Below are 113,211 nucleotides of genomic sequence, written 5' to 3'. Positions count from 1 at the left end.
AAGGAGAGATAAGGGGGGAGAGAACTGGAGAACAAGAGACTTTAACCTGCTCACTTCTTGGGTTCTAGAACATCAACCATGGCCCCCTTCTCCCTCCCGGGATAAGTCTATATTATTATCTTTAAATAAAACCTGCTTAATATGCTTGCCTTGGTGCGCTCCTCTGATGTTACACTTCAACACCTGAGGAAGCAGTCACCAGTAAGTGGCGGGATCGTTAGGAAAAACTAAAAACAAAGTAAAACATATCAGTCATACGTACACACTTCATTTTGAACGAAGAGTATGTACATAACTGGCTAAGGAAGGCGCGTTCCTGGAGCTGTCGCTGGTTTACATTCCGAACGCGGCCCGCATTAGAGTCTGCGGACCGCCCAGCCCGCCCGGCCCTGGACACTCCCGGTTCCGAACTTCCTGCTACTGTGAGACCCGAATAACCAAAGTAACGGCTTTCTTCCGTTACGGAGTTCAAAGGCATACTTTTCGACTCCCAACCATCTCACTATTAGAAATAATCTTACAAGAAAAAAAGGAATGATTTATTTTAAAAACAAAAATACTTAAGTCTTCTCACTTCGACTTAAGCTCCACCTAGTCTACTCATTTTACCTCCCTCGGGTTCCCACGCTTGGAGATCGTATCACCTACAGAAAATAACCAAACGCGGCTTCCAGCCTGAGGCGCGGCTAGGCATACAGCCCGAAGCCCCGCTCCTGGGCCGCCCAAAACGTGGTTGTAGAAGCCAGTCGTCAGCCGTAGCGCCCTCTCGGCTCCTCCTCCTCCTCCAGCACCGACCTCCCCAAGATGGCGGGCGGCGGCGGCCCGCTTCCGCTTCCGGTGTGAGCGGCCGGGCCGGGGGGGCAAGATGGCGGCGGCAGTAGGGGTCCGCGGCCGGTGCGAGCTGCCGCCTTGCTCCGGCCCAGGCTGGCTTCTCAGCCTTTCCGCCCTGCTGAGCGTGGCGGTTCGAGGGGCCTTCGCCACCACCCACTGGGTCGTCACAGAGGACGGGAAGATTCAGCAGCAGGTAGCGGCCAAGGCGACCCTCTGCGCCCGCCCTCGCCCTGGGGGGATTCCCCAGCCCTGCCCCTGGCTCTCTGGCTCCGCGCGGCCCCGCCCCCAGCCTGCCTTCCCAGGGTCCTGGCAGCTGGGTCCCGGGATTCCCCGCACTCACCTGGCGCCGCCCCCTCCCCACTTGTCTCCTGACCCTCCCTCCGCCACCTGGAAGTTCTCAGCTTTCCACCCCTGCGCGCCGCGTGGGGAGTCGCCCAGCCATGGGGAGACGGACCCTTGGGACCATCGCTTGTGCTCGGGCTTTAGAAGTCACGTATGCAATAGCCCTGACTCTGGTGCCTCTAGGGCCCACGCGTCACCAGCCCTCCGCCAGGAAATAGAAAGCAGGTGGCGACGCCGGGGTGTGCGCGAGTCCCAGGGCGCTGACAGCTAAGGCACCCCTAGTCAGTGGATCATTTAATGCTACTTCCCCCTAATCACCTCTCCTCGTGGTGGAATTTGTTTCAGACTGTGGTGTTGCTAGTGCGGCTACCCAGGTCAGCAGTGGCTCATTAGAGACCAGATACCGATACACTCTCTCTCCCTCTCCTTGCAAAGGAATGCTTGAAGATGCCTCTGGTGGCGTTGCCTACATCTTTTCAGCTGTAACTGCCCTCATTTCCCAGTGTACTTTGCATTGTTTCTTTACCTAGTTACTGTGACCCAGCCCCGCTTGGGGGATATGCGATTCACAGGATTCTCGTATGCCTGAACTAATTCCTTAAAGGAGAGACCGCTTCTCTTACATAACTTTATGATGCCTGCATTTTGTTTATGCTGCTGATGCCTGAAAGAGTACCTGTGTGTGTTCGATCACAGAATCTTGGTAAACTTAATGACTCCCAGCACTTGAGAACCGTCTTGAAATGTCCTACAATCTTTAGAAAGTGAAGTGCATGCCCGCATGCAGTTTAGCTCTGTGATCGGAAAGATTCTATCCAGTGTTGTGCGAAATTACTGGTTCTTTGAGTTAAATGTGGTGAATGGCAATAGAAACACATTGTAAGCTTTACTTTAGTTGTAAGGTGAAATTTAGATTTAGATTTGTAGTGTTATAACAAACTTTACAATGAGCGTGGAACAAATATAATTTAAAAATCAGCCTTTGTATTTTTATTAGGCCCTTACATCGTTACATCTATATCCGATTTACATTAGAAAAGGTTTCCCTTTGATGGCCACACCAACTGAAACTTAAAATACGTGTGTGGGTCTCAGAACCCCTATAAAACACAGTAAGTCCATCTTTGTGATCTAGGATTGGAAGTCTTCTATTAGTCCTCGTTGCTTCCACCCAACTTTTGTTTCCTGATGGTGGTTTCCCTGGGCCTTCATGAAGGGAGTCCTGGAATTAAGTCACTTCTGCTGCAGTTTGGGGAGCCCTTCTCCTATTGGCTCTTTTGCAGTATTGTTTTTGGCCACAGCTATTTATACTCTATGACATTGACTCTCCTTCCCATTTTGGTGTCCTGCCACTCAGCTGAGAAAGTAGCCCATCTGAAAAGTGAAAGCTGGTAGAAATGTATTACTTATATGCTGAACATTGCAATGGGAAAGGGAAATCTTAGTGGTTTTGTTCTTTAACAAGTTCCTTCTTTTGCACATTGGATATATGTTTTAATAGGGAAAGATAGGGTCTATAGGTAACTTGTCTCAAAGAAGGGGGTGAAATCTGAAGTGTTCATTTGGATCCTTGCCAGGTTGCCCCTGTAGTATATGGTTAGGCTTAAAATTAAAGCAGGGTTTCTTTCTTCCTTTTAATGATCATTTTCACTGAATTTTCCAAAATTTGTTATAAATAACATTTATAGTGTTAAGTTCAGGCAGCCATGAAATTTTATACCAGAAGAAATAAAGTAGCTGTCTACAATGTGACAACAAGAGGCTAGGGGAGGGAAACTGGATAATCTGAGGAAGCAGCAGCATATATAAGTAAAATAAGACTCAGCTTCTGCGTTCCATTCTGATAATTGTGTGTAACTCATACATCCTTTACTGGTGATAAATTTGAATGTAGTCAGAATCCTGACTCAGTTTAGATGTCATTCAGTTATCACATTTGGATATACTTAAGGAATTGGAAGATACCATTAGTACGTGGGTTTGAGTATACTGAAGATCTGTTTTTACTTTCAGAAACATAACTGAAAACTTAGTACATTTACTGTGTACTAAGTGACATCAGATTTCTGACACTTTTGCTTGGTTATAATATCTGATATTGACAACAGAAATATGATTTCAGTTTTTAAATGGCCTAATATCTGGAAAGGGCCAAAGACAAACTGAAATAGCAGATCTTACACAAACCTGTCCAAATTGAATAGGTCATTGTTTACCACAGTAAATATAGAGAAGTACTTAAGAATTAAAAATCATAATCTTTGAATTGCCCAAAATATACATTTAAAGAGGGACATTTTTCATCATTATAGTTTAAGTTCAGCCAGGAAGGAGTCTTTATCAGGAAAAGTGAATATTCATTTGATTTTTTTATATCTCAATTCTTAGCAGACACTAAAGATAGACACCCACTAGTTACTGCAGACTTCTGAAAATGCATGTACATTAGGAACCGTACATCCTTAGTTGGGTTGAAACGGGGCTTCAGTAAGATGGTACATTTCTGTAGGCAGCCTCTTCACAGTCAAAGCATGCCCAGCATTTGATATGGCTGTTCAAGGAATTGTTTTTCTCCACAATTCCTGCCTAGCAGCTAGGAAGCATACCTTCCCTAGTGTTTATAGTTCATGTTCCTGAGCTGCTACCCAGTTCCCAGGAGTTTGGTCTAGGGATTTCTGGAGCTGGGATGTGAAGGAAGAACTCCTATTGCTAAGTTCCTTTCCTTTCCCACTGAGGACAGAGGAAGGTTAAGAAGAGGCTCCTCCTCTCCAGTTCTGTGCTTTTTTCCCCAGCTTTAGGCTTTGGCATGCCTCTGATCCCCCATTGTTCACCGTACCTGAAAACTAGTAAGAATATCTCACTAATTTAAGCACGGGTCTTTAACTTGGGGTCCATGGAATTGACAAATGTGCTATTGTAACATAGTCTGGAGGAATTTCTAATGTCATCCAGCCAGTGACTCTCTTGACTGAATTTGTGAAGAATAAGTTTCAAGATAAATTTTTTTCTTATTTAAATTTGATGTTCTTTTTGCTTAATCATTAACTTGGCAACATCTGTTTTCAATTTTTTTTTTTTAATCAGAAGTGTCTAGTATTTCACTCACATCTAAGGCTAAATAAACTTTTGCAAATTATATCATTATATATCATATCATTTCTGTGGCTAAATGTATGTTCCATGCTCTGAATTATCTGCTGACAGATGAACTCTTGAAATATTACCAATTTGTTAGCTGTAAGCCTATTGAATCAAGAAGTTGTATTCCTAGCAATAGTTGGTTTCTGAGGTCTGGATATTTTCTTTCTTCAGAAATGGAGGTCAAAAAATTTAAAGAATATCATCATTATCAGTACTCTTATAAAAAATTATTTTCTTGACCACTGTTTTCCTTTCCTCCAGTGTTAGGACCATAGTTTTAGATAGGGAAAAAATTCTTAAAGAATATATGGCACAAGTCGTAGGAGAGAAAGTTGCCCAAAGTAGATGGCATTTAGTGATAACAGTAAGTAAAAATATATTAATCTACAGTAGCTCACAAATGTGTACTTTGTATTCAGTAAGTTTAAAGAGTATATTTTTTTCTTCTCATAACATCAGCAAAGGAATAGGAAGAAACAAAGACCAAAAAATGGGATAATGAAGTAAATGCCTTCTCTTTCAGTTTGCTTTACCTCTGCCAAATATTTTGTGATAAGTGCAGATTGGGAATAAGTAGGAGGGGAAGGGTCCCAAATAAATCTGAATTCATTTGGTGATTACTTATCATCATGTTGCCTTCAATCAGGCAAATGTCTCAGGGAGTGTAGATCTTTTTAAGCACTCACAACAAATTAGGTTTCTGACAAGGCTGATCATCTTGGCAAACAATCTTGGCAAAGATTTCTATTTGACAAGTGACTGTTCAGCAACCATGACTCAAAGGAGACCTATCAGATGTAGTTGAACAAAGAGGCTAAATCTCTATCTGTTGGACTTAATACATTGTAAATGGAGAAGTGGTATAATTTGGTTCTGATGTTAAGTGATTTGATTAATCTGAAAGAGCATCCCTGTGGTACTGTGAAGCTGATGGCTTTATTTCAGCACCTTTTAAAAAGGAAACCATCTGTCATAGAGCACTGATTCTATGTTTATACATTTCAGGAATTTACTTAGACTAGAGAGGTCATGATAATTATACACTAACTTTCTAGGCACTACTAAACCTTTGCAATTTGCACTAGACCTTGACATCAAAGTAATTCGTATTCAGGACATTTTCTTTCAGATATTGCACACTATTGTAGATTATCTAGGTATTAACTTTGTTTATACTGTAGAGTAGTAAGAAGAGCTTGGAAATACACAGAGGTGAATTACAAATTTAAATAATTTTCCCAGTTATTTACTGAACAAATATTGACTGCTCTCTTTTCGCCAGCCCAATGTGCTTTGATGGGTGTGTTTTTTCCCACCGGCTTCCATGTCAGTAGATTCTTATTTTTTGGAGGCAAGTGAAGCTCGGCTTGTTTTTAACCCTCCTCCCTGACTTCTTTCTCCACCTAGCCTCTAGATCAGAGGTTCCCAAACTTCACTTTGCACAGAAATAATCTAGGGTGCTTGCTTAAAATGCAGACTCCCAGGTCATTCAGGGTCTGATTCAGTAGTCTTGGGCTGGAGCCAAGGAGCCTACATTTTTATCACAATTCTCAGGAGATGCTGATGTAGGTAGGCCAGAGGTCATTTTGAGAAAGGCAGTTTTAGACGTTGTTATTCCCCCAGCTTCTATTCTAACCTTCTCTTTTCCCTCTCTTGGTATACCTGGGCAACATCATCCTGTCTTTGGACTCAAATTATCATTATACGTGCTAAGAATATAGTCTTACTACGCTCAGATTTTTTTTTCTCCAGAGTTACATTTGAGACCTCTAATATTAATTTAAAATTCCATGTGAACTTCCCCTGGGTACTTCAGACTTAGTTAGACCAAATCAAAATGCATTTTGTCCCCAAACCTGTGTTATTCCTTCTTTTTCCTAATTTGCTTAAAGACACCACCACTGGACAGCCACCCATTTGCCCATGTCAGAAATCTAGTTGTCATTTTTTTTATTTTTATTTTTAAATTCTTTTTGACTGTACTAGGGATTGAATGCAGGGCCTTGCACATGCTATGCGAGAGTTCTACCAAGAGCTACATCCTCAGCCCTCTTTATATTTTATTTTGAAAGGTCTTGCTAAGTTGCCCAAGCTGACCTCAAATCTGAGATCCTCCTGCTTCAGCCTCTTGAGTAGCTGGAATTACAGGTGTGTGCCATCTTGCCTGGCTCCAGTGGTCATCTTTAATTTTTTCCCATCCACTACCCTTACCAGGATCTTTCCATTGTGCTTTATAATTTTATCTTTTTTCTTCCCAGAGCCACTACCATCCCTCTAATTCAAGTCCCTGATTATTGCCACAGCTTCCTCACTGCTGTCCCTCCTCTAGTCATGTGCTGCTTCTAGGCTATTCAAAATGCAATTAGAGTAATCTTTTTTAAATGGCTTTGTTTTAATTTATAATTTTGAATTACTAAAGTAAAGCATGGCATTGGAAAAAATAAATATTTAACACTATGAGAGTATTTAACACAGTAATAAAGTAATAAAGTGAACTTCTCCCAACTCTATCCACTCTCATTCCCCAGCAAAAACCACCTTTAACAGTGTGGTGCATATCCCAGAATACAGTCCAAATTCTTTACTGTGTCTTATGACCTGGGCCCACTCTTCTTTCTAGCCTTGTACCTAGTCATCCATAAGTGCCTCACCCTCACTCCAGAATGACACGCACATCTACACACTCTTAGCAGTACTCAGTTTTTGCAAGCATCCCCACATATGCTGTGTACCTCCTTTGCTTCTGGGACTTCACAGTTGTTCTTCCTCCAGCACCTCGAGCTGGCTAACTCACCCTCTTCATAACATTCTCAGCAAAAACTTCTATGATGCCCAAATATGAATAAGCTGTTCTTTTTTGTGTGCTTTCATAGCTTCCTGAATTTCTTTGTGAAAACATTTACTGCACCAAGCCATCAGCTGTCTACTTATCTAAATGGCCAGCACATGCTCCATGAAGAGAGTGACTGTACCCATCTCCACAACTTCACTATCTTTCACACTGCCAAAGCACAGGGTCTGTGATGCATGTCTGTTGATTGATGATAGAAGCAAGTTTAGTAAGCAGTTTTTATCTTCTTAGGCATTTACAATTTTCTGAATAAATCCTTGAGTATCACTAGTGGAGACTTAGCCTAAAAGAAAACTCAGCCTTTCCAGATCTTTAGAGTTCTGAGTAACCCACCAGTGAATCAACCCTTAGTCCTCCAAGAAGGTGCACAACAGGTGACAGGAGCTGCAGTCAGAGAGCACTCCTGCCTTTCCAGGGTCAGCAGTGCTGTGCAAGGGAAATCAGCCTCTTTGCCACTGTGATAGCCAAAAGTTCAGTCTGTGACTCAGACATTAAAAATGTGTGTCGAAGCAACAAGAGGAGAAAAACTGATGAAGAAGAAAAGCAGAATAAAAGAATCAGAAAGGGCCGAGGGGATGCAGATGAGAAATGGCAGCTGCACTGTTGCGCAGGGATTAGAGTCAGCTGTGAGGTTCCGCAGCTGTTGCAGTTTGGAAGTGAATGGAGGGCACTCTGGCAGTGAGGAATGGAAGGGACTGCCAGCCGCTCAAGTCAGACATTAGCATAGCTTTGTGCTCCAGAATGTAGGGAGCAGGGCATAGCCAGTCCTCGCATCTCAGCCATAGCCATAGCCATAGCCTTTGGTGGCAAAAGCACAAATCAGGGAAATAACTCCACACTGTGCTTGGGTTACAGCCAGACACCTCGAAAGAGTTGTGTTCACGGACTCTCTGTTCTCTTTTAAAATGTTTTTATTAATTGTTGATGGACCTCTATTTATTTTTATGAGGTGCTGAGACTCAAACCCAGTGCCTCACACATGCTAGGCAAGCGCCTACCACTGAGCCACAACCCCAGCCCATCCTCTGTTCTCTTTTAAACCACTCCAGTCGGTCCCTCATCCCTTCAGCTTTTGTCAGGATACCTAGAACTTACTCGGTAATCTTACTTAACCACTCAGCAACCCAGCATTTTCCTCAGACCTTACCCACCAAACGATTTTCTGACATGGCTGCCAGGACATACACTCCTGAGTTTCCTTCTCAGTCCCTGCCCTGACTTCTCATTCTCTTCTGCTGAATTCCTTTTTGTGGTGAGTCATAAACGTGGTGTGCTCCTTTGCTCCCTCTCCACATGTGCTCTTCAGATGATCGATTGCATGAGGTGATATCATGGCATAATATACCATCTGTGTTCTGAGGACTCCCACATCTTATCTGACATCTCGACCTCTCCCTGAACTCCAGACTCATCCATCTGCCTGTGGACATCTCCACGTTGCCGTCTCAAAGACACCACACGTATAAATGCCCTAAACTAAGCTTGATTTCTATCCCAGCAAACCCGTTCTTCCCCCATTCACCAAATTGCTCAGGTCTAAAATATTGATGTCTTCCTTGACTCTTCTTTCTCCCTCCTTTTATACCCATCCTAACAAAAATATGTTAACTTTACATCCAAAGTGCATCCTAAAGCCAGGCATGATATCTATTTCGCTTCTATAACCCTAGTATGGACAAGCTCCATCTCTCTCCTGAGCCTGTGCCACAGCTTCATAACTGGCCTCCTTGCTTCTACTTTTCCCCATCTTTTTTCCCTAAAGCAGCCAAAGTGATCTTAAAAAAAAAAAAAAAAAAAAAAAAAAAGCCCTGGTCATGTCATTCCCTTTGAAATGGAGGGAATATCCATTTCATCAGAACACCTTCAGTCATTTCCCATCACACTCAAAATTTAAAATCTAGAGTTTTTGCTATGACCGACAAGGCCCTGAAAGATCTGGCATCTGGTCCCGGACCCCTGACCACCTCTCCAGCCTCAGATACCACTTTCTTTCTTGTGTGGTGTGCCGTGTTTCAGCCATACCAGCCTTCGGGAAGTTCTTAAACCACCAAGCTCATTTCTCCCTTTGGACTCTTGTTCTTGTTCTGTCCTCTTCTCTATAATGGCAGCAACTTTATTTTCTTTGGTGAATAATCCTGGTGCCTGAAACAGTGCCTGAAACATGGTATACGCTCAGTAAATACTGATTAAGTAAGAGAAAATGTATGCCTGGGCAAGCAGTTATTTACACCTTTATTAACTCTGACATACACCAGCCTACCAAAGGGCCACTACCATTTTAGTAGTTTTGTGCTTGCTTTAAAGATGACAAGCTGACTCTTTATTCTCCCTGTTACAAATAAGAGGCCTGGTCAACCTAAATCTTCTCTAAGAACATGGTATCTGAACAAGAATTGTAAAGCAATTCCTAGACACAGTCAGTGAATGTTTCTTGTGTGTTTTTCCTAAAAAATTTCTATATATTTGGAAACACTTTCATAGATTTTTTTTTTAAGCACACACTGGGAACAATTTGACAAATAGCCTTTAGTTGCTTCATAATAAGACTTATACATCTGTCCTTATTAGAAATAAAAATTTACCTCCTTAAGTCTGGTTGTATGCTGTCCTATGGAGATTCTGTAATGTTTTGACCAGCCTCGTAGTGACAGGCATTTAAACAGATGTTTAAATCCGGATTTTTAATGTCATAAACAATGCTGCAGTTAAGTGAACATGTTCATGTGTGTATCCAGAAACGGAATTACATGGCTCAAAGAATGCATTGTTAAATTTTCTTAGATATTGCAAAATTGTCCTTGTAAAGGACTATTAGTATTTGAAAATGCCCATTTGTATTTGAGATGTGTAACACCTTTGTTCATAATCTGAATTTAGTAAAAAGCCAGTTATACCTCCGAATTCTTAACTAGATAGTGCTGTGGCCATAGTAGAAGTGTGAACAAAAAGGAACCTTCATTTGGTTTTCTTTTTCTTTGTAGAAAAATTAAACCTTAATCATTAATGTTGACTTTACACTTCTTGGGATTGCAGTAAATGAAATTAGTCATACTGGGTTTTTTTTCCCCGATAGTTGATACTACAGATGTTTTGATGAGTAATCAAGTTGAGCTATATTCAGTTGTCCGTTTTTTAGAGTAGTAATTTCCAGCATGAAATAGCAGAGTAATTCCCAGGCCAGTGAGTTTGCCACCACCTGAGTAACAGGTTCAGTTTCTGGCACTGGTTTTAGTGTCTCTTTTCAAATATTTGACTCACCCATCTGACTAAGAATTCTCAAGCCCACACCTATTTTATTCATCACCATAATGCCTTGCATAAGGTCCGGATCTTAGTGGGTGCTTGTTATAAAAAATTACCACAAACTTAGTGGCTTAAAACAACCCAAATTTCTTATCTTACAGTTATGTAGGTTTGAACTTCAACTCATTTCTCCATGGGCTACAATCAAGAGAACATCGGTGCTGCACATCTTCCTGGAGCCTCCAGGAGAGGACCCATTCCCTTGCCTCTTCTAGTGGCTAGAGGCTGCTCATGTTCCTTGCTCTTGGGCCCCTTTCGCCCTCTGCCCATTCTTCCTTAGCCACATCTCTTTGCCCTCCCTCTCCTGCGTGTAAGGATCCTTTTATTATAGGGTGCCCTCCTGATAATCCAGGTTATGTTCTCTGTCTTCATCAAACTGACATCTTAATTCCCTTTTGCCTTGTAAATGATGTGTCCTCAGGTTTATGATAAGGCATGAAAATCTTCGTGGGACCGTTGTTTTGCGTGTCAATGTGCTCACTAAATAATTGCTGCTGGAAGTAGAGTCACTTCTGAGTTAAATGTAAAACAGCTATATTGTTTCTGTTTGTGTTTTTAAGAATATTATGAAGTTATAAAACAAGAAGGAATCCATGATTCTTGTGTCCTGATTCAACATTTCATTTTTTTCCTTGTAAAGTTACAAATAGTCTATTTAATTCAGTATGTTATTTGTGTATTTCCTAATGACATGAAGTAGAAACATGTAGACCGATAGCACTTTATAGGAAGCTATTCATTTGTTGTTTTTGAAAATGGTGATTCTCTTGCTAACCAATTAGAAAAACAGATTGTTTGACATGAATTCTCACAAAATTATAACACTATGAATGTTCAAATGTAGATAATAGCTACACAATATACTTCACATATCTGTATTATTTTATGTGAGTTTAAGTATTTACAGTTGTGTCTTCTAAAACCAGGTGTGGTGGCACACACATGTAATTCCAACAGCTCAGGAGGCTGAGGTGGAAGACTAAGATAGCAGGATCACAAGTTCAAGGCCAAGACTCAGCAACTTAGCAAGGCCCTAAGCAACTTAGTGATACTCTATCTCAAAATTAAAAAGTGGCTCAGCACACATCTAGTTTCAGTCCCTGGTACCAAAAGTACATGAATAAACAGTTACATCTTCTAGGAACTGTAAAAATGGGAAGCCAAAATCTAGTTGAGGGTAAAACTTTAGAAAATAGGAATATACGGTCATAAAATTCATGTGATAGTCAGGATTCAGTATTTTGTTTAAGGTTTATTTTTAATTTTGATGACTTTGTATTCTACAAGACAGACTGATTTTTTATTTCTCATTTAAATACTATAAAAGTACTGTAGCAGCAAAAAGTTGCAGTAAAAAAGTTACCTTTAACAAAAATTTTTCCAAATTCTGGCAGTCTATATTAGCAGTGTTTTATTGATTTTATATAATTGTTTGTAGTAAATATCTATTCATAGTACACATTAGAGTTTTGGCAGTTACTGTAGCCAGGGAGTCCCTCTTAAGAACTGAGGCTGGACTGGCGTGGGTGGCGTTCTGTGAACTCACTCTTCTCTAACCTGGAAGAAGGTAACCGAACTCGCCTAGTGTTGAACCCAGAGGGAGGGCTGCACGCAGCGTTGGCAACAGACTGTTCTCCCTCAACCCAGCCCTCCAAAACTCAGCCTGCCTCTGCAGTAACCTGGCAGGTGGCACAAAGGCAAGGGATCCTTGGGCGTCCCTGGACAATAGCAGTGAACTAGATCTGTGACAAGGGTTAAATCTAAGAAAGGGTAAGAAATAGAAAAAACATAGATGATATTGCATTTCGGGGGGTATTCTTCCTGGCCCACCTTTGTGGGAGGAACTTTTTCTCTATAGAATACACTTTTTTGGTATGAATACACTTATAGCTCTTATAGTACACTCATAGTCTTGTTCTTTGACTTCAACTTATACTTGTCCTTATAGTTCTTTTAACTTAAGATAAAATTAAAAATGTTTCATTGCTCTCTTAAGTTTCATGTGAATACAATGACATGTAGATGGCACTTTAAAAAAAAAGAGACTCTATAAATTTTACGTAATAGATGTTCACTATTGAAAAGTCAGAAAACACAAACAAGAAGAGTAATCACCTGGAGTCTCAACTAGAAGCCACATTCTTTTTTTTTCCCCCCCACATCAACGCCAACATCCATTATTGTGTGTGTTCTTTTTTGTTTGTTTGTTTCAATTTTTTGTAATTTTTTTAAATTTATTTTTATTGTAAACAAATGGGATACATGTTGATTCTCTGTACATGGAGTAAAGGCATACCATTTGTGTAATCATACATTTACATAGGGTAATGTTGTTTGATTGATTCTGTTATTTTTCCCTATCCCCCAACCCTTCCCACCCCTCTTTTCCCTCTATACAGTCCCTCCTTCCTCCATTCTTGCCCCCTCCCCTCCCATTATGTGTCATCATCCGCTTATCAGCGAGATCATTCTTCCTTTGGTTTTTTGAGATTGGCTTATCTCCCTTAGCATGATATTTTCCAATTTCATCCATTTGCCTGCAAATGCCATAATTTTATTATTCTTTATGGCTGAGTAATATTCCATTGTATAGATATACCACAGTTTCTTTATCCATTCATCAATTGAAGGGCATCTAGGTTGGTTCCACAATCTGGCTATTGTGAATCGAGCAGCTATGAACATTGATGTGGCTGCATCTTTGTAGTATTCTGCTTTTAAGTCCTTTGGATATAGGCCAAGGAGTGGGATAGCTGGGCCAAATGGTGGTTCCATTCCAAGCTTTCTGAGGAATCTCCACACTGTTTTCCAGATTGGCTGCATTAACTTGCAACCCCACCAGCAATGTATGAGTGTACCTTTCTCCCCACATCCTTGCCAACACCTGTTGTTGCTTGTATTTTTGATAATCGCCATTCTAATTGGGGTGAGAAGGAATCTTAGGGTACTTTTGATTTGCATTTCTCTTATTACTAGAGAAGTTGAACATTTTTTCATATGTCTGTTGATTGCTTGTAGATCTTCTTTTGTGAAGTGTCTGTTCATTTCCTTAGCCCATTTGTTGATTGGATTATTTGTATTCTTGGTGTAGAATTTTTTGAGTTCTTTATAGATTCTGGAGATTAGTGCTCTATCTGAAGTATGGGTGGCAAAGCCACATTCTTAAAATGTGGTGTATAAACCATCAGATAGAGTTCAAGAGAGGCAGTGAGAAAGGTTGTTCATAAGTACACAAAGAAGAAAATACAACAAAGAGGTTGAAATATATTCCCCTTTTCCTGGGTTCCTAAAAGTGTAAAGAGACACAGTCACTATTGGTGGAAATTTAAGTTGATTTGAACAGCCTGGAGAAAAATATATAAATTTAAAGCGCAGTTACTTTTTTGGAGGGGTGGTTTGGGGAATTGAACTTCAGGACACTCAATCACTGAGCAACATACCTAGCCCTTTTCTGTGTTTTATTTAGATACAGGGACTCACTGAATTGCTTAGCGCCTCACTTTCGCCAAGACTGGCTTTGAACTCACAGTTCTGCCTCAGCCTCCCGAGCCGCTGGGATTACAGGCATGTGCCACCACTAAAGTGCAGTTACTTTCACTAGCAGTTCTCTTTCAAAGAAGGAAATAATCAGATATGAAAATTTATTCGAAAGAATATTTATCACAATATTGTTTTTAAAAAGAGAATAAAACCCTACAATTTTTTCTAGCAGGAACCTGGGCAAATTTCTTAAGTAATATTAACCACTAAAAATGATTATATAATCTATATTTACTGGGAGGGAAGTATGATGAAGTATGGAGACTGGTGGGGAGGGAAGGATACAATATAATATAGTACATTCCCATTTTTGTAAAAATATCTACATAGCTGTATGTGTGTATCTGTGTAGAAGTTATCCTGACATAATATTTATCTACTAGCAGATTTCTTTGAAGGTAAGATTTCAAGTAATTTTTATTTTCTTCTTGATATCAGCTATATTGTTTATCTTTATAGTGACATAGATAGCTTATATTCAAAACAAATACTTTTTAAGTTGAATATTGTTAGAAATAAGTACCACAAGGATGGAGAGAGCTAACTTTGCCTATGATACAATGAACAACTTAACTGCTCAGAAATAGCCACTGCTAATTGGAGCCTTGGCTTAATTTGACAAATTGACATTTTAAAAGAGGCTTTTAACTGCTGCTTTGGAAATCGTCCCTGCCCAGAGCAAGCAAGAATTTATTATTTGAATTACTTCAGGGGTATAGGTCAGGCTAGTAAAAATTTGATACTTTAATGAGAGTGTTAAATCTTTTATAAGATGTAAGACTTGAAAAGTAAGGGAACTTTAGGAGTCATTTGATTGGGTCTCCTCAGCTGATAGATCTGGAAACAAGTCCAGGCAGAAAGGTGATTTGCTTCCAAATCACACTACTAGTCATAGGCTGTACAGTCAAGGACATATTTTGTGTCCGACCCCTGATGGCTTAGCCACTTTACTTCATTTCCACGTAGTCATCAGTGAATGATAACGCATGCCTTAAGAAATGGAGATGGAATATCTAACAAATGTGGCATCAGACACCGTCATCAATCCATAATGTATTAAGTGCCTGACATTTACCCAAAACACATTCTATATTGAGAGTAGGAAGAGCACTAAGTAAACCTTTTTTTTTGAGAGACAGATGTAGTAATTGAAAAGTATAATGAGTGCTGTTACCCAAGAATATATAGTACTGTGGGAGTTCAAGAGAAGGATGGCTTCACAAAAGAAATGTCATTTGAGCCAAGTCATTTGGCCTTTTGCAGAAGCATAAGAATAGATGTGTGTTCCAGGTAAAGGAAGCAGCAGGCACAAAAGCACAGAGACTCTTAAAAGAGCCACAAGAAGGTGCCCTAGCAGAGGGCCTTAAAAAATTAAGCAGAGGTTTAAGCAGAAATAGCATCAACACTGTGTGTGTGTGTGTGCATGTGCATATGCGTGTGTGCATGCACATGCATACGTGCACACACTAGGAATGAACCCAGTGCCTTCTGCATGCTTCTCCCACTGAGCTACACCTCCAGCCCAGCATCATTGCTTTTTTAATTGTAAAGTTTTCACTGAAATGTTTGGGCAAACTAAGTGCTACAGATGAGAATTTGAACCAGGGCATTAACTGTATAACAAGGATGTTTTCCAGTCTCTATTTCTTTGCTTCTTTCTTAGGCCCCTGTGAATTCAAGATAGCTGGTCCCCAGCATCTCAAAGGAAAACTCTTGAGTTCAGAGTCTCTTTACTACTACTTGATCTTGTTTTAACATCCCATTTCAAAAATGTCACTATAACCAAGGGAAAGGAATCTACTGACCAGGGTGTCCCGTGTGGAGAAGGAAGCAAGACAGGTACTTTTGCAGGGAATTATGGATACTGGTTGACAAAAACTACAAATATCCAATAAGTAGGACCATTTCAGATTTCACGTAGAGGTAAAATCTTGGTGACTTTGCAGATTTTAATTTATTTGCCTTATACCACTTTATGTTTAAATATCTTAAAAGTCTGAACATATGATTTAAAATTTTCTATTCCTAGGTTATAACTTAATGGGAAGAATTTTTAAATGAGCAGGACACATTTCATTTGTCAGTTTCAAACTGCTGTTGGGAGAAGAGTGAGTTTCCCATGTTGCTTTCATGACCTCAGATGAATTCTGTTTTTTAAAACATAACATAAAAATGTTCAGTGTATATGAAGAATAAGTTGCATATGAGGGCTTGAATTAAAGTTACAGTAGGAATATTCAATTTCCTGTCATAAAGGACCACTGAAAAGTGACCAACTCAACTTGCTTTAATAGAATATCAAAAATATTTATAGCCTTCAGTTGGTTTAAGTTTAAAATATTCACCCTTTATCTTACTAGGCAATGAAGTAATTGCCCTCATATAGTGATTTTTCTATCTATTACATGAATTTACTGAATTCACCAAGATAGGGCTCTAGATTGGAAGTGTACATATTAACAGTATCCCTTGGTTAATTAGAGAAAGCAACAAATGAAATGTATGAAGATGAACTTAACATGAGTAACGTATTTACTACTTTTATATATAATTGGATACACATATTTATATAATGTATTCAAAGGAAAATAAAATTGAATTACCTGTATGCTTTATCACTTGCCTTACTAAAATAAATTTATACAGTCACAGTGAAATTTTGTTTACCTTTAAGTCTTGGAGAATGAATCCTGCTGGATAATGGCATTCCACATAGCCTAATTGCCAAACACTTGGTCAGTTTTCCCCTGCAGTATAAATTTTGCACTAAATATATTTCATATTTCTTACCTTCTTAAATAGAGAAAATGAAAATAATCCTACTTTTTCTTTATGATCCAGGTCATTATAATCAACATTTATTGTGCTTGCAATAATGGAAATTTGTAGGGTCGTTTGTCCCTGATGAACAAGCCATAAAGTGCTTTGAGGCTTTGTGTGTGCCTCAAGACCTTTTTTTATTCACCTTTTTGTAGTTCCTGCCACATTTTGCTCCTGGGCATATAGTAGCCACTACAAAAACAAAAGATTTTAAGGGCGTTCCTTTACACAGTGTATGTAACAGGAATACATAGACTCCAAATATTGACTCACTGTGGACTTTGCTTATAGAGACTTAATAAAAATTTATTGTGAAGAGATGTTATTTACAAGACTGTCAAACATGCCCTCTTTTGTAATCTTCAGAGGAGAAGAGATATTCAAAAGGAGAGAAAATCAGGTTGACATTTGCCAAAGATAATTATCATAGCATCTTAAAATTTAAGAACTTGAAGTTACCCCAATAAAAATATATGTCAGATGATAAATCTTCCTTTGCTAAGCCTTCATCTGGCAAAGGTCCATGCCATTTGTTGTCACTTCAAAAAGAGAAACACAGCTGTCCCTTCCCTTCTAATAATTGTATCTTTATGTCTCCTCTAGCTGCTTTATCTTACTGAACTAAAACTTCAAGGGAATGAAAAGTACTTCCTCAGGGTTGAAAGTTGAAAGTTGGCTAGACCCTTGCCTGGTGTAGTGGCGCACACCTGTAATCCCAGCAGCCCAGGAGGCTGAGGCAGGAGGATCACAAGTTCAAAGCCAACCTCAGCAACCTATGAGACCATGTCTCTAAATAAAATGTAAAGAAAGGGCTGGGGATATGGCTCAGTGGTTGAGTGTCTCTGGGTTCAATCCCTGTTACAAAAAAAAGAAAGAAAGAGAGAAAAGACAAGAAAGAAAGTTAGCTATACTCATTTTGTCTGAACTTGATAAAATGCTGATTACATAACTTTCTTTTTTTAAGTACTAGGGATTGAACCCAGACTGAGCCACATCCCCAACCCTTTTTCATTTATTCATTTTATCTTGAAACAAGATCTCACTATATTCTTTAGGACCTTGCTAATTTGCTGAGGCTGGCCTCAAACTTGCTGTCCTCCCACCTCAGCCTCCAAAGTCTCTAGGATTACAGGCATGTGCCACCACACCCAGTAACCTAGTAACTTTTTAATCTAAAACTGGAATTATTCTTTATGTATTTCTCTAAATCTTCATTTGTAGCATTCTTTCATTCTTTTAGCATTCTTTCACTCTCCAAACATCAGGTAAACAGAATGGTTAGGTATTTTGAGATGGAAGTGACATACTTCCATATTCCTTTCTTCTCCCCTGTTTTTTTCCCCTAAAACCTTGTTTTCAAATACCTACAGAGCTGAAGATGTAGTCCTGGGGTACTGGGGTGGTGAGTGGGAGGGAATGAACACACACACACACACACACACACACACAAATACCTATGGAATTATGTAGTAAATAGCTGTCTGTTGAGGTCTGGGTCAATTTTCAAAGTGAGTAGACTTTTTTTGGCTTCCTTATATAAAGCTCTTTTGTACTCTGGCTATGGGCTATATAGTTTTTACATTTTCTCCTGTGTTGCATTCCACTGGACAGTGGGTCCCTCCATTCCTTTTGTGATAGAATTAGATTTCTTTGTGTGTTGTTTTGGCAGCTAAATATATTGTGGTGAGTATCTATTAATATATCTTTGTTTAAGAATGGCTATAGGTAGTTTCTTTTGCTAAATCGAAGACTGCGTTTTTTATATTTTGATATATGTTGTGAAATAATCCTCCAAATGAGAATAAATTTATAAGCCTGCTATCATTATATGAGAGTTCATTTTTCCTACATTTTCAGCAACATAGTCACTTTATCTGTTGACCCAGGGAACATGATTTGTAAGTAATAAATTTGAAGGTTATCTTAAATTATCTTTGATTTATGACTTCTACAAATAGTCTTCAAAAATAGGTGCTTTTAATATTTTCATTTTATTGCCTCCAAACTGATTGGGGTGTAGAATGTGCTATCAAAACAAGATAGTCTCTTTTTGTTATTATAGGCATGAAACATCTTTTAAGGAAATTATCATTCATTACCAAATACATATTTTCTTCAATAATTCTTATATGACCTGTCAAGCTAGAACATTTACTTCAAATTCATACTATTTCAAGTTCGAGTTCAAGAGACAACCTTTGCACCTCTGATTCCCTTTGCTAAAATTTGCATGTGCTCACTTTGTGGGTTGGGGGCATTGAGAATTGAACCCAGGGATTCGTGCATGCTAAGCATGTGCTCCACCACTGAGCTACACCCCCAGCCCTACAAATGATCACTTTTGAAATACCCCTTGAGAAATACTGAGCAACTAACTTTAATTTTAATGATTGACTAAAAGGAGACTATTAATCTAGTCATTAGCAAAATGTGAAGTTTATTTACTTATTTATTGTTTGTTTATAGGTGGATTCACCAATGAACTTGAAGCATCCCCATGACTTAGTCATATTAATGAGACAAGAAACAACTGTTAACTACCTCAAAGAATTGGAGGTGAGGCAACTGCATGTGTGATATGCAGCTGATACTTGCTGCATCTCAGGAGCTATTACTCTGTTCAAAGAAAAGCTCAAGCATACTGTTTCTTAAGCCTGATTTTCCTTCTGACTTTTGCAGGAATATACCACCTTTGGGTCATGTTCGCTTTTTAATCATCTTGTCAAAGTGACATTTGAACGATAGCCAGAACAGTAATGTGTATACATGCCTGATTCTTTTATCCCTTTTGTTCCTCTCAGTACTGGGAATTGAACCCAGAGGGACTTTACCACTGAACTACATCCCCAAATATTTTACAATATGTATGTTTTATATATATACAACATGTATTTATGTATATGTTTCATATGTATACTGTATGTTTTTATATATGTGCAACATATATATTTATTTATTTATATAACATCTGGGGGTGTAGTTCAGGGGTAAAGACCTTCTGGGTTCAATATATATTTTTTTAAAGCTTGAGACAGGGTCTTCTAAGTTGCCAAGACTGGCCTCGAAGTTGTAATCCTCCTGCCTTAGCCTCCTGAATCAGTGGGATTATAGGCATGTACTACTGTGCCCAACTGACTTATTTATCCTTGAACATAGTTTCTATTATGAAGTTTTTCCATCAAATATGAAGAGGATATAATCTCTCATGATATCTTTATAAGAAGAGTTTGGGTAAAATATGAAAAAGAACAAAGGTTTTAATAATCTAAAAAGTTTAATTTTTGTTCATTTCAGATAGTAAAAACTGGTCTTGCTATGATGTGTTCTTACAGTTGAAGTGAAAAAGCCTTAATCACTGTGTACATTGAAAGCTTAAAATTTAATATGTGCAATAAATTCTGATCTTATTATTTAATAAACAAATTCAAGCTTGAGTTTTACCTTCCTCTGTCACTGATTCCATAAACTGATTTTGCTTGGTAACACTTATTTGAAAAACTTTTTCCCATAAAATCTCTGCTTTTTAAGAATTATAATGTAAATTGAATCCAAATTTTAAGGAAACTAAGTTGTAGAAAAAGGAAAACAAATTTTCAAATGGGAGTTAGAAAACTATTAGGCATAAATAGGAGTAAGAAGAATGGAACCAGAGTATATGAGGGCCAGAAGGAATCAGGATCATCATTGTAGAGGGAAGGAAACTGTTGGTCCTAAAGGCAGTAAACTGCACGAGTTCACAAACAAAGATATGACAGAACCGGAGGCAAGAGCTGTTATCTCTTGACAAAAACTGGCTTACCCGTGAAGCAAGGTCAATATTTGTATTCTTGTTACAGAAGGGTCCTGAGTTTCACTTACATAAATTTGGACTGATTTATCCATCAACATATGTATGACTATAAATAGTTATAAATATATTTTTTTAAGTTTCTATGAATGAAGAGGAAAAACTTCTAGCCCATTATTAACCAGTTCTATGTAGATAGTAGTATCTTAATATTTGTAGGATTAGGGACTAGGGATATAGCTCACTGGTAGAGCACTTGCCTGGCATGAATGAGGCCTTGGGTTTGATGCCCAACAAGACCAATATATATATATATATATATATATATATATATATATATAGAGAGAGAGAGAGAGAGAGAGAGAGAGAGAGAGAGAGAGAGAGAGAGAGAGAATTAGAACATCTCAATATACCTCAACGTTCTTAAAACAGTTTTTCATCTTTACCTAGTGGATTTATTACTTGTAAATATGGAAATGTTGATTTTTAAAAATTCTAACTATATTTATAGAGCTTCATGCTTAGAAGCCACTAACCAAATCATTCAAAATTGTGAGATCTGATTCTGGATTTGGGAACTGGATAGAACCTGAAGCAATTACAAAACTACTAGACATGGGATGGTCTTGGAATAATTTGAAAGGGAGAGACACATAAAGGGTGAAGGAACATGCCAGGGTTTTTGACCTAAGTGATTGCAAGGGTGAAGTCGATCTTAACTGAGATAGAGATGTTGAGGGAGGTACAGGATTGAGGAGGAGTTTGGCTTTGATATATTAAGTTTGAGAGATCTGTTAGATAATCTAAGTATAGCTACTGAACTGGGAGTTGGTTCTTCGATTGTGGGCTCAAGGGAAAGGACTGAGCTAAAGATATAAACCTGTTACTCACTGACAGGTAAGACAGGAGACTACATAAGAGCGATCATCTACAAAGTAATGCTGACTAGGTGGAACTTCTTAGATACCAGAAGACAGTGAAAGAATAGCCTCCAAGTTCTAAGGAAAGTCAGTCACACTAGAGAAAAAGAAGAGTGAACAGAAAGCCAAAATAATATGGTCAAGATAAATCCAAAAAGACCAACAATTACAATAAATGTAAGCAGATTAAACTCACTAATTAAAACTCAGATTCTCAAATTAGACTTCTTTTGTCCAGCTCTGTGGTACACATAATAGATATTCTTAACATAAAACCAGCCTCGAAATGTCACAACTGTTCTCATGAAGGAAAGTAGAGTCTCAGGAAGAACCAGTGATTGAAATTCCTCCTGAGATATTACATACAACTTCTCTACTCACATTCCATTGACCAAAGCAAATCAGATGGCCAAGCCTAAACTCTGTGAGGTAGGGTGTTTACACTTCTAGGAAAAGGGTGGGTTGGGAAGGAATAATTAGAAACATACCATAGGTTCTGCCCTTTTTAGTTCAGTCCAAAAAATTAATTAATTAACAAAAATTAATTAACGGTCGAAAAAATAAGATCATGCTAAATGAGTATTTGGGACCCTATCAGGGCCCTGTACCTTGTGGCTTGGATCCATAAGCCAGGCCCTATGCTGACAGAGCATCCCCTGTTTTTTCCATTCTCAGTAGCTGGTGTGAGAGAACATAATGAAACACACATTGACTTTTAAAAAGTTTCTCCATGAAAGGGCCACATGGAACTTCTCACGTTACATTGGCCAAAGCAAGTCATATAGCCTAATCCTTTGTCCAGCAGAACGCTAATATATAATTGTCCCTTGTGGAAAGGCAGGATGGGCTGGGGATTTGGCTCAGTGGTAGAGTGCTTGCCTAGCATGTTCAATATCCTGGGTTCAATCCTTGGTACTGCAAAAAGGTAGGGGCAGAATACTAATGTATAGCAATACAGTCTACCACAATACATTCTCCTACAATAATTATAATAAGATAATATAACTATCAGAATAGCATAAGTTTAAAAGTATGAAAAAACAGATCTTGGTAAGATTATAGGGATATGGACATAATCATGGTCTGCTGGTAGAATTCTAATTATTATAACCACTCTGAAGTGAAGATTGACTATCTAAATAAAACTGAAGACATACATCCCATATAACCACATACTTCTACACCTGCTAAAACTTTTACACATGTGTTCGAGGAGATATTTATAAGAATGTTGTAATATTTTTAATAGCAGTTTTAAAAAATTTTAAAGAAGCAACCAAAATGTTTTTAGGGAAATGGATAAATACATTTTAATACATCCATTAAAATGAAAAATTCAGAGTTATAATGACTGATGCACGTAAATTTCAAAAACAGTTTTTAAGAGGTCTTAGAGTAGTACAATATGATACCATTTATGTAAAATCTTTTGAATTGTTGATTTTACATATGTAATGAAAGTAGTGTTTTAAGGGAATAAGTGTAAATTTAATAGTTTATAAAAATGAACTTGGAAATAATATACAAAATAAATTCACGATTGTGCTAACCTTAGGGAGGGAGGGAGGGAGGGATTTAGAAGAGGATTTTTAATTCTTTTTTTTTCCATTTAAAAAATCTGAAGCAAGTATAATAAAATGTTAATGTATTATAGATATGGGTGGTGAAAATGTGCATGTTTATGCTACTCTCTAGGTTTGGAAAAAATATGTTACATGCGTCAGATTCACCTGTTGCACCCAGGTAGCAGCAGCAGAATGCTCTATGTCTTAAAGGACTGTAACAACATGATGGGTTTAGATAATTCAAAGAAGTTTTAATTTCACAGCTACTCTGTGCCAGGGATGCTCAGTTGGTAGATATATTTTACGGATAGTCAGAAATCATATCATGAAGGCACTTGTGTGCTCGTATTATAAATGTAATGTTCTGTTATTTTCTGTATGAGGGCACTATTTTAGAGATGCTTTTGTGAGCTACGTTAACTCAGGACAATTTCCAATCCTTCTCTTCCTTCCTAGAGGATTCTCTGACTTCTTCAACATTTATGAAATTCTCCATTCACTTTAATGGTATCTAGACTGAAATATTAGAAAAATCTATTCTGCTCTTAACTTTCTTCTCAACAGAAACAATTAGTTGCTCAAAAAATTCACATAGAAGAGAATGAGGACAGAGACACAGGACTGGAACAGAGACATAATAAAGAAGATCCAGACTGCATCAAAGCCAAAGTGCCCTTAGGGGACCTTGATCTGTATGATGGCACATACATAACTCTGGAGAGCAAAGACATCAGGTAAAGAGATGTTCTTTCCAAAAATAAAATTGTTTATTCCTAAGGGACTTTTCTCAGATCAGTAGAAATTGTTTTTATAATGAGATTCAGTTTCAGTAACATGTGACTTTATTAAACTTTAAGAATTCAAAATATAAACTATGTGTAGAATTCTTACAGTTAAAAAATTTTGACATCACAGTAGAAAATTGAATATAGTTAAAAACAAATGACCAATAAATGGGGGGGGATAATGTTTCTTAGAAAAGATCAAACAAATACAAATTAAAACATTTTGATGGTTTTCATACCACATTAAAAATCAGTAAATGGTAAAATGTAGAAAGGCTGTCAATGGAATTGTCAGTCAGTTTAACAGTTCTAGAAAGAGTTTAGCAGTAATGTATTCACTTTTTTAAATGTCAGGATCTTAACGTTCTTTGACCTATCTAGTTTTTTCTAATTCTTGACCCTTTAATTTAACCCCCAAAACGTTCAGTTCCTCATGCAGCTATGTGAAAAAGTAGGAATATTGATCAATATTGGTTATAAAGTTGAGATGCCGTGAGAACATGGGGAAAATTTGACTTTTCTTAAAAGTACTGTTTATTACATCTTTCTTTCAATCTTTGCTTCTTGCTTTAGCCCTGAAGATTATATAGACACAGAATCTCCTGTCCCTCCAGACCCTGAGCAACCTGATTGTACTAAAATTCTAGAACTTCCATATAGTATACATGCTTTTCAGCACTTGCGAGTAAGTAAACAACTTTGGGATTTTTTTTCTTTTTTGCATTTTTTTCTTTTGGTCTCTTGCTTATAAAAATTATTTTTCTTCTCCTGAACAGCTTTATAATTTTGCAGATATCTCATTTCTTAAAATTCCTTCAAAATGAATGCAAGATACTGAATTACTTATGATCTTTTATATCATATGCTCTTTTACTGCCGTTTTTTTCCCCAATTTTTTTTTTCTTTTCTTTAGGGTGTACAAGAAAGAATAAATCTTTCTGCACCTCTATTACCTAAAGAAGACCCGGTCTTTACATATTTATCTAAACGATTAGGACGGAGTATAGATGACATTGGCCACCTCATTCATGAAGGCTTACAGAAGGTAAGTCATCAATGACTTCAAGAGTTAGGAGACTCTGTGACAATAGAAGAGATTTTTTTTTCCCCTCAGAAAATAGCTGTCTTCTTGTTTTTGTCTAGAGGATGTTTAAAATTATGATTACATTGCCATATATTTTAACAATAGGATAAATTGGTTAATGTCCTTTACTAGGAAAAAATACTGAAAAGTTTTATGTAAATTAATTCATGAAAGAGCAAATTGTAAACTAATATAATTAATAGGGTTTATAGACTAGATTATTTATATTGAGTGTAGAAAAATTTAACTTTGTTATATCTACACACAATATATAGATTATTACTGTTCTCTGAACCAGAAAATGAATCATGACCAGCAATAAAATTTTCTGTAATTTTCTTTTAAGGGAACATCTACTTTAAAAAAATGAAATAGGGAATTATGTAACAGGACCCAAGAATTTAAATGTACCATTCAGGATAACATGTGGGAATTTAGATAGCAGTTTTTGCTCTTCTCTATGCCAAAGGAGTATCATAAAATGCAGGTTAGTTTCTAAGCAGTATTACTTATAATGATATTAAATAAAATGTATAATTGTAACATTTATATACAGCTTATTTAAATACACAGCACTATATATCAAGAAAAAGGGTGCATTTTTAATATTGCAATTGTGGGGAATTGAAGGGTAATCACATTTTTAAGGCTTTTTATATACATTTTTGTCAGCTAGTCCCCCAGAAATGCTATAGTAATTTAACATTTCTACAGTTAACAGTACTGTGAAGTTAATACATAGTGTAGCCAACAGTGAGTACTGGCATTCTTTTTGATCTTTGGCAGTTTGTAAAAGGAAAACTTTTAAATGTCTTTCTCTTACTGAAGTTCACGTATTTAGTAGTTACTTCATATTTTTTAATTATCTGTTTATATTCTCTTTTGTTTTATTTTAGATTGTTTGTGAGCTCTTTGCATATTAAAGGTATTAAACCTTGTTGTCCTATATATCACAAATGTGTTTCCCAGTTTATCATAAACTTCGTGATTTTTTTTCCACAAAAAAAAACTTAAAACTTTCTTTACTTGACTTAAAACTTATATACATTGAATTTTTGACATGATCTAGTTTTTTTTTTTAATTTTTTTTTTAGTCGTAGATGGACCTTTACTCTATTTTTATGTGGTGCTGAGGATCGAACCCAGTGCTCACACATGCGAGGCAGGCGCTCTACCACTGAGCCACAACCCCAGCCCCATGATCCAGTTTTTGACGTGATGTTTTGACCTTTTTGTGGCTGAAATTCAGAATATGTTTGAGGACAAAAAAATCCCAGCCACAAAAGGAAAAGCCTATCTGAACTTCAGTTTAACTTGACTAAAGATTTAGTTTTTAACAGCTTGAAGGTTTGAATTCTAAACACACAGAAGAAAGTGAAAAATGAAAATTCATCTTTCATGAATGCATAAGCCTATCTGCTGTAGTTTGTATCTCCATTCTGATATTACATCAGTAAAAAACTGCAACAGGTTGATTTTAGAAATTTCATGTTAAAGCAACTGGCATTTCTCAGCTGCTTAGAAATTCCTAAGCAAGTGAATTTCTAAACTCTTAAGATAGGGCCAGACAAGTTGTGGCCACTCGATGGGTTTTTCAGTGCTGTTTCCCCTCTGGAATGATAGCCTGGAGCTGGATGGTCTCTGTATGAAGATCGCATTTCTGTGCACTTGTGAGCTGATGACTAGAAGGCCCCTGGGACATGAGTAGTCTATTTTCACTTGTCCTCTGTTTTGTTGTTACTCTGACTAGTCTCACTCTTCTTCATCTTGAATTTCAGAAGAACCAAAGTGTTAATGGTGCTCATTTTAAACATTCACAGTTAAAGAAACTGTCTTAAGTTGTGTGTGATTATAGTTTTTACTTGTTTAATCTCTAGAATTCTTCCTCATGGGTACTGTATAACATGGCTTCATTTTACTGGAGAATAAAAAATGAACCATATCAGGTAGTGGAATGTGCCATGCGAGCACTTCACTTCTCTTCCAGGTAAGATTGCCCTTTTTCTGGACTTGCTGATTTTCTGCATTACTCAGGACTGTTAAAGAAATAATACAAAAAGAACAATAAAAAGCAGCATCGTATTATTGTACCCACCCCTTTCTTTGTTCAAAAAAATTAGAGACAACACAAAAAGTCACAGATATCAAAAAGTTCAAAAGTGATAATTATGTAATATACTTCTCATGTCCGTTGAGGAATATATATTTTACACACACACACACACACACATGTGTGTATATAAAATGTAGAAGCCCAGTGATTCACTTGAGACATGAATACAGGGATCTTGACTCTTGACTACAGGAATTAGCATAAATTAAATTTAATTTTTCTTAAAGCAAATATAATCCTTTAATATGCTTTGAAATCAAAAGCTGTCTGCCAGTCCTTATTTTGGGGGCCAAGTTTGTAACTGTTGGGTTAAGTTAGCCATCAAATATTTTTAAATGAAGCATTAGGATTATTTATTTCTTCACATATTAGCATGCTTAAAAAGTGGTATTCCTAAGCCCAGTGACTTCAAATGTCATTTTTCCTTGTCAAGTAGTTATGCATAGTCATGGAACACGTTTCTTTCCTACCATCTAGTAACATTTCTTCTCTTTTAGACAAAATAAAGATATCGCCTTGGTCAATTTGGCAAATGTTCTGCACAGAGCACACTTCTCTGCTGATGCTGCTGTCGTGGTTCACGCGGCTCTGGATGACAGTGACTTCTTCACCAGCTACTACACGTTGGGGAATATATATGCAGTAAGTACTACTTTTTGTTTTGTGTGCCATATCACTTGCTTTTTTTATTTTCCTCTCTCATAGTAGAATTTTTCCCCCTTCTTGTTTTGGTCTGAAATGAAGAAATTAGGGGGAAGGAAAAAATCTTAATGCTATATCAAGTCCTAGCTTCTTGACAGAAAAAATTATATAATTAAATTGATTAGAATTTTAAATTGCACAGGTTGCCCCTCTTACAGATAGCAATACCTTTCAACTATAGCATACCTTCATATTGTGGGGATTTGATCACTGATCAAAACAGTATTCATTGTAGAGTGAGATGTAGGTGTGATTTCATAAATGATTAGGGCATTTGGACGGGTACAACCAGACTATTTCCTCCCCCATGTGTGTGTCTATGTGTATGTGCTTGTTTTTGTCTTTTCAGATGCTTGGAGAGTACAACCACTCAGTGCTGTGTTATGACCATGCTTTGCAGGCCAAACCTGGTTTTGAGCAAGCTATAAAGAGGAAGCATGCTGTCCTATGTCAGCAAAAACTTGAACAGAAATTGGAGGCTCAACATAGGTAATTGGGAGAAAAAAATTTTACTGAAGCACTAGCACCATAGACCCTTAAGTTAGATATGTGTAGGGTAATATCACTATTAACTTGGTTATGAGAATTAAAATAACCTCTTCACTAAAAGTCCTGCTCCTTTACTCCAAATCCAGTGGTTTAGCTAATTGAGTAGTGGTGTGGACAACTCTTAATTGATTCCAGAAACTAGAGGATGGTTTCAGTAAAGCTCTCATATATGTCTTTATAGTTTTGACCATGGTAAGATTATGTTACCAAGCTACATGGGCGTGTGGATTCTGGGGGACAGTCAGTAATTTCACTGTTATTTTTATGGAGTATACAATGTCAGTAAAATCACTTGTATGTGCAGTGTTCAATATTTCTTCCCTTTGGCTCCAAGGGTTGGACTATTGTTATGTTAGTTGAGTGGCATTGAGAAACATTGTTTGGCCCACATTTTAATAAGATTTTTGAGTTAAGTCATACAGTAATGGAATTGTTTGTACTTGGTTCTTTCAGTATACTTATTAAAATATATACTTGATTCCATAAATAATAAGACCAGTTGAGAAACTTCACATAACCCAAAAGTGAATTGTTCATTTCTCAGACATATTAACCTTTATGGCCTTTGAGACTTATTTTGGTTATTAAAGAATTAAATAGAGGCTTGGAATTTATTAAACTTTTGTATTTGCTCATTTTCCAATCTGCTTAAAATATAATGTAGTGAAAAGGGAAGAATGATAGCTTGCTAATTTGTAGCAGACTTCCATTACACCTGTTCAGAACTTCCCCTGGCTGTTTCTGCCAATAATATGCTCTTAATAATTGTATTGATCTTACACAGTCATTAGAGCTCCTAAAATCTCCATGTGTAACAGTGTGATGGGTAATAAGGTTTTGGTGACTAAATGTTTTCTGGCAGTTGACTTAGTAAAATTAGCTAATGAAGAATATTTCTAAGCAAAGTCGTTTTGGTTTTTTTTGGTTGTTGTTTTCCTTAGACTCTGTGAACCAAGGAGCTAGAGTGTAAGACCAGAATACTGTAGCCCTAAATCTTACCTGACTTTAGGCAGAATAAAAAGAAAACAAGAAAAGGAGAAGAGGACTCTAGAAAGGCTTTTTGAATGTCAGTGGAACTAATGAAAATTTTGTGGAGGGAAATATAGTTATTAAATATGTAAAAATATGTATATAGTATTATATATGTATTAAATAGGTATGGTATATTTTGGTATGTTTTATGCTGTTTACATTTTTATCTTTTTTGAACCACATACATTATTTATATTATTTATTTATTTTGTGGTGCCAGGGATCAAATCCAGGGCCTTGTACATGCTAGGCAAGCACTGTACTACTGACATGCACCCCAGACCTAAATTTTAACTGATACATAAAAACCATACATATTTATGGGGTACCATGTGAAGTTTTAGTACCTGATTTCATTGTGTAATATTTAAATCAACATAAACATCTATATCACTATAAAGACATGATAAACATTTATGGAGATGATTGTTTCTTAGCTTAGGCAGCTGGGTGGATGGCAGTGCTACTTTGCTACAGGAAAAGGGAAGTTCAAAGGAAGTCCAAGGTTAGAGAGAGATTGGTTTGGGAAGGACCTGCAGTGGGCTCACATCACATCAGCTGGTCTCTGGCCTGGGTCCCTGAGTATCTGTGCTTAGTCAGCATCCTGTGAAGCAAGACAATGTGATTCTTTTTTCGGTGTGGTGTTAGGGATTGAACGCAGGGCCTCATGCAAGCTAGACAAACAGTCTACCACTGATCCACATCCCCAGCCCATGTGGCGTGTTCCTTACGGCATCTTCAAAGCCCAACACACCATTCAATGTTATGATGGTTGTATTTAAGGGAAAAATAATGCACCCGTGTTTTTGTCCTCAAGTTCTAATAAAAGAATAGTCTTTATTTAGCACTGTTGTTCTTGAACTTGTGGTATCAGGTCAAACATTAACTAAAAGAGAAAAGTGAGCAGTTATTGCTGAGAACCAGAAAATATATGCATTTGAGTAAGTTTTTAAAATTCACAATTTTTAAAATGGTATTAAAAATGGTATTAAAAAATGTTAAGATCCCTCCAGCGAACACTTAACGAGTTAAAAGAGTATCAGAAGCAGCATGACCACTACCTGAGACAGCAGGAGATCCTAGAAAAGCACAAGCTGATTCAGGAGGAGCAAATCTTAAGAAATATCATCCACGAGACTCAGATGGCAAAAGAGGCACAGTTAGGTAAGTGGTAACTACAAGTAGTTGTAGACAGGTTGGAAAATTCTTTTTTTTTTTGTTTTCTTTTTTTTTTTTTTTTTTTTTTTTTTTGGTACCAGGAATTGAACCCAGGGGCACTTAACCACTGAGCCATATCCCCAGCCCGTTTTATATTTTCTTTAGAGAAAGAGTCTGGCTAAGTCGCTGAGGTTGTCTTTGAACTTGTGATCCTCCTGACTTAGCCTCCCAAGCTGCTGGAATTAGAGGTGTGTGCCACCAGGCCCAACTGGGAAATTCATTTCTAGAAGACTTTACTATCACAGCTTTTGTTCAGTCTGAGAACGGTGTAAGGCTGATTTTCCTAGATCTCTTCTGTGGCTAACACTGGCAAGAAAGCTAACCATCCTTTTTTTCCCATTGCTCCCTTAAAAAATTTTAGAAATAAGATTTTAGACTAGAATTTGTTTCTGGCAGGTTTTTTGTTTTGTTTTGTTTTGTTTTGTTTTTCATTTTGAGACAGGGTCTCACTGAGTTGCTTAGGGCCCTGCTAAATCACTGAGGCTGGCCTCAAACTTGTAATCCTCCTGCCTCAGCCTCCCAGCTGGGATTTACCACCACGCCTGACTTCAGGCAGGAATTCTTAACCTGGGTCAGTGGATTAGCTTGAGTAGGCTCTGAAATCATCTCCAAAATTTTCATGTAGAATTATTTATGTGCATAATTGGGGGCGGGGTATATAGATTTTATTAAAATCTCTAAGAGTTTTTAATCCAAAAAAATATAGAACCACTGGTCTGGGAGAACTTGGGTTGGTGGAAGATCACTAACTTGTTTATATCCAAAATGTTTTGTCTTATTAAATCCCAAAGGAGTAGCTCTGACAACGAATGCCCACCAGAGAATAAATTAATAGAATACCTTAAATTCCATTCTCCTTCCTTGAGAAATATATTGGTCTGGAAAGTTCTTAACCTTTGAACCTTAACTGTGACCACTTGTAGAGCATTTTACAACCCACCTAACAGGTTTTCTCTGCTATTTTGAGTTTAAAGAATATGCACAATTTTTAAGATTATTTATTGCCCATTCTATACTCAAATGTAACCAGTGCTCTTATTTATAAATTTGAAACAAAATTAGGAAGACATAAGGCAGATTCTCTCCAGAGAGATGGCCAAAGTCTCTTGAAATTACATAATCAATAGATTTTACAATCATAAAAAATAATTTCCAGAAAATACCTCAGTGATCATCTAGGGGAACCCTCTTATTTTATATGTGGTGAAATGAACTTCTATAGAATGACTTAATAGACTGTTAATGAATATTCCTCCATATAAGTACCCCTGAGTAAGTAAGTTCTCTAGTAGGCTGAGGACACAGTTGAAATTAAATGACTTAGACCAAGACAAGGTTTTTGGCATTGCTGACCATACTCATCATTTATGTAACTTCTCCCTTATTTCAGGAAATCATCAGATATGTCGTCTAGTCAACCAGCAACACAGTTTACATTGCCAGTGGGACCAACCTGTACGCTACCATCGAGGAGATATCTTTGAAAATGTGGACTATGTTCAGGTCTTTCTTTTAGTCTCTTCCAATTCTTACTAAGTTTCACATATCTGAGAATAATGCTATTTTTCTCTCTTGGTCTCTTGTATATTTGATCCCTAAAATCTGTGCTTGTCATTTAAATCTTTAAGGTTTTGAATGTCTGTGTTTATGAAGTCAGATTTTGTTGTTAGAACTCAGTTACTCCATGAATGACATTCTGTTTCCCAAAATACAGTTTGTATCTTTGTATGTGTAGGTATTTTATTCTTTTTGCCTTTACCATGAGAGCTACAATTGGACAGTTATTACGATTTAACTTAAAGATATTATCTCCCCTCTTAACCTTAAGAGTAAGAGATACTTAAAATTTGAGAGAGAGCCGTGCTCTTTCCCAAAGTCAACCAGTTTAGGTTGCCTAGACCAAAAACATCAACAGAATGGTCATTATCAATAGAAATGTCTATTCAGCACCATTGCCCAGTATGTGCTTTCTCTTACTTTTCTGTCTCTGTATACATACACACACACACATGCGCGCGCGCACGTGTGTTCACACATATATACATAAACACACATATATACACCATCCTAGTTCATCTAATTGAGAAGAAATAATACATAGATGTAATGATAGTGATTAATATGTAACTGTTGCTGAGTGACATAGAAAGTGAGTACATCCAGAATACCAGGTATCATTAAAAGAGGATGTTGGAAATAAAACAACACCTTATCCTAGATAAAATAGATCATGTCCTAATCATAAATAAGAAATTTCCAGAAATAAGCAGTTAAAAGAAGTCAGGAGAACAAACCACCAAAAAAAAAGAGCCCTTTATCTGAAAAAATTCAGGTCACATTGATGAAGAATAAGAAGCAAAGATTAATAGGCCACTTAAGTGGGAAATAGTAACATGAACTAAAAACTTCTTATGAGTTTTATAGACCAGTTCCTAGCAATATCCCATGTTTGGTTTTCAAGAAAAGAATTAAAGAAAGGCCAGATTCATACCCTCTGGGATTCTAGCTCCCTGTCTTAAATCCAGGCATTTTAAAGAAAAAGAGGGAATATTTAGAATGAAATAGATTGAAACCAAATGTAACTTTTGGATATCCTCTTGTTCTCAGGAGTGCATTGCATCAGTGTAGCTTCCAACATTCCATTTTATTATAATCATATCACTACTATATAGTAAAAGAATTTATTTCTAAAAATAAAGGCCCAGGACTGCAAATTCATCATTTTCTTTCCTTTTTCTCACATTTTTCCTATCCCATCCCATCCCATCCCTAGTCCTGTTCTTTGTAGCAAAGTTTCAGAAATACACAAGAACTACAGTGTCTTACATCTAACATTGTTTTACCTTGGTTTGGAGGAAGACTATGTTTGTGTTCTTTCATTTCCTAGATTAGCCTTTTATTTCTAAGGTTTGTATTTGGAATTGGTTAACAATAGTCTGTAGTCTCTGACAACTATATTAAACCTTTAAGAATGCTGTCTTATGCTTCCTTGCTTCTACCCATAGCACAGTAATTTTATAGAATAGTGATCATTTTAGTCTCTGCAGGGGAGAGAAATAATGAACCCGATTTCTAAATTAGTTAATCATTAATCCTAAAAGACTAAAGCATAAAAAGGAAGTAAAGGGAGGGACAGGAAAATATTTTTTCTGATATTCCAATGGCATAGTTGATTGAAAGTTGTTAATTGCATTATCCTAGAGAGTCTACTATTGGGGTAGTTCTTAAAATTAAAAGATCTGATTGCTTTATTGCTGACCTACTTCCTAATGACCTAGTTGTGAATATCTACTAACTTCTTTAGTGTGAGTTAAATCTTGGTCATAACTCCCTTTCCACTCACAATTTAATTGACTTTCCATTTTCTAGTTTGGTGAAGATTCATCAACCTCTAGTATGATGTCTGTGAATTTTGATGTTCCGGCAAATCAGAGTGATATCAGTGATTTGGTCAAGTCTTCTCCCGTAGCCCATTCTGTTCTATGGATCTGGGGCCGGGACTCAGATGCATATAGGGTAAGTTTATAGAAGATAATAAACAGGTTTTCGCCTACAGGCAGACTCTCTTAAAGTACTGGCCCTCAACCTCATTAATTAATATGATCCATATCACTGTTTGGCTTAGTGCAGCAAACATTCATTAAACTTCTATGAGTTTGTAGAAGTTTAATGGAAGGCAGTCTACTAGCTAGTAGGTAAGGAAGATACTTGAGGCTTCACCTCAAGTCTTCCTAATAAAGTTGGTACAAACTTTACTTAATCAGCATTCTTTTATTAAGTTCCCAGCTATATACCAGCCTAGTACTAGGAACACATTAGAGAAGCTCCTTATATTCTAGTGAGAAATACATACAATAAACAATTTGATAAACAAGCATTTGTAGGCTAGCTGTGAAAAAATTGAATGTCAGTTGATTGCAATACCAGGATATGAGGATGGAGACCATGTAGTTTTTATTCACTATTAAATTTTCAGAATTTAATTGCCTATTATAACGTTACATTGAATTTGGTTAGACGTATTACAGACTTCTCAAAGCTTGACAGCTTCAGGATATAAGTTTAGTAGGATTCTGGTATAATTGTTTATATTTAGAAAAATGAACATATTTAACAAGTCAAAAAAGAAATATTAAAGTTTGGCATTGGAAAAGAAAAATAGCTTTCTAAGCCAATTTTGTAGGCGTGTATATGCTTTCAGATACTGTACCTCAGACTGACTTAAAAAGAAAACTTGCCTGTTATTTCAGGAAGTCGAGAGATAGGACAGACTTCAGGTTTGGTTGACTCAGTGACCCAGTGATGTCACCAGTGTCTCACTTCTTTCCACCTTTTCATTCTTCCATGTATAGTATTGGTTTCATCCAAAAACTTTGTTTTCCTCATGGTCATAAGATGGCAGCCAACAGCACCTGAAACAAAAACATGCTTTTTTGTTCATATGTAACATAAGAAACTAAGACTTGTTTTTCTTTCCCAGAGACCCCAAGCAAACTTCTCCTTGTGACATGTTGGCTCAGCTGGTTTAGGCCTGCCCAACCCTGAACCAGTTTGTGGTGAAGTAGGTGGAATGGCTGGTTTAGACTAACGAACCACAGTAGAAGGAACATTATAGATTCTACCACTGTACATTTATCTTAAAATATTACATTTCTGTTCATTTATCCTAGTATACCTGAATTCTTCTAACAGTTCACTTAGTATGTTGAAATATTGAATCCAAAGAAATTTATGAGAAGCTTTGTTTATTTCTTAGGACAAGCAGCATATCCTATGGCCTAAAAGAGCAGATTGTACAGAAAGCTACCCTAGCGTCCCTGCTGGTGGGGAATTGCCAACGTATTTTCTGCCTCCAGAAAACAAAGGACTCAGGCAAGTGCTGATGGATTTGGCAAAGCACCTGATTCTGCATGACTGTCATCTAGCGGTTCTTTGAGAGCACCAGCCTTGGACTTGAAAGGTTAAGTCTTTATCTTGAACTCACCCAAACTTTGAAAATGTGAATCTTGTTCCTTTTTCTTGTGCCAGGATCCACGAACTCAACAGTGATGATTATTCTTCAGAAGAAGAGGCCCAAACCCCTGACTGTTCCATAACTGACTTCAGAAAAAGCCACACTCTGTCCTACTTAGTCAAAGAATTAGAGGTCCGCATGGATCTGAAAGCCAAAATACCAGATGACCATGCACGAAAAGTAAGGCTCACTTAGGCTGGTGTTTATTACCGTCCGTCCATTCTGGGTGACTTCAGAAGCCTCTTAGATGGGACAAAAATCTGAGAGAAGCCGGTTGTTGAGCTTTAAGTTTATAAAACTGAAGGATAGAGTTAAAGAATTAAGGAAATGACTGAGAAGTCAGTCATGTATTAAAGGAGTGACAGGAAAGGTTCCTTGGGGTGTTGCTTACATAGACCACCTAAGCACTCTTTATTCCTCTAGCCTGGAAGGTTCCAAAGAGGAACTACACAGAACTTGCTTCTTACCCAGTGGAGCCAGTCAGTGGATGCCATTCTGATCTCTTCAGTATAGCTCTGCATCCTCCAAACCTACAGAAGTTTGTGCAGTGTGAAAGCTTGAAGGTTCTTTTTCCCTGATCTTATCAGCTCTTCTGTATGAGGTCCTTAGGAATCTGTCAACTTAATAACCACTTTGCAAATTATGAATACGTTCAATCTGTTTTCTTTAATTCCTATTAGTTATATATGACTAGGAATGTTTTATTACTGAATGTAGATCAGTATGTTAGTTACCATTCCATAGATATAATTGAAGTAATTACCTTTTTAATAGAAAAAAACAGACCATTACATCCACCCTTTTTTTTTTTATTAATTTTTTAAATTGTTCTAATTGGGTTATACATGACAATAGTACGTCCACTTTTTAAAAAACTTAACTTCAAAACTGTAAGCAGATGCCAGGTGCGGTAATCCCACCAGCTCAGGAGGCTGAGGCAGGAGGATCACGAGTTCACAGCCCTCCTCAGCAAAAGCAAGGTGCCAAGCAACTCAGTGGGGCCCTGTCTCTAAAGAAAATACAAAAAATAGGGCTGGGGATGTGGCTTAGTGGTCTAGTGTCCCTGATGAGTTCAACCCCTGGTGCCCAAAATAGGAAAAAAAAAAAAAAAAAAAAACCTTTATAAACAGTTACTACTTAAATTCAGCAAACATTTATGGAGGCAAAAAAATCCCATTTTTGAGGTACTGTTTTGGGTGTTTGGAATGCAAAGATAAGTAGGCCATGATCTTTGCTTTAGAGTTCCTCAGAGTTATACTAATATTAAAAGAACATAAAATAGATTAATTGGGGATCTGGTGCTTTCCAGCCAGAGAAGATAGCAGATTTTTATCACATCAGGTGTTGCCCGATGTTAACTTCTGACTAATTTCTCACTGGGTTCTGAATGCTTAGGTTGACTTTAATGGATATGGTAATTGCAGTAACGTGTGTGAGTAGAGGTGTGTGTGTGTGTGTGTGTGTGTGTAAATACATACATAGATTCTTTTCAGTTAAAGGAAACTGGTACATATGTGTGAGCAGGTCAGCACTATTATGTATCAGTGGCCTCATGTTTTATACATGATTATAAGTATCTGTTCAAAGTAGTTGTTCCCCAGGAACTCAAATAAAGACTGCCAGCCATAGAAATTTCTGTTCAAATGTCTTCCCTGTTATTTTCAATTGAGTCAGTCTTTCTTTTGATGTTTTCAGATATTGCTTTCCCGTATTAATAACTATACTATCCCAGAAGAAGAAATTGGGTCTTTCTTATTTCATGCTATTAATAAGGTAAGTCATTTACTTTGACTGCTTAGTAACTGTCATTAAAGTTAAAATGTACTTATTAAAGATCCAGTTTAGAACAGCTACTGTATTTTTGCACTAAATGAAGTATTTTGGTGTTTTCAGCCAAATGCGCCCGTCTGGCTCATACTCAATGAAGCTGGACTCTACTGGAGAGCAGTAGGAAATAGCACGTTTGCTATCGCCTGTCTCCAGAGGGCTTTGAATTTAGCTCCGCTTCAGTATCAGGACATTCCTCTTGTCAACTTGGCCAACCTTTTGATTCACTATGGCCTTCATCTTGATGCTACTAAGCTGCTACTTCAAGCTTTGGCCATCAATAGCTCTGAGGTGAGGTTTTTTTTAATTTATTTGTAGCTCCATGTGCTATGTGGGATAATTCAATTTTAGAGTACAATTTGTATTTTTCTAGGAAAGGCATAAAAAATTTCATGTTTTGTTTTTCAGAGTAAAATCTTACATATTTCAAGAGCAAAGTATTTTTGTTTTATTTTATTAATTTGTGCTTTTTAAATTTTAAATGAAATTTTTAGAAACTTACTTAAATAAGAATGACATCTGTAAAAATACAATGCCATTTTTTGTGTCAATTTGAAAACATCTCTTCTTATTTTATCCTACTCATCACAGTACGTGCACTGCTAAATATTAGACTATTTTAAAGCCTCAATTTATTTATACCATCCAAACCAGAGCACAGTTTAAAAGTTGTTTTGACGAAAATAAATAGGGAGATTAATATTCATGCCCTGAACCTCCCACATGAAGCCAGTTCATGGTATATATTGGTGCTTTGTTATTTACTACAGTTCCTAGTTTAAAATATACCACTTTTCTTTTGCTTGTTTGGTTTTTTGCCATATTTCAGCATCTTTGAAATCAGATAATTGTTGTCATACTAAGTTTGATGAAATACATTTATAATAAATATATAATTGAGTTGATCTTAAATAATATGTACATGTTTATGTCTTATATCCAAAGAAACCTTTTTAAAAAGTTTTCCAAAACTAATTTTTTAAGTATGAAAAGAAAATATTGCCTGTTAAATGCTTTCTTGAGTTACGCAAATTTACAACTGGAGTTTGAACAAAAGTTTACAATCTCTATATACAAATTCATTACTGGATTTTAAACAATCTCTGTACTATATAGCTGGTCAGGTTGCCAGTTTATATTTGAAGTATTTATCTAATGCTTACCAGGGACTGGTACAGATGTTATAGGTATGTGTATGGTGTGGGGTGTGAAGAAGTGGACATTCAAATGGCAGGCTTAACACAGCTGTGTGCCCATGATCCTCCTCCTGCTTCACTTTCCACTGCTGCCAGCTAAGGTAGCTAGGCAGGGTGTGTGTGTGTGTGTGTGTGTCTGTCTGTCTGTCTGTCTGTTTGTTTTGAAGAAAAAGGAGCTCTCTTAGAGCTTAGTTGCCTTTCTATATTTAAAATAATATTAAAATTTTAGTTGTTAAATGCTGTGGTACTACAAAAAGAATAAAAAGATACATCAGTAGATCAGTGTGGATACACCAAAAATATACCTTGACCCGAACCCCTCCCCAGCTGTCAGCATTTATGAACACTGATTCGTAAGCCTGTCTTCTGTGCACATATTCTGTAGTTTTGCAACTTTATGGTACAGGTGAGCTTTAAGGCCTATTATATTTAGGTATTTATTATTACATAGTTTTGAAAACTGTTAGTTTAAACTGCTCTCTGAAGAGTCAGTGAATCAACCTGTTGCAACTTACTCATTAGGCTGTTGACAGTACTTAGCTGTTATCAGTAGTGGTTTTCCTACAGAAGGCCATTTCTGTATTCCAGATAATTTTCAAAGATTGCTAGCAGTGGAACTACTAAGTCACTAAGAATGAATATTTTGATAGCTGTGGTACAAAATGCCCAATAGTTCACCAAAAAAGTTTGGGCAAATAGCTTGTTGCTGTGATTAAGATTTTTCACCTGTTTACCCTCACCTGAATTGGACAGTTGAAATAGCTGCTAACTTTCCTTGACTTTTTGCTAAAGCCACATACCATACTAAGCAAGATCTCATTTAGCCCTCACAACAGACCTCCAAGATGGGACTTACCCCTTTGATAGATAAGGAAACTCTAAGTTAGGTGTACAGAAAAATAATGAGATTCACCAGAAGTCAGAGAGCTTGAATTTGAACTCAAAGAGATTGGCCACAGAACTCACAGTTTTTACATTTATAAAGCAAGTTTGTGTCGAAGTATCACTTCTCTATAGTAACTTAAATTTTTTATTTTTCTTTGTATTTTTAAAGTAAAAGTTTGTATAGACATCTCATTTTGTTAGAATTTTTTAAAATTCTGTGTGAATTCCTTGTACAATAAAGTCTAATTCCATCTGTTTTATGTTAAAATATATTCTCTTTGTCTTTTAACCTTAGCTCTTAAAAATTACCCTTAAGCCTGTCAGTCACCTCAATTTTTATTTCTGTTGTTAGATGTAAAGGGTTCTCACAAGAAATTTGAAAAATAATTCTATTGTTTTTGTTTTTTATGGCTTGATCTTTATTTACTAAAACTAAATATATGCAGACCACTAACTATTGTACACTCAAGGAGAATGAGTATAATTTTGATCTATTAAAAGACATTTACCAAAATATTCATAGTAGTTTTATTCATAGTAGCCAGAAGGTGGAAACTACCTAAATGTCAGTCAGTGGAATGGATGAATAACTGGTATATTCATACAATGGGACATTATATATCAATTGGAAAATATAAAAAAAGAATGAACTACTGATACAAAAACATGAATGAATTTTAGATTGAAAGAAGCCACAAAAATATACACGTTATATATACATATAAGAGAACGTGCTGTTTGTTCCATTTATGAGATTAAAGAACAGCTGAAGTCGTCAGACATAGTGGCACATGCCTGTAATCCAGCGATTCAGGAGGCTGATGCAGAGAGGATCACAAGTCCAAAGCCAGCCTCAACAACTTAGCAAGGCCCTAAGCAACTTAGTGATATCCTGTCTCAAAATTTAAAAATTTTAAAAAGGGCAGGGGATGTGGTTCAGTGGATTCAATCCTCAGCACCAAAAAAAAAAAAAAAAAAAGAAAAAGAACAGATGAAATGAGTTTATGGTGATAGCAGTCCCACCACAGCAGTGCAGCAGTGGTTACTTCTGGGGTAGGGTTGACTTGCCCAGGGATCCTTCTGGGATACTAGAAACATTCTAAATGTTTGCTATCTGAAGCTGAGTTGCTGGTACAGGGATATATTCATATATAAAAATCCATTTGTGATGTACACTGAAGACTTACTACATTACACGCTTTTTGTTTTTATCTTAGTAAAAAGGTCAAAAATATATGTTACAAAGTTTAGAATTAGCTGATGTGAATAAAATGGACATTAACAATAACCTTTGTGAGGTAACCTAAGGAAAGCCAAAAGACATATACTGTGAAGGATTTATAACTCTCACAAAATATTAATTCATTAACATGTTGCTGGGTTTTTTTTTTTTTTTTTTTTTTCAGCCCCTGACCTTCTTAAGCCTTGGAAATGCTTACCTCGCTCTGAAGAATATCAGTGGGGCACTTGAAGCCTTTAGACAGGCCTTGAAATTAACTACCAAATGTCCAGAGTGTGAAAACAGCCTGAAGTTGATCCGCTGTATGCAGTTTTATCCTTTTCTGTACAACATCTCGTCTTCTGTTTGCAGCGGTAAGCAGCTGTCAAATGCTAGCAAAATCATGAGTTCAGCTGGAGTTCCTGTTCTAATCAGTAGAATACAAAATAATTTCCTCAGATTTTCCCAAGGATTTTAGATAACTGGTATAATTCTAGATATGTAGGAAAGAAGTTATTTCATTACTTACTATAGATGCCTTAAAGTATTAAGGCTTAATTCTTTCCCAGAATCCTGCTTAAGAAAGGTTGAATAGCCAGGGACAGTGGCATATGCCAGTAATCCCAGTGACTCTGGAGGCTGAGGAAAGAGGATTGCAAGTTCGAGGTCAGCCTGGGCAGCTCAATGAGACCCTGTCTCTAAAGAAAAAATTAAAAGGCCTGGGGCTGTGACTCAGTGATAGAACACCCTGGGTTCAATCCTCAGTACTGCAAAAATAATAATAATAATAGATTGAGTAAAGTTTTAATACATATCTGTATAGCTGGGATTGATAAGCTGTATGTTTTTTCTTTCTAAAATCACTCTTTAATGATGACCAGTGTTCATGGTACAGGGTAGTTTTTCCATTCATGTAGCCCAAGTGTGTAATGAAAGTTGAAATAGTTCTTCTACATACATAGTCACTGAAATACAGCCCCTTTCCTTTAAGGAAAGGTGATTTAGACTTTTACTGAACCTTTACAGTAGTCACCTAACAATTGGTGTGCCTTTCCCTTCTTCCACTCTCTTTTACAGCCAGGGCACATGCCCAAGTGTTTTCCTTCATAGAGCCAGTACCTGTACCAGTTATGAAGTCATCAGTTAAAACCCATGTTTTAAAAGTCACATGATATTTGGTTATTTACTTGTTTAACCTTCATCATAAGAACAAAATTCATGAATTTGATTTCTGCCTTGAATTATGATAGGTGCAGTTAAATATATGTAGATGTATAGTACCTACCCATTGGCTGGTAGACCAATCAGTATGTTTCACTAATGTTCAAATTTGATTTTAGTATTTAAGTAGAGTGCTGTCATTCCAGCTTCTTCACTTTGGATGTTCAAAACAAAACAACACCTGATACCTACTTGTTTCTGTGACTTGTCTAAAAGACATTGGTAATTACTAGTAAAATCAGGACCAAAAACTGGTTTGCCTGATTCAGTATACCAGACCGCATTAGTATTCTCGTGAAATGAGAGACCATAAATAGTACTTGTATTTTTAAAGAAACCAAAATTCTCTCAGCAATATAATGCCATAGCTCAGTTGTGGATCAGAGGTAAGCACAATCTGAATTTGAGTTCTTGTACGAATACCAAAGACCTAACACAGCAAGGCCCTAGAGTGGAGTGGGTAAGCACTAGAATCACAGATCCGAGTTTGAGCCCTGCTCTGCTATAACTTTCTGATTTCCATAATTTGTATCCTTATTTATGCTATGAAAGACCAAAAGAAACCTATGTCACGTACTTGCCAAGAGGATTAAAAAAGATCTTTTTCGTACAGTAGATATTGGATCAATGTAAGCCATTAGAAATTCATGTGAATACAGTGTATTCGGAACTTTTAAATTATGGGTCTTTATCCTCTTCCTTCATCTTAGAAAATATGATGTTTTAAATGTTGTAGATTACCTACAACAGGATTTCACTCTTTCAACAAGTTTCTTTTATTAATAGAAACTTACTATCATCTCTCTAAGCTCTCTTGGAATTTCCTTTGTTGGGGAAAAGGTTTTATATGTATGTGATGATCTTTTTCTGGAGAATCTTTTCCTTAGCATTATTTTCCAGTATTTTTGTTTAGTATTCAATTTCTTGAACTTTATTCTTAGGTCACTCATGTGAGAAGAGGGAATTGTTGAACTTTTCCCTGAGAGCTAAACTTCAGACTAGTCCAGGAAACTTAATAATGAAGAACAGATCTTTCTCAAATTTGTAGTATCTGATAGTCTAGATTTTCCCAATAATATTATTGGAGCCAGTACAATAACAATAAAAGAAAATAATTTAACTTGGAAAGAGGGACTACTATTTTTAGTTCTTTCAGAAAGAGTTCATCAATTTTTTTTTAAAAAGGTATATATTTAGCTCCTTTTACATTGTAATTAACCACTTGCCTAAGTTAGCAGGTCTTTGCTCAAATTTACTAAACTCACTAGAAGTTGTTTTTACTGCTAATAAGCCTAAATTCATTCTTATATGAATTAGAAAATAATCTAAGGTCTTAATAAATACTATTACCCTCAGTGGAAACGTATGCTATAATGTTTTCTAGGTTCAAAACTCATTGATAACCGGGTGTGGTGGCACATGCCTATAATCACAACACTTGGGAGGCTGAGGCAGGAGGATCACAAGTTCAAAGCCCACCTCAGCAATTTAGCAAGATCCTAAGCAACTTAGCGAGACCCTGTCTCAAAATTAAAAAGGACTGGGAATGTAACTTAGTGGTTAAGTGTCCCAAGGTTCAATCCCCAGTACCCAAAAAAAAGAAAGAAAACTCATTGATAGTACTGAACCAATTTTAGTGTTGAACTTCTCTTTGACTATGTTTTTGAGTTACTTATTTCCAGAGCAGTCCTGCTCATTCTTAGTTGATTTATTGAGTTGTAACTTTGAAAAGGTGAAACTTTCAGGGTGCACAAGGGGGTGGTCCTAGGGATAGAATCTAGGACCTTTTGCATGGTACAGTGGCAAGCACTCAGCCCTACCACTGTGCTACATCCATAGCCCAAAAACTGAAACTTAAAAGAAGCAAAACACCTTTATAGAAATTATGAACTTCTTATATTTCAAATCTGAACAATTTTGTCTATGCCCATTATTTCTGAGTTTTAAATGATTGGTGAAAAAAGACAAAAGCCTCTAAATAATGGTTAGCATTTTAATACCTTCACTGAAATCAGATGACACTCTATGTTGGTTGCTTTTTCGTTTTTGCAATATCAAAATAAGCTTCATAAGTTATCTTAATTGTTCAGTATATTATCTAAATTTTTATTATGATAATCCAAAGGTTTCAAGAGACAAAGCTTGTTGTTCTTTATCCATATAATAATCAAGGAATTCATATCATAATTGTTTTTTTTTTAGGCAAGGATTTAAACTGCTCTTAACCATCCTCTTCCCAACCTGATTCTGTTATAAAAGTGAATTTGGAAAGTTATCAGTTTGAAAGCTTTTCAGATAGGCCTTTCAAGATCAAAAGTAATGGAGCTGGGGATATAGCTCAGTTAGTAGAGTGCTTGACGAGCATGCACAAGGCCCTGAGTTCAGTCCCCAGCACCACCACCAAAAAACCCACACACAAATAAAGAAAAGAACAAAAGTAACTAAGGTGCTCTTGGAAAACGTTTTGAAGATAATCTTTCTAACCATTATTGTTGTTCTTTTGAAAATTGTTTAATAACTTTTTACAACAACTTTAATACAGTGTAGTACCTTACATAGTATGAACTTGGTGGTAAAATTATAGGCAGTATATTAACATCAGCAGGGGGCTGGGGAGATAGCTCAGTCGGTAGAGTGCTTGCCTTGTAAGCACAAGGCCCTGGGTTCAATCCCCAGCACCACAAAAAAAAAAAAGTCCTCCTATTAACATCAGCAAGTTTTGTTTTTTGTTTTTGTTTTTTTTTCTTCTTACGTAATCATGACGTTTCCATGCAGATTTTCAGTTTATGTTTCTTGGAAGGCCTGCACAGGTAATGTATTCTATTAATATTGAATACTGTCTCGTTCAGCTTAAAAATACATAAATACTAGCCAAAATTTTTTTCTACTTTTAAAGACATTCTAACTAAAATAGTAACAATTAGTGTAGAATTATTTACCTGACAGCTTTTCCAAACTTTTATTAACTTAGAAATTGTTTTATTGGTTGCTATTTGTTAGTGAATGTGTTTTGTTTCATGTGATTTGTTTTTGTTTGTACTGGGGATTGAATCCAGGGGTGCTACACTGCTGATCTACAGCCACAGTTCTTTTCCCTGCCCCAGACAGGGTCATGCTAAGTAACTTAGGGTCTCATTAAGCTGCTGAGGTTAGCCTTGAACTTGGCAATCTTCCTGCCTCAGCCTCCCAAGTCATGGGATTATAGGCGTGGGCCACCACACTGGTCAGTGCATATGTTCTTTAAGCAACTGCTGATTGTGGTCTTTCTCTCACCCCTTTCAGTAGCATTTAACCTTTTTCTTCTGTAGTATGCTGTGAAGGAAATCTTAATAGGTTGATTTTTTTAATTGCCCACTCTGAAGTTGACAGTAAAAGAGAAGTTGGTGCTTCAAAGTTTTGTTTTATGGGGTTTTTCTCCTTTCTTTTTTTCTTTTCTTTTTTTTTTTTCTTTCCCCCTGTGCTGGGAATTGAGTCCAGGGCCTCGTACTAGGCAAGGACCCTACCACTGAACTGTACCCTCTACACCCCCCCCCCCAGTTTTGATTAAACATTTTACTTTGGCAGTTTTGAAATGGATACAGTTTTTCCATGTTTATGGTTTTTTTATTTCACAATTTTATTTAACCTAAATAGAACTGAATTGGACATTTTAACAAACTCATCTTCAATAACAACTTAGTCGATCCTTCTTAATGTAAAATGAAGTCTGTTAAATGAGTTTTTGGGATGGTTTGAAGTACTCAAAACGCACACAAAAAATAAAACCTTTGTTCAGTGGAAAAACTAAAGGGGTCACAGAATGAAATTTCATGAAACAATAGTGATTATCTTCCCTAATTTAAAAAAAAGGAAAATGATTTTAATAACAATTATAAGCAAAATGATTAAATATTGAATCTGTAGAAGAATCCCAAAATACATTGATATAGCAGACAACATGGGAGATTTTCTAAGCACTTACTACTATAAACATTTTTTAAATACTTTCAACTTTGTAATTTACTAATTTGCAAGTAAAATTACATCTAGCAAAGATATTTTCTCCCATGAAGTAGAGTGTCCTATTATTCTGTCTCTAATATCTATGATTTTACTTTAATATTCTCTAATATTTTATTATTAGGAAGCAAAAGACCAATGATAGGTTTAATGTATTAGACCTAGATGCTTTATAGATATACAACAAATTACAGCATTGATGTTTACCAAATATAATTAAGTATTAAACCCAGGGTTTTTGAGCCCTTGTCTTCTGTTAACTCACTGAGGCACAGGCACACCTAAAAATATTGGCTCAGGTATTTAGAAATTATGAATTAATATCCTACAAAAGAGCTCAATCTTTAATGTCTAAGTATTTTTAGAACCTTATACAAGTTTCTATATAATATATATTTTATCGCTTTTGCATCTCAGAAAAAAGAACAATTTTCAAATCATGTACTTGAACTTTAATATCACTTTAGTATCGTTTCCACTGCACAGATGGATTATCTTGTATTCTCTTAACATTTCTGCATCATAGAATCTATTTATGTAAATCACATCTCCTTTAATAACTCGTTTCATTGTCCTATTTTAGTCTGTGTTCTTCAACCTGAATTTCTGTAGATTTATCACTTGCAGCTTAAAGCAATTTTACATGGTGTTCAGATTTTGAAGAAAAAGAAATCCTGCATGTTGCTGCCCCCTTGTGGACTCTGCAGCATGTGCCAGCTGCAATTAAAGACCTTCATCTCATTCTTCCTAAGAATTAGTGAAGGTATCTACTTTTTATTTTTTTTAAGATAGTCTTGTAGAACCAACATTTTTAGCATTTTAAAATGCTGTTATATCACCTCCATTTATTCCTGTAAAATTTTGGTTAATTTATATGAGTTTTAAAATCCCAAGATGCAAGTACATCCTACAACAAAGCCAAATGTAATTGTCTGCATGTAGTAAGTATCTAGATGTCTTTACACAGTGCTTATTTACTTAGAAGTGCTGTACTTATTTTATTAGCAGATAATTCTTTGGCATGTATCTGTGATAGGAGAATAAGAAAAGATTATGAATTTATGGATTTAGAAACAAAAGTTATGCTTTATTCAAGTCACATTAACAGTTAATAATAGAGCTGAAATTAAAATCAGAGTCCTCTGCTTTCCAGACCCTTGTGGTCCTGGGGATTGAACCCAGAAGTGCTCTACTACTGAGCCACATCCCCAGCTTTTTTTTTTTTTTTTCCTTGAGACATGGTCTTGCTGAGTTGCCAAAGGTGACCTCAAACTTGACGTACTCCTGCCTCAGCTTCCCTAGTGACTGGGATTACAGGCATGTGCCACTGCACCTAACTACTTCCATGCATTAATCCTTTTTTTTTTAAATATTTTTTAGTGGTAGATGGACATAATATCTTTATTTATTTATTTTTTTGTGGTACTGAGGATCAAACCCAATACCTTGCACATGTGAGGCAAGTGCTCTACCACTGAGCAACATACAGTCCCAGCCCATCTGTGCATTAATTCTTACATTCTCAACAAGTTAGAAATTATCTTACTGCCATGGTTCAAAGAATTCACATTAGTAGATTCTTGGGACATATTACGTAAGTAGTATAATCACTGTACTTTCTATGTCATCCTTCAAAAGAGGTACATGTATCACTATAGAAAACATGGCTCCAAAACTGAATGATGGAAGACAGCCATAATGAACCAAAAACACCTTAAAGTCGTGCCTTCTAGTTAGCCTGTTACTTCGATCTTTTCTAAATTTGCATCAAGATTACCATGTGTGGATTGCCTTGGATTTTACACAGACAGTCTGGTGACCATACATGCATTATTTGTTCAGCACGCATTATTTTACTTTCAGAATTCCCAGCAGTAAGCTTTTATAAACAAAATGATTACCTTTGGTTTCATGCTTAGGACGGTATATAGCAGATTCTGATGACAAATTCTTTTATATTGTAGGCTCTGAAAGACTTTAAATATACATAAACACTTCTTGGTTTTTAATGTGAATATTTTTCTGGCATGCAAAAGGATTTTGGTTTTTGTTTTCTTTTGAGGAGTGAGCATATTGGCCTTTGCCTAGTATCTTTTCACAGCTATCTATCCAGTCCTTATAGATCGTTATCCTGGACTGGGAGTCAGCGCGGTGAAGAGCACTTTCCTAACACACAAAAGGCCCAACTTCATTCCCCAGCACCACAAAGAGAGAGAGATTGTTAACCTGGTCAAGTAATAATGACAATTGAAATTTCATAGTGGACATAATCTCTAAACACAAAATACTTATTTTCTTTCAACGAAAGGATCCTAGCTATGGTTTATTTATTCTTATTTAATACCTCCTGTGTGCCAGGCATCATTATAGAAAAACCAAATGGGAAAAAATGCCCCTCCTTCTCTCATAGAACAATATTCTAGTAGAAGGAAATACAAGATGATTAACTTCATAAGTTATTTAGCATGTTAGAACTATTATGGGGGGAAAAGTAGCTCAGGGAGGCCAAGGTCACCAAGAGAGGTCTCACTGAGAAAGCAAATTAAGGATGTTTGGTTTTGTTGTAAAAATAGAAAGTTTTATAGCATATTTGCCTCACAGTGAGCCAATAAAAAGGGAGAAATTGGAGATTAAGAAAGAGATAGTGGTAGAATTAAAGTTCTTAAGTAGACAGGAGAGAAGGGGAATAGAGGAGATCCAAGGCACAAATTGTAGGGTTTGTGCTTAGATAGGAGTAAGGACAATGTATAGGTAACACCACAGGCATGCTGGAAGATTTAATGATAGAACTTCTGATTGAGTCTTGGTACAATGAGAGGTCATTTGCCCGATGAGAATGAAAGGGACTGAGGATGTTGGAGATTTCTGAAAACAATTGTTTCAGAATTGACTAGAGAGGTTTCTAACTCAGAAACTGGATAGATGTCAACATTACTAATCATGACAGGACAGACAGAGGAGAAATCATCTATGCATTGGTGTGCTGGGAATAACAAGGTCAGTAATGGACACGTTCAAGTTCAGTGAAGACATGTTCATTTGGTGATTCCTCTGGTTCCCACAGAAAGAATGTACAGAATATGAATAAAATACCAAGAATGGAATCTTAGAAAATGCTAACATTTAAGGAGAACCAAGAGAACTAGATACGGAAGAGGAACAGAGTTTGAGAAAGAAGAGGTTGATAGTAGTGTGTCCTGTCTTGGTTCCCAAAATATAGCACAGATATCACCAGAGGTATGCAAGCTTTTAGGCAGTACTTCTAATAGTTATGGTTTATTTTAATGAACATTAGAAAAAATACATAACTTTCAACACACCTATATTTTTACCTACTCCTAAAGACAGACCCTACATTTGAGCCTGAATCCTCATGCTTTGGACCCGCTCTCCTCCTTTCTCTCCCCCTCCTCTCCTTTCTATTTAAGAACTTTACTGTGACAATTACCACTTTATTTAATAGTTTTTCCCTTTTTATTGGATCATTTCTAGGCAAATCTATGGTTTGTGAAAAGTGGTACAAGTTGTGTATCCTTACCCAAAAAGCTTGGAACCAGAAGAATATTAGATTTAGGAATTTGGGTGGGAGGGTGTTGGCATGTACATACTAAGATATCTTAGTAAGGGGACCCAAGTCTAAACATGAAATTCATTTTGTTTCATTACACACCTAGCTTGAAGGCAATTTCGTGCAGTATTTTTGGTGCATGTGCATTACAACCCATCACTTGAGTCAAATATGGAATTTTCTGTTTATGGGATCATCTCAGAAATTTTCAGATTTCAGATTTTCAGACTGGAGATGCTTAACCTGTACTGATTTTTCCCTTTCAATATCCGTAGATGTAAGATTAAACTGTGAATCCATTAGAGAAAAACATTATGTAAATATGACATTGGTCCCTATGGAAAAATCATGACAGTCATCAGCAAATGACTGTGGTGTGGGAAGCTCTGGGTTTAATGGCTTAGAAAGTCAGGATGACTTCATTTTATCAAGAACATTTTCTGTGAAATGGGGAGATATCTACGTTAGAACAACATGAATAAATTTTAGGATAATGGAAGTATCAAAGTGAGCTCTATGTATGGTTGAATTGCTTTCAGAGCAATTAGCACAGTTTTTAAAATATAACTCATTTCATCACGTCATTAAGTGACCTAAATAGCTTTAAAGCAATGGGAAATGATGCCAAGAATTTTTCTTCAGATAGCATGTTAATAACAATAGGACACAAATAAGAAAAGCCATATTTTTAAAAATTTACTTATTAGAAACATAAAAAAGTAATTGTGTGTTTAAAATGCAAGGGAGACTGCGTTATACCAGCCCACTCTCAAAAGTGGTGCACACCTAAATTCCAGCAGCTCTGGAGGCTGAGGCAGAGGGATCGCGAGTTCAAAGCCAGCCTCAGCGACAGTGAGGCACTAAGCAACTCAATGAGACCCTATCTTTAAATAAAATGCAAAACAGGGCTGGGATGTGGCTCAGTAGTTAGGCACCCTGGGTTCAATCCCCAGGACAAAAAAAAAAAAAAATGAGCTAGTTCATTTGTAGTAGAAAAGTAGTAGAAAATTTTGATAGATGATTGAAGAAATAGGCCATTTTTCAGCATGTAATACACACAGAGCAAGTTTTTTTTCTGTTTCACCAAGAGGTATCAAAGTGGAGCTGAATCACTTGCAGACTTGACTCTGGTAGTCCGAGGATTGAGATCAGGGACAGTAGTTTCAGCTGTTACCCTAGACGTTGCAGTAGCACTTTCTGAAGGCAGCCAGGGTGGGTTGGCACTGCAGCTTTGTCACTCAGTTATGGACTACCTAGTGCTCAATAATGTGAAGTCACAAATTCTATCATCTCTGAATTACAGAGCTCGGAGTTACTCTCTTGAGTCCTTAAAGGAAGCCATCCACATTTTTGAAGTAGTAAATTAAATTTAGATCACAGTTCTGCTTCCTTTCTCCTCTGTACGTAGCACGTCCATTGAAAGGTACATCATTAATTGTATTTTGTGATCACGTATCTGTTGGTCAGGTTGAAAAGTTACATTTAGAAATATTTTCTTGTATAGGCTCTCTTCTGCATCAGGAACTTACCATGATTCCGTGAACTCACGTCACAAAAGACAGTGATTATTCACAAAAAAATCGAGAAGAAATATGTAGGATGAACAAGATGAGATCTGTTTAGCCTGGTCCTGTTAGTCATTGGCCAAGACCTTGTTAGTAAGGTGTCTTGCCTCAGTCTCCTTGTAGAAACTGAAGGGGTCTGACTTCTAGTTATACAAATTTATGTGTAGTAAATTAAGCATGTTCACTGGATGTCCTTTATTTTTTTTTAATTTAATATAATTAATTTGTTTATTTGTAGTGCTGGAGATTAAACCCAGGGCCTTACACATGCAAGGCAAGCACTCTGTCACTGAGCTACACCCCCAGCCCTGTTTTTCCTTTTAAATCTTCAGTTTTCACTCATCATTCTAGATATTTTGGAGACATTTTAGTTTATCTAATGTTAAGCTTTGCCATCTCACACAGCAGAATTGACACAAGTCTTCTCATTTATTCTAATTGTCAGAATAATGCACACACATAATTCCCATCCTATATTGGTAATGTGGGCTCTTTTTAAATTTTTTTAAGTCACTTGTGCCTCAAAAAATTCTTTATGTTTGCTGTGAGAGAACTGAAATGAATTCCCAGTTTGGGAATATTTTTTTCTTTTTTGGGGGGGGTGGGGGTGCTGTTAAAACAGTGAGCACTAAGCATTTAAACCCCTCTATAAATCTGATCATTGGATGATCTCTACTCACTTTCGTGGCCTGATGGAAATAAAACAGTGTAGAAAAGTACTAGTAAGATTTTAAAATACTAATGATTGAATATACTTGTTATATGTGTGTTACATGTATATGCTAGTCTGGGTTTTTCTTCCCCTTTATTCTTTCATTGTTAGTAGTCATTAGTAGTTGAATTTATTTCCCATTAAGGAACTATACTCTTCAAGAAAAATTTCAGTAATTTGTTATTTTTCCTTAACCACCAAAGTGTATTGGGTTATAATTTCACAAATGCAAGAGAAATTTAAATCACTTTTCACAGCTATCGAGAGAATTCAGATTTGTCTCCTCAGTTAATTGTCTTTTAAAAAGCAAACCTAAGGGCTGGGGATATAGCTCAGTTGGTAGAGTGTTTGCCCAGCACAAGGCCCTGGGTTCAATTCCCAGTACTGCAAAAAAAAAAAAGCAAACCTAAATTTGACATTCAAATGTGCCTTTCTAAAGCACTTTCAACCTCATTAGCTATGCTGTCAGGTATTGCTTAGTAATCCAGCCAGATCACACATATCCATAGTGATGATTGTAGAAACTAATAATAAAAATAATAGCTTCCAGGAAAAAAGAGCCAGAAGTCAGTAGCACCTGAGAGCTCTGGTGTTGAACAGGTCTGATTTCTGCTGTTCATGCAACAATATAGCCCTGTTTCCATCAATGATACAAAATATCCCTAGAGAAAACCCTAATATGAACAAAAAATAAGCAATTCACCATGACTCTCATAGTATACTGGCTAAAACCATAACTTAAAAATTGGGAGAAAAGTGAGTAATGTCCTGGAAACCACATTACAGTGCAAAGCAGCCACTGAGGTGAGTTTCTCCAGGTGACTTTCATTTGGTGACATAAAGCAAGAGAAAACAGTGTGATATCATAATGTGTTTTTCTATACTTTCCCCTCGATTCTGTGCCTTGGCTGTATGTACTTAGGTATAGATAGGTACACTCAAATCCAAGTGCCTCTAATCACACACCCCTGAAGTGGGTTTTGCAGTTAAGGAATTAGGGAACTTTGTTAATGAAATCCAGAAGTCTGTGCTAAAAATGTACTTTGCTAGAGTGGCTTGAGTGGATTTTTTAACCTCGGCTTGAACATACTTACTATGCACACTGATGGAAAGGCCCGTGCCTAGTGCGTGCTCTTTGTTTATCTAGGTCCTGTGAGTTAGTACTAGTACAGGACCTGATTGGTTATAAAATTAGGATCTTAGGTTCTTATTTGAAGATGCTATCCTTAAAATTCACTTAACCTTAACCTCAGGAGTTACAAAGACCTAGCAGCCTATGGGATACTACTAATCTTTGTCTGGCATCATATCCTTGGTCTCAGGAAAAAGGTGAGCCTGGTATGCCTGCAAGTACTTCTCAGGGCAGGTTCCATCCCCACTGTTCATGTCTCTGCGCCTCCATTTGCAGTTTCAAGAAAGGGAACAGAATTAAAAGTATTCTAGGGTCCCTTCCTCAGCACCAGCAGGCGAAAGGAGAAAGGAGTCAGATGATAAACCCTTAAGGTTGTGAGAAGCTAGGAAATCTAACCCTCCCCCCCCCCCCCCATCTGTTTGTAGGCTTATTCTGTTAGAAACTGAGTGAAGCAGAATCAAAGAGGTGTGCTGAATTCAAGCTTGCCGACGACTAAAGGACTAATGTCTGCCTTTTGCAAAGTCTGTTCTAATTGTACCACATCCTGGTGTGTAGTGATGCCCACCAGGGGTAGTCTGTTTTCAGTACAACATGCATCCTACTGGTTTCATGTGTTTGCACATCTGTCTGTTTTCTGTAGCTCTTCCCCATGACCCCCTCTTTTCCCCACTGCAAAATTACCAATCTTACCCTTCTTTCAAGGCCCACTGTTGCCATATGACTTACTAGACACTTCAGCTTCTGGACTCATCATTATGTTTATTTGTGCACATACACAACTCTCCTCCAAGAGTCTCCAAACTCCCTCGCAGTAGGAACCTTTTTTCATCTCCATACACTAGCCCACCACATACTGCATGTCCTGCTCCTGTGTTCAGCACCCAGAATGCACTTTGGCAAAGTAGCTGATGATATTTTGAGTGTGAACCTATATAATAAAAGTGATAAAAAGTAAGTCGCATATGCCTGCTGTTCTCCCAGAGGGCTGTATATGAACTTCCGTTCTATTGAATCCCCATTCAAAATGCATATGTAGGTATAGATATCCTTTTAGAATCTGCAGCTCCCAGCATAGGAAGTAGAAAAAGGAATAGTCTTGTCTCACTTGTCCTCTGTAAGCTAACACATCTCGTAGTTATTCTCCCACCTCCATTCTCCACTGTTTTTAATGAAAGTTACAAACAAATGTCCTTTTTGACCCTCATTCAAAATTAACATGTACAAGTAATCATTAAGCCCGAGGATGTCTGGTAGATTTGGTTTCCTAGTATTGTGTGAAGAAAATTTCCCTAGGCTGAAATATGCCAGAGATTTAAGTTAGAAATCATAAAAATAATAGCTATGGCAGTTAATTTTCTTATTTTTCTTTTTCAGTATAGTCTGCATGAAAACTGTCTCCTAGTAAACTCCTAATGAATGTTTAAATCTCCTTGTTTAGAGATGAAATTTGGTCTTTCACTTTTCTAGAGGAAATGACAACTCCTAAGAGATTGGATTCTACCTGTGTGTCCTGTGCCTCTCTAAGCTGCTGCTCACTTTCTTCCTGCGCTTTAGTCACTTAGGAGAAGACCCCTTGCCAAGATCAACAGCCTAGATTTATTTTGAGTTCTCCTTTTTCTGCTCTAAAATGAGTCAGGAGTATAGGTCTGCAAAAACCAATTCAGCCCCAAATTCTTAACAAAGCAGATTCCCAATGTGTGAAGGAGAGTATTCCCCAGGAGAGAATTCTGCTCCAGAGTAGGCAGTTAAAGGGAAACATTGAAATGTACATAAATGTGAAATGTACACATAAATGTACATGTGTTTGGGGTCAGGTGCTTTTCTTTCTTCCTCTTTTTATCCTCCTGTTCTCCTCTGATGCTTTCACCTCACCGAGAGAGAATTCCAGGGTGAACCTGAGATTGCCAATCTTTAGTCCCTAATCTGGCCTCTCTTCTCTCTGGCAGTGAACTTTTTAACGCAGTCAGTACATAACCATTACTTGAAAGTCTCCTGCAAACAATTCCATTCAGTAGTAATTGCAGATTTAACGAGCCATTCCTTCTGTTGAAATCTCTTCTTTTGTCCTCTCCAAGTAGAGGCCAGCACAGGGCAGAGGAGGTGAGCATCTTCATTTGCCATTCAGGGACAGTCATCAGCAATCAAAGTTTCACCCAAACTCACAGAGTTCAGTATTCTTATTGTTGCACTGCTTTCATTAGTGGTCTTCTCCAGGAATCTCCTTACTGTAGGACAGTAGTTTATCTTCTCATTTCAGATAGAGCCTAGACACGGTAAACTGACTTAGCCAAGTCCATACGCTGAGCCTTTAGCTAAGGCAGAATTTGAATTCATACTATGGAATGTGCCTCTTGGTAAAAGGTCTGTGGACTCTGTCACCACCCTTGGAGGTATAAATCCTAACGGTCTGTGTTCCCAGTAAGATTTCTGTCTTTCTAGTATTTTACCTACTAACTGTGTGGCACCAAAATTCCACAGGCCACCCTAGTAAATGTTGCCTGATAATATCTTGAAGTCATTTTGTGTAACAGTGGTGAGCAACTGAAAGATGTACTTGTGTTCACTTCATGATTTACTTTATTCTCATTTCTAAAAGATTGATTATATTTTGCCAGAGAAATAAATATGAAATCATGTTATGAGTTAAATTATAATAAAATGAAACATTCCCAGTGTGTTTTTAAAGATACATATTTACAAAACATGGTTTGCTTTTTTAACTGCATAATTTCATATGCAATTGGTTAGAAAGGTAGGGAGAACGGGGTGGATGTGCTGCTCAGTGGCAGAGCACTTGCCCAGCATGTGGGAGGCCCTGGGTTCAATCTTTAGTTCTAAAAAAAAAAGAAGAAAGAAAGAAGAAAGAAACCAAGAAAGAAAAATTCTACAAAAAGTGACTTTTAAGTCTCTTAAAAGGATGAAAGTATCTGCATTTTCCACCCAGATACCCTATATTTAATTGGATGTGCCAGAATGTTTCTTATAAGGTAGCTTTTCTAAGAGGTAAAAGGAGACTGTTGAGTATCAGTTCACTAGATCTGGACTAGTAGGAAAACCTTTAGAATATTCCACTCTTCACAGAGATGATTTTTCAAACATCTGCTAACTTTGCTTTAAAATTTAAATTCTAGTTACCATTACAAATCAGTTTGTTATTTATATCTTAGAAATTCATTATATAATTAGGTAACATAGCAGTATTACTCTGACTTGTTATATTAAAAAATAAAAGTATATTAGAGCAAGTGAGTTTTGGGGAAGAACTAAAGCAGTATTAACAACCTGGAAGGATTGCTGAGTTGCACAGAGCCTGGTGTTGATTTAACTTCAATATTTGTCTGCAGTTAGTTTTCATCTTGTAAGGCAGTGAATTCACACTATTATAGTGTCCCTCAGAGAACACAGAAGAGAAAACTATAAAGCTAATTTCTCATACTAAATATCTGAGGGCTTAGATATGCTGAAAAGCTTAATCTGAATTGCTATTTTCTTCTAAAAACCTGGTAGAAATGAGCTCTGTACCACCTTCAGCCTCCCCTGTGTATGTACCTACAGCCACACATTGAAATTAGGCAGATCCTGTAATAATTTCTAGTAGCCAGTTGATCATACTCAAGATTCTGCAATGACCATAGCTAAAAGAACTTATTTAACAAGGTTACACTGGGATAACTTCTCCATTGCAAGTTTTCAGGGAGATAACACTAAGAGTAATAGCATCCGTGTGCTGGGCAACTGTTTGTATTTAATTCTTAACAACTTAATGAAGTGATACTACAGTTAAACTCAATTTGCAGATGAGGAGACTGATACTGAAGAGGTTAGGATATCACATCCTGCTCTTCAGAACTAGAAAGTGGTGGAAATAGGATTTGAACTCATGGAGTCTGGTTCTATTTCTGTGTTCTCCTCCACTATGCCCTAATGCTGAAAGAACCTCATGATCTTGTCACTGTTGCTAGCTTAATTACTTGGTTCTTACCAAATTTTGATGCTTCTCAATTTATTCATAGCATTTATTTATTATAAATAACCTTAGAGGATCCAAAGGTAGCCCTCCAGGAATCTATTTACCAACTTAAGACATTCAGAAAGAGAGAGTTCTCTCTTTTTTTATTTTTTAACATGAATGCTAACTCAACTCTAGTTAGAAAGTGGAAAATATTCTAGGGACTTTGTCAACAAAATTAACATGAGAAGAAAGGAGATTTTCTTAATCTTAGAAATGATAGGATTTCTTGAGAACTTTATTCTGAAAAATTGTCTACCATGGGATAAATGCTTTATCCCTCAGGAGACCTATACTTTCACAAGGCATAGTAAATATTTTTGTATTCCAGAACACCCTTGCAGGATAGGGCCAATATTAATAACCTGATCATGCAAGAGATGGTCTGATATGTCTAAGATCTCACAGCAGTTTCAAAGTCCGCAGTACTCTCCTTGGAGTTTTATACTTGGTTGGTATTACTTTGTAGTCTTTTGTTTCTAAGAAAAGCCAAACCCACCAGGATTCAAATTATATGTTAAATGCTTTGCAAGCAAATATAGGTCATTATGCATAGAAAAGTGTTTCCATTTTCACCTGGGACCTTGTTATCTAAAACATTTCTTTTAAATCAGGTAGTTCCTTTAAAAGTGTAAAAACATACCTCTCAAGGTTAGTCTAAGCCATAGAAATTCATTTTTGTATCAGCAAAAATAATGGTCATATGCTTGGAAGATGACTTAGTACTTTCCAGGTGTCCTTTCATAGTTCCTTCTCTAATATCTTCTTATTTCTTTAGTGAGAACATCATCTTCACCTCTACCAGGAAATTAAGCAATGTTTTTTCATGCAGGTAGCTTTTTTTCGTTTCCCTCTGAGCTAGAACAGACCAATAATGTGGTACAGAGAGTGGAGACTTTAGTTCTTTCTAAAGTGCCTAACTTCCCCCTTAGATAATTAGAAGTAATTTAAAAATTAGCCAACTTGACTTTCTATAATTAGTCTAGCTACTTATGCAAAATCACACTAGAATTCTAAACCAGTCTGTTTTTAACTGTTAGTGCAAGAAAGTTAACATTGAGCGTTCTTAAAGCAATTGATTTTACTACTATTATTATTATTATTAGCAATTGGTTTTTATTTGATCATTTTGATGCTGCCTAGAAATACCCTAACAGAAACCTCTGGTTCTTTTTGCATTTCTCCAGTTCTCCCCTCTGCTCTCTCCTGCTTCCTCTGAAAGGTGTTTGCTCCAGTGTCCTGAGTTAGAGGGCAAAACACTCCTCAAATGCACAGGGCTGACTTCAGGAGAGTGTCCAGGTTTGAGGTCATACAGAGGACTGATTTTAGCTTTTTTAAAGTCTTAAGTGTCTGCGTTAGCCTTATCTTTAAATTGCCTATAAGCCTTTTTTTTTTTTTTTTTTTTGGATTGTAAATATTTAAAAAGATAAAACCAGTTGAATGTTTGCAGTAAGAAGAGTGTAGGAGAAACAAAAGATGGTGTGGGGGCAGGGAGATAACCTCAGAAATCAGAACTTTGCTGGGTTGCAGGGTTCGTCTTTGCTTTAGTAATGTTAAGTGTTACAGAACATGGGTCAAGGTTTCGATCAACAGCGGCATCATTGTCTCCTCTCTGCTTTTAGCAGTCATGTTTATTTATATCAAAATTAAGAATTCCCTCTGAGAAGCATGGTGTTCTTCATAGTAACTCCTAGGAGCTGGGTGTGCGGAGCTGCTTGCCGTCACGGCTCTGTGGTGATGCTCTTGTGCTGAGTTCCTCTGTGCTTAACTGCAGACGGTGAGAGCAAGTGGGGGCACGTCAGCAACCTCTTTCCTCTCACAGGAGAATCTCAGAAGGAAAGCAGCTACAGGTGTTGACGACTTCTCCCCATTTGCCCTCCATGGGAGCACACGGATACACCACCCTATTGTCCTTCTCCAGAATTCTCTCTCTGCCCGGCACTCCACTCCCTTGCCTGGAGTACCGTCTCCCCTCCTTTTCGTTAGAGCAGCACTGACTGGTGGAAAGCCAAGAGGCTCTGGAGTAAGACAGGTCTGATTCAGTCCCACATCTACCACTCACTTCCTATTTGAGTTTAGGCAGTCACTTCATCTCACTGAGAGTCCCTTTCCTCGTGTACAAAACAAGGATCAGTTGTACTTCACAAGTCTTATATGAGGGCAGTGGAAGGAGGAAGCCCAAGTCCTCCGCAGCTGCCGGCTCCCGCCTTGTCGTTCCCCCTTTTGCAGTCCTGCCTGTTCTTCACAGCTCAAGTTCTCCCTACTCAAGCCGCTTCTCTAAGGCACACACTTGGCACAGCACAGTGCCTCAGTATTGTTTGTTCTATAGACAAGCTTTTTATTAAAACAGGATTGAGCACAGGGGTGCTTTACCACTGAACTACATCCTCAGTCCTTTGTCTATTTTATTTTGAGATCGGACCTCAGTCAGTTGCTGAGGTTGGCCTCAAACTTGGGAGCGCCCGCCTCAGCCTCCTGAGTCTCTGGGATTACAGGATGTGCCACCATGCCCAGCTTCTTACAAGCTCCTTGAAAGTTAAAACTCTGTTTTTTAAAGTCGTTAAGTGTCTGTGGTAGCCTTGTGTGTATGGCCATCTCAGATGTGTGAGAATGTAGAATTGGAAAATGGAAAGTGTTTCCCAGGAGGTGGTCTCCCTACTCTAAGCTCATTGTGCTCAAGTTGGTGTTAAGTCCACTACATTTTCTTGGTGCAATAAGGGAAAGTATTTTCTTAAATTATGGAACCTAAAAGGGAGCTAGCAAATCTAGCAAAAGGCTTCTTGTTCTTCCATTAGTGCAGAGAGAACTTGTTTGGGTATATCTCTTTAAGACAGCATTCTCCAAAAAATGAACTTTTGACATATTTGAATAGAGCAGTTACTTATATACACTTAACCAAATAAGTGTCCTCTGACAGGAAATCTGTGGCCTTCTGTTGAATATGCATTGTTAGCAACAGTGTACATGAGACAGAGGGAGGAAGAAGACACCTACCTGTTCAGCAAGCCAGGGAGGAACTAATGTCATTTCCATGTCACTGCCACATTGGACACAATAGCCTAGTATTCTCTTATGATCATCAGGTGGAGCTAAATATTATTTTTTTAATCCATATTATCATACAATTCCTAAGAGAATCAAAAGCCTTTGACTTATTGGCAAAATTCTAAGTAAAGATCAATCTCACTATACATGTTAGAAGTATCAAACAATGCTAGGATTACATTCAAGATTTGGCATTTTATGCTTAGATAAATCTTTATCATTATGACCAAAACTTTTTTTGTTTCCTTTTTTTTTTCAAATAAGGTTCTGCTGTGTTGCCCAAGCTAGGCTTGAACTTGGTTTTCCAGCCTGGACCTCCAAGTAGCTGGGATTGTAGGTGTATACCACCATGCCCAGCTGCAGAACTTGTTTTCTAAAAGAAAAATAAACACCTTTGTTATTTTGCAGTCTTAAATTTGGAATCTCTATCATTACCCTCCTTGGCTTTCATTTTTTTAAGAATTCCTCAACTTCTGGCATGTGTCATTTTAAGCTATGACACAAGAATAGTGTATTTCTCTGCTATAATTAATCTATTTCAGACTTATTCAAGTGCTAATCTGTCATTTTTTCACCTTTAAAAGCAAACAGAGGGAAAACTTTTTGATATTTTTAACTTCAGGGAGTATTTCAAAGCTGTTACATAGCTGTTAAGAATGGAACAAAATCTTGGGGCTTGATCTTGGTCAGTTTTTCCCAAAAACTACTTGGTTCTTCGAATAGCCTAGCAACAAAACTTGAACTTCCGTGAAATTTTTGACAAAATAATGATCTGCTTTGGGTGCTCCTGCTCACCAATTTGGGGGGGGGGGGGGGGGGTATCTAGCATTGCCAATTTTTTGCTCTTATTGATGTTTGGGAACCTTGCATTGTGGGTAACACAAGAGAGATGTTTCTAATGTTATATCTGTGTCTCTTGTCATTGAGGTCACTGTCAGGAGAATACCTTGGACAACAGCCATGACAAACAGAAATACTTTGACAACTCACAGTCACTGGATGCTGCTGAAGAAGAGCCCTTTGAGAGAGGAACAGAGGAGGACCCTGTATTCTCTGTTGAGAATTCAGGGAGGGACTCAGATGCCCTTAGACTTGAAAGTAAGTTGATTTGACCTGGGCCATGCTTCTGGGGAAAAATCAACTCTCAAGCTTTAAGCCTTGGCTTTTCCCTCATTTCAAGTTTGTTTCCTTCTTTTAACGGCCACTTGTGCTATAGAGTCCTGAGAGTGACCCTCAGCTACGAGGCAGAAAGCGAGCTCTAATGTGAAAGTGCTCTCTAGCTTCCTCTCTCCTCCACCTCACTGTCTTTTGCTAGAACAAATTGGATTCATCTGTGTACGGATCTTTCTTCTCAGTATCATTACTCTATTAAGTCACTGGAAACAGGAATATCAACTGTATATACACAACCCAATAAAATTTGCAAGTGGGGAATAATGGCCACGCTAACATTCCACTTTGTGACATTTCGAGCTATGCTATGCCGAGCAGTTCTTGCTGGTTGTCAACTTAGAATGGCCAAAATTAATGACTTCTTTTTAGTGTTCACTCTTCCTGACCAGTTTTCTGAGGTTGGGACTATACCTAACTCCCCATTTCTTGAAACTTTCTTCTCTCATCTTGGTTTCTAGAATCACTTGCTCTTGCCTACTCTCAAGACCGACTTTTTAAGTTTCCTTTACTTATTCTTTGTTCTGCCCTCTATTCATGGAGCTACTCAGTATCTAAACTTGGTCTTCTTATTCCTCTGTGTCTTATCTGGTAGTGACTCAGACACCTTTGAATACACCAATGACTTCAAAGCTGTGTGTCTAGCTAAGAGGTTCTCTACATGTCTGGTTTTAATTTCCACATTTATAGCAGCCTCTTATCTTGTTGTGCCAGAAGTACTTGACTGTATTTTCATCCCATTATTGAACTTGACTTTATTTTCATCCTGTTCCTTGAGCTCCTTCTAATTCCTGTATCCCCTGTCTTTGTTAATGTAGCACAACTCACTCAGCCACCACTATAACCAATCTCTAAGCCCTGTTGAATGGTCATCTGCTTGTCTATTTCCTCACCACTGCCTGGACAAACTTTCTTTGTTTCTGTCTTTACTGTTACAGTAGTCTTTTAATTTGGTTTCTTGATCACAGCCTTTTACTTTATATGGAGAGAGACAAAGACGAAGCAAGAGAATAAACATAATTGGCACCTATTTTCAAAAACAGAAGTAGCCAGGTATAGTGGGTAGTGCATGCCCATAATCCAGCAACTTGGGAGGCTGAAGCAGGAGGATTACAAATTCAAGGCCAGCCTGAACATCTTAGCATTCTGTAAGCAAATGAGTGAGACCCTTTCTCAGATTAAAAAATAAAAAGGGCTGGGGATGTGGCTCAGTGGTAAAGCACCTCTAGGTTCAGTCCCCCGTACCAAAAAAATAAAAAACAGAAGCCGCCACTATCATCCACTTTCTGTGTGTCCAAAGAGTTGTTTCTAAAATGTTGTTCTGATCAGGTGAGTTGTCTAGATTGAGGTTTTTCTCAGGGGCTGTTACCTGTAGGAAGAATCCAAATGTCTTAGTGGGGGATCTGAGGCAGTTTGACTGCCACTTTCCTCTCCAGCTCTGTCGCCTACTAGTACGCTGCGCGTCAGGAAGTGCAAGCCTTTCACCACTCCCCTCTCGTGGCATGCCGTCGGAGCTTCCTTGTCGGTTTGCACAGGCTGGGAGTGACTCCTGCATACACTTTGTACACAGACAGCTCTTACCCGCTCCAAGATGCCACTTCCCCCACGAAGCACTCACAACCTCTCCAGGCACTTAGGTGGTCCGCGGTGGTCTTCTTTTCTACTTTCCTCAAAGCATTTTTCATACACTATTAATTGCTTCCATATCTTGTCTCCCACCCGACAGTGAGCTTCTTATATACCATGGCCTATACAACTCAACAGTCCTTGTGTACAGTAAATATTGGTTCATGAAATGCATTTGCCTTCCAATGTATATTGAATTAATGTATTTACAGTTACAAAATCTTTCTTTCTTTTAATATTGTATGTAAAAAGTGATGTCTCAGAGAAGAAAGACTTCAAAGGGAAAGAACACCACTGTACTGTTAAACTCAAGAGTGGAGGCTTTCTGCCAGTCATGACCTTCACTTTCACAGGTTCAGGAAAGTAGTTTAATCAGTTTTACCCAAAACTATTGGACCTTAAGGAAATTAAACCCCATTTACCAACTCAAAAAAGATTTATTCCTAACTTGGATGGCTGGTGTGTTTATTTATAATTGGGACTACTCGTCCCTGGTACCTAGCCCCTCATGTCTCTTTTTTGGCATTAAGATACCTGCACAGCTCAGCGAGCATCATGAGCTTGCCTGTTGAACTCAGAATCAACAGAAATGAAACCGAGTCATGTCACGTGATATTTTAGTCATTTATAGAAACAGTATTTATTCCAAAACAGTAGAACTCCACAGTAGCTAGAATATTTACAACTACCAAAGAAGTCCTTCCCCCGTCCTGGACAATTCAGAATAAAACCCAACCAGCATCTTGCCCTTTGTCTCCCTTTTTTTGAACACATCCTTGCTGAGACAGATCGTAACAATGTTTGCAGTTTCTTTAGTTCCATAACCCCCGTAGTTCCATCCTGCTCCCGTACTGGGGACAAATATAGTCGCCCTAATGAGACTAGGCTTTTCCCAGGTTCCTTCAGCACCAGGGTACTGTCTCTTAGGGCGGACTCCTCTTCACATTGCTAATTCAGTCTTTAATGTGATGATGACTTCCTATTTACTAAGAGGTACTAACCTTTCTTTACCATATGTCTAAATTCTGGGAGTACCTTTTTTCTTATTCCCTAGATACTGACAGCAAGTCCACAGAACTCATTTATACGTTAGTGCTTTGATACCAGTAGGCTTCCTATAGTGTGGTTATCAGAGCCAGAAAAACTCCACTTTTTAATACAAATAGTATTAATATAAAAGCTAAGAATAGGCATTAAAGAATTTTTGAAACACCTAGTTTTGGAGGAAAATTTAAAGATGGAAATAGTTGAGTTCTGTCCAATTGCCACTATCATGGTAATTACTAACATTGTGTGATATTTTATAATTTACCAAGTATTATGAATTACGTACTAACTTTATGAAATGGACATTAGTCAGCCTATTTTACAGATGAGAAATTGAGACTTAGAGAAATTAGGTACCTTGCCTGAGGTCTTTAGCAGGTGGTATAACTAAAGTTCATCCTGAGACCTTCAGACCTTTGTTTCTCATAAATAGGAGTTTGATGCATTCGAACTTGATTGACTGATGATTTGATTGTGGTATTGGAGATTAAACTCAGGGGCTTGGGCATGCTAGACAAGCACTGTACCAGTGAACTATATCCCAGCCCTTTTATTTTTTGAAACAGGATCTGACTGAGTTTCCCAGACTGGCGTTGAACTTGGGATCCTCCTGCCTCAGCCTCCCAAGCCTCTGGGATTACAGTTGTGCACCATCACACCTGGAAGAACTTTAGTTTTTTAATTGATAAGATATTTCAAGAAAGCTAGTATCTAGTACTACCTTTAGTTCATAAAGCAGAATAGTTTAATGTCAGAAAAGTACAAAGGTGATTTCAGAGTAAAGGTCAGTCTTTGTCAAAATAGACAGTTGACAACCTTACACCAAATAGTAAATCTATATCGATATGAGAGAGAGTTTTATTTGTCCTTTTTTTATTTCTCATTTTGCTAAGAATTGGTGAGAATGTGTCACTGATTAACATTTGAAAATCACTGCTTCACCTCATCATCTAGTTCAGAATTCCTTCCCTTTGGTCCTTAGCAGTAGAAGGAAGAACATAGGTTTTAGAGTCAGAGATACTGTTGTCATGCCCTGGCTCTGCATCTACTAGTTGTTAAATTTTGAGCACATTACTTGGCAAACCTTCCTCAGTCATCTTTTCCTTGTTTATTTAAAAAAAATTTTTTTTAAATGCTTCCTAGGATGATACATTTACACAGTTGGAATTCAGTAAACATTCACTTCTACAAATGTAGACACGACTTAAAAGGCTGGTTGTGAACCAAAATTCTCACAAACGTGTACATATAATATATACTCAATAAACATTTGCTCAGTTAAAGGGAACTCTGACATTTTTGCACAAGAGTCATGAAGGAAAGATTAATTCCCTATTTTATTTTTCTAGGTTATCTTGGAATTTTCTGTTTTCTCTTGCTTTACTGACCTGGCTAAAAGGAAAAGCACTACTGGTGGAAATGAAAACTCAGGATTGTTGTTCTCTGCTCAGAAACGAATCATTTTCTTACCTGCCTTAGTCTAAGTAATTTAATATAAGTCTTTTGTGCTTTCTGATTACTGGCTAGAAATTTCATGTCATCATTTCTGCATCAAATCTTCAGCAGATCTGCAGCTTTACAATCTGCCTTCAGATTAGATCACTGCCATTTAAAGAGAACTCTGGAATTACAGTCAGTATTGCACAAGGCCTTCCAGTGGTAGAGCCCTAATTTGGAGCCATGTTTGTGTTATTCTTATTTTGTAAGACAAAGGAATATATTCTCTCTGCTGCATTGTTATTAAAGGTAAAATGTGCCCTGCTGGCTTTCAGAAACCACAATTTCCTATGCACAACCACTGCTGCCACTCATAAAAGACTTTCTGGAGGAGATTTTTGGAAGTAGGACTTTCCTTGCCAGTCCCTGAATGTGGATCTCTACTATCCGTCATTCTGTGTAAACGCAGATCTCATCTTTCCATCCTTTGCTCCTCTCTTGAAACCGCTCCTCTAAGATTGGTAATGCTGTTTTTTATCTAACACAGTCACATTCCTCTCCCTCCATCAGGGCCCCAGTGAGTCACAGATTGGCTTCTGCCTCCACCTCTGGCACTGAGACCCGAGTCTCTCCTGGGATGGCCCATTTCTTGTCATCGTTTTCCATTTCACTCCCCTATTTTCACCAATTCACTTTCATCATTCCACTTCATCAGTTTTCATCTTTCCTAATAAATGAGCCAAAATATGACTTCTGGTGTCTGATTTTGCTTCCCGAGGCTGACGGACAGTCTTGTTTCTCAATATCCTGTCTCCTTAGGTGCTCGAAGATGGTTCTTGTACCTGCCCCGACCCCAGATGCCCCTTTAAAATCATTCCCTTTTACTTCTAGTCCCAGCACCATCTTTGAAGTAATCTCCCTGGAATTTTTCAAAATTTTTCCAGCCAAATACTTTACCAGCCCAGTTTCTGGGATGACTGCTGTTCCTACCGTGGCTCACCCTTGGTTTCTTCAGTCTATCATTGAACATGGTTTCAGGTACTTTCACCAAGTTTATTTGATGAATATGCTGTATCTTGGAAACCTTTTAAACTGAGGTGACCCGATTTAAACTTGAGTCCCAGGTGTGTTTGGAAGATTGCAGGCTGCTTTTTCTTTTAGGCTGGGCTTCGTGTGCTCATCTCCATCTCTTAGCACTTCTCTTGATAGATCAGCTATGGTGACTCAGACTCAACTTAGATTTGCCCATCACCCTGGGATAGACTTCATCCAAGGGAAAAAGAAGAACTCATGTAAAACTCACTGTGGGTCCTCATAATCTCTTCAACTTCACAATATTTATTCTCCTTTTTCCAGTGTGGGAATGATGCCTGGTAAGAAAGATTAAAGAAGAAATAGAGATGTGGATCTCACTCTGTCTTCAGTTTATATCGTGCCATCTGTCCCACAGGCAGCAAGCCTAGGATTTACTTCTTGCTTTAAGCATAATTTAAATCTTGAGATTCCTCTACAAGCCAGACCTCTCACAAAACCAGAATTCTCTTGTCTTCAACTGTGGAAGACATTAGTACTGGACAGTATTCTGTGGTATCTAGAGAGAAGTTCCTCTATCCATCCATTAAGTTTCATGGTGCTGATATTCCAGCCCTTAACGTGTTGCTGGACAGGCAGCAACAAATGCTCAGATGAGGTAATTAATAAGTATCATAATCCCAACTCTTTAACCCTTTTAACCCTTTTAACTCTTTAAGCCCTCTCCTGACTCCATTGTCTTTGTAAATTAAATAGCATTCTGTTTTCATGTTCACAGATCGTAAACAAGAGCCCACTATTTCACATCAGACTTTAAAATCTTGAAATCATCTTTAAGCCTGTCCTATTTTTTTATCCATTAAAATTTCTTCATATACATCTTCCCTTCCCTTTTAAAAAATTCTTCTTGCCGTCACCCTATACCAGCCCACCTTAGACCAAAAACCATCTCTTTTAATCGAGCTCTTTGTCTTATGTCCTCTTACTAACACCCCACATACAAACAACTGATTTGGTACTCTGAGACTTTGACCTTCTTTATATTGTGGCCCTCATCTCATCTTATCCTTCTGCTTAAGAAACAAGAAGCTCCCTTTACAAGTAATTCTCCTCCTGACTTTACCATTTTTAATGTCACCCTGAGAATTTTATTCACTGATACCTGCTGTACACATCCTGTGTTCTAATTACTATGAAGTTTGTAGCACCTTCACATATGTCTTCCTTAACCCCTGTCTGTGTGTATGAATGTGTGTGTATGAGTTTGTGTGTGTATGAGTTTCTGTGTGCATGCTTTCTTAAAAACATTACCCTGGTGAGTGCCCTCCCTGGTCCCTACTCTGTCTAAATCCTGCCTCAGTAGTCCTCTTTCCTCTAAGAAATATTTTGTGGTTACATTCAAATATTTTTTTCTTTTTGTCCTGTCATTATTTAATATGTACAGTTTTGTGTTTCCAACTTGATTCTAAATTGGTTTTATTCAGTTCCTTGGGGTCAGGAACTTTTGCTTCCATCTATATAGCTTGAAGTACAGAGACAGTCACACAGTAGACTCTAAATAAATGGATTCAGTGATTGTGGTTATTTTCTAACTCATAGCACTTTATGATCTACTGATTCCTCACCTTTGGGATATAAAGATGTGGTGATGTATATGTATTTGTTGTTCTTTAGAAATTCCTATAATCCCGACACAGCACCCTTTCCAGAGGCCTAAAGACTGCTAGCAGCAGAAGCATGCAGCAAGTTCTATAGTGTCTTTTTATTAGAACATCAGTTTCCATTAATGAAAGCCCCTCTCTCTTAAGAATTGTATAATGATTTATATATTACCATATGTTTGGGGCACAGGGAAGCAGTAACCTTTGGGAATTGGGTTTGCAAAACTTTTGCTGGTAAATGACATGAATGCTTTCCAAATAGTAGTGTCTATAGAAAGGAAGTAAGGTTTCCAAACACAGAATCTATATGTAACTGTGACTATACGCAGGAAACAGTTACCTGCAGTCTCCTCTTGGCCAAAAGCCACTTTCTCTAAGCCCATATTCTTTGCTGGAGCCAAACCTATCAAAAGCCTTTTCCTGTTTCAAGACTGGGTATGAGGAATTCTGGGGTGGTCATAGAAGAAGGAAGGAAAAGAACCTAAGATAAAATGAAGGATTTCACAACTCTATAAATACAAGTCAGATGCCAAGTGACTCTCTGGGTTCCAGTAGCATCCCTGTGCAGCCGCTTCCCTGGGTGATCTGCAGAGAGCTTTGAAATCACATAGTGTGCCAGACACCAGGCTAACATACAAGCGCTCAACTTGACATCCTGTGCCCTTTAGCAGGATTGACAGTGCATTAGCAAGATAGACCTTAGAGTTTAAAGGCCTGAATTGCAGCAGTTAAAAGGCAAAGGCAAAAGAAGCAGATCCTCAAGAACCTCACAGACTAAATTGTTTCTGGGTTCCCATTAATGCCTTCCACAGCTGTGTGTCTGTTGTGTGCCAGGTGCAATGTTGGACTTGAGGGATATGGGAGCGAACAAAGTAGAAACTGAAAATCAGGCCTCTTAGCCCTGCATATATTATACTACCTGCCACATAATTTAGGCAAGTAATGACTACTTTTGTCTGAATATCCTAAAGAAAAAACTTTGACAAACCATATGCTTAATTAAGTTTCAGAACTTAATTAAAAATACTTTTAAAAAGCAGTAGAAACCAGCAGATTGGTTTGAAAGACCTTAAAGGAACTTAACTTGAAAGACAGCAGTACATTTTGTAGTCCACTTGTATTGAATAAATAGAAGAACCCTGTAGCTTTTTCAAAGAAGTGTTTTAAAGATTTCTAAAAGTACCCCAGTCTAACATCAGACCCTCCCACTTTCTATAATAGAAAATGGGATGGGAAGTGGAGATGCCACCAGAGCTGAGGGTGACACTGCTGACCTGTGAATGTGGCTGAAAGCTTTAAGTCCTTTGCAGCTGTGGTAGTCGGCCATGTTTCTCACCCCCAGCCCCAGCATTTCTAAGATGGGTTGCTCACTGCAACCATAGATCTGGTCAGTATGAGTATGAGCATCCTGATGTTGCCCGATTAATACTATGTTCTAAATCCCTAAACAAGCCAGAGTTACCAGCTGAAGGTTATTGCACTAGAACAACAGACTGGCATTGTGTGAGCTGTCGACCAGAGCTCTCGGGTTAACCAATCAGTACTTGTTATAAAAGGAGAAACTTCAATATTTGCTTTTGTGTCCCATCTACTTCCGAAAAAAGATGAATGGTAGCTTTCACAGAGCACACAGCAAAAGAGCCAGCCATTAATTCAAGATAAAAGTCAAAGTTAAATAGTAAAGAACTTAGAAATTTTATTAGGAAACTCAGAATAATCTGCTCTAAGCCTCCTTATCTGAGCATAGAGGGGAACTTGAAGGTTGTGTGCCTCGAGGAAACATGGAATTCTTAGGGGAGAAAGTTTTTGCTAGGTCATTGCGCTAAGAGGCATCCATGGGAGGCTTTATGTACCTGAACAACATAAATAATAGCTTGGTAACCATTTTAGGAAGAAAGTACACTATTTCTTTTACCAGCCTCAGTGAAAATGGAATTCTTCATCTAGAATTAGGGTAGTTTTCCATTCAACAAGTCATTATTCATTTAGGGCAATTAAGCCATCTATATTGGCTGGTCACACAGCTATGATATTTCATGATATTTGACTAAAACTTGAAGAATCTCACATACTAAATAAAACAATACACCATAATAACCTTCATCTTTGCCATCTGGTTTGTTTGTTTGTTTGTTTGTGGTGCTGGGGATTAAACCCAGGGCCTTGTACATGTGAGGCTAGCACTCTACCAACTGAGCTACGTCCCCATTCTTTTTATATACAATACCAGGATATACCCTGACATTATCACAAAAGCATGGAACATAACCGGCTCCAATTCAGTCCCCAGCACATACCCCCACGCCCTCCCACTCTACCCATCCCCCTTCAATCCAATTTACTTTTGTTTTCTTTTTTTAATTAGTGCCCTGGAGACACACCTCATGTCAGGGCCCACCATGCCACTGTGTGCATGCACACACGAAAGTTCAGTCAGATTCATTCCACCGTTTCCTTTCTTTTCCTGTCCCTTCTTCCTCCTCAACCCCCTTGTCTACTCTACTGATCTGTCCTCTATTTTGATTAAATTCCCTCTCCTTTTTTTCCTTTCTCTCTCTCTCTCCTCCCCCACCCCCCTGTTATTTTGAATTAGCCTCCTTCTGCATATAAAAGAAAACATTCAGCCTTTGGCTTTTTGGCACTGGCTTAGCCTGATGGGCTTCAGTTCCATCCATTTACCAAGAGATGCCACAAATTCATTCTTTTTTATGGCTAATACTCCATTGCATGTATAACCGCATTTTCCTTATCCATTCATCTGTTGGAAGAGCACCTAAATTGTTTCCTTAGCTAGACTATTGAGAATTGCGCTGCTGTTAACATCAATTTGACTGCATCATTGCAGTATTCTGATTTTAGATCTTTGGGATATATACCAAGAAGTGGAATAGCTGGGTTTTATAGTGGTTTCTTTCTTACTTTTCTGAAGAATCTTCATACTGCTTTCCAGAGTGGTTGCACTAATTTGTAGTCCACCAATAATGTATGAGTGTACCTTTTCCCCCACATCCTCTCCAACATTTATTATTATTTGTATTCTTGATAATTGCCATTTTGATTAGAGTGAGATGAAATCTCAATGTAGTTTTGATTTACATTTCCCTGATTGCTAGAAATGTTGAACATTTTTTTCATTTATTTGTTGACCATTTGTATTTCTTCTTTTGGGAATTATCTCTTTAGTTCTTTTGTCCATTGGTTGATTTTTTTTTTTTTTTTTTTTTTTTTTGGTGTTAAGTTTTTTGAGTTCTTTTTTATCCTTGATAGTAATACCCTATCTGAGGAGCTGGTGGTAAAGACCTTCTCCCATTCAGGAGGCTCTGTCTTCATACTGTCGTTTCCTTTGCTGTGAAGAAGCTTTTTTAATTTGATCCCATCCCACTTACTGATTTTTTCCCTGTGGCAACATGTTGTAGTGTTGGGCCTACATTTTCTTCTAGCAGGTGCAGGGTTTCTGGTCTGATACCTAGATTTTTGATCCACTTTGGGTTGAGTTTTGTGCAGGATAAGAGATAGGCGTTCGATTTCTAGTTTTCTCAGCACCATTTGTTAAAAGGCTATCTCTATCTCTAGTACCAGTTAACTGTATTTATGTGGGTTTGTCTCTGTGTCTTCTATTCTATTCCATTTCCTTCATGCATGTTTTGGTGCCAGTACCATGCTGTTTTTGTTACCATAGCCCTGTAGTATACTTGAAGTCTGATGTTATGATATCTCCTTCTTGCTAAGGATTGCTTTGGCTGTTTGGGGCCTCTTATTTTTCCAATTGAATTTCATGACTGCCTTTTCTAGTTCTGTGAAGAATGTCATTGAAATTTTGATGGAGATTGCATTGAATCTGTGTAGCACTTTCGGTAGAATAGCCAATTTAACAATATTAATTCCACCTATCCAAGAACATGGGAGGCCTTTCTGTCTTCTAAGGTCTTCTTCAGTTTCTTTCTTTAGTGTTCTGTCGTTTTCATTGTAGAAATCCTTCACCTCTTTTGTTAGATCGATTCCCAGGGTTTGCCTTGGTTTGGTTTGGTTTGTTTTGTTTTGGTTTGGTTTTTTGAGGATGTTGTGGATGGGATAATTTTCCTGATTTCTTTTTCAGGAGATTCATCATTGGACTATAGGAACATATTGATTTATGAGTGATCTTGTATCTGCTACTTTGCTAAATTCACTTATGAGCACAAAGTCTTTCTGTGGAGTTTTTTGGGTCTCTGAAATATAGAATCATGTTGTCAGCAAACAGATCATTTGAGCTCTTCTTTTCCTATTTGTGTCCTTTTAATTTCCTTCTCTTGGCTGATTGCTCTGGCTGTAGTTTCAAGGACTATGTTGAATAGGAGGGGTGAAAGTGGGCATCCTTGTTTTGTTCCTGTTTTTAAAGAAAACGCTTTCAGTTTTTCTCTATTCAGTGGAATGTTGGCCTTGAGCTTGTCACGTGTCATCTCAACAATGTTGAGGTAAGTTCCTTTTACCATAGTTTTTCTAGTGTTTTAAACATCATTTGGTATGGTATTTCATTAAATGCTTTTTCTTCCTCTATTGGGATACTTATGTGATTCTTGACCTTGACTCTAATTATGTAATAAATTACGTGTTGATTTCTGTATGTTGAACCAACCTTGCATCCTTGGGATAAAACCAACTTGATCATGATGCACTGTTTTTTAATGTGTTTTTGTAAGCAGTTTGCCAATATTTTATTAAGACCTTTTGCATCTATGTTCATCAAGGTTATTTCCCTGAAGTTTTCTTTCCTTGGTATATCTTTCTGGTTTTGGTACAGGATGATACTGGCTTCATAGAATGAGTTTGACAGTGTTCCCTTTTTTTCTTTACTATGGAATAATTTGAGGAGGATTGTTATTAGTTCTCTTTTAAAGGTCTGGTAGAACTTGACTGAGAATCTGTCCAGTCCTGGATTTTTCTTTGTTGGAAGCTTTTGATAGCTACTTCATTTTCATTACTCCATGTTGATCAGTTTAAGTTTTCTGTATCCTCATGGTTCAATTTGAGTGGGTCATATGTCTCTGGAAATTTCTGAAAATCTTCAGTATTTTTCTAGCTTATTGGAGTATAAATTTTCAAAATAATTTCTGATGATTCTCTGTATTTCAGTAGTGTCTTTGTTTTCTGTCTTTCTTTTAGTTTGGCCAAGGATTCATCAATCTTATTTGTCCTTTCAAAAAACCAACTCTTTTGTTTTACTGATCTTTTGTATCATTTTTTTTATTCTCAGTTTCGTTGATTTTAATTGTTTCCTGTCTTCTACTGATTTTGGTGTGAATTTGTTCTTTTTCTAGGGCTTTGAGGTATAATGTTAGATTGTTTATTTGGTATCTGTCATTCTTTTGTTGCATGAACTCAGTGCTGTAAACTTTCCTCTTAGAATTATTTTCACACTGTCCCAGAGATTTTGATATGTTGTATCACTATTTTCATTTACTTCTGAGATTTTTTTTATTTCTCCCTGATTTCTTCTATTTCCATTCATCATTTGAAAGTGTATTATTTAAGCTGCATATGATTTTTTTAATCTTATTGTTGATTTCTTATTTCATTTCATTATGATCTGACAGAATGCAAAGTATTATCTCTATTTTTTATAATTGGTTTGTGACCTATAGTATGGTCTGTTTTAGAAAATGTTCCATATGCTGCTGAGAAGAATGTAAATTCAGTGGTTGATGGATATCTGTTAGGTTCATATTATTAATTGTATTTTTTAGTTCTCTAGAATCTTAGTTTATGTCTGGATGGTCTTTCTAATGGTGAAAGAGGTGTTTAGTTAAATTCTAAATTCTTATATTTAGAGCAAGTGGCTATTTTTCAGAAAATAACACATAGCGTAGCTGTCCTCATGGCCACTAGTGACATATCTGTGACTACCTGCCTTCTAACTGCTACATTATTCTCAGCCAGGTTTTGACAACAGCTAGGTGGCAGAGATGATATTGTAATGAATTTTGACAATGCTCAATGGTGTTTTCATGAAGGTGGACATTAGAAGTGCCTCTAAGCAGAGCAAAACTCCTCTATAAGCAGGACCAACTTGGAGTCACTAAGTACTTGAATGAGAACCGTGTGACTTAATTCCAGGTACAGTGGTTGAGGAAAGCAATGGTTCTGATGAGATGGAGAATTCAGATGAAACAAAGATGTCAGAAGAGATTCTGGCTTTGGTGGATGAATTTCAACAGGCATGGCCTCTGGAAGGCTTTGGGGGAGCGCTCGAGATGAAGGGGCGACGGCTAGACTTACAGGGGATACGCGTGCTGAAGAAAGGTCCCCAGGATGGCGTGGCCAGAAGTTCTTGCTATGGAGACTGCAGAAGTGAAGATGATGAAGCAACAGAGTGGGTAAGTTCACCAACTCAGTCCTCAGGGAGCTGCGTCGTGGTCTTGAGCAGGGAGCTGCTGGTGTGCAGAGTGCCACGCTTGGGCTGAGTCTGGGGCTCTCCTTTACCCCATGCTCCAGGACAGCCTGCACATTGGAATGGACTGCAGGGGGCATTTGATGTTAGTCTGCGTTATTACTCTTCTGGGAGATGGGAGGAATTGAAATGGGTGTGAAGCCACACTCACACTTTCTGCAGACTTGGAATTGCCCAGATCGGATCTTTCTTCAGTGTTCACTATGCAGTCTTCAAGACTATGTGCTTTCCATCTCACTAACCATTTTTCTTTTTCTTTTGTTTTTGTCAGTACTGGGAATTGAACCCAGGGCTTCATGCATACTAGGCAAGTGCAGCTACACTTCCAGCCCCCTATTTTCTTTAAGACTTTAAGAATTAAACTTAGCTGGATATGGTGGTGCTTGCCTATATTCCCAACATTCATGAGACTGAGACAGAAGGATCACTTAAGCCCTGTAGTTCAACATAGCAAGACCTTCTTTCCAAAAGTAAATAAATAAAAGAATGAAACTTAAGAAAAGAACTTAACCCTAAGGCAGGACTGGATTTGCAGGGTTATATGGATTGTTGTCTGTTTTTCTTTTAAAATTTAATATCTTAAAAAATATTTTTCATTGCTGCAGAGCATAAATAATTGTGTATATTAATGGGATGCAGTGGATATTTCTTTCTCCCCTCACCCCATTACGGTACTAGGGATTGAACCCAGGTGCACTCTACCTCTGAGCTACATCCCAGCCCTTTTTTATTTTGAGACAGGCTCCACCAAGTTGCCCAGCCTGGCCTCAAACTTGCAATCCTCCGTCCTCAGTCTCCTGAGTAGCTGGATTTACAGGTGTGCACCACCACACCCAGCTCCAGTGGATATTTCAATATATTTGTACAATGTCCAGTGATCAAATTGTTGTAATTAGCATATCCATCTGGGTTATTCTTAAAGCCATTGATATCCACAGTGATGGGTAGATTTCATAATTGGCCTCATTTGTCCCTGACCTATTTCTGTTTCCCAGATCACATTCCAGGTCAAACGTGTAAAGAAACCCAAAGGAGATCATAAGAAAACTCCTGGGAAAAAGGTAGAATCAAATCAAGCAGAAAATGGGCATCGTTACCAAGCAAACTTGGAGATCACTGGTCCCAAGGTGGCGTCTCCTGGGCCACAAGGTAAACTTGAATGTTTCAGATGCCAGTTTATTCTTTTAGATATTACTGTCTCATTTCTCACAAAAGATGTTTGTAACTTAGAATAGTTCAGATGAGAAAATAAAAGTGCAAAATCAATTATTGGTATAAAAAGTTTATTTTAACATTTGCTTGACTATTTTGACTATTTGGCTTATATTTTTATCACCTTAAGCTTACATATCTGATTCTTAACATGACAGTCTAGTACAATACATAAAAGTATGAGTTTTGACCAGACTTCCTGGGTAGGTCACCAATTCTGCCCTTTACTTCCCTAACCCTCATGTTTCTTATCTATGAAATGGGATGATAATAACATTACTGAATAGGGTGGTAGTAAGGATTATATGACTTTATGTGTGTGAAGTATTTAAATGCTCTGGACACATCAGGCTCAGTAAGTAGTAATTCTTTAGTATGTGTTTGTGAGTCAGAGATCTCGTTAAGTATTGAATAAATGCGTTAGAACTTCTCTGAGAGAAAAAATGTATATGTCATAGTTTGGCATGTACTTTCAAGGATTCCATATTTGTCCTGAAGCCCATCTCTGGGCTCCATGTTAAGGGCCACTGCCATGCACCCAGTTGACTTTCTTTTTCAGCAATTAAATAATGTTGATAAAATTCCTTTTTAAACATGTTATATTCTTTTTTTATAAGGGTATTTTTCTAGACTGAAAATTCTTTTCATTAAAATGTGTCTTACTTGATTGGGTATAAGTACTTAGCAAAACTGAAAGCAAAGGCCCATAATAAAATATAAGTAATAACGGGGTCAGCTCAGTTAAGTCCAAGAATGAACCCAGAGTAAATTCTGAGGACACCAAGAAGATATTTTTTCATGACAAGAGTTAAAAGCTTGAGTCACTTCTGCTGTTAAAGGAAGATGGCATTTGTTAACAAGTTACAGGAGGAAAACAGCACTTGCCTCTGTAAGTTCTGTCCCAATATCAGTGAAAAAGATGTCCATACTATAAAATTCCAGTGGATTTTCATTGAATGTTACAAATGTTATTAAATGTCATAAAATTACAAAGGAAAACAATTTAGATGAATATTTACTTGCTCTTAAAGAACTTTTCTAAGGAAGAGAGAAAGAGAAAAGTCATAATGTGACAATAGGAATCACTACAAAATAAAGACAAGGACTGAAACAAAACAGGTTTTCAGAATATTTCTATATATTTATAGAATATATGATGAAGGATATCACTATCATTTAGATAACACATGCACAACTCAACATCAAAAATACAACATAGTATTTCAATAAAGCATGTGCAGCTATCTCACCAAATATACATACAGAACACACACTTAGGTGGTACTAGACATGTAAGAAAAATGTTCAGCTTACTAGCAACTAAAGGAGGCAAACGTAAAAAGTAAGTTACTACTTTTGCTTATCAAGTTGTTTTTAAATATGTAATGAACAGCAAAAACTAATAAAAATAAATTTTAGTTCAACAAGAGGTCACAAAATTTTAAAATACACCAATAATTCTACTTCCTAATTTAGTAATTTACCCTAGATAAATCATCTGATAGGTAGTGCCAAAGATGGCAGTACAAATGTGTTGAGGGTGGGGTTGCTTAGCATAGTAAAATTTGTAAACAACCTAAATGTTATAGCTTCATAAATAAATTACAATATGCCTGTGCAGTGTATGCTGCAACCAGGATATTTTGTAATGTAGTAGGTGAACATATGCAGTGTATAAAATACATAGAGAATACTTCAATTCTTGTGAAATGGTAATGTGCTCTGTTTATCAACTACATGTTTTTTACATTTCAGTATCTCTCAAATTCAGATACATCTTACCCATTTGTTATATCTTGCAATAGTTGTAGTTATTTTCCTTCCTTAAATTGTTTAAAACAATATGCACCTTACAACTGATACCATCTTCGATTTGATGAAATATGGTATAATAAACAGTACATAGATGTAAGTATAGAAGGAAATCACAAAAAATGCTATAAGTAGTCATCTTTGGGTACTGATAGAACTGTAGGTAATTTTTAAAAATTTTTCTTCTATAGCCTTTCCATGTTCTAAATGTTATATAATAAACATATTACTTTTCAAACAAAAATCTAAAAGTTTCTTATAAAAGTGGAAATTACCGCCACATGTGACTGAAGCAATACAAGAGCACTGAACCAGTGTCCCGTGGATGCAAGTTGGGGTGGGGCATTGCATATGCTTGCAAAAGAGGTCGTGGACCCACTTACTGTCCTTAGAATGAGAAGTTCTGAGCATGAAAGAGATGTGAAAATACCAGAGAGGCTCAGTATCCCGATTTTTAAATAAACACAGATTCCTTCTACCAGCTAATAAGCTTCCTGGAAAATTCTGTCAATGTTCTAAAGCAAATTATGAAACAGATAGTTTGTGAGCCGAAGGGGAAAAGTGGAGATCATTAAGAGCCATTATAGATTTTTCTAAGAACTAATAATACACTCAACTAATTTCATTTCCTTTTTTGGTTAGGGCTACTAGACTGGAAGACCAGGGAAGTGCCATAGACATAATGTAACTGGATCTCAGCAAGGCATTTAACCAGCCTCTTATGATACCTTGTGAACAAGATGGAGAGATGTGTTCCCATTGCCTGCAGGATAAAGTGCAGACTTCCTAGTGTGGCTACAGGACCCTTTACAGCCTGGCCTCTCTCTGCCCTCCAGCACCATTCTCTGAACCAGCCATGTTCTTATTTTACATCTGTGCCTTTGCACATGCCGTTCCCTCTGCCTGGAAAGCCCTATGCCACCTCTGCGGTGCTAAAATACCACTCATCCTTAAACTTCAAACTCAAGTGCCACCTCTTCCTTGGTACCTGCAAGCAGAATTAGTTGTTCTCCTCTGTGCAAATGTTCTCTTCCTTCACCCCAGCACTTCCCACTGTAGTGTAATGGTTTATGTTTGCCTTTCTCACTAGACTGTGAGCTCAAGAGCAGGCCGTCTTATTGTTCCTATGTGTATCCCTAGTGTTTTACACAGTTCTCAGCCCCTTATAATAGGTGCTCAATAAATATTTTTCAAGTGAATTTCTTAAAAGGAAAATAAGCTTTATTGTGAAACGTATGATATGTTTAAAGTGATTAATTTACACAGTTCATTTGAAATTCTTCTAAACCATTCTTTTCTATTGTATTAAAATCTAAATTTAAACCCCTACCTGTTCCTCAAATGGTTTTTTGTTGTTGGTAAATTCCTGTAGGATAAAAGTGCTATGCAGAACTCAAGTTCTTCTCTCATCCATTCCCTTGTGAGTCCTTAAGTCCCCTTCCCAGACAAAACTTGGTTCTACTCTTTTCTTGAGAACTTGATCCAAGAAAAGGGCTTGGACCCAAAAAGTAGTGCCTACATAAAATATCAACAAACAGAGCTTTACCTGAGCATGGTGGCACACACTTGTAATCCCAGCAGCAGGGGAGGCTGAGGCAGGAGGATTGCAAGTTCAAGGCCAATCTGAGCAACTTAACATGACCCTTATCAACTTAGCAAGACCCTGTCTCAAAATAAAAAAATTAGGGATGTAGCTCAGTGGTAAAGTATCACTGGGTTCAATCTCTGATAAATACAAAACATAAATAAATACATAATAAAATAAACAGCTTTCAAAGCCCTTTAATGGCCTTGAATAGTGTGCTGCTGGAAGCATGCGTGTTAGAGTCAGACGACCTGGACTAGATCCCAACCCTGCCACCTGCTCTGCCAGGCAACAGGCAGGTCACTCGCTCTCTCTGAGCCTCCCTTTTCTCACCTGAGATGTGAGGATTAAAGCCGGCCTCACAAGGTGGTGAACGTACAGCACCTAGCTCAGGACCTGAACACACAGTAAGTGCCCTTGCAATAAATGGTGACCTTTCCTTATCATCATTTCCCACCTGATGCTTTTCTTTACAGCAGTGGTTCTCTACCAAGGGGTGATTATTGTCCCCCAGGGGACATTTGGCAGTGTCTGCAGGCATTTTGGGTGGGTATAACTGGGGCAGGCCTCTAGTGGGGAGAGGCCAAAGATGCATTCCCCAATGTGCAGCACAGGTCTCACACCAAAAAACTAACCAGCCCAAAATGTCAGCAGTGTCAGATTGAGAAACCTTGCATTTGAGATATATGTTTCTTCTAAATTAAAGCTGTCCTAATCAAAATATAGAGGGATAAAATTAAGTAAGAATGCTAACATTTAAGAATATCTCAATCCTTATTTCATGTTGATCAACCTTAAATCCAACAAAGCATTCTATTTTTACTTCAACTATTTCCAAGAATAAAACTTTATTCAAATTGCCATGAGTGACAAGATTTCAGTTAGATCTGTTTGTTGATTGTGGAAATGATAAACTCTAGAAGAATGACTGGCATCACCAGATGTGCTCATCGGGGTGAAATCATCACCTTTGCAATTATGTCCATTCATGACATACCTTCCTTCCAGGAAAAAAACGAGACTACCAGAGTCTGGGGTGGCCCAGCCCGGATGAGTGCCTCAAGCTCCGCTGGGTGGAGTTGACCGCCATCGTGAGCACCTGGCTTGCAGTTTCTTCAAAAAACATCGAGTGAGTATCTTCAACCCATCCTTCCCTCATGACATTGTGCCAGCAGGCCCGTCAGGCCTCAGCTGATTTCAGACATGTCCTCTTTGTCAGCAGCCCTTCTGGAGCTGTGGTCAGCAGAGGATGACCAGTGCTGACCACAGCCACAGATGGACTCATGCCATGGTAGGGAAGAAGCAAATGTGCCTCTACCCTCAGCACCTTTGCCCCCATTTTGGATAAACCATCAGAAATCATGTATAACTTTGTTGAATTGACAACTGTATCCCTTGTGGAAACAGAACCCATGGTCTCTCGTGAACATTGAACTTGTGGAGTAGCCAAAAGTCTAGACTTACCTGCCAAGCAAGGTTGCCTCTCAGACAGCTGCTTTTTCTTCACTGGACAATCTTAGTGGCCTTTTTTCTGCCTGTGTTAGAGCTCCCCAAGGTTTACCACTAAGCCTTCTGATTTCATAACCACTCTTAGGCAGACTGACCTACTCTCAAAACTGCATTCACCACTGATAAATGGACAACTCTCAAATTTACATCTCCAGCCCAGATCATTCTTCAAAGCCCTCAACTCATTTCACTTATCTGCTGGACCCTCTGTCTACATCTCTCGTAGGCACCCCAAGCTCAAGAAAATAAAACCCATGATTTTCTTACCTTCTGTCCATCTTAAAAAAAAAACATCATCAGCAGTGCTTAGGTCAGAAACCAAGTTAATAAACATCATCAGCAGTGCTTAGGCCAGAAACCAAGGCTTCCTCCCTAAGAGCCCTTCTCCCTAACCCTTCAAACCCATTCTGTGCCACCTCTTGCCACTTTGGCCCCCTGAGAACTTTCCCGAGTTCTGCACTGTTCTGCATCACTACTGCTTCCTTCTGAGGCAGTGCCACCGTCTCCACTCAGGTCCCGCTGTGGCCTTCTTGCTCTGTGCACTCTTGCCCTTCGGCCCATTTGCTCCTCAGTGCTCAGAATTCTCTGAATAGAAGTCAGTTTTGTTTTTTGGTTTTTTTGTTTTTTTTTTTTTTGATACCAGGAATTAAACCCAGGGGCACTTAACCACTGAGCCACATCCCCAGCCCTTTTTATTTTATTTTTTTAGAGACAGGGTCTCACTAAGTTGCTGAGGCTGGCTTTGAACTTGCCGTCCTCCTTTCTCAGCTTCTGGACCCACTGGGATTACAGGCATGCATCACCACACTCGGCAAGTCAAATCATTTTTAAAACCCTCTGGGTAACTTCTAACTGGTATTTAAAGTGGTGTGCAGAGACTTCATGCTCTGTGCTCCACCTGTCTTGCCACCTTCAGCCTGTCCTCCCCCCACATGCTGTGGCCTTTACCTGCACTGTTGTTCTTACAGCTTCTCTTACCTGCTTCATTCATTCTTAATGTCTTCTACTTAAATCTTACTTATTCTGGGAAACTTTCAAACCAACCCCTTCCTCATAGTGCAGAGGAAGTATATACCATTCATTATACCATCTTTTTTTTTTTTTTTTTTTTTTGGTTGTTGGTGGACCTTTATTTTCATTCATTTATTTATATGTGATGCTGAGAATCAAACCCAGTACCTCACACATGCTGGGCAAGCACTCCAGCACTGAGCCACAACCCTAGCCCCATCATTATACCATCTTTTGATCTTTTCTAGCTTTCCATGTCTATAATAAGCGAGTTCTGCTCCAGATGATGAGCACAATAGCAGGAACCACATTTTCTTTATTATTTGTAAACATAATTATTTTATGAGCCCTGAGGTCTGATGTGTAATAAGTTCTGAATAAATAAATAATGAATGAATGAATAAATGTCTACCTAATACAGGTTTAAATTTTTAAATGACTTGTTTGAACTTAATTTTTGAAGTAAAATTTGACAGTGCCAACTTGCCATATCAGCACATATGACAGTCTATAACATTTAACCTGTGTGTAGTGGGAAAACGACCTCTTAGGGTCATAAAGGAAAGTACTCTTATCTTATATGTAGTGTAGGGCACAGATGTGTCTATAAAATTCACTTGGAGTCATAAAGGAAAATAGTCCTTACACATTGCATAACGCACAGCTATTTCTGTAGAAAATTTACTATCCAGCCTTTTGGTGACTTCTGTGGGGACCAGCATGCTTTTGTGCATAAAGGAAAAGGAAAAGATAGGAACCAGGTGCACTCTGGAAGAAGTCCTATGAGAAAACCCACCTGTGTAGGAACCTCCCCACTGAGGAGGTTGTGGAAGTGAGGAGTGGGGATCATGGTCAGTGGATGTTAGTGCTCTTCACTCCACCCACTTGGATTTGGCTCATGTGGTAATCTCCATTTTCCAGCATCACAGAACACATAGACTTCGCCACCCCCATACAGCAGCCAGCGACCGAGCCCCTGTGCAATGGCAATCTCCCCACGAGCATGCATACCCTGGACCACCTGCACGGGGTATCCAACCGGGCCAGCCTGCACTACACCGGTGAGAGTCAGCTGACAGAGGTGAGTGCTCAGCGTCGTTCAGCCTGCTGCATTTTTAGCCCACCGTTAGATGCAGCTGACAGTAGAAAGTACAAACTGCCAGGACTCATTTTGTGCTAGCTTTCAGTTGGCTGTTGTCTAGGGGGCTTGAGATCAAGTGTGATGTCTTTCAGGCCCTGTGACTGAGTGAATGCTTTCTTTACAACCATAAAATTTTTATTTTGACTTATTCCTCAAGGAGGGCAGTATTCGGCCTTGCTATCAGACAGGCTCTTGAGAGAAGTATGTGGAGCAGTTCATTCTCCTGTTGGTATTCTAAAGAAGAGGGATAAGATAGACCCAGCATCTACCTAGGAATAGACCCCAGAGAAGATGGGAAAACATACCACAGATGTCTGCACCAGGAGATGGGTTAAATAATTTTGGTACAGACATAATATGCAATGATACCATTAGGAAGATTGGATAGAAATATATATATTGACATGAAGAAATTTACAGATATATTATGTGAAAACATAGGTTACAGTATATGGTATAATCCCATATTTCATGAGAAAAATCATATGTGTATTCATAGAAAAGTATCTAAAACACACACACACACCCCCATACATGCAATGGCTGTGTCTAGGTGACAAGATTACAAACAGTTTTTATTTCCTTTATTTTCTAATGTTATAGGAACGTGTCTTACGTGTCTGTACTTTTACTAAGTGGGAGAGGGCTGAGAGGATGGTGAATGACCTCAGCCTACCTCACCAGCAGAACTGCAGAAGCCACGTGCCCTCGTGCTCCTGTGCCCAGTTCAGCGTCAGAGTGTCATATGGGTCCTACTTTGCCTTCTCTCCTAATCTGCCATCTCCTTCTCTTCTAGGTATTACAGAATCTTGGCAAAGACCAATATCCCCAACAATCACTTGAACAAATTGGCACCCGAATTGCCAAAGTTTTGGAAAAGGTAAGGCACTGCACAGGAGCTCTGGAAAGATTGCCTACCTTCTGAGTTCTTTTCCAGACTATTTGTCCCTAAATGGCTTTCACCACTTCTGTTAACTAACACTTGGTGACCAGATGGGTAATGTGACATGTCAGGACATTTTAATGACTTCTCCATTACTTTTTCCTTTACTTGATTAGCATTCTTTTATACTTTTTTGTTCACCTCCTATGGGAGACTGAACCCAGTCAATTTCTCCTCTTCAGTCGAGCATGGGTTTGTAGAGGTGCTGGTATTGGCAACCATGGAATCTAGGTATGTGAAATAAGGCAGGTGTTTCGGTGGTGGAGAATGTTTGGTTTTCAGATGGTAGATGGGAACTATACTTTGAAATATGTTTTCTCTTGAAATCTTGAAGCAAAGTATTTACAAAACAGCATTTTCAAACAGCCTACAGAAAATATAATTGAAAATCCCTTAGACCACTCTTCTACTTCTGGGTGATATTTTTGTAAAGGAGGGTTTTTGATTTTTAATTTGGTTACTTTATGGCTAAGAATCTCTGTTTCATTACTGTTTCATATTGAAAAGCACGGTGATTATATAGCACAGTGATTAAGGGAAGCTGCTCCAGCTACCGTATGCACGTGACAGTGCAGGAGAACCACCTCATTCCTCTTGAATGTCACACATGGAAAAGCCATCAGCTACTCCCTTCATAATGAAAGTGAGGCACAGATATGCTCCCCGGATTCCAGAAAACGTAAAGATTTCCAAAACAGCTAAGATCAACACAGAAGCTATAAGGACAAATCGTAGCATAAGCCAGGCTGAGCTAGCAATTTCAAAATATGTCAAAAATCCACTACCTAAAGAAACTTTCCATATATCGCCCAGCCAGGAAAATCCCAAGTAATTAAACAGAGCACCACAACGTTGATACAAACATAAGAAACCCAGAGGAAAGAGCAGTAAACTTAACCAAAGAACACTCAGCAAAAAAATTAGAATTGTGGGGCAGATTACAAATAAGCTTAGACTTTGTGCCATGAATTAAAAGTTTGATTCATAAATTACCTTTACGAATAAAAATCACAGCAAAAACATAAAAACACAGGGAGAGATTAGCAGACTGTGAAAACAGGTAATAGGAAATAGAAAACAATCCCAGAAAGTGACAAAATGAAAAGAAACAACAAAAGACTAGAACACAAATACCAAACGGGCAGATAGAACAGAGATGAGAAGAGTGACCAAAATCAAATAAAAAGTTAAAAAGAATTGAAGAGAATATGATAGGGAAAAACATATTTAAAAGATAGAGTTAAATAAATACAACACAGCAAGTCTTATTTTATTTCTGTGAAATACATTTACAAGGCCATACTAAATGTTAGAGAAAACTTATCCAAAAAAAGAAAGAGTCCTTGACATCCGACCTCTAACATAGCAGATTAGTGTCCAAGAGAGATTCTTTCACTTTGGCACTTTGGAACTTTTCTTTTCCTTTTCTTTTCTTTTTTTTTTTTATTTTTTTTATTTTATTTTATTTTTTTTTTTTTTTTTTAGTTATTGTTTAGTTATTGTTGATCTTACAAAAAGTAGGTCTATAAAAACCTTTCTCTTCATTAAAAAAAAAAAAAAGGCAGAAATGTGAAGTGTGAACTAGCCGAGAGCCAGGGCTAGAGCTCCCAGGGCTAGTCCACCCTGAGGAGAAACGTTGATAAGCTCTCTGAGCACAGAACCTGCAGCCAGTGCCTGGCCGAGCCGCGCCTGCTTAGACACCCGCACTGAACCGATACAACTTGTGAAAGAACAACCGAAGTTAGAATTTTGAAAACTAAATCATGAGGTGATTGGCTAAAAGGAAGATTTGAAAGGAAAGTCAACAGAATAGTAGAAAGAATTATAAATAAATAATTTCCAAAACAAAACAGAACACAAGAGCAAATAAGCACAATGGATAACAGGAAAACAGAAGACATAAATGAGGAACTGGATTGGTTTATTTGCTTGTTTGCAGTGCTGGGGATGGAACCCAGGGCCTTGTGCTTGCCAGGCAAGCACTCTGCCACTGAGCCATACCCTCAGCCTGAGGAATTGTTTTTTAATCAAAAGGAAATGAAAGAAAACTTAAAGGAATCTGAGAAAAAGCAATAGATAAAAACATAATAATAAATCAATAAATAATATTTTTTATTTATTTTGAAATAATAATAAAGTAATGCTAGAAAAACTAGGGATGGTAGGAACATACCTCAATGCTGTAAAAAACTATATATGCTAAACCCAAATCCAGTATCCTTCTAAATGGAGAAAAATTGAAAGCATTCCCTCTAAAAACTGGAACAAGACAGGGATGCCCTCTTTCACCACTTCTACTCAAAATAGTCCTGGAAACTCTAGCCACAGCAATTAGAAGAAAGAAGTTAAAGGGATACAAATAGGAAAAGAATAACTCACACTGTCCCTATTTGCTGACAACATAATTCTATATTTAGAAGACCCAAAAACTCCACCAGAAAGCAAGTAGAACTCAAATGAATTCAGCAAAATAGCAGGAGATAAAATTAACATCCATAAATCAATTGCATTCCTGTACATCAGTGATGAATCAAATGAAAAAGGAATTAGGAAAATATCCCATTCCCAATAACCTCAAAAAAATAAAATGTTTGGGAATCAATCTAACAAAAGAGGTGAAAGACCTCTACAATGAAAACTATAGAACACTAAGGAAAGAAACTGAAGATGACCTTAGAATATGGAAAGATCTTCCATGCTCTTGGATAGGTGTTCTTCATAGAATTAGAAAAAGCAGTCATGAAATTCATTTGGAAAAAATAAGAGGCCCAGAGTAGCCAAAGCAATCCTCAGTGAGAAAAGTGAAGCAGGTGATATCACAATACCAGACCTTAAATTATACTACCAAGCTAGAGTAACAGAAACAGCATGGTATTGGCACCAAAATAAACATGAAGACCAGTGAGTGGTACAGAGTAGAAGACACAGAGGCAAACCCACATAAATACAGTTATCTCATACTAGACAAAGGCACCATAGCATAAATTACAAAGAAGAAAATATAATAGCATACTTCGATCAGAATTCAAACAATAAAATGTTAATGCCAAGAAGAGCTGGGCAAAGTGGAGCATGCCTGTAATCCCAGTGGCTCCGGGGGCTGAGGCAGGAGAATAGCAAATTTGAAGCCATCTCAGCAACTTAGCAAGACCCGTCTCAAAAATTAAAAGGGCTGAGGATATGGTTTAATGGTTAAGCATCCCTGTGTTTAATCCCTAGTACCAAAAAAAGTTAATGATAAAAATGTTCTTTTACCTATAAATCCTAAACATTATAAGCAGCCCCTGAGTCAGAGAGGAAGTACAAAATAAAAGTTATGATTCCTTGAAAGTAATACCAAAAACAAAATATCAGAATAGATCTTGAACAGCTATCAGAGGAATTTTCATAACAGTATGCCTATATCACTAAAAGTGGAAAAAAGAAGAAAACATTAAACACCCAAAGATAGGGAGAAAAATTCAGAACAAAGCAAAAGAAAAGAATTAACAAAGAAAAAAAAAACATAGATTATGCAGAAAATTGATAGAAATAATCTAAAAGTTGATTTCTTATGTTAATAAAATAGACAAATCACTAGCTAATACATGAAAAGGGAATTGCCTGAATAAACAAAATTAGGAAAAATTAGAACTAACCATCAAAATAGAATATTAAAAAATAAGACTACTTTGAAAAAAACAAGAAACTATAATTTGTGCAAATAAATTTGAACACTGAGATGAAATTTATGAAAAAAAACAACTTACAAAAATTGACCAAGTGGAGACAGATTCTAATTCAGAAAAATTGCTCTAGGAAAAAATGGAGAAGAGAGTTACCTCCAGCCATAAATTCACTAGGCCCAGATGACTTCATGGGATATTTCTAACTAATCTTTAAAGACCAAAAAATGCCAGTTCTACTGTATTTCAGAGCATTAAAAAAAAAAAAGAAAAGAAAAATGTTATTTATGAAGCAAATATATCATTTCTTTTAGTCAGTTTTTTTGCTGCTGAGACTGAAAGATCTGACCAGAACAACTGTAGAAAAGAAAAGGTTCATTTAGAGGCTTATGATTTCAGAGGTCTCAGTCCATAAGTGACTGGTTCCATTCCTCAGGGCTCAAGGTAAGGCAGGACATCGTGGCAGAAGAGTATGATACCCAAATCTGAAAAAAAAAATTGTATCAGAAAGAAAACTGTGAACCTAGTTCACTTGTCAACATCAATTCAAATGTATTAAATAAAATATTAACAAACAGAATCCAGCAGCATATTAAAAATACACACACACACACACACACACACACACACATCAATCATGACCGGGTACTTTATCTCAGGAATGCAACATTGGTTCACTATTTAGAAACCATGAATATTCCTTATATTCAAAGACATAAATCATATAATTATACCTAAACTTGCCACAAGCACTGGACACCTCCTATACCAACTTATTTTGAGAATTCATTAACTTAGGAAGTGATTGATACTTAGCATGATTATACATATATGTGTTTGTAACATACATATGTACACACATGTATGCATACACATGTATGTCAGACGTATATGTGTCTAATGTATGTATTATATGCTGGAGACAAGCTAGGACCTTACTAGAAGTTGTCTTAAGTTCCTGCTTAAGAACAAAACAAGAATGTCCACTCTATTTAAGAAGAGTTTGGAAATATTGATGTAGAGAAAGAAAACAAAGACATTCAGACTGCCAACTTGTATCTAATAAGATTATAATCCAAAATAATTCATGGAAAAGCAACTATAAAGAAAAAGAATTTAATCAGATAACTGATTAAAAATTAACTCACATATAAAATTAATATTCCAGTTAGGATGTAGTAGGTCAGAACAAGTCAATAAATTGTAATAACTTGAGAGCCAGATACACTTTTAAATTCATATTTATGAAAGCATCACAGAACTACAGAAGCAATGGGACATGAAGGAACCCAATTGGTAGTGACAGAAGAACCTTTCCAAGGTGAGTTGCTAATGACCAGCTGTTTTCCCCCCATGGGGACTTTTGCTGATTCTGGATCAGAGCCAAGAATCAGGCCTCGCCCAGGGAGAAAGCCAATGCTGGGAAAAGACCAACAGTGAGGCTTGGAGCAGTTGCTCAAGGAGGGATTAACAGATTGGAAATGGAACATATGGCCACTTTCTTTCCAAGGAGCATTTAATTAGCACTAAGGCCACACAGGAGTCTGGAATTTGGCTAAAAAAATAAAAAAAGGTAGAGTGAAATATCTTCATCTCACATTGCTTGGGAAACAAAGAGCCAGCCTCAAGCATATGACTCGTCTTTCCCACAAGATTTTCATCTGGAAGCTGCCTGGATGGGAGAGTGAAGTATGCTGGGAACCTCTAAAAGAGAAAGCCTTTTAAGACAGACACCCACCAGGGGCTTTTCATCAGAATCCTCTGTGCCACACTAAGGAACAGGGATGACCCAGAGGGGATTGAGTCTTAACTAAAACTGCAGGCCAGCCCAACCCATCTCATGATACGACAGGAATGAGCTGACCTGTCCCTCACTGCACTTGACTAGTAGAGGAAGGGAGACGCTGCTCCCATAAAGTCTAGTGCCATCTGGACTCTCTGGTCTTTACATGCACCAGAAGACAGTTTAAGAAATACTAGAAATGCAAAGCAGCAGGAACATGGCTCGTGACAAAGCAAAATGCAGCAATGGGAGCAGGCGCACAGATGACCCAGATGTGTGGCTAATACACAAAACTTTAACTGCAGTTGGTATGTTCAAAAAACAGGAAAAGATGGAGGAAGTACATGAGAAAGACATCTTACCAGAGAATTAGAAGCTATAAAAAAGAATAAACTCAAAATGAAAAATAAGTAAATAAATTATTTTTAAAAAAAAAGAATAGATCAACATTCTAGAACTTTAAAATAGAGGAACGAAGAACTCTTTGAGTGGGTTTATTATCAGATTGAGCACATCAGAGCCGGGAATTGGTAAATTAGGAAAACGTACAAACTAAACCACAAAAGGGGGAAAACCTGGTAACAGCATAAAAACCATGATGGAAAAATAATGAAAGTCTCAGAGGTAGAGAAGAGAGAGAATGGGACAGAAGAAATAAGCATGAAGTATTCCAGAATGGGCAAAAGATATCAGCCTACAAATTCTAAAAGCTCAGCAGACCCAAAGCACAGTAATTAGAAAGAAAATCACACATAGGCACATGGTGGTGAAACCATTTATTGGTTCACAAGTCTGCTGTCTGGGCTCAGCCAAGCACTTCAGCTGGTCTCACCTGAAGTCACTCTCACAGCCAGGGCAAGGCACAAAGTAATGTCATTCACATATTTGGAGCCTCCTGGGAAGGCTGAAGAGTGGAGGCCAGGCTGTAGCTCTAGGTTGTCTGTCCAGTCCAGTGGTCATCCCAGAATGACTCAGAGTTCTCCATGACCCCTGGCCTGGATGGGAGAGTGAAGTATACTAGGAACCTCTAAAAGGGAAAGTCTTTAAGAAGAAACTGCAAACGATAAAGACGGACCTGTGGCCCATCTTTCATCCAAGTGAAAAAGCAACAGCAAGACCAGTAGCTTCTTAATAGATGTGATGGAAACCAGAAGCCAGTATCATAGCATCTTTAAAATGCTGAACAAAGAAAACTGTAAGCCCCAAATTCTAGGCCAGCAACAATATCCTTCAAAAACAGGCAAAATAAAGATGTGTTCGGTAAATCAAAAAAGGAGAGAATATGGCACCAGTAAGCCTGCACTGAATAAAAATTAAAGGAAACTCCTCAGGAAAATGATCACAGATGGAAATATGGACATGCAAGAAGGAATGAAGAACACTGGAAAGAAAAATCCAGGCAAGCAGTAACTGTACAAATAATAATTGTCATACCTGAGCAGTTGGAATTTTGTGCTTATCTAGAATTTATGGTAACAGCAGCATAAGTGATGATGGGGAAGTAAATGGAGTTTAAAAGTTCTGAGGTTTAGGGGCTAGGGCTGCAGCTTAGTGGGAGAGTGCTTGCCTAGTACGTGTGAGGCACTGGGTTCGATCCTTATCACCACATAAAAATAAATAAATTGTGTCTATCTACAGCTAAGAATATTTTTTTAAAGTCCTGAGTTTTAATTGTTATCAGCCAAGTAGTGAAAGTAACAATTCGCATTGGACTTTAATAAATAACAATGCATATTTTATGTCCTAGCCTAACTACTAAAAATTTATTTTAAAATATAACTTAATAGAAGGAAATGGAATAATGTAAAACATTTGGTTAATCCAGTGGAAATCAATAAAGATAAAAGCACATAAAACTCTAACAAATAGTAAATACAGATGTAAATACATCATTAGATCAGTGAAAAACATTCACTATTAATTTAAGAACTAAGTATGAAATATGTTTTTTAAATCCAATTAAATAGGTTATTTATGAGAGAATAAACATTTAACTATTAAATGTCTTAAATATTAGAATACAGAAAGATTGGAAGTAAATATGGAAAATAATATATGCAAACAATAATAAAAGAAATTTGATATAGCTATACTCTTAACAGGAAAAGTGAACTTTAAAGTAAGAAGCCTGTTAGAGTTAAAGTGATCTGTTTCATAATGATAAAGGGACCTGTGGTAAGCTGAGTGACCCCCAAGAGATTCCCATGTCTGAATCCCAGGAACCTGTGAAGGTTACCTAATATGGCAGAAAAGAATTTTTCAGATAAGATTTAGGAATTGAGAGATGGAGAGCTTATTTTGGATGATCCAGGAGGTACTAAATTGAACCACATGTATCCTGATAAAGAAGGGAGGAAGGGGGAGATTTGACATAGATAGAAGAGGAGATGGTAATGTGACCACAGAGATAGGGATTGAAGTGGTGAGACCACAGGACAGGGAATGCTAGCAGCCCCCGAAGACCAGAAGAGGTCAGGAGCAGATCCTGCTGTAGGTCCTCAGGAAGGTAGCACACCCAGCTGACACGCCTATTTGAACCCAGCAGTACTGGTTTTAGATGTCTTGACTACGAAGGAGTCCTTTTCTGTGGTATTAAATATCATCAAGTTTTGTTCATTTGTCATGGCAAATGCAGGAAACTAATGAAGATTAAATAACAGTAGGCAGATAAACTCCATAAACTATGAATTCAATAACATAGTTTTTTATATATAAAGTAAGTATAGACATACCTCAAAGAAAAAAGACATAATCCCAATCTAGGTAGTTTTTCATATATTTCTCATAACAGCTGCCAAAACAAGCAGAGAAAAACATTTCTCTACATGCCTGACCCAATTGTCATATACAGAGCATTGCATCTGACAGTGACAGAATGCAGATTCTTTTTTAAGTGTGCAAGGAAGAATATTTATCATATGTACACATTTAACATATGATTGAGTCTAAAGAGGACTTCAGTAAATTTCCAAAGACTGAAATTATTTAGCATGTGTCTCTGACCAAAATAGATTAAGCGAGAAATGAGTAAAACTACCCTAAAATGATAAATAGCCTTCAGATACATAGCAGAAACCCAAAAGATAAGCGAATTTACAGTACATTATAATTATACATAATAGTGGGATTATATCATACACCTGCACATAATTTGTTCAACTTCCACTTTAACTTTTATAGACTTCTGAAATCTGAGGAAAAATATGAAACATATCTGAAAGATGCAAAAGTAGGTTTAAAAGATGTCACATATTCTTACATGTAAAGTCCCAGCATCAGAAGAATGTTAATTCTCCCTGAGTTAATTTGTCATTTTACTGTAATAACAATAAAAATGCCTTGTTTTCTCTGCTGCCAGAAAACTAATTCTAAGTCCACCTGGAAGAATGAACAAGCAAGAATAGCCAGATAAATTGTAAAAAGAACAGTTGGAGCCGGGCGCAGTGGCACAGCCCAGCAGCTGGGGAGGCTGAGGCAGGAAGATCTTGAGTTCAAAGGCAGCCTCAGCAACAGTGAGGTGCTAAGCATCTCAGTGAGACCCTGTCTCTAAATAAAATACAAAATAGGACTGGGGATGTGGCTCAGCAGTTGAGTGCCCCTGAGGTCAATCCCCAGTATCCAAAAAAAAAAAAAAAAACACAGTTGGAGAAAAGGATGATTTAACCTTATATTAAACATGAAGTCTGATTAAAATGATTTGATAATGTACATGAAAACACAGGTCAATAGGAAAGGACAGAAAGCTAACTGCATGTGGCACTTCAGTGTATTATAAAGGCAGCATCTCACCAGTCGGGGAATGCTTGTTTAATTTTTTGGTTTTGTTTTGGGCAGAACTGGGTTTTCTTTTTATTTTTTATTTGTTCTCTTTAGTTACAAATGATAGTAGAATGTGTTTTGGCATATTATACCCACATGGAGTATAACTTCCCATTCTTGTGGTTGTACATGATGTGGAGTTTCACTGGTCATGTATTCATATGTGAACATAGGAAAGCTATGTCTGATTCGTTCTACTGTCTTTCCTGTTCCCATTCCCCATCCCTTCCCTTCATTCCCAAATGCATGTTTTAATGCTGGATGAGGAGAAAGGTTAAGCTAGACACCATTCTTTCTACATACACCAAAATAAATTTTAAATGATTCAGAGATTTAAATTAATATAAAATTGATCTCATATAAGTACAGATATAATACTTAAGAATTCTTCATGACCTGAATATAAAAAAATTTTCCTAATTGGCTCAGAATTCATGCATTATAAAGAAAGTTAATAAAATAAATTACATAAAATTGTTAAGCTTGCATTTAAATAAACACTATAAAGAAAGTTAAAAGGTAAATGAAAACCTGAGAGCAATGGTTTAGCATATTAGAAATAGAGTTTTAAAACCTGATTTCTAAGGAGCTTCTAAAAAGAAAAAAGAAAAAAAATCAATAGTCCTTCAGAAGAATGGGCCTGACAAGGCATAAAAGATCAGAGAGAATGACAGGGAATATTCAGATTGAATCATAAAAGGAAAAAAGAACAGAAAATCAAAAAAATTTAGCATAATCTGCTGTAATACAGGAGGGTGAGGATTCAAACAGAGAAATCAACAGAATTTGGAATTGTTGCAGGGGGTAGAGGAATAAAATTGAACACTAGAAGAGCCAAAATCTTGGTGAGAAGCTGGGCAGAGAACAGATGTAGCAATCTTGACAGTACACTGCCAAATCCTGACACTACAGAGCAGTCTGTGGCCACACCACCCTGAACGTGCCTAGTCTCGTCTGAAACAACAAAACATGGGAGGCCACGGAGCCAAATAGAAAGCATGAAAAACCAGTTTTGGCAGTCCCACCTAACTGTGGAGGCAGGGCCCACCACTGAAAACAGGGACTTCTGATAACTAACTATCCCACGATTTCATTTGGAATGTCTGGAGATGAGCTTTTCAAGAAGAGACAAAACTGAGGAAAATGAGTCTTTCCACATTAGAATATCAGCCAACTCAGCAGTTAGTGATTGGATTACATTTTTAACACTTTCCTTGCTGAGGTGAAGAAAGGGTGAATGCTCTCTCTAAGAAGATAACATCAACTGGAACCTCTACAGTTTCTAGACACCTTCAGTAAAATTACACTCGACATCCAACAGTTAGGATTGAAAACCAAGAGGAAAGGACAGACAATAGAAATATACCCACGGATGACCCAGGCATTGGAGCCAAGACAAGGACTTTAAACTAACAATGATTCATGCATTCAAGAATATAGAACAAAAGGAGAAAAGATAAAAAGAAAATTTCTCCAGATAATTGAAACTTGTCAGGGAAAATGACCAATTGAACATTCTTGAACTGAGAATTATAATAACAAACTAAGAACTCTGGATAGGCCTAAAATTGGGTTAAATAATGGAGAACCCGTGTATAAACAGTCAAGTGACATTTGACAAGAGACCAAGACCATTTATTGGGGAAAGGACAGTCTCTTTAGTATTAGGAAAACTGTATATATATATATATACATACCAAAAAATGTACTTGGACCCTTACCTCATACCACATACAAAAATTAACTCAGAATGGATGAAAGACCAATGTGTAAGATGGAAAACTATACAACTCTTAGAAGAAACATGAGGGGGAAATCTCAAGATATTGAACTTTGGCAAGAATTTCTTGGTTATCACCCCAAAAGCACATGCACCAGAGGCAAATAGATACATTGGGCAGCAACAGGAATAAAACCTGTGTGTCAGGAAGCAGGAGCAGAACCATGGAAAAGCACTGCGGAGTGGGAGGAAGTATCTGCAAGTCATGCATCTGATAAGCAGTTAGTATCCAGAATACGTAAAGAAATAACTCCATCACAAAAACCAAATCACCAAATGATGTACAGAGGACATGAATAGACATTTCTTCAAAGGTGACAGACACATGACGAGTGACATAAGAGAAGATGATCAGTATCAGTATTAGGAAAATGTACATCAAAACTACAGTGCTGTATCACCTCACCTGCTAAGATGACTCTATTTAAAAATGTAAAATAAGTGTTGGTGAGGATGTAGAAGACTTGGAATCCTTGTGCACTGTTGGTAGAAATATAAAATGCTGTGGTTGCCATGAAAAAGGTATCATAATTCCTCAAAAACTTAAAAGTAGAATGACTATATGAACCACAAACTCTACTTGTGGGTATATATGAATTGAAATCATCTCAATGAAACATTTGCACATCCATGTTCAGGGCTTGGTGAAAATATATTTTTTTTTCACTATAACAAAAAAGTGTAAGAAATTCATTTGTCATCAACAGATGAATGGATAAACAAAATGTGGTACATTCATATAGGGATCCAGCCTTAGTAAGAAAGGAAATTGAGACCATGCTACAACATGGATGAATCCTAAGGATTGTGCTAAACGAAATAAGCCAGTCACAAATACCGAATGTTTTCACTTATATGAGGTTTTTAGAGTAGAAAAATTTGTAGTCACAAAGTAGAACAGTGGTCTCTAGAGACTGGAGGAAGTGGTAGTTTTTTAAGGGGCATAGAGTTCAGTTTTACCAGATGAAAAAGTTCTGAATATTTGTTGTACAGCAATGTGAATATACTAAACAAACTGCACACTTAGAAAGTATTAAGGTGGTAAATCCTATATGTTATGCAGTTTTTACTACAATTTTTAAAAATCTGATTAGATAGAATATAGAATTGGTCACAGCAGAAGAAATGAATGACAAATCAAGGCAGGTATTAGAAAATATCCAAATTGAAACATTAAGACATAAAAGGAATTTAAGGGTGCTTCAGATAAGGGCATGAAGGGCATGTGATACACACCCAGAAAGAAGGGTCCAACATGTGAAAAACCAGGAAGAGGAGAGAATGGGGCAGAAGCATTGCTTAAAAAAGTAATGATTAAGAATTTAAAAAAAAAAAAAAAAAAATGGGCAAAAGATGTCATTTTACAGACTCAAGAAAGTCTGTGACCCACAAATGTAAAGAAGACCCACTATAATATCATAGCCAACTACTATAAACAAAAAACAATAAATATGAAGAAAGAGAAAAAAAAATGTCTTTTTTCAAGTGAACAACTATAAGTGACAGCCAGCTTCTCAACAGTAGGACCAGAATGCAAAGGAATGACACGTCTCTATTGCTGAATGAAAACACTGCCAACTTAGCATTCTGTACCTGAAAATGAAGTAAATACAGTAATCACTGTGTGTGGTATTGGCAAACGGATAGACAAATAAATCGGTGGGACAGAATAGGGAGGCCATACATGTATGGTCGAATGATTGCAGGAGCACCATAGTACTTGTGAAAAGTAAAATCTCTTCAACAAATGTTTCTGGAACAGCTGGATATTCACATACAAGGGAGAAAATGCACCTATACCTCAGATCCACAAAAGTCAACTTGAGATGAATCACAGACATGAACAGAAAAGTGAAGCTAAAATAATAAAGTTACCAGGACAAAAGATAAGAATATATTCGAGTCCTTAGTGTATGTAGGTAGAGATTTTCTTAGAACATAAAAAGCACAAATTACATAAGAGAAAATTGGTAAATTCGGCTTCATCAAAATTAAATCTTCAACAGATACTCAAGAAAATAGATAAGCCACAGACTGACATAAAATAGTCGCAGCACATGTAACTGACATAGGACCTGCATCCAGAATATATAAAGAACTACAAAGGCAAACTGAAACCCAGCGAAATACCATTTACCTACTTTTCTAGAAGGGTTAAAATGAAAGATTGATAATAGCAAATGTTGGAGAGGATGTGTAGCAAAGAGATATGAAAACATGTCAAAAAATACTTGTTAAAAAATGTTCACAGCAGCTATTCCTAATAGCCACTGAAATTGGAAACAGTGAGATGCCCCTAAGTGGAAGACTGGATAAACACTGTATGATACATTGGATACTCTTCAGCAAGAGAGAGCCAGTATCTACAAATTTCAACAGTGTGCTAACAAAAGAAATTGGCCACAAAAAGCACATAATGATTTCAACTGTATGAAATTCTAGAATAGGCAATGCTAACCTGTGGTGATAGAAGTCAGGTCAGCAATCACTTCATGGAGGAAGGTATTGACTGGGAAGCAGCATGAAAGAACTTTCTGGATTGTTGGATATTTCACTTTTTTAAATAAAGATTTTAGTCCACCAAAAACAGATGTATGTTATCAGCAGACTTGCACAGAAAATCACGAAAGAGTTTTTTTTGGATCTGTAGGAAAACTATCCCAGATGGAAACTCAGAAATACTGAAATAGCAAAGGAGCAACCAAGAGAGTAAATAAAAATAATATGGTGTTATAAAATTAAGGTGGTAATACTTCCCAAAATTTATGACAAAAGTACTACAGACAGCAGAAGGGAGGTGCCTTGACCAGCATGGGTAATCTTAGGTCCCATTAGACATTTCACATTCATGCAACTCAGTGGGCCTCACTTGACCTGGGCCCGCTCAGGAGGATCTGGGAAGCGTGGTGCAGGTGCGGACCTCCAGATTGAACCTCACAGGAGTTCACACCCTAGACCACCGGCCATTCACCATCTGCTCCCTTTTCCTGCAAGTGGCAGCTCATATACAAAGGAACAAATTAAACAATTTATTGTGCTAACTTCCCTGGCTTAGGTTGTCACAAGATGCATATAAAAATCAGTATCTTTTGCATCATCCCCTGGCATGGCTGTCTGCAAGAACCATAACACTTGGAAGCGCAAAGCTGTGGCTTTCCACCAGGTAGCTAGGGCGTATTTACAGTTGCCTTGTCCAGATAGAGTTCACCAACCAGGGTTATCTTACCATAAGCTGTGTTGCTTGTAATCACTCGCCTCCACCTTTGCAGGTTTCAGAGGAGTAGCATTAGAATCCAATGTTGGTTTCCATTGTAGACTCACAGAGTAACCTCTGTGACCCTGTTATTAACTTAAGTACAGAACTCAGACTGTAGGATACATCAGAATCACAAGCTTGTTAAAACATTGATTATTGGGTCCAAAGATCCCACTTCCATATTCAGTAGGTCTAGGCTCAGGATCAAGAATTTACATTTCTAATAAGTTCCCCAGTGATAATGGGCAGTGCTGCTTGTCTGAGGACCACCCTTTGAAACCTGTGACTTAGGAAATGGCAAGAACAGCACAAGTGCTACCTTCCCATTTACCATCCACAAAATAGCAAGGATCTCTGTACTCTCTTGGCCTCAACTTTCACAGTAGTCATTATTCTTTATTATTTCTTCAGACATCCATCAGTAATTGTCTCCTTAGGGAGTTATTGAATTTGCATTGCATAATTTTCACTAACTGTCAGCAGATGGCATTAATCAGACCAGTTTTAGATTTAGGTCTGTACACATCATCAGAACCTTAAGTCACATCCTACATAGCTCTCCACACACAGCACTTAGAAGACTGCAAAGGTCTCCTCCTGCTGTGGCCCCAGGTTTGCAACAAGCTCCTGCTATTTCCTCTGTGGCCAGTTTGTTTGCCAGGCTGCCACATAGTCCTGTTTGACCTTTGGAGCAGGTGCAGAGTCATTCTTCCACTCTGGTCCCCCATTTCCGCAGGTGCTGGCTCATAGACACTTCTAGATGCTGACTGGATCAGCAGCCAGTCCAGTTTGGTCAGAAGCAACCCAGCAGCTCCACCTTCTTTGTCCAATCACAGATCCAGGCGTAAGCATGGAGTCATTGCATAGTTCCGTCTGTGTCTTTTATGTCATGGTGCCTTAGCTATATCAAACTAAGGCTATAAAAGTCTGCTGCCACTCCTCTGCAGAGCCCACGCCCAGCAGTCGTAGAACTAGCTAGGTAGGTCACTCACTCTCACACAACTCAGTAGGCCTCTCATGGCTTGCCTCCACTGAGGACAAACAGCCAGCCAGCAGCGCAGCTTTTCATGTGTCTCCCAGAGTCCCACAGCTGTCTGGCAGCAGTCCCTGGGAGCTCTTCTCTGCCCCTTCCCCCAGGTGGCAAGTCCAGGGCAAGGTGAGTTTGGGAACACCCTGGCTTAGAAATCTCAAGTGTCATAGGCCTAGAATCCAGGGGTTCCATCAAGAACAGGAAGCGTCACACGGGAAAGCCTAGAGCTGTTGTTGCCTGCCACCAGTTAATTCCCAGTTCTCCCACCTACTGGTAGTTTCATGCTGCCTGGTTGCACAGGTGACGTTCTACTTCTGTGAGATTTCAGTTTCCCAGGAAACAGCTCAAAAGTTAACATGAGATCACTTTCTAATGAGCATTCATGGATTAAGTGTTAGATTTTGGTATTATCAGGAAAGTAATATAAGGTAATGATACATTTTAATTCTGGAATAAATTGAAGATGCATGTTATAACTTCTAGGTTAATCACTAAGAACAGTAAAAGAATTATGATTCAGAGAAATGGAAGAACAAAAAAATTTGGTTATTCAAAAAAGAAGCAAAAAAGGACAAAATACATAAAACAGGTAAACAGAAGGCAAATAGTAAAATGATAAACTCAGTACGTCAGTAATCACAATAAATACAGAAGGACCAAATACTCCAATTAGAGTACTAACATTGTCAGACTGGATTTACAAAATGAACCCAATTATGTGCTTTTTAAAAGTAACACATTTTTTAAAATATTTTTTATAGTTGTTGGTGGGTCTTTATTTTATATATTTACATATGGTTCTGAGAATCAAACCCAGTGCCTCATACATGCTAGGCAAGAGCTCTACCACTAAGCCACAACCATAGGCCAAAAGTAAGACATCTTAATGTAAGATAAAATGATTGGAATTAAACAAAAAAAAATATATAGATACAAATGCCTAGGAAAGCTGATATAGCCATGTCAAATCAGACAATGTGGAATTTAAGGAAAGAAACATTTTTACCAATAAATATAAAGATTTTGAAATGATAAATCAATCCACCAGGTGCATAGAAAATTATAAAACTATATGAAACCAAAAACATTGTTCCAAATTATATAAAACAAACATTAAACATGGACAGAGTCAAAAGAAGAAATAAAGGAACCCCATAAAAAGACTTAACAGATCACTAAAAAAACTGATGGAAATAAGCATACCAAAAAAAATCAGTACAAATATAAAACATCTTACTAATAAATGACCTAACTAGTATTATATAATCTTGCTTTCAACTGTGATAAAAGAACTCGTTTTTAAAAATGCACATGGAACATTCACTATGTTGTTCATAAGCTGAATCATAAATTAAGCCTCAATTTAAACATTGAAATCATTTAGAATGGGTTTTCTGTCCATACTAGAATTAAGCTAAAAGGATAGATACAAAATCCCCAGCTATTTTGGTACATTAAGCAGCACACCTCTAAATAAACTGTAGGTTAATGAAAAAAAACACAATGGTTGAAAAATGTTTTTAAACAAATGGTAAAGGCATAGCATATCAGAACTGGGGTGCAGCTAAAGCAGTGCTTGAGGGGAGTTTATAGCCTAAGTAGATACATGAGTTTAAAAAGAAAAAACGGGGAGAGAGGGCTAAAGTCAGTGCTCTGTACTTCTGTTTCTAAAAGTTGGGGGAAAAAATCAAACCAAAACTACACAGAGATATTTCTTATTCATTGCATTTCCAAAAATCCAGTTTGGTAAGATACCTCTGGTGATGCTACTGGGAAACAGGTGCTGTCACACACTGCTTGTGGAAATGCAAAGTGGAATAATCTCTACGGAGCTAATTAACTGTATCTTCCTCTCAATCTAAATGACTTTCCAAACAATAGAAAAAGGAATTACTTCCCCCATTACTCCGTGAAACAATGATTACACACTAACTTACCCTTTCAATTATTTCTTTCAGGAATCTTTTTTAAAAATACATTGGCAAAAAATAAAACAAAAACACCTCTGAATGAGGCTGTTTATTGTAGCCTGGCTTGTAATAGTAGACTAGAAGCAACCCAGGTGCCTAGCAGTAGGGGACAGACTAGATAAGGTTCCCTGTGGGCGCTGGCATTGTGCCCAGTGGCAGAGCACTTGCCTACCATGTGTGAGGCACTGGGTTCGATTCCCAGGACCATGTATAAATGAATGAATAAAATAAAGGTCTATCAACATCTAAAAAAGTATTAAAAAAAAAAAAAAGGTTCCCTGTAATGGAGGCTTCTACAACTGTCTCTCAACTTGTAGAAAATAATCCCAGGGTATTTATAAAGTGGGGGGGAAAAATCAAAGTAGAAAAAAATATCATGGTACGTTACTAATTATTTTTAATGGCAAGGGGAAGAAAGATACATAGAGGGGAATTTTTAATTTTTCACAAAAAATAAAATAACATCTATTGATTGTACAGATGAACTCCACCAAATCTTTGGGAAAAAAACTTCTTCTCAATTGGATTTCCAAACAATAGAAAAAGGAATAACTTCCCCCATTATTTCTGTGAAAAAAGAATAGCCTCAAAAACAAAACTAAACACTATGAGAAAGAAAATCGTGTGTATTTACATCTATATTATGTGGAATTTTTAAATTAAAGAACTTATCTCACTGGTGAATGTATCAAAATCATGAGTGAAATATTAGGATTGAATTCAGCAACATATTTCTTAAAAAAAGATTAACCTTGACCAAGTTAGGCATATCTAAGAAATACTGAAAACACTCTATCTTTAGTGAAATCTAAACTTTCATTCTCCAAATTGAAGGAGAAAAATTATGAAAGCATTTCAGTAGATTGCTTTTGAGAATATTCACCCATTCATGGTATAAAACTAATGTAAATTAAGAATAAACAATAACTTCCTTAAACTGATTAAAAGAATGAACAAAACTTCAAAGATGATTCCTAATGGGGAAAAATGCTAAAAATAATTTTTAAATCAGGGGAAAGAATGCAGACCACCAATATTTCGTTTCAGCTTTGTAGTGAAAGTCATAGCAAGTAAAGCAAAGCAAGAAATAGAAATTAATTGTGTAAGCACTAGGAAGAGAAAAATGTTAATTCATAGAGGATGTTATTGTCTGCATAGTAAACCCAAAGGAATATACAGATTTTTTTGGAATAATATTGTTATCAAGGCAACTGCCTATAATCGATAAATAAAAATGTTGCATTTCTATATAGCAGTTAAAATATTAACATTTACATTGTTCCAAAAATTAGAGGTTCCCAATAATGATTCTGATAAAAAGTTAGCAAGATCTGTTTGCAGATAGTGATAAAACTTTATTAAAAGGCATTTTAAAAGACACGAACACAGATATATAATGTCAATGGATAGGGAGACACACTCCATAAACTTGTCAATTTGGTTTAGAGTCAATGCTATTATAATCAGAATTTGAACTTTTATGGAAGGGTGAGGAGTAAGGAATAGACAGGACACTCTTGAAAAGAATTGGCAATTGCATCGTCACTTTTAGTCCTTACATTTTACAGAAATACTCAATTCCATGTGAATTAATGACCAAGTAGTAAAATCAAAACTGAAAGACTACAATGCAGGAAATGATGTTTCCAGCCATGGAATAGGGGAAGGTTTCTTAAAACACTAATTATAATGGGAAACATTAAATTTAATTACATTAAGGTTTATCCTTTTTTAAGTTAAAAAAGAGAAAGCCAAAGTGAGAGAAAATGAGTAACACACTTGACCTACACAAAGGATCAAGAATATGGAACATCTAAATTGATGAGAAGGATAAGTAATAAAATAGAAAATGTATTAGAACTGGGGATGTAGTGTAGTGGTGGAACACTCGTCTGGCAAGGCCCTGGGTTCCATCCCCGGCACCATTAAAACAAAAACAAAACAAAACAAAACAAAAAAGGAATACATAAAAGATATAAACACATTTCACAGAAGTGGTGTGTAATGAATAAACTTAGGAAGCAATCCCCAATCTCACTCGTAATTAGGAAATGTCCAGTAAGATGGTGAGATGCCATTTTACTCCCTCTAATAATACCAAGAGTTAGAAAGAATATGTGGATCCAGAAGCACTTTTTTTTAATACTTTGTTTTCATTTTTAAAATTGAACTTTTAATTTTTTTTAAATTGTTCCATTACAGTTATACATGAAAGTGGAATTCATTGTGATACATTCATGCAGGCACAGAACAGTTGGGTCAGTTCCATTCCCTGTTCCCCCTTCCCCATCCCTTCATTTCCCTTCCCATTCCTCTCCTCCGTTGTTCTCCCTTTCAAGAGGCACTTCTAAACAGTGCAGTGGGATTATAAATTGGCACACCACCTTTGGGAAGCAGTTTGTCATTCTCTTGGGTTTTTGTTTTTGTTTTTAACATCTGCATATCCTGTCACCCAGCAATTCTCTTAGGTATCTGCTCCAAACGAGAGAAACTGCACATTTATTTGCAACAAGAAACAACTCAAACCCCCATCTGCAGAAAATAGAGAAATGCATTATAGTAAATTCACTTAGTGGACATTTATTTGTGCAGCAGAGATATTGAATGAACTAAAACTACACAAAAGCATGGATGAGGTGTAGAAATACATTGACGAGTTACAACCCCAAGCCCCAGAAGACAGCATACAGCACACCATCTTTAGAAAGCTCAGGAAGAGGTAGACTAAGTAATATTGTTGAAGCAAATATGCGCGTGTGAGTGATAGAACTATGTTTAAAAGGAGCAGTGGAATAATAAAGACAACTTGTTGTTGTTGTTGTTAATGGAGATTGAACCTGGGGCCCCTGAGCCACATTCCCAGTCCTTTTTATTTTTTACTTCAAGGCACTTTCATTTAAGTTGCCAAAAGTATTGCTAAGTTGTCCAGGCTGGCCTCGAACCGGCAATTCTCCTGCCTCTGACTCCCAAGTCACCGGGATTATAGGCATGCACCATCATACCGGGCAAAAGAAACATTTAGAATAGTGTGTGCCTCTGGAAGTGTAGAACACACACAGTAAGTGCAAGTTCATTCTTCAGTTGGGTGATGGTGTCTGGGATATTTGTTATTTTATGCCATAAAGCGTAAATAAATGTTTTATGTCATGATATATATTTGTGTAATTATGTTTATGTAACTATATACTTATATATGTTATACAGTTATGTACTCTACATACTTATATAATCATATAAATATGTTCTTTTGTATGTCAGATATTGGCATTAAAGATAATTGCATTTAAAAAATGAAAATCCTTTTGGGAAGCCAGTCAAAAGGATCAGGCCACTAAGAAGGAGGTTAGCTTCAGATTTCTCTGTAATGCCTTCTAAATAATAATTTAGAATAAAATACCAACAAACTATTTGAGGAAGGAGTGTGCTATAGTTTTATATCCAAACTTTCTTTTAGGCATGAAGACTTTAGACAGAAAGTTTTGAACATAAATGAATGTATTAGTTCACCAGGGCAACTGTAACAGAGTAACACAGAGTCGGTGGCTTAAACAACAAATTTATTTTTTCATGTCTGGAGGCTGTGAGTACAAGATCAAGGTGGTGACAAGCTTGGTTTCCTCTGAGGCCTCTGCATGGCTCACCTATGGCCCTCCTAGGGCCCCCCTCTCTCTGCCTCTCCACATGTTGTCTGGCTGGTCACACAGGAATCTGGCGCATCTCTTCTTCTTATAAGTCCTTCATATAAATCCAGTCATATTGGATTAGGCCCTGCCCTAATGCCTCATTTTAACTTAATGTCACCAAAGACCTTCAAATGCAGTTATATTCTGAGGTTGTGGTGGTTTGGATTTTAAAATACGAACCTTAGGGGAAGACATCACAGCCCCTAACAGTTACCTCCAAGAATACTGTTTCCATGAATTCTTCTTGAGGAAACCACTAGAAGATGAACTTCAGCCAACCAGGAGATGATTGGGGAAACCACACAAAAGTAATGTCAGTGATGATTGAATACATTTAGCTGTAGCACCAGTACTAAAAAGTGGGCATAAGGTGACAGATTGTAATATAAATACTATATGCCTTGATAATGTGCAGTTATAAAATTACCAGAAATTAAAAAGAAGATGGGAAGCAGGGTGTTTTCTGATTGCCTCTTCTGTAGTATCTGAGATCATCAATCAAAACTGATAGATGAAATAGATAGAAATATCCAAATTTAGACCTAAATCCAAAATTAGACTTACATTAAGTGTTGAAATTTTGCATGTGGCAAAGATAGCATCTCACTAAAGGAAGAAAGGCATTTTTCATTAAATATTGGGACAACTTTGTAGCCATCTGGAATATATTAAGTTGGATCTTTATCTTTTATATTACACCATTAAAATTCAAATGGATCAAAGACAAATGTGAAATATGAAATTATACAAGTTCTGGGGAGAAAACACATGGTGACAAAATTTCTTGAAAATCTTGAAGAGAGCCTTCCCGCTACAGCTGAAAATCCAGAAGTCACCAGAGATAACAAACTGATCTCTATAGAAATCAAAATCTACGTCATGTGAATCCTGTCATGATAAAGTCCTCAGGAAAATAAGCAAAATATAAGGACAGGTAAGTCACAGGAAGAATATAAAAAGATGGTCAGTTGTACTCACAAGTAGGAAAATACAGATTTAAATCACATTTTTCACCTATCATAGCTACAAGGGTCCAAGGTTTATAACGTCAGTCTTTAAGAAATAGGGACACTGAGATTAAAGTGTTCTAGGCCTGTGGAGAGCAGGTATCTATCAGAGTGAAAAGCATACCTCCTCGACACGGGAGTGAGCCCTGCAAGTGCACAAATGTGATTCTGCCCGTGCAATGTTACTTTGGCAGCACTGCTGTAATAGTGAAAAACTGAGGAAAAGTGGAATAATCCTTAATAAGGATTCAATTAAATAAATACTAGTACATTCCTGCCAGGAAACACTATGCAGCTCTTAACAAAGAATGAGGACGCTTTCCATGTACTTATGGAAAAGATCTCCAACATATCTTGTTTGGTGAATAGAGCACAATACAAATGAGTGTCACTTCCGATATAAGTAAGTAGGTTACTTTGCATTTAAAAAGGGTAAGACCAGAACAATTAGCAAGAGAAAGAAATAAAAGGGATAAAAATAGGAAAGGAAGTAGTCAAATTATCAGTTTGTAGATGCAATGATCCTGTACCTAGAAGATGCAAAACAACACCAAAAGACTGCTAGAGCTAATAAACAAATTTGGCAAAACAGCAGGTTACAAATTCAACCTACAAAAATCAATAGCTTTCCTGTATACCAACAATGAATCAGCTGAGAAAGAAAGTGGGAAAACAGTTCCATTCACAGTAACCACAAAAAAATTAAATACCTAGGAATAAATCTAACCAAGGAGGTGAAAAACCTGTAAAATGAAAACTACAGAACATTGAAGAAAGAAATTGAAGGCTTTAGAAGATAGACCTCCTATGTTCATGGATAAGCAGGATTAATAGTGTTAAAATAGCCATACTACCAAAAGCAATATACAGATTGCATACAGTCCCCATCAAAATGTCGATGACATTCTTCTTTCATTTGGGAGAATAAAATACCCAGAATAGGCAAAGCAGTTTTAAGCCAAAAAAGCAATGCTGGAGATACCACAATATCTGACTTCTAAATGTACTACAGACCTATAGTAACAAAAACTACTTGGTACTGGCATAAGAACAGACTTGTAGACTGATGGTAAAGAATAGACAGAGACAAACCCACACAGACACAGTCATCTGATCCGTGACAAAGGTGTCAAAAACATATGTTGGAGAAAAGAGCCTCTTTAACAAATGATTCTATCCATAATACAAGAATGAAAGTAGACCTTTATCTATCACTCTGCACAAAAAAAAATATATATATACATCAATTCAAAATGAATCAAAGCACTAGGAATTAGACCAGAAACTATTCAATAGGCAATGACTTTCTCAATAGGACCTACAGAGCTCAGGAAATAATCCTAAGAGTTAAAAAATGAGACAGTATCAAATTAAGACGCTTCTGTACAGCAAAGGAAACAATAAGGACTGTGAAGAAAAAACCCACAGAATGGAATAAAATTTGCTAGCTACTCTTCTGACAGGATTAATATGTAGAATATATAAAGAACTCAAAAAACTGTACACCAAAAAGTCAAATAATCCAATTAATAAATGAACAAAAGAGCTAAACAGACACTTCTCAAAAAAAAATAAATAAGTAAATATGGCCACCAAATACACACACACAAAACATATCATTGGCAGTTAGGGGAATGCAAATCAAAACTACACTGAGATTTCATCTCGCACCCGTCAGAATGGCAGTCATCAAGAACATAAATAATCAGTGGGCCTGGAACCACCATATAACCCAAGTATACCACTTCTCAGCATTTACCCTGAAGAACTAAAGTCATCTTAAATACAGTGACAACATGCATAGCCATGTTTAGAGCAGCACAACTCAGAGTCACCAAACTATGGAACCTGCCTGGTGTCCGTCAACAAATGAATGGACAAAGAAAATGTGGTGTAGATACACAATGGAGTTTTATTCAGCCGTAAGGAAAAATGAAATTATGGCATTTGCAGGAAAATGGAAGGAACTAGAGACCAGTCAAACAGAATGTTGAGGGTCATGTGTTTTTTCTCATATATAGAAGCTAGAGAAGAAAAAGGGAAACAAAGATGAGGTGAATCTCCTAAAAATCAAAGGGAGATCAGCAGAGGAAAGGGACCATGGGATGGGTGGGAGGGAGGGAGGAGGAAGCGCTGGGGAGTGATATTGACCAAATCATATTGTTATATTGTGTGCACGTACGGGCGTGTAACAAATCCCATTAATATGTACGACTATAATGCACCAATAAAAAGTGCGGGGGAGAGAAGGGTGGAAGTTTAATTCTGTCTTCATTTTTTCCTTGTGTAAAACAAATCCTGGAAGGATACATGAGGACTAAAAATAGTATTTTGTACAGTAGAGACAGGACAAGAGGGAGTTTTCTCTCTGTATAACTGCGTACTTCCTGGTTTTTGAAACATGTGAGTGACCAGTCCCAAAGGTTACATTTAAGTAAAGTAGAACCTGGATGTGAAATATAGTTCAGCTAGTGTGTTGTTGAGTGGCCTCGAGCAGGATACTTTGCTTCTCTGGACCACAGTTTTCTGGTTCGCATAAAGGCTGAATAGCATAGAAAGAGGCTCTTAGGACCGCTGTTGGGATTAACACCAGGACAAACCTAACTGCCTAGCGGGGTGCGGGCACCTACTGAGTACTCAGGTGAATGGTGGCGACTCATGGTCCTCTTCCTAATCCTGGTAATAATCAGCACGTAATTGGAGAGACACCAGACTTAGCTGTCCTTTCCTTTGTAGAATCAGACATCCTGGGTCCTTTCCAGCATGGCAGCCCTCTACTGGAGAGTGAAAGGCCAAGGGAAGAAGGCCATCGACTGCCTACGCCAGGCCCTCCACTACGCTCCCCACCAAATGAAGGTGAGTGGGACTCAGAGGCGAGGCCTCCATCCTGAGGTACCTTCTGCGCCCCGTGGTTCATTCCGAGCCAGCCTTTATTCAGCCAGCCCTCCCCATGCTTGCCCGGTCAGGACACGGTGCACAGGAAGGATGGGGCGAGAGAGCCCAGCCTGGCCCGTGCTGCAGCAAGCCTGTGAACTGCCCCCACTGCATGCCCCCTGCCTCAGCAAGGTGGGATTGAGGGAAGGTCCTTTGCATCACCGTGAGATATGACATTACTCAGTACGTTTTCAGCTGCACCAGAGCCAGCCGTTGTACAGCAAGTACACTGGCCTAAGTAGCCCACACCCTGGAAGGCTTTCTGGGTTTTTCTGATCCCCAGGGGCCGGAAGCCTCTTATGCTCTTTTGAGCTCACTTCCAGGCACAGCAACCCAAGCAAATTCCCATTTCTTTACATACGTTGGCCAGTTTCCATTCCTTGGCTGACTGTCCCCTTTCATTTTGCAGTGCTGGGAATCAAATCCAGGGCCTCGCACATGCTAGGCAAGAGTTCTTTCACTGAGCTACCCACTCAATCCTTCACTAACTTCCTGTTTTACACACACACACCCCAACACCAGCCAGCTCACCCTGTATAATGTCAGTCTTCTCCAAAAGGTGTTATCATTGTAGTGGCTGAGAATATGCAGTATTTGGGAGCACATCTGTATCCTGTGTGCCGAGTTCTGCATTACTCCAAACCTCACACTAAAGACACACCTCATGTCTTCCTTGTTTGCCCAGGCAGTACCTGGGGTACAGGAAGGAGCACAGGCTTTGCCGTGGGGCATTGCTGAATTCTAAACAGCTCCACTTGTTACTGGTTTTGTGACCTCGGGCAAGTTATTGAACTTTGAGGACCTCATCTGAGGACATGCATTCTATGGATGTCCAGTAAGGACACAGATCAGCTCTTTTTTCTGTTTCTTCTGTGTCTCCTGTAGAACCTGGTACCATGTGGTACAGCCCACAACTCGGGTAACACACTTAAAAGGGGGAAATTATGATATGATGTTGCTGCTCGTTCAGTCCATCATTCTGTGCCTTCTCTCTGAGGCAGTGGGGAAGGTCCAGACTGGATCAGCAAAGGGATCCGCACACGTTCTGTAGAGCCAGATGGAAACATTTGTGCCCCACGGGTCAGGTGGGCTCTGTTGCCACTAGTTGATTCCACCACAGTAGGAGACGACCCGGAAATTCATAAAGGAATGGGAATGACCAATCCAGTAAGCTGCACAGAAGCAGGCCGCCGGCTGACCTGGCCTGTGGGCCGAAGCTCGCAGCGACTGCTCTAGGTGACACAGTGGTCCTTGCACAGAATACCTGGGCTCTTTTACAGCTCCACTCAAAGTGTGGTCTGCGGACAGGTGTCTGTGCACTTCTTATGACCAGTCGGCACCCAGACAAGGGCTGCACCAGAATAAACCAGCTCCTCACACAGCAGATTGCCTGCTTCAGCTGACATTGTTGTTCTGGTGGTTTTGGGAGGCAAGACTTTGCCGATGAAAGATGTGATGGGTTTATGTTCTGGCGCAGTCCCCGAGCTTGGTCGCCTATCACAGAGCAGCAGCCAGCCGCAGGCCAGCACTGTGCATTGTCCTGTTCTGCCACCTGCCAGGCCACACTGTGAAGGCTCAGTGTCCCTCTCGCACCCCTCCTTCCTCTCAGGACGTGCCCCTGATCAGCCTGGCCAACATCTTGCACAATGCCAAGCTCTGGAACGACGCCGTCATAGTTGCCACCATGGCCGTAGAAATCGCGCCGCACTTCGCCGTGAACCATTTCACCCTGGGCAACGTCTACGTGGCGATGGTAAGACTCTGCGGGGGACCAGGCACAGCTTTGGTTTCCAGGCGTCTTTGAATGTGTCACTGTCCTCCTGTTTCCTCTGAGTTTTATGTCTAAAATTGCCAGCTCCATGGAGGGTAAAGTTTACAGATAAGAGGTTAGAGAACGGGGGGGGGGGGGGGGGGGGGGGGGGGGGGTCTTTGGTTGGTTTGGTTTTCCAGTCATATGCAAAATTCACCTAAGCATTTACCACTCTGAATTTTCTCACCATGAATAGTAGAGTCAGATTGCCCTGTAATTTTCTGGAGGCTTCCCTTGTTCCAGAAACCTCACCTAACATTCCACGTAGACACAGCCCTGTGCCCTCTTGCTTCCAGGTGGGCATAGGTCCCTGTCCCTGCCCTCAGGATGCCCATGCCCACCTCTCGCCGTGTTTTCCCCTTAGGGACAAGACTCCTCTTCGTCTCCCTGTTCCCAGTGCCTCCCAGGGTTTGGCACATAGTAGGAACTCATCAAATATTTAATGAATGATGACATTCCACTCGTGTGACAGACACCGTTTACAGAGAAAATGGCAACACCACATCCCTCATGATGGTCAGAGTCAAGGACAGTTTTGGAACTTAAAACCCTAAGGGTCCCCAAAAGCTGTCATAACCAAATTTAACACAAGAATCATGCCTCCACTTTCATCTACAGTATGGTGTCACACATGGGGCTATTCCCAGGATCCTCTCAATAACAGTTAATAGAATGAGCAGCCCTGAGCTATAAGCTTTATGTACCGTCCTTGACTTCAGAGGCAGGAAGTATAATTTGGCCAGGTTGGTATTGCTGGATGTGCAGATTTCCCTGTCTGCTTCTTAAAATTGGAGGATCTATTTCTGTTGCCAATAAATGTGAAATTTGCTGCTAAGAATGAAGGATTCTGTTGGGTTAGAAGGAGCCACTTATCCAGTTGGGCTTTTCTTTGAAAGTGTTAATCTAAGTAAAAGATTTAATGCCTTCAGTATGGCAGTGATCATTTCCAAATCTGTTCAAATTTGTAAATGTTAGAGAAAATAAAAAGTCTTTACAAGTCTAATTGAGACACCTGACTTACTTCCATCAAAATCCAGGCAGGTGTGTAATGAGCATTAGCTGGGCATGTTTGTGGAGGTATCTGTGAAGATTATGTGCAAGGATTTCATAAAGCACCCGCACAGCGCCTGGCACGTTTCGGGCACTCAGTGATGCCAGCCCTTGCTGCCGCCCTTGGTTGGCTCTAACCCCTGTGGCAGGTGATGCCCCTGTCCCTGTGCTCCTTGGGCTCAGCTCGGCTTTGTGAAGCTGCACGCTGGGACCCGGCAGCTTTCCTTCCTGGTCTCAGCGCTCTGCCGAGCTGTGGCTCCACTGGGAGATGCTTTAGGATTGTCACTAACGCGGAGGTGCTTTCTGAGCACAGAGAGGTCGCAGTTTCCCACTGGTCTAGGGCTCCCTTCCTCTCACATCTGTCCCTTTGTCCCTGCAGGAAGAGTTTGAGAAGGCACTGGTGTGGTACGAGTCCACCCTGAAGTTGCAGCCCGAGTTCGTCCCAGCCAAGAACCGGATCCAGACCATCCAGTGTCACCTAATGCTGAAGAAGGGCCGGCGTTCCCCCTAGCGCGCGCCTCCTCTCCTCCCTAACCTGGGCTCTCAGAAAGAGTCAGAAAAGAACCCAACCAATCACTGTCGGTATCTACTTCTAATGACGTGTGTGGAAATTACTGAGTAAGACTTCAAGCAGGACTTTCACGTATGCGGGAATGGGTTTGGTGTTGGTTTTCAGTTCTTCCCCCAGCCACCCTTGGAAGAGGCATCTTCAGAAACACAGATTCTTAGGAGGAAAATGCAGCTTAAAGATATTGTGTAAATACTGAGCCAAGACATTTCTGGAGCTACGCTCTGTCTCCAAAACCTCAAGGCCGTTAGGGCTTTCCTCAGTGGTCCAGCCAGCCTCCTCTGGAGGAGGCCAAACCCCACTGCACATCCTCTGCTTCCTGTCCTAGCCTCTGTCGTCAGTGGAGACGCAAGCCCAGCCAGTGCCGGCCAGTGAGAAGCAACGCCCCTGCTTCCTCCACCAGCCCCCCGCGGTCCCCAGTCTTGTCCATTCCATGCTGCTAGGTCACAAATTCTCAGAGGTAGTTTGCAGGGGAGGAAGGGGAAAATGATTTTTAAGACAAAATATTTACAACAACAGAAACTCTTAGGATCTCCTGACCTTTGTAATGTTCGTTTATGTTGGGGCGGGAGGGGGGCTGAAGAGGGGATCTGCAGTGTGCACCATCTTTATCATTTGTACTTTAATTACAAATCGCAAGGAAACCAATACGTTGAAATCCTATATAACAGGTTTATATATATAGAATATGTATATTTGAAGCCCTCGACAGACTGAGTCTATGTTTTACTAATTCTTTGTTCACTGTGTTACCCATCTTGGAATAAGCAGGCCTGGTGGCTCCCTCTGCCCTAGGCCTCCCACCGAGCTCCCCAGAAGAGGGCAAGAGCCAGGGCCCAGTGCCTCCACACAACACCTTTGGCTTTGGTCCCAGGAGAATCAGAAACTCCCAACGGTTTGGAATCTTCAAGGGCACATATTGAGAACAAAAATAAAAGTTGTTTATGAGCAAAATAGACCTGTAATGTGATTTTTTTCTTTAGAACCAGATGCATGTGGACGCTTTGGAGCCTGCCTGTACCACTGCCTCTGAGCTTCCCAGGTCCTGGGATGTCTTGATCTTTCTTTCACATCACCAGCTTCTCCGGTGGATAAATTTATTAGCATGATAACACTCAGCCAGCCCCAGTCCACGGTCAGTGGGTGAGCAGAGTTGGTGTACAAGGGACCTTGCCAGGAAAGAAGCAGTAAGCCAGAGTCCAGCCCCTCCTTGAGCACTGGTCTAAGTTCACCCAAGTGACCATCACAGGGAGCCCTGGGGGAGTCAT

The 113,211-nt window shown here is 38.0% G+C and overlaps 1 protein-coding gene across 4 annotated transcripts; it reads left to right on the top strand.

Moving 5' to 3' along the window:
• Window positions 1-831: 831 nt before the first annotated feature.
• Window positions 832-112,914, top strand: TTC17 (tetratricopeptide repeat domain 17). 4 transcript variants are annotated; one of them, XM_079103024.1, is made up of 25 exons: window positions 834-1,024; window positions 19,295-19,384; window positions 23,665-23,834; window positions 24,459-24,570; window positions 24,799-24,930; window positions 26,847-26,956; window positions 27,580-27,724; window positions 28,134-28,273; window positions 30,369-30,529; window positions 31,974-32,086; window positions 33,953-34,099; window positions 35,340-35,455; window positions 35,612-35,777; window positions 37,293-37,370; window positions 37,491-37,715; window positions 40,912-41,098; window positions 60,903-61,073; window positions 74,042-74,301; window positions 75,371-75,524; window positions 79,993-80,113; window positions 82,426-82,585; window positions 83,442-83,525; window positions 108,318-108,437; window positions 110,125-110,268; window positions 111,755-112,914. In XM_079103024.1, the coding sequence occupies exons 1-25, from the start codon at window positions 866-868 to the stop codon at window positions 111,884-111,886; spliced, it is 3,597 nt and encodes a 1,198-aa protein (XP_078959150.1). In that variant the 5' UTR covers window positions 834-865; the 3' UTR covers window positions 111,887-112,914. The 4 variants fall into 4 exon arrangements, with proteins under 4 accessions (XP_078959149.1, XP_078959151.1, XP_078959152.1 ...); XM_079103023.1 differs by lacking the exon at window positions 60,903-61,073 and having other exon boundaries at window positions 832-1,024; XM_079103025.1 differs by lacking the exons at window positions 79,993-80,113; window positions 82,426-82,585; window positions 83,442-83,525; ... (1 more) ...; window positions 110,125-110,268; window positions 111,755-112,914 and adding an exon at window positions 78,042-78,726 and having other exon boundaries at window positions 832-1,024.
• Window positions 112,915-113,211: the final 297 nt, after the last annotated feature.

This window comes from Sciurus vulgaris, assembly GCF_902686455.1.
Source record: "Sciurus vulgaris genome assembly, chromosome: 11".
Lineage (NCBI taxonomy): Eukaryota > Metazoa > Chordata > Mammalia > Rodentia > Sciuridae > Sciurus > Sciurus vulgaris.
The sequence above is the reverse complement of the archived record's forward strand: the minus strand, read 5'-3'. Positions and strand labels throughout refer to the sequence as shown.

What these genes read in the sequence shown, in the direction of transcription:
- TTC17 (XM_079103024.1), top strand. Translation starts at nt 866, where the DNA reads ATGGCGGCGGCAGTAGGGGTCCGCGGCCGGTGCGAGCTGCCGCCTTGC. An exon ending in CCAGAAAACAAAGGACTCAG is followed by an intron (nt 35,456 to 35,611) that starts GCAAGTGCTGAT and finishes TTCTTGTGCCAG; the next exon opens with GATCCACGAACTCAACAGTG. An exon ending in CAGATGACCATGCACGAAAA is followed by an intron (nt 35,778 to 37,292) that starts GTAAGGCTCACT and finishes TGATGTTTTCAG; the next exon opens with ATATTGCTTTCCCGTATTAA.